Genomic DNA, 133,009 nt, shown 5'->3' with positions numbered 1-133,009 from the left:
GTGAGTGTGAATGGTTGTTTGTCTCTATGTGGCCCTGCGATGAACTGGCGACTTGTCCAGGGTGTCACCCTGCCTTCGCCCTAAGACAGCTGGGATAGGCTCCAGCAGACCCCCGTGACCCTGAACAGGAATAAGCGGGTATAGAAGATGAATGAATGAATGAATGAAATCTTTATTGAATGACTGACACATTTTATTTCACTCGTCGTTTATGTAATAATTTTTTTTTGCTCCATAGCTTTCATGATTCAGCATTACATGTTAAGAGTGATGAATTGCATGAAAAGAGAGAGCACTCGCTGATAAATTAACATGGTATACTGTTTAATTCCATGAGGACGACAAAATATTTGCAAATTTGTGTTAGCTACACACATCGACAGGTGCAAGAGGTGCAAGAGAGGAACTTTCAGGGAGGAACTTTCAAGATCGTTGAGTTTTTATTTTTTATTTTTTTAGTTCTGATGAAATAAATAGACCAATCATTTTATTACTTTGTCTGCTTTCCAAAGAGGTTATTAATTAAAAAAATATGTGTGGCAGTGCTGTTATGGTCCATAGAGAGTTGCTTCAAAGAATTATCATTTATTATTCAGTGGCACATTGCTCACTTGTTTAATACACAAATAATAGTATATTATTATAATAATACTATTTTATTAATATAATAATAATAATAATAATAATAATAATAATAATAATAATAATAATAATAATAATAATCATTATTATTGATAACATTTTGAAACAACAATCGTCAGTTGTTCCGTAAAAAATACATTCATTTCCATGTTGAATTTTGTACGGTTCGTGAGCGCGCACATCTGTCAGTGACGATCTCCACACTGACACAACTGCGCATGCTCTATTATCCCATCAATGCGGAAGTCAAAAGGTTTTTGGGAGCCATGCGCTGGGTGAGCAACTTCATTGAAAGGAATGGGACGCCATCTTGGACTCTGGGGGCTTGCCGCACTGTCACGCAGGTTGTGACGTAGTGGGCCGGCGACGCCGACAGGTATGATGTGAATGATTGACAGCTATCATTCGTTCCCGTTAGCGAGAGGATTAAAAACAAACAGACACCATAATGGCATCAAAAAGGAGTTATCCCAGCGGTGCAGAAAAACAGAAGGAAAAGAAAACTGATCAAGAAAAACTTGCAAAGGGGAAAGGTAAGTTATTTGTTTGTGATGTGGGCTGGAGAGGTGGAGGTGAAACGCTGTTGTCCCCCCCCCAGTTTGTTTATTTGTCCTGCTAGCCAGCTAGCTAGCGTCGGATAAATGTTAGCTGGCTGGCTAATATTTGTTCGTCATGAATCAGCGTTTTTGTTTGTTTTATGAAAGTTGACCATATCCTGTCAAGTTGGCCTATCCTGCCATGGGAATGACTGATTGACTCCACACCCGTTCATTCACATTCTAACAGGGAGGGAGGGAGGGAGGGCATGTTGTAGTTGTTGTTGTAGTCAGTCCCCTGTTATTGTTCAGTGGAAGTTGTCTCTCACATATTTGACTCTTAATGTTATTTTAGCCTTAACTTAGGATGAATTTACTAAGCTTAGTTTGTATTTTGTAGGCCCTTCATTAGAAATGTGCTACTGTTTTATAATTCAAAGAAATATTTTATGGAAATACTTTATTTGGCATGGTGTTGACTATTTTAGACTATTGTGGTAGTGGGTCATTTATCTTAGTTTTATTACTTTAACTAGTACAGTGTGTAAAGTAATGCCAACAACTCTTAAAAGTGACAGTTTTGTAATTGGGTAAAAGCTTTAAAGGGACACTGCAATCATAATGTTTAATTTAAAAACAAATACATTTTTAATTTTCCTATATTACTGCAACATCACTGTAATAATAAAATAGGAAAATGTGCTTCTGATCTGTTTTGCTTGATGATCTAGTGAGCTTTGTCTCTGCAGGAGCAATTCTAAAATATGTTGGCGCTGCAGACATTGAGCCAGAGGGATCTCCCGAACATCCTGACCAGGAAGCTCCAGGACCAACACGTTCCTCAGAACCTCCTTCTGTCCAGGTGAATAATGTGTGTTATTCTTAGTAGCTAAGCTGATAAGTGTGGGACGAAGCTAAGGCAATTAAGCATTATTTTAATTGTTGGTTTGCTTTTTAGTGTTGCACTTGTTGGTTTGTTGGATTTTCTTATTTAAAGTAAGCATTTTTTTTTTTTATGAATACTCAATCTGTTGTATTTATTGACATATAGACGATTCTTTTCCTAGTATTATAGTGTTTGTTTGTTTTTAAATCAGTTTAACTTGCCTGAGTTGCTCCACTGAAGATGTTTAATTTTACCTGTCGCCTGTTTTGCTCACGAGGTGTAATAGATTGTGGAATCTTAGTAGACCTTAGTAGACGCACGCTGCTGAGAGTGGCAGCGATCAGCTCCGATGACCGTGGTGCTTGTAAATAAGGCAAATGCGCCATCTAGTGGGACGCAACATGTTTACTCGTGTTGGAGCAATGACAAGTACTACTAACAAAACAAAAGATGCACAGGGTAAAAAAAATAATCATAAACTCAAGCCCAACAAAGATAACAGATGGGCATAACTGTACTTAATAATGATTACTAGTACTACCAACATTTGTATATTTCACTTTCAACTCGAATTTGAACTATTCATCCCCTTTTTTCAGCAGCCATTAACACTAATAAATTAAATTAAATCAAAACAATAAATTAAAGCTGCAAGCAGCGTTTGTGGGACTGAGCCGCCGTGGCCGACGCGATGCCCGATGACCCCCGATGACGCCTGACCCCTGTCGACGCCCGCAATTGACCCCCGTCCTCTGCCGACGCCCGGCGACATCTGCTGAAAGAAGTCTATGCAAATGATGCAGATTTCTCACCTCCATCTTTTTTTTTTGAGGATGCTGTCAAATGTAAAATATTGGCCTTGATGAGACAAACACGTAGGTATTTGAATGACGTCTGTAGCACTTTTGTAAAGGAAACTGCAGCCATTTACAGTATAGTGTGTGTGTGTGTGTGTGTGGAAGTAGGGATGTGCGATACCACTATTTTTCCTTTCGATACGATACCAGGTGATACCAAGGCTAGTATCCCGATACCAATACAGATACCGATACTTTTAGATGTCCAACTTGTGTATATGAAAATTATGACTTTTACAACGAAAACTCGTGAATGTTATTATAAAAAATGTATTTTATACCTATGTTTAAGAATTAAACAAGCTGCCAAAAGAAATCAAATCAACAGGTCAACTGAAAATCTGAGCAAATCTCTCTCTATATGTATAAATATGTCTGTCTCTTTGGGAGTCATCTATGAAAAATTTAAATATTCTTGATGTAAAAGGAAGTCTTTTTATGGGAAGTATAACTCACATACCACCACAAATAGACTAAATAGCAACTGTTTTACTTGAAATGTGCCATTTAAGTAATTTAATTATTATGCTTTTCCAACTTAAAAGTGACACTGAATTGTGTTAAGATGATGGCAGGAATGTGAGTTAAATTAACAAATACATATTGTGCTGGGAGGAAACATTTTTATCTAACTAAATAAATAAAATATGTTTTAATGAAAAATTGACAAACATTCTGGTATTTTATGTAAATTTATCTTATCTACGTCTATATGCCTGTGATGGTGGGCACTGGGATGTATTTTCACTCCACCTGGATATTGCCTTTCTCTCTGCAGTGCTGGTTGGAAATTGCACTAACGTTGACGGGGGGGGGAAGCACGCTATCGCTGTCGCGCTACGCTAACGTGTCGGCAAAGTTAACGTGCCAAGTTTCTTTGCGGGGGGGGGGGACTGGACTCCAAGATGCTCCTGCTGATCACTGCTATATGCTGGAGCTGGAGATGTGGCCTGTGATGTCTGCACTGGGAGGAAACTGAAGGCCCTCAAGTCCTGTCTGGTCTGTCGGGCCTCCTACTGTGACTCTCACCTCCAGCCTCATCGTGATGCTGCTCCCCTACAGAGACACAAGCTGGTGGAACCCAGCCAGCAGCTCCAGGAGAACATCTGGCCTCGTCATGATGAGGTGATGAAGATGTTCTGCCGCACTGATCAGAAGATCATCTGTGCTTTATGCTGTATGGATGAACATAAAGGTCATCAGACAGTGTCAGCAGCAGTACAGAGGCCTGGGAGGCAGAGAGAGCTGGAGGAGACCAGGCAGAAGATCCAGCAGAAGATCCAGCACACAGAGGAAGACCTGAAGGTGCTTCAGAAGGAGGTGGAGTCCATCAACGGTTCTGCTGATAAAGCAGTGAAGGACAGCGAGAAGATCCTCACCAAGATGATCCGTCTGCTGGAGAAAAGACGCTCTGAGGTGCAGCAGCAGGTCGGATCCACACAGGGGGCAGCAGTGAGTGGAGTCAAAGAGCTTGAGAAGAAGCTGGAGCAGGAGATGATGGAGCTGAAGAGGAGAGACGCTGAGCTGGAGAAGATCTCACACACGCTGGACCACAGCCAGTTTCTCCACAGGTTCTCCTCACTGCCAGCACTCAGTCCGTCTCCAGACTCCTCCAGCCTGGAGATCCGTCCTCTGAGATACTTTGAGGACGTGGCAGCAGCTGGACCAAGCTGAGAGATGAAATACAGCAAGTTCTGCACAGTGCACAAACGTCTGTTATTATCTGAGGAGAACAGAAAAGTGACATTCATGGAGGAAGTTCAGTCTTATTGTGATCATCCAGACAGATTCACTGACAAGAAGCATGTCCTGAGTAGAGAAGGTCTGACTGGACGATGTTACTGGGAGGTTGAGTGGAGAAGGGGGAGGTACTTCTGTGGTTTATTTTAGGGGGTTGGTGTAGCAGTGGCCTACAGGAACATTGGCAGAGCAGGAAGGTCAGAGGAAAGTAGATTTGGATTCAATTGCTGTGTCTCAATTCAGGTTCTGCATCCTTGAAGTGCGCATTTTGAAAGGAAGTTGCGTCATCGCACTGCGCGAAGGCTTGTCCCAATTCCCGTGGGTGTTTAGGACGCTCAAAATGCGCACTCGTAAATACGCACTCGTTTTAGCCGATTCCAAGGATACACCGCTACTATCCTTTGCGTACTTGGGTATCCCATGATGCTTTGCGTGCTGCTGCAAAGCATCGTGGGATCCTGGGAAGTCAGCTGAAATTAGCAGCATGTACTGGTTAAGACACGACATATAAATCTAAATATTGACGTTTCACATAAAGTATCCAGTTTTTAACGTAGGATTTTATTTATTTGAACATTCAACGGCATCGTTAGATGGCAAACCAATGGTTAGCGTGATACTATAGAAACGTCACTTCTGGCCAGCCAGAGGGAACGGCGGTGACGAAACGAGGAAAATACGCCAAAGGCTAGACCGTCCCGAGTGGTTACCGGGGAGGCGGGGTTTGGTCCGTCCTTCTAGGCTGGGAACTCTAAGAACGCTTCCTTCAGACGGAGGACACTCGGCCTCAAGGGTGCAGAACCTGAATTGAGACACAGCAAATGACAAATCCTGGAGTTTATATTGTTACCCAGGTGAATATTGGTTTCGTCACAACAACATGAGTACTCGTGTCTCAGGTCCTCGGTCCTCCAGAGTGCGAGTGTACCTGGACCACAGAGCAGGTCTTCTGTCCTTCTACAGCGTCTCTGGAACCATGGAGCTCCTCCACAGAGTCCAGACCTCCTTCACTTAGCCGCTACATGTTGGACTTTATGTTCCTTCAGGTTCTTCAGCTGAGTTGATGAAAGTGTGACTGAAGTCGTCAGAGAGACTCTGAGCTGAATTCTCACCTTTGATTCTTCTTCTGTCTTCACGTTTGTTACCCAGTGTCTCCGGCTGTCAATCACAGGGTGGGCGGGGCCTGGACGCCACTTCCTGTTGGTGCTCCTGGTGACTGTTGTCCACCTGCTGGATGTTTGTGCCACGTTGTTTCTCTTCCTCTGCAGCCCATTCATCCCGCAGATTAATAATGTGTCATTAGTCCACATGACAACTTTATTACTGTGGAAACACAGTGATCTGTTTCCACTCTGGACCTTTCCGCCCTGGCCTTTGACCTTTCAACAACTCATCCATCTGATCAACCTTCTGACTGTTGATCCGTTTGTCAACAATCAGATGAATGCATGTAAATATTGTGAGAGAATTTTGTCTTTTGATTCTGCTTGTTGGCTCAATGTGACAACAGTCAATCAATAAGTCATGAAATATACTGTAACCCAGTTAAAAATATAAAGAAATACATAAGTCATAGTCCGGAAGAAAAATAAATAAATAAATAGATTATTGAATAAAAGCACTCATTTTACTTATTTGTTTGTTTTTATTTTGTTTTGGTATTTCTTTTATGAGAAATGTTTATTTTGTGTTTTAAAAGGAGTGGAAAAGTAATGTTTAAATGTGAAAATATGTGTTACGTTGAGTTTGTTGTGTTTGAGGATATCCAATCAGTGATGAGTGTGAAAGGTCGACCGGATGAGGAAGAGGAGCAGGTGAGAGCACGAGGGTGGAGAGCACGAGGGTGGAGAGCATGAGGAGAGAGGAGAGGTGTGATGGCGGAGCGTGGTGACGGACAGAACAAACTGTGAAAAGAGACTGGTTGAGGAACGGACGTGGAGACAAACGGACAGTGAGTCTCGGAACAACTTCCATCAGCGCAGCCAAGTGTTTGGTTCAAACGGAGAGACTTTGGACAAAAGTTATCCTGCACAGCTAGAGGCTAGGCTAGCTCATTCTAGCCACCTGGTGGTTTCACTCGTGAGCTGCTCACACAGCGCTCGACTCGGTGGAACTTGCCAGACTACTGCGAAACGGACCAGCCTGAGAAGACCCGCAGTGAGGGCCAGCCCAGACGTTACCGGGGAGGACGGAGGACTCGTTTACAGCCGACGCCAGCCACCCGCTGCATCGTGAACGACAAGGACTACGCCATTCGTGCCGTGAGTCTGTGGTGGGGTTTTTTTTTTTGCGCCACGCGCGAAGCAGCCATTACAGTTTGAGGCTACAACGCTCACAAGCACCGAATCAGGCCTGCAACGAGTTACTGGTTAAAGGGTACCCATTTTATTTTATTCTATCTCATTTCGTTTCATTCCATTTTATTTCATTTAATTTTCTCTCTTTTTATTTTCTTTTATTTAGAAAAGCCGGCTATAGGGGTGAATACTGGGGTTTTGGGGTATTAAAGCATAGAGATTGAGTGTTGGAATTGGTGGAGAAACTGTTTACTGTTTTGTTTACTGATCTAAGGTTTAAAGGTATTGAAGACCTATCTGAATATTATTGAATTGTTGGTCTATTGTCTTTTTGTATTTTATATTTGTTTAGGTTCCGTAATTATTACAAAAGTAAATAATTATTACTTACTGGTGGTTTTTCCATTCTTTCTTCCCGCATCATAAGTCTGCTGTTTATACTTATTTAGATGTTTTGAGAGTGTTTAAGTTTCCTTTTAAGAGTGCTCTAGAGAGAGTAAGAAAACAAACTAACAAAAAGAGTACTGTAAATTCTGGAAAAAGAAACTAACGGTTCATAAATAGTGTAATACAACTTATCACTCATTTGAGTTAATTAACCATAGATCAATAGGTTTATAGAGAACTTGGGGAGCGCACTTCATAGAAGGGCTAGTTGTCTAGAGGGCGCTACATAAAATGGGGGCTCGTCCGGGATTGGGTTAATTAATGTTGTTATAAGTGATTTGTGTCAGTAATCAAGATTTTTCTTTGGTGTGTGAGAGCTTTTCAAGTATTAAAACAGCCAATAAATATTTAGCACAGTTCATTGAGATCAAAAAGTAAACAAAATGGAGATCCGCACTAGTAATTCAGATCTGGTAAAGGAGCTCAAACAATGGTGTCGCGGAGAAGGGATAGCTGAGACACACGCCTTGATGGTTTTAGTCCCTGAGGGAGCTGAGGTTTATCAGATTGAGCAGACAATAGAGACCATTAAAGTTTTGGGGCGGGTTCGTGTAAGAGGGCGGAACTTTAACCCAAAGTTTGACCTCTTGACTGTCCTTTGTGAGTGCAAAGAAGCAGTGGACTCCAGTCGAGTCCCTCCTGAAGTGGTGCCCGAAGGTGAAACCGAAGCATGGAAACTGGTTATGGTGTCTGAGGAAGCCGAGGTGGCTGGTGAGACACAGGGTGCACCAGAGGGGTCTGGTACTGCAGCACCTGGTTCGGCAGAGTCCATTATCCGTGCTGTAGGCGATCTTCTTGCCAAGATGGAGAAACCAGCTGGCGAAGGTAGCAGTTACCGCCGCTTGCGACTGTTTTCTGGGATTTTGCCTACCCCGGCTGGGGAAGAGGCATTAGAGCACTGGTTGGAGCATGCACGACTTATGGTAGAGGAAAGTGACTGTTCTGCTAAAGAGAAAAGGCGGCGTATCATGGAGAGCCTAAAAGGCCCTGCTTTGGGTGTGGTGAAAGCTGCACGGAACGCCGACCCCGAGGTAAGTCCAGCCCAGTGTTTAGACGCTATTGAGAGTGCATTTGGGTCTGCTGAGTCAGGCGAAGATCTTTATTTCACTTTCAGGTTGTTGCAACAGCAACCTAAAGAAAAGTTGTCTGATTTCTTGAGACGGTTAGAATTGTCGTTATCCAGAGTGGTTCGCAGGGGAGGTCTTCCATCTGACCGGGCAGATCGTGCTCGGGTGGAGCAACTTCTCAGAGGTGCTGTCCACTCTGACCTGATGTTGGTTCAGCTCAAGCTGAGGGAACGGAGGGAACGTCCACCATCTTTCTTGGAGCTCTTGAGCGAAGTCCGCAGCGAAGAAGAGTATGAGTCTTCCCGCATGAAACTGAACTCGTCGGTGCGAAGGGTTCAAGCTAATGTGGACGCAGATACTAGGGAGGAGGAAATTCACAGTTTAAAATGTGACATTAAAGAACTGAAGGCAATGGTCGCTGCTATGACGGCTACAAATTGCCAGGCCACAACTAGTAAAAAAGAATATGAGCTAATGGGTAATGCGCCCGTCGCTGAGACAATTGTTGACTCTGAAGTAGCTGCCCTGAAAAAACAGGTAAGTAAGCTACAAAACCAGTTGACAACTAAAACGTCAAGAGTCCCTGATGCCTCTGCTACAGCTTTGAAAATAGAACCAATACAACGTACTCAAAGTGAGGGCAGACAGCAAACATTTAGCGATTCAGATGGAAATTTCTGTTATCGCTGTGGTGACATTGGACACTTTTCTGCAAGATGTAGAAATCCCGAGAATCAGACCAAAGTCATTCAGAAGTTGATAAGGTCCTTGAGAAAAGCTAAACAGGCTGAGCCAACTACACCTTCGACAGGCGATGGCCTCACCAACTGTGGGGCTAAGAAGAGTGAAGTGACCGCTCTGAAACCAGACATTCCACAGGGACTGATTGGGCCTTCTTCCATTGTTCCTGTTAAGATCAATGGTCAACAGTGTGCCGCCCTTCTTGACAGCGGTTCACAAGTCACAATCATTTTCGAACAATGGTACAAGCTTCACTTACCTCATGTGGTGATCCAGCCAGTGTCCGGGCTAGCTATATGGGGGTTGAGTGACACAAGCTATCCATATCTGGGATACGTGGTAGTGGATATGGAGTTTCCTGAGAAGGTTACAGGCGTGAGTGAAACCATCTCTGTTTTGGCTCTGATCTGTCCAAGCCCACAAAGTCCGGAGCAGACTCCTGTGATCCTTGGCACTAATGCCAATCTTTTCCAGAGGTTAGGCAGACTGTGCAGAGACACAGCCGGAGTCGACATTGGTCAGACTTTGGGCATCAAAGCAAAAGCTTCTGTCCCCGTTCCAAACCAGCCAACCCTTGATGGAGAGGAGGACCTGGTAGGCAAAGTAAAATGGATGGGGCCTGGGTCTCTTAAGTTACCTCCTGGTGGTGAGTGTTGTGCCATTTGTGAAGTCGAGTTGAGCGGGCCTGTGGGTAAAGACATGCTGATGGTGGAAGCCTCACCCGTTACACCATTGCCATCTGGAGTACTGCTTCAGCCCATGGTTATTCCTGGTGCTGCAGTAGATATCAACCATTTGACTGTGTTGGTTCACAATGAGTCAATGAGAGACACTGTTATCCCAGTTGGGACTGTCATAGGTCAACTGTGTCAAGTTGATACAGTTGTTCCATCACCAAAGACTGACGCCAAGACCGTGACTCCACCCACACAGTTAGATCCTGAGCTTATTCAGTTTGGCGATTCACCAATACCTCAGCAGTGGAAGGACCGACTCCGCAAAAAGTTGTGTGAGCGAGCTAATGTGTTCTCCTTGCATGAATGGGACGTTGGTCTGGCGAGAGATGTCGAGCATCACATTCGATTAACTGATCAAAGACCCTTCAGAGAGCGTTCGAGGCGTTTGGCTCCCGCTGACATCGATGACGTGCGTGAACATCTGCGGGAGTTGATGCAGGCTGGTATCATTAAGGAGTCCCGGAGCCAGTACGCATCACCAATTGTGGTAGCCAGAAAGAAAACTGGGCGGATCAGGATGTGCATTGACTATAGGACCCTGAATAGCCGTACAACTCCTGACCAATACACCACTCCCCGCATCGATGATGCTTTAGATTGTTTGTCTGGGAGTAAGTGGTTTTCCGTCCTTGACTTAAGAAGCGGATATTACCAGATTGCCATGGCAGACGAGGACAAAGAGAAAACTGCTTTCATTTGTCCTCTGGGTTTTTACCAGTTTGAAAGAATGCCCCAGGGCATTACTGGAGCACCCGCAACGTTCCAAAGACTTATGGAAAAAGCAGTAGGCGACATGAATCTTCTTCAGGTGCTAGTCTACTTGGACGATCTCATTGTCTTTGGCCGTTCACTGGAAGAGCATGAAGAACGTCTCCTGCGGGTGTTGGAAAGGCTTGAGGAGACAGGTTTGAAACTCTCCCTTGATAAGTGTCAGTTCTGTCAGCCAAGGGTTAAGTACGTGGGGCACATTGTGTCCGCTGATGGCGTCGCAACTGACCCGGACAAGATACAGGCAGTTGCCAAGTGGCCTCAGCCTACAGATCTGAAGTCCTTGCGCTCGTTCTTGGGGTTCTGTGGGTATTATCGGCGCTTCATAGCGAACTATTCCTCCATAGTTCGGCCTCTCACAGAACTGACGAAGGGCTACGCACCCACTCAGAGGGGGAGGAAACAAGTCTTGGACAAAAACAAAACTTACTTGAAGGAGTCAGAACCGTTCAACGACAGGTGGGATCAGTCTTGTACTGATGCATTCCAGAGCATCATTCAGTGTCTGGTAAACGCACCAGTGTTGGCGTTTGCTGATCCATCGAAGTCGTATGTTCTGCATACAGATGCAAGCTTTAAAGGGGTAGGTGCTGTGCTGTACCAGGAGTATTCTGAGGGGTTAAGACCAGTGGCCTTCGCAAGCAGAAAGTTGAGCTCACCTGAACAGAGATACCCAGTACATCAGTTGGAGTTCCTTGCGCTTAAGTGGGCCATCGTCGATAAATTTCACGACTACCTCTATGGGGCCAAGTTCACGGTGCGCACCGACAATAACCCCTTGACTTACGTGCTCACTACGGCTAAACTCAACGCTACTGGCCATCGGTGGCTGGCAGCATTGGCCACCTATGACTTTGATGTGCAGTATAGGCCGGGGAAAGCCAATATAGATGCCGACTTGTTGTCCCGCAACATCGCTGACCATGATGATGGTGGCGATTGGATGAATGTGTCTCCAACAGCTGTAAAGTCTATATGTCAACATGTGCAGGTTAGAGACAGTTCAGGTGAGTGCCAGAGATATGTGGAACAGTTAGGTGCATCCCCAGCATGTATCCCTGATGTGTATGCCTTTCCATCTCAGTTACACCTAGGTTCTCTGGAGCAGTTCTCAAAGGATGACTTGATCAAAGCCCAGAGAAAGGATGACGTGCTTGAGAAGGTGATCAGGGCTGTGACACATGGCGATTGGCCAAGCATCAAAGACATAAGTCCTGATGTGATGTTGTTCAAAAGAGAAGCAGGCAGATTGGAGATGAGAGATGGACTTCTGTGGCGCATTGGCAAGAAATCCAATGTTGAGACAATACAGTTGGTGTTGCCCGGTGCATTTCGTGGAAAGGTTTTGCATGCTTTACATGATGACATGGGCCATCTTGGAGTCGAGAGAGTCACTGACCTCCTCCGAGCAAGGTTTTACTGGCCCAGAATGACCAGTGATGTGGAGGACTATGTCCGAAATTGTGGAATGTGTGTAACAAGAAAGACTCCTTGCAAGAAAGCTGCTCCTTTGCATCACATTGTCAGTAGTGGTCCAATGGATTTAGTCTGTATTGACTTCCTGTCGTTGGAGCCCGATTCCAGAGGCATTGGTAATGTGTTGGTTGTGACCGACCACTTTACTAGATATGCTCAAGCTTTTCCGGCGAAAAATCAGAAAGCATTGACGGTAGCAAAAATCTTGGTTGAGAAGTATTTCGTGCACTATGGATTGCCGGCAAGGATTCATTCTGACCAAGGTAGAGATTTTGAATCCAGGCTAATAAAAGAGCTCTTGACGACCTTGGGCATACGGAAATCCAGAACAACTCCGTATCACCCCCAAGGGGACCCACAGCCCGAAAGGTTTAATCGTACCTTGCTGTCCATGCTAGCCACCTTGGGTCAAGAAAATAAACGATCTTGGAGTCAGCATGTTGCTTCATCAGTACATGCGTATAACAGTACAAAAAATGATGCCACAGGGTATTCTCCCTATTACCTGATGTTTGGTAGGGAGGCGAGACTCCCCGTAGACTTATGTTTTAGAGCATCAGGTGATGAAAGTGAGGAAAAGAGTCATTACCAGTATGTGGATAATTGAAGCGTGACCTGCAAAGAGCTTACCAGTTAGCTAGTCAGTCTGCAGAGAAGACTCACCTGCGCAACAAAAGAGCGTATGATCAGAAAGTCAGTTTGCAAAATATACAAGAGGGAGATCGAATCCTCATGAGAAACTTGGGTCTAAAGGGAAAACACAAGCTTGAAAGCCGATGGGGGTCTACACCTTATGTGGTTGTGAGTAAGCTGCCAAACTTACCTGTGTTCCGGGTGAAACCTGAGGGAGGAAAAGGGGGTGTAAAGACCATCCATCGTGACCATCTCTTACCTATAGGGCCATCAGTGAGGATACCAAAGGGGCAGACTAGTGAAGAAGTGCCTATTAGGCCTAAAACACGAGCATCAAACACAAGAAATAGGACACAGAGGACAAAACTAAAAGAACACATCAGTGGAGGAACAGAGTCGTCGTCTGAGGTAGAGAGTGATAGACCCTGTCGATCTTATAGAGACTATTTAGATTCTCTGTTGAAAAGAAGAGTTACCATCGGGAAAAGAGAGTGTGCAAGCTCAGATGAAGAAATGGTCAGGGACGTCAGTCCCCAATGCTCTGATCATGAGGGCGAAACAGATGGGCAGGAGTCAGGAGATCATGTTGGGACAGAGGCAGAGGTCTCTGACTTTGAATCAGAGCTGGAGGTTAGCAGAAGTAGAGAAAAAAAAACAAAAGCCAAACCAAGCTTTAGAACAAAATCAGACAGAGAGCTGAGACCTAGAACAACTGAAAAGAGACAAGTCAAACCAGTGCTGAGACTTACTTATGACGAACCTGGCAAGGCCAGTGAGCAACCAATCACAATAGTTCATCGAGGTATCATCATCAAACTAGGTACACAGTAGTTCATCTTAGTGCCTATAGTAGGGTAGGACACAGTTCATAGTTATAGTGGTGTAATTATTAATATGTTTATGTCGGATGAGGACATCTAGACGGTTAGTAAGGGGGGGATGTAACCCAGTTAAAAATATAAAGAAATACATAAGTCATAGTCCGGAAGAAAAATAAATAAATAAATAGATTATTGAATAAAAGCACTCATTTTACTTATTTGTTTGTTTTTATTTTGTTTTGGTATTTCTTTTATGAGAAATGTTTATTTTGTGTTTTAAAAGGAGTGGAAAAGTAATGTTTAAATGTGAAAATATGTGTTACGTTGAGTTTGTTGTGTTTGAGGATATCCAATCAGTGATGAGTGTGAAAGGTCGACCGGATGAGGAAGAGGAGCAGGTGAGAGCACGAGGGTGGAGAGCACGAGGGTGGAGAGCACGAGGAGAGAGGAGAGGTGTGATGGCGGAGCGTGGTGACGGACAGAACAAACTGTGAAAAGAGACTGGTTGAGGAACGGACGTGGAGACAAACGGACAGTGAGTCTCGGAACAACTTCCATCAGCGCAGCCAAGTGTTTGGTTCAAACGGAGAGACTTTGGACAAAAGTTATCCTGCACAGCTAGAGGCTAGGCTAGCTCATTCTAGCCACCTGGTGGTTTCACTCGTGAGCTGCTCACACAGCGCTCGACTCGGTGGAACTTGCCAGACTACTGCGAAACGGACCAGCCTGAGAAGACCCGCGGTGAGGGCCAGCCCAGACGTTACCGGGGAGGACGGAGGACTCGTTTACAGCCGACGCCAGCCACCCGCTGCATCGTGAACGACAAGGACTACGCCATTCGTGCCGTGAGTCTGTGGTGGGGTTTTTTTTTTTGCGCCACGCGCGAAGCAGCCATTACAGTTTGAGGCTACAACGCTCACAAGCACCGAATCAGGCCTGCAACGAGTTACTGGTTAAAGGGTACCCATTTTATTTTATTCTATCTCATCTCATCTCTCTCTAAAGCATAGAGATTGAGTGTTGGAATTGGTGGAGAAACTGTTTACTGTTTTGTTTACTGATCTAAGGTTTAAAGGTATTGAAGACCTATCTGAATATTATTGAATTGTTGGTCTATTGTCTTTTTGTATTTTATATTTGTTTAGGTTCCGTAATTATTACAAAAGTAAATAATTATTACTTACTGGTGGTTTTTCCATTCTTTCTTCCCGCATCATAAGTCTGCTGTTTATACTTATTTAGATGTTTTGAGAGTGTTTAAGTTTCCTTTTAAGAGTGCTCTAGAGAGAGTAAGAAAACAAACTAACAAAAAGAGTACTGTAAATTCTGGAAAAAGAAACTAACGGTTCATAAATAGTGTAATACAACTTATCACTCATTTGAGTTAATTAACCATAGATCAATAGGTTTATAGAGAACTTGGGGAGCGCACTTCATAGAAGGGCTAGTTGTCTAGAGGGCGCTACAATACCATCAGTCTATACTGCATAACAATGTCAAGTCAATGATCAACTGTTGAATTGAAGCAATAAAGCAACAAGACAATCCAGATAAAGTCTCTGCTTGTTGGTAGATTTCTCGTCTGTCAAGATCTCCATGTATTCACCACAGACATTTAGAAAGTCAACACCATGAAGACAAGATCAAAGTTTCAAAAGCACATCAGTCAATGTGGGAAACAGCTGATATTTATCTGGCACACGCACACACACACACACACACACACACACACACACACACACACACACACACCACTATTTTACAGAACAAGTAGAGAACGGGTACTTTACTGACTCACAGTGTATTTACATTGTTGCATCATTACCAATGTTCCCTCTAAGCTGCTTGCTTGCGCAATCGCGCACTACTTGCACATTCTCAGCGCACAAGGAAATCTATGTAGCACATAAAATAAAATTCAACAGAAACGTATTAATTAATAATTTTAGAGCTTTTATTAGGTGGCGCACCGCTACGCCTTCAGAATGATGATTTTTTTTTTTTTTCTTCCAGCTGCACCGTATGAGTCCAAAAGGCAGAGAAAGTTTCCAGGCTTTAACAGCCAAGCGGTGAACGCACAACCATCACGCACACACAGCACCACCTGCCGATGAACGGGCACCCGCAACCAGGGTTCTTCCTCCGGCTGCGCTAATGTCCAAGCCCAGTGCACCCGCTTTAAACCCCACCACCACGCGCCAGAAGCTTTTTAAAACATTCAGCAATCAATCAATCAATCAATCAAATTTTATTTATATAGCACCTTTCATACAAAGGCTTGCAACTCAAGGTGCTTAACAGAAATTAAAATCAAATATTAGTGAAGATAAAAGAAAAATAGAGCAAATACCATCCACCCATGTCCTCCCAAATCACATACAGGTTACCACCCCCCCCCCCCCCCCCCACCCCACCCCACACACACACACACGCGCACATACAAACACACACAAAACATCCCAGAGAACAGTTTAAAAATAAGTAAGTAAATACATAAAAAATGTCAGTCAATCAGCACAATAAAAATTGAAATGGCAAGGCACTGAGAGACCTGTAGTAGGAAACAGCCACCCACGGGGATCATCCATACCGAGAGGGTCCCTAGAACGATGAGACCCCTCCCAGTGAGCATGCCCCCTACAAGGAAACACTGGAGCTAAAAACAATACAGGAAAAGGAAGTTAAAAGAATAATAATAGTAACAATAATCAAAATAAATAAAAAATAAAATAAATAATATAAACTAAACTAAATTAAAAAACTATAAGATTGTAAAAAGTAAAAAGATATACAGGAAATAAGATAGTAAAGATAAAAATAAGATAAAATATTCAATAATCCTAAAAGCTTTAAAGCTAAAAAGCAAGACAAGTAAAATACAAATTAAATAAATCACTTAAAAGCCAAACTAAAAAAGTGAGTCTTAAGCCTCCCCTTAAAAACATCAACAGTCTCTGCAGTCCTGATTCCCTCTGGCAGGCTGTTCCAAAGTTTCGGACCGTAGTGGCTGAACGCAGCCTCTCCATGGGTTCTGGTCCGAACACTTGGAACAATTAATAGGCCGGTTCCAGAGGACCTCAAGATCTGCGAGGGCTGATAAGATAAAAGCATATCTGATAAATAAGATGGTCCAAGACCGTTAAGACACTTGAAAACTAATAAAAGCACTTTAAAGTCGATCCTGAATCGCACAGGGAGCCAATGCAGTGATTTTAAAACTGGAGTAATGTGATCCCGCCCCCTGGTCCTAGTAAGCACACGAGCGGCTGAGTTCTGAAGTACCTGTAAGTTACAGATAGTTTTTTTTCGGTAGACCAGAGAGCAGGGCATTGCAGCAGTCTATCCGACAAGAAATAAAAGCATGCATCAGCACCTCTGTGTCTGCCTGGGAGAGAAACGGGCGGACTCTAGCTATGTTCTTAAGATGATAAAAACCCGTCCTTGTGACGTTTTTAATATGCGCAATAAAACTAAGCTCAGACTCAAAAATGACGCCCAGGTTCTTTACAGATTGTGTTGGTTTAAAATGATGAAGTTTTGGTAAAAGTTTCTCTCTCTTGCCTTCAGGACCAATAACTAAAACCTCTGTTTTGTCCAGGTTGAGCTGTAGGAAGTTCGCTGCCATCCATGACTTAATATCTAAAATACATTTTAAAAGGGTATCAATAGGCCCTGTGTCATCAGGAGACACAGCAATGTAAAGCTGTGTATCATCAGCATAAGAGTGGAAGGTGACGCTGTGTCTCCTGATGACATCCCCAAGGGGAAGCATGTAAAGATTAAAAAGTACTGGACCTAAAATTGACCCTTGGGGAACCCCACACTTAATTTTATGTTTTCCGGAGGAACACGCATCCAAACTTACGAAGAAATAGCGATCTGTGAGGTAAGAACAAAACCAGTTAAGAACAGCACCAGAGAGGCCCACCAGGTTTCTGAGTCTGTTTAATAAAATGTGGTGATCTACTGTATCGAAGGCAGCGCTTAGATCCAGTAGCACCAGGACTGTGAGTTTATTTGAGTCCGCATTACACCTCATATCATTTAAAATCTTTACGAGGGCTGTCTCGGTGCTGTGGTTCATCCTAAATCCAGACTGATATTTCTCTAAGATGTTGTTTGTACTTAAAAAATAATTTAATTGGTTAAAAGCAATTTTTTCTAAAATCTTACTTAAAAATGGCAAGTTGGATACAGGTCTGTAATTGTCAAGAATAGTTTGGTCTAAATTGCTCTTCTTCAGAAGGGGCCTCACCACCGCCGTTTTAAAGGCAGCAGGGAAGACACCCATCTGAAGAGAGTAATTTACGATGTATAAAATCTGTTCCTCAAAGAATCCATAAAATGTCTTTAAAAGTGATGTGGGAATTGGATCTAAAAGGCAGGTTGTTGGGTTTACCTGGGAGAAAACTCGACCAAGTGTCCTTGCATCAACCAGGGCAAAACTCTCCAGTGTTTCCTTGGATAAAAATGACAGTCCAGATGTATTAAAAGATACATTTTGATGTGCTAAAAGACTGGACCTGATGCCATCGATTTTACCTCTGAAGTGGCCTGCAAAGTTCTCGCAGAGAGCGTCAGACGGCATCTCTGGGTATTTTCTAAGATTATTATTAGTTAAAAGGTTGAAGGTGGAGAAAAGATACTTTGAATTATTTTTGATTTCTATGATAAGTTTTGAAAAATGGGAGATTCTTGCCTGTTTGATTGTATTATTGTGATATTTTAGTTGTTCACGAAGAACTTCATAATGAACGGTGAATTTGCTTTTTCTCCACCTTCTCTCTGCACTCCTGCATTGTCTTTTTGATTTTAAAATCTCTGGTTTATGTCTCCACGGGGATAAAAGCTGCTTTGGTTTAACAGTTTTTGTTAAAAGTGGAGCCACAGAGTCTAATGTGGATTTAAGTTTGCTATTAAAATTTTCAACAATAAAATCACAGGGTGCAGGTAAAATTTCAGCAGGAGTGCATTTTAAAACCTCAATAAAATTTGCAGCCACCTCAGAGGTAAGGCAGCGTTTCCTCACTGTTCTCACCGGGGCTTCCTGTTGGTTAAAACTGGCGATGTTAAAATACACACAATAATGGTCGGACACGGCCAGATCAACAACAGAGGACACACCAGTGGACAAGCCATAGGTTATGACTAGGTCCAGGGTGTGTCCCCTGTTGTGAGTAGGCCGTGTGACGTGCTGGTTAAAATTCATGCAGTTTAAAAGGTGTAAAAACTCTCTTGACAGTGGGTCAGAGTTGTTGTCGATGTGCAAGTTAAAATCGCCAGTTATTAAAATTCTATCATAAGTTGTCAGTGTGATTGATAAAAGGTCGGAGAGCTCACTGATAAAAGCAGTTGAGTAATGCAGGGGTCTGTATACATTAATGCAAATAATTGGTGGACTGCTAAAAACAAAAGCATGGTACTCAAATGATGAGTAACTGTTAAAAGAAACTTCCTTTGACATTAAATTGTTTTTAAAAATTGATGCAGTTCCACCTCCTCTCTTACATCCCCTGATAGAAAATAAAAAGCTAAAATTTGGTGGGCAAGCCTCGGTGAGGACAGCTGGAGCCTCTGTGCCAAGCCATGTCTCTGTTAAAAGCATACCATCTAACTTATTATCTAAAATCAATTCATTTATGATAAAAGATTTGTTTAAAAGGGAGCGCACGTTCAGCACGGCCAGGTTAATGGTCGTGCCAGACGTGCGCGTGTGACCACGGGGAGATAAAATGCGTGGATATAAAAGATTGCTTCTGTTAAAACCAAATTGTCTGTATGTCTCGGGGGAAAGTCTGCCTGTAGCGTGGGTTGTGCGGTTGTGGGTTATGTGTTTGTTGCGTTTATATGGTCGATGATTCATTATTACAGGTATGGGAGCAGGTGTTGGTGGAACAGCAGTAGCAAGCTCAGTCCTATCAGCACTAGGGAAGCGTGCCCTGTGGGAGGCGCTGCAGGAGGCAATGTCCACAGGGTGCTCCGTAGAGGAAGTGGTCGGCACTGAGCAGGGGGTGTGACGCGAAGACAGTCACACAGGTGTGAGAGACGCTGATTGTATGGTGTAGTGGATGTTTGAGGTTAACGTGCGGCTACCTAATTTGTTTGGGTGAAGTCCATCATGACGGTAAAACGACGGGCGATTCCAGAATAAATTAAAATTGTCAATGAAGTTAAAACCAATGGTGGTGCAGGCGGCGCGGAGCCAGGAATGAAGTTGCAGGAGTCGACTGAACCGCTCTGCTCCGAGGCCAAGTGTCGGGAGAGGACCGCTGATGAAGATTGACATCCCGCAATTCTTCAGGGCCACAAACAGATCGTTAAAGTGACACTTTAGCAGCTCGGATTCCCGACGACGCACATCATTGGCTCCAACGTGCAGGACCAAACGTTTAATGGAGTGTGGGAACGACTGCAACAAGTCCGGGAGTTTGTTTTTAATGTCATTGACGGTGGCTCCTGGAAAACAATGAGTGGTGGCATTGAAGAAACGGACGTTTCTAATTATGGAGCTACCAATGATGGCGGTGGTTGGGGCAAACAGTGGCTGAGGACGAGGGGCCGAGCGCTGGTGCCACAGTGTCACATCATCGGCGGAGACTGGGGTCCCGCACGACTCTACAAGACCCAGAGCGCCACCAGAACGTCGTCGCGCCCTGAGAGCAGCCTCCTTCACCAACCTGCGCCGAGAGGTGGAGGTTGCAGACCTGACTGGAGGTTCCAGCGCAGACGACCCAACAGCCCGGGCCGCTGGCAGTGGACCAGTCAGAGAGGAGGCGAGATGGTCATTTTGGAGGGGAGGGAAGTCCTCAACACTCAAGAGGTCATATTTGTTGTCCATCTGAAGCTCACAAGGCGGAGCAGGTAACGGACTGGATCGCGTCCGCCGCCCTCCCAGCACTGTGGACCAGGGCTGTTGGTTGGGAGTGGAGCTGTTAGCTCGGAGCCTCGGATTGGGGCTAAAAGTGAAAGCTGCCCTCGCACTGCCGCTCAGCCATTTAGGCTTAGCCCCCTGCACCAGCCACGTATCCTCCCGGATGGAATTAAGTGGTGGAATTGAAGACGCTAGCCCAGGTGTCGTTGCGGCAGGCGGTTCGTCGGCGCGGAGCTGGGGAGCTAGGGCCGATCCCTCAGCCGGAGCTGAGCCAGTGAGCCTGGGATCTGTGTCCATGGAACCGGGACCGAGCATCGGGATGGTTGAATCCAGATCCGCGAGTCCGACTGAATCGGGACCAGGAGGACCCAGGCTAACAACAGAATCCAGCCTCATCTCTTCATCCCTGATCCAGTAGAGGTTGGAGATACGCTGCTCCAGCTCCGCGATCTTCTGCGATTTGTGGATACAGCTGTCACACTCGTGTGGGGAGGTAAGTGGAGCCATGCGGGGGGCAGGCGGGACAATCTGGAAACCAGAAAAGAAACTCCGGCAGCAACAGTGTAGTGCAAAACGGCGGAGCTCGTAGCTCTTTTACTGGTGTTTATGGCTGTGGGCCGCAGTGGAAAACTTACACGCGCCAAAGAGGAGTCCGCTGCGTTTTGTTGTCTTAGATCAGAGTGGGTTTAGGTCCGGCAAATAGCGAAACTTACCAGCACGGGCCCGGGAGCGGCGTGGCTGGCTGGCCGGCTGTGCTCTCGCCTCCTGTGTGACGCGCTGTCACACAGGAGGTTATATTTGTTATATGTGTTTTTTCTGGTTTTCAGACATGTTGAGATTTTGCTTAGAGTAGCGCCATCTTGTGCTAAGCTACCACAGGACCTTTTAATAACTTTTATTAAAGTATTTAAAATTCTTTGTTCAATTGTGATGACAAATTGCTCCTCTTGAATTCAAAACACCAGTGTGCCTGTGCCGGGTCTTGAACCAGCAACCTTGACATTCAAAGCTCTTCCTATGATGCAGTGAGCTACCTGGCCGCTCTTCAAACCTTCTGATGGTTCACTGGTCCTTTGGAAGTCTTGGTTTGCATCCTTCCACTCTGTCTCAACCATGACAGGACACTCATTGACCTCAGTTTCAGCCTCATTCAAGGACTTTGAGGAAAAAAATGTCCCAGAAAAAAAAGACAAACTGCAAATTTCCCCAATGTGGGATTAATAAATGCTTCTTCTTTGGATTTTGCTTGGAAATCCCAGCAAATTCAAGTTTGGGTTTTTTTTGGACATTAGGGGGAAAAAAAAAATCATCATTCTATGTTGTGTATATTTTCTATGTGTGTATTGTATCAGTGAGTGGAAAGAGTCTCTGTGGTCTGGTGAAAGATGACAGGAAGTGACGGAGCAGGAAGTTGACATTGTCTGTTGAAATCCATTTATTTCCTCATCTATATTTTCAGATGCACTGTGTGTTAATGAACCTTCTTCACGTGACTGATCCAGTCTCACATGCCACTGGCCACAGAGACTGATTCTGTCCCAGCAAAAACACAACACACTGTGTTCAGAGTCTGTTGGGTTTTTTCCAGTTGTTTCAGACATGATGAGATTTCGCTTTCTACCACTCCGTCTCATGCTGAACTGTGATTGGACGGTCGACGTTTAGTGGATTTATTCGGTTCTTTTGACCGAGGAGGCCTGCTGGAGACTGAAGGCAGTAAAAACAACACAAGGAATACATTTGTCAAAAACTTTATTCAGAAAATTCTTCAACCAACCAGGAACAACCAATGAGCTCAGGAGCAACATTAAAAGTGGTGGCACACAACCAGAACCTTTGATCCAAAGTGAAAAGGAGGCTTCATGCTGAGAACCATCTGCTCCGGCCTCCATCTCCAAGTCCTGCTTCTTCCACTGAGGATTCAGCTCCACCAGTGGCTTCTGGGACGTCTCTCCCAGTAACCACAGCAGCTTGTAGGGAGAAGCAGTCCGCCAGCCACCAGGCTCCACTGGGGTCAAAGATCGTGACACGCCCACACACTGTGTGTGTGTGCAGCTTGCTGTTTGGCTCCACTGGTTGTAGTTCTGTCAGCCACCACTAGATGGAGCTCTCCTCTTCACTCTCCTCCTCATCCTCCCTCACCTCCAGCTGTCGAGAGAAGAAGAGACAGCAGGAGTCAGGACTCACGGTCCTTGAACGCATCATCACAGAGACGTTGACTGTTGATGGAGATGATGGAGTGACTGGTGAGAAGAAGCAGACTCTCAGTCACATGTCAAGTGTGGAACATCAGAAGGTCATGTGACCATGGAGTGTAGGACTGATACTGAGGCCTGATGAAGATGAACTGATCAATAATTGGGTGGTGAACTGAGAGAAGAAGCAGTTTGGCAGCAGATGTTGGATGAATGAGGAGCAGCTGGACGTCACCATCCTCCTCTCACACTGTGACTGGGAACACTGGACCTCTGCTGTGGGATCAACTGGCTTTGGTGCTGGAACCATCATCCACTGCTTCCAAACCAGTACTGACCTCACACTCTCCAGTTGATAGTCTCTGCTGTGGACAAGATCCATCAGTGGCTTCACTGATGATTCCTTCAGCTGATTCCAACCCAGGTCCAGCTCTCTGAGGTGGGAGGGGTTGGACTTCAGAGCTGAGAGCAGCCAATCACAGCTGAGCTCTGGCAAACTGCAGCTCCTCAACCTTAATAGAGAATAAATGATGGAGAGTTTATAATGATGGAGAGTTTTTCCAGGGTGTCATCACTCTGAACATCAAAGTGAAATGTCGACTTCAGAATCTGACACTACAGAAACAAAGAGGGAGGGAGAGAGGGTGAGTGAATGAGCGCTGCAATCTGAAATCTGAGCACTGGATGGCAGGATTTTACACACTGTGCCTTTAGACCAGTGGTTCTCAAACTTTTCTCTGTCACCCCCCACCTTGGAGGAAGGAAAGTTTTCATGCCCCCCCAGACAAAATCGTGGCAAAATATTATATATTATATATTTTTTTTCAAATTGACTGAAACAACATAAAAGATGAACATTCCTCTCACCAGCTTTACGCATTTCTGCTGTGCAAATAATGTTTGACCTTTGACACTTTTTGTGACATCAAAACCAACATTCTTTTTTTATCATTAACATTCATTTCACATTCAGTTCACTTTTCTCTTCATTTATGAAATCATTTATGTTGTTCAAATAAACAACTTTAGCAAATCACTCTTTGTGGCATCAAATCCTGAACATTACTTTTTAAACAATACTTTCACTGTTCTGCTGTGCAAAGATCTTTTCTGGCAAAGCACTTTTGTAACATCCAATAAAGAAAATGAACTTTTTATCATCAACATTCCCTCTGTTTTCTATCAAGTTATTTTGTTGTGCAAATAACCATTCATTCACTTCACTCATACAATAACAATGGAGTTGAATATGTAGATAAAATAAGAAATGCAGGTATTTGGCAAGAGTAGTGAGAGTGTGTGAGAGTTACTGTATTAGGGCGTTTACCCACAGGCGCTCTAGGTAACATCTCGGTACGGTACGGGTCGGTATTCAGGCATTTCCACGAGCCCCAGCACGGTCCCAGGGGTTACGATTTTGGTACCTGCCTCCTTGGGGTTCGACGCGAGCAGAGCTGACACCGTATGGGTGACGTAGCAACGTGCAGGGCACTGATTGGGTAAAAGTTTTGACGAAAGCCAAAGGCAGTCTCTCATGAAAGACCAAAACCGCCATTTTTTAAATGCCCCGCGTGTGGATTTTTACAGTTTCACGTCTTAAAAACTGAAAAGATTATGAAACTGTACCACGGGCGAACGTAGAAATGCAGACGTTTCTGTTCTCTGTGGCGGAAGAAAAAGCTCATAGAGAGCTGGGTGGACGGAGCGACACGCAATGAAAAGCCTTCCTGGTTTCGCACTGTTTCGCTGTACAGCGAAACAGTGTCCGGAGAAACAAAAAAATAAAAATGCCGAGCGACTACCGACGCACCAAGGACTACAACAGTCGGAGTGGAACGAACAGAGAAAATGTTGGAGGTTTGTTCAGCCTAATTCGGATGCGATGAAACACCGCCGCGGTGCCTACGGGAGTGAGACGGGCTCGACTCGGCCCCCTGGTGGACGACGAGAGAATAGTCGGCCACAACGCTATTTGAAAACATGCTTGAGGACTGTAAATGTGTTTTGTAACATCAAGCAACTTTAGTTTGAAGGCTATTTGCAAAGTAGAGCCGTTGAATCGTGTCGATAAACCGCTAGCCACCACCGCTAACTCCGTGCTCTGCTTGTGTTGCGTTCGCTGGCAGCGAAAGTGGCGATTCTGGCTCGCAAGTTTCCTAAGTTTCACTCCCTATAGCAATTTTTAAACGCTGCTCGCTTGTTAACGCCGGTCGAATAGAGTTGTTGCTGTTTTGTGCTTTGTGTGGACTTAAGTTGTGCGGATATTCTTGTCTAATAATAAACGACTGTGAGACTCAGGTGATCGTTTCAGCGTCTACGTTTTCTCTTCTAGGAAAGTGTTTTGATACAAGTCAACAGTATGAAACAAAATCATTCTAAGACCTACGAAAATGTCTCGCACAAAACAAAACAAAACCACGGTTAATACAAAAAGTGAATCCTATGGTTTCCGGGACACGGGAGGCACAAAAAAACCTTTGGTTCGCCTTGCAACCGTGACTCCGCCCACGCTCAGGTACTAGTCAGGCTTATGGAAATACCTTTCAACCGAGCTGTCCCGTACCGTGAAAGGCTGGCACTAGCCGCACAGGGCTAGTGGGTAAACGACCATAGCTGTGAAAGTGGGACACCTTGTGATGCCATGAGTTTAATTTTTACAGACAAAGCAAGGCCATTTTGGTTTGCTGCTGAATGCTTCTTGTCTTTCTTGGGGGAAACTCTTTGTTTGTGTGTTTGTGTTGAAGGCCTTAGCTCTCTTTGGGATTCTATCATCTTTAGTTTTAAAATTTATCATCAGTGGAGAAGCGACAGGGTTACAGGCTTTCCTTGCTTCTCTACTCAAGAACTCTGTGAAATGTGCAAAATCTGGATAGCTGCCTGATGTGTCGAGTTCATCTACGACAACTCTACTCCACTTTCTCATAATCCATTCTGGCAGTTTTTTGAGCAATTTGTGGTTTTCCTCACAATCATTAAGGATAGCCAGTCCTTGAACGTGTGGAATTGCTTCAGTGCAGCTTCGGAGGAAATCAGAAAACTCTCGTAGTGCTAGTGGGTCATTTGTGCTGATCTTTGGCCATTTCATGAGCTTATAACGGAAAGCCTTTTATATGATGAACGGATTTCCAAGTCCTGTAGAACTTTCCACGCTCCGTTGTATGCGTTCTCTGAATCTCGATAAAAGACAGCTTTGCGCGCCTCTCCGGCAAGATAATTTTTGAGATAAAACATCTTCTCACTCACTGGTAGGGGCTTTTTGTCAATAAGAGTAATGAATGACATCTTCCAATCTGTGAATCTTAAAGGGTCGCCACTGAATGTGGTGGGTTCAGGGACTGGCAAGCGATTCATACTCAATGAACTAGCAATTGCTTGTGCTAGATTGGCAGACTCTTGGTTCAGTGTTCTTGCAGAAGCTGCTTGGCTAGGTTGGAATGATGCGATATCTGGATTTAAAGGAGCTTCTTTTTTCTGTCTTCTGTAGCAAGCAGAACCAATTTGAGTGTCAATTCCTTCATTATGGTCCTCAAAACTTTCATAGGCTCTGACAGGGGCTGCTGCTATAGCAACCTCCTTTTCTGCTTGTAACTGCTGCAGCTTTGCTCTCTCTTGTTCCAACTGTTGTTGCATTTCCACCTCTCTTTGTTTCATTTCTGACAACAGTTTTGCTTCTTTAAGTTTCCATTCACTTTCTAAATTGTGGACATGTGCTTGCTCTGCTTGAATTTCTTCGATGGCCTTGGATTGCTCCATTTTAACAGTGAGCTCTGCCTTTGCATTAACTATGCTGCTGTGAGTACTGCTTGAGCCAGAGTGATTGCTTAATTGCTCTGATGGGCTTGTGGTTTCAGTTTTGGTGTGACCAAAGACAGACCCATATTCCCTTTTGTTTAAAATTTCTCTAACTCTTTCCTTTTCAAGTTGATTATTATATTCTTTATCAATGGTTTCTATGCGGTTGCTTACAAGTTCACAGATTTCCTTTGTTAGTGTACCACAGGCGTCCATTTTGTTCACAATCTCAGGTGTAGTGTCGCTGTTACGTAGAATTGGTTCATATTGCTGTTTTACGGTTTCATGCCTTGTTTCAATATCTTTCTGTAAGTCATTTAGGTCTTCTAAGAAGCACAGGGTTTTTAGTTTTGTCCTTGCCTCCCTTGCTGTAACTTTCCAAGAGTTATAAGCCTTGTGAAATGTTTTTTCACGTTTTTTGGCATTTTCATGATGCATTTCTTGACCTTTCTCTGTTCGTTTTCTCTGACGTGAGCTAGACTCGAGTGGGGTGTCCACAGGATTGTCTATTTTTTCCGTTGGGAGTGACATTTTTCTTGCCTTGCAACTGTTTTAGTTCAACTGTCTACTATGCCTAAATCTTTACTTATAAGGTGTAGCTATCTTCACCACAGAGGAACAATATGTCATGCATTCACAGACCATGAAGATATATAGACCCTTTCATAAACATGAATTATTATTCCATTGACACGTTTGACAAACACCATGAAATATCGTCAATATCAGTTCACTTTTTCAATTTATTTGACCTCAGAATATGTTCAAGACACTTTAGTTGCATTGTGAACTTATGTGGATAAAGTCTCTTTGGCTCCTTCACACTCAATGTCTCTTCCTTTACCTTCTGTAGTTGTACCATTAGTATATTGTCGTTTTAATCTTGCCTGAGCATCATGAGAAGAGCGAAGTCGTCTGGCTTGTAGCAGGTCGGCAGATGAATCTAGAACCGGATGGCGTCAACTTCTCTGCAGGGATCCATTGCAGCTGGGGCTTTCGCTGATCGTCGTTGGGGGAGTTTTCACTGTAGCAGCCCACTTGGAATTACTCGCAAACGCAGAGGGTTTTTACGGGTGTTCTTTTATTCTTCTCCTCCTCCTAATCCTTCACGTTTGACACAGTGAAAACTAATAAATAAACAAAACAACAAAACAAAATACAATGACGTGGTGTCGTGCTTCAGCAAACAATACAAATCATATTTACATCTTTTGAATCAATAAACAATTATCCACCATAAACTCAATATTTCACATTAAATACATCAATAAACTTTGCCTACCTCCTTCCGCTTTCCAAGGGTGATAAACTTGAACTCAGTCTGCTAAACCTTTAGCTTCGTGATGATGCTCCTTACATAAGATAACCAACAAAGAAAAACGTAAGGCAAGCCACAGTGACACAAACTTTCACAAGATTAACACATTACGTTAGAAGTAGATTTTACATGTTTTACCGACTCTGAAGTGAGATGGAGCATGTTGCTTTCCGAGGCAGGAGCAAACTTTCTTCGGCAAAAAGAAAATAGGCGGTTTTCAAAATAAAGGCACAAACGAAAAACGGTAACACAACAACACTTGAAAATAAAATCACTGCCATTTACAGTTTTTCCTTATGATGTTGAAAAAGAATAAAACTTTTTATTATTATTTCAATTATGGAATCCAGCGACAGTTCAAGAGGAGAGACCCCACCCCCACCCCCACAAGTTCAGTTAAGCCATTGCACACAAATGGAAGCATGTACAAAAACAAAATATTCTATTCAATATCTTTATCGTACATTTTTGCATTAAAACAAGCTTCATTTTGGTGTGAGAAGTTGTGTGTTTTATCCGTTCCGACAAAGGTCTCGGCTTGAATACGTCCTGATGCTTCCGTATTGAAAAAAAGACACTTGGAAGATGTTTTTTTAAGAAATGTCCACTGGCCTTTGAGTAGTAGTGGGATGAGTTCGGAGCAAAGATTTCATCATTTTTTTGTACTCAGAAGGAGAAGTACTTGGTAAACCACTCCTGTTTCAGCTCCTCTCGCCCCCTCTGCTCCAGATATGGGCCCCTACAAAAACAAATAAACATTTATTTAGAGTGTCTTAATTTGAAATGGTTGCAAACCAAAATGTGAGCCATTGGCCGTTAAATAAAATGTTTTTTTATAGTGTTTTCTTTGATTCTTTCTAATTCAAAAAAGAACTGCATGTTCTCCGAAAATGTAAACCTTGCAGAAGGGGTGGACCACCTTGCCAACTTGCAATAAAAAAGCATTTTCAGTCAGTCTCAGCATACCCTGACCAATCAGCCTCTTTAACATTTTGCTATAATCAGGTAGCAGCTGCCGCAAGCTGGCCCAGTCCCAGTAGAAGATGGAGGAAAACAGGAATTGACTGTGAGCTGAGCTGCTGCTGAAGAAACTTGGAGAAACTTTTGTGTATACGCGGTGGTTTTTATCATATTAAAAGAAGTCTTGGGATTCACTTTACATTGAGTTATAAAGAAACTGGGAACAAAGATGGGAAATAACAAAAAAAACATGCTTGTTGCTTTTGTATTAAAAAGATACAAATTCTCTGCAAAGTCATTACCCTATCGTTATTTCAGTTCTATTTCTTGAAGTGGAGCTATTTGAACTATGCTGTTGTGTAGTTAAATATAAAGATAGATGATATTTCAGAGGGGGATTATTTAGAGTTCCTTCATCTTTTGGGGTAAAAGTTCAGTTTTCAGTACAGACAAAAATAAGCATGGAGAAAATGACATTGGTTATTGTTATTAAAAGTGTAAGCATTCAATAATGACTCCTTGGTTGTAAGCATTAGTGATTACAGTTTGGTTGTGCTGCCGTTGAAAAACAAAAAGAAACTATAGTATCAAGAGAACCAAAAAATGATCCAGGTGCTAATGCAACACCTCTGGTCAGTTCAGTCCAGATGATTCTGCTACAACTTTGTCCTTTTTGCAAAAACTAATTGCAAATGTATTTTTTCATTAAAGGCAATGAAAAAAAAAGAAAAAAAAAAAGAACTTTTTAATTTAAGTACATTTCAGAGCTTTTACTTTTGTTTCTTTACTTAAGTAAAGGAGTTGAATCAGTACTTTTACGTTTACCAGACTATTTTTCTACATACGAATCCATACTTTTGCCATCTATAACTAGGAAGCAGTTGCTTTCAGCTGCTTTTAAAAAACAAACAACGCTCAGAAACACTAGAAACATCCTGTATCAGTACCAGTAGATTAGGCTCTTTTGATCTGTGTTGATGCAACGAGGCTCCTCCTACCTGTTTGAGTGGCTCTGCAGGTACGTGTGTGGATCCTAGCAGGAAGGCGACACGTAGCGGATGCCCGTCTGTGGCGAGGGGCAGACGGGCAGCGGGGCGGTGGGCCCCGGGGTCGGGGGGATGCAGGAGGTGCGGGACCTGGACAAGCGGAAGATGGAGGGGGAGGAGGGCTGGCCCAGCGATAGGGAGGTGTGCATGTGCGGCAGGGAGGAGGTGGAGTAGTGCGGGGAGGGGTGAACGTGGGAGCTGGACTGGTGGGAGCGGGTTGAGGAGGAGTGCTGATGGAGGGAGGCGGGGGAGGGGGAGGAGGAAGAGGTGGAGGAGGTGGAGGAGCGGAAGGTGCTCCTGTCGAAGGTGGTGGCGGTGGCGCTCGGGACGCTGGTGGGACACGCGGGAGACTCCGTCTGCTTCCGCTGTCGATGACAAACAGCAGAGTCCAGGGCGACTTGTAGGACTTTGCATTTCATGAACACGGCAATGATCCTCAACCAGCGAGTCAAAGGTGTGCAATAAATGTTATGTGAGTAATATTTGGAGATTCTGAAGAAGAAAGCGACATCAATGCAGCACCCAAACCTGGATACCGCAGCCCCGTTCTAAACTAGCATGAGGCTACCTGGCTAAACTAGTGAGAGATGGGATCAGGCAGCTTCAAAGCAACCTGGACTGACTGGACACGAGAAATAAATCAAAAGGATTCAGACAGTGTGAGGTTACCGGTACACAGAACTCAGGAGATTATTTACAATGTACTGTAGTAGGTGATTCACTTCTGCCATTCATCTTTTAATCAGGTCCATTTGTTTTGAGATAGTAGCGGTGGTTTTGTATTTTTTATCTAATTTTAATACAATCATTATTCAGAAGGACAAATGATTTTCAGTGTTGCATGCAGCCGTCAGATTGTCACGTCTTCTGACTCAGGAGTGTGTTTGATATTTGGAAGAAGAAGAAGAAGAAGAAGAAGAAGAAGAAGAAGAAGAAGAAGATTTTTACAATCACATTTATTTACAAAATACAGGCTAAAAACTTATGCACCTTTTCCTAACATAAATAACTGATTAAACAAAGAATTAAATGAACTAAAAAAATATAATAATGAACAACAACACAAAATCAAAACCAAGCCAAAAGAGACAACCCATTCAAAACAAAACGAAAATAAAAAATAAAATATTAAATAAATAAATACATAAATAGACAAATACAAATAAAAACACAAAAAAAAACACAAACACAAATCAAAAGCCAAAAAAAGAAAACATTCAACCTTTTAGTGCATCAGAAAAAAATAACTTATTGTTTAAAATAGCACACAAAGTATTCTTGTGGCACCAGATTTTTTGGAAAGCGTCAAGGTCTTTAACCATTTTAAAAAAAGAAAACTCTAGGTGGATTCGGGAACGCAGGTTGCGGCGCCACACCATTGTTGCATCATCGCTACCGAGACATTCTATTTTATTTTTCCTTGAGATGTAAATTGCCATTTTCGCTTCTCCAATAATAAAATTTAAAAGTTGCCACATTTCCTTGTTTTTTTTGCTGTAGCCCGTACCATAAATAAAATTTGTGATTGTAAAACTCTGATTAAAAGAACTAAAAACATTTGTTAAAACAATAAAAAATGCAGTGAGTCTAAAACAATCAATAAAAATGTGAAAAAACGTTTCGCTGGAGTCGCAGAAGGGGCACTGGTTGGACACAGCAGGGTTAATGATGGAGATAAAAGCATTGGAGGCAATGGCCCCATGCAGGATCCGCCACTGAAGATCTCCTGTTCTTTTCTTCAGTGGCGGCTTGTACAGGACCCTCCAGTGAGGTGTACCGTCCAGTCTTTTACTCCAAGCACACGTTGTTCTTTTCCCCAGAATCTTTTGGTTAAAAACTTGGACGCACACTTTATAGAGGTCCTTCTTCTTAGTGTGACCAAGGCGAAGGGATGTGGTCTTCAGTAGAGGGCCTTCGGTCTCAAGGCGAGGGGTGATTCTTAAAGCCGGGAAGGGTTCTGTGGTGTCTGGCTCTGTGCCTGACTCCAGCTGCACGAGGAGACTTTGTTCTCCAGGGGATAGCCCCCCCCCCCACAGCTGGAGCAGTCTCTCCGTCATCCTGGTGGACTGCAGGCCCAGCACACTTCCCACAGTCTGGTGGTCACCAAGGGTCGGTCCTGCCGCTTGAACCAGGCGCTGCAAGTCCACGGTGTTTGTCCTGAGCAGAGCAGCCGTCAACCCGGGCGTCGCACCACTGGAAATGTCCAATCTGGCACCATGAATGAGTGGTTCTTTTAAAAGCCAGAACAGAGAATCGGAGGTGTTTTTTTCTTTGCTGCTTTTAAAAAAAGCCCATACTTTAAAAACACTTTGATAAAAAGGAGGAATCCCATTTAACTTTAAAAAATTGGAATCTATTAAAAACAGAGCAGTATCCAGTCCCAGTTGACTCACCTCTCTGAAGATGCAGCTGGCCACACCCCTCCACACCAGGTCTGTTGGACCAGTCAGGAAGCGCTGGAGAAACTGCAGCCTGAAAGCTGTAGTCCTGCTGGCCAGGTGGATGAGGCCCTGTCCCCCCTCCTCTCTCGGTAAAAACAGCACCCCCTGTGGCACCCAATGTTTTTCATCCCCAAAAAAATCTATGACTTTTTCTTGGATTCTGACCATAAGTCCAGCTGGAGGATCCAGACAGGACAGTCGGTGCCACAGGAGGGACACGACTAGGTTGTTTAAAACCAAAACTCTGCCTCTATAGGACTCTCAATGTCACTGTACAACACACGGATCATGGCAATGAAGCCAGGGCTGAACCCAAACCTCCTCATGACTTTCCAGAGGAAGCTGTGTTCAACCCGGTCAAAAGCCTTTTCCTGGTCTAGCGAAATGAGACCAGTGTCAATACCCAATGAGCTGGAGACCTCCAAAACATCCCGAATTAGGTAGACGTTGTCTACCATGGACCTGCCGGGTATTTTATAATCCACGCAGAGAAGGGACACCGGGCGCCAGTTCTTAATCTCCTGCAGTTGTCCTTTTTTAGGAAGGAGAGTCACCACAGCTCTTCGACAGGAGAGAGGGAGGGAACCGCTGTCCAAGCTTTGGTTCAGAACCTGGAGCAGGTCAGCTCCTAGAATGTCCCAGTACTCTTTGTAAAACTCAACGGTGAGTCCATCGATCCCCGGGGATCTCCGTCCCTGCATGCCCTTCAGGGCAGCCGTTAATTCCTCCAGCTGTAGAGGGAGGTCCAGCTGTGCATTTGTGTCAGCTGACACCTGCGGGAGAGTTCTGAGAAAGTCTTCCTCCAGTTCAACGTCTTCCTCATACTCCGACGAGTAAAGCTGGGAGAAGAACTGCGTGGCTCTGCTCCTGATCTCCTGGGGCTCGGTCAGCTCCTGCCCGGTGTTCGTCAGCAGGCAGTGGATGTCCTTGTGCTGTCCGTTCTTCTTCTCCAGGCCGAAGAAGTAGCCAGAGGGAGCATCCATCTCCGAGATGTTCTGGATCCGGGACCGGACCAGCGCCCCCTGTACCCTTGAGTCCAGCAGGCTGGCTAAGGCCATCTTTTTGGAGTTGAGGACTTCAATGCGCCCTCGATTTCCTGTGGAATAGCCAAGCGCTTCTAATTCCACTATTTCACTCTCCAGGTCTTTGATTGATCTACATGTATACTGTGTGACATTGAGAGTGTACTGCTGACAGAGTAGTTTAATTTGTACTTTTCCATGGTCCCACCACTGACTAAGACTACTAAAATCAGATATTTGATTTTTAAAACCACACCAGAAAATTTTTAAAACTTCTTTAAAACCTTTATCTAAAATCAAAGCAGAATTAAAATGCCAGTAGGCGCTCTTTGGTAAAATATTTTTTAGTATGACGTCACATAAAACCAGAGAGTGATCAGAAAAAACAGATGGCACAATCCTACAATCTTTAAAAACATTAAAATGATGCTTAAAACTAACCTCGCTAGAGAGACTCCATGCTCCATGGTTTGGTGCATAAATGTTCATAAAAAACAGATTAAAACTGTGGACCTTGGCTTTGACCAGCAGGCATCTCCCCTTCACCACCTGCTCCACCTACACAGAGGATGGAGAGAACCTCTTGGAGAGGAGGATGCCCACTCCTCCACTTGCTGTGGTGTTGTGGTTTAAAGACACGCTGCCCTCCCACTCCTTCTCCCAGCACCCCTCAATACTTGGGTCACTGTGGACCTCCTGAAGAAATAAAGTGTCCAAGTGCTTTCTTCTTGCTGTGTCCAACACAAGTGCCCTCTTTTTTGGTTCTCTGGCTCCATTCACATTGAGCGTTCCAATTTTTAAAACATCCATGTTTGGGATTAAAAAGCACAAAAATAAGAAAAATAAAAACACAGATAATAATAAAATCCCTGTCATCATTTTAAAAATGTATTTCTTTTCGGACTCGTATAAGGTGCTTTTTTAACCTGAAGATTTCTTGCTCAGTTAAATCTGATGAAGATTTGTTTTTATAACAGACAGAAAAAAGGTAACTTTGTCAGGAAAGTGCATGTCAATGTTCAGGTTTTTAACTCCTTTTGTTTTTTTGCAAAAAACTTTTTATCATCTTTGCTGAATAAAAATGTTTCTCTCTATTAGCTAGAGGTGTTGTTAAAACTATTTGTGAGAGCGACAATTCGCTGCAGTCAGATATGGCGCCCTCACTGTCACTGCTGTCTTCAGCAGCAGCTCCAGCCCCCAGTCTACCAGTTTTCCCTCCCCCCTCATTTGACACTGTCTGTTTCCTTTTGCTGCGTCTCTGAGACACAGCAGTTTTCCATTCCGGTGTTTCACCCAGACCATCAGTTTGTTCAGTCACACAAGAAGACCCACCACCAGTTTTCTCATCCACACCACCCAGAGCTTCAAACACACCTCCACCCATCTATCAACCACCTATCGTGTCCTCTGAAGGATCTTTTTCTTTTCTTTTTCCTTCACCTGATTCTTCCACCTCACCCGTTTCCTTCACCTCACCTGTCTCCCTCACCTCATCTGCTTCCAACACCCCACCATTTTCCCTCACCTCACCGAATTCATTCACCTCACCCGTCTCCCTCACCACACCCGCACCCAGCCCCGCTACCTTCCCTAATTCCTCCACCTCACCTACTTCTAACCCCCCACCTCACCCGTCTCCCCTCCCTGACTCCCTGACTCACTTGCCTCTCCCAACTCACCCTCTTCCATCTCCTTGACCTCTCCACCTTTGTTCACTCTCACCTCCTGCTCCTTCGCTCCCTCTTCCCTGCTCGGGCCAGCGGTGCCTCCCGCATCTCTGGAGTTTCTCCGTCGTGGAGCGGGGACGGGCTTTCCGCTCGGAGCTGCCGCAGCCGCGACTGCCACACCGCCGACCGGACCCGTCGCGTCAGCACCCGCCCGGTTTCGGACCACAGCCGAAGCATTTTACCTCCGATGATGTGGCAAACAGAGTATAATCGAAGTCATCCACTCGTACGATGAATCGATAGTTGAACTCTTGTGCCCTGTTATTTGAACGCGTCACACAGGAGGCGACAGCACAGCCGGCCAGCCAGCCACGCCGCTCCTGAGCTTGAGCTCTGACTAAGCGAACCACTGGACTGTTTTCTCTTAAAAGGTGATCGTTCTCCAAATTATTTAGTATCTTCTCAATACACCTATCTCTATCAGTTTGCATAAGCACAGTCGAAGCCATAGCTTCTCCCTCTCACCTCTCCTCTGTCCCTCCTCTCTCTCCTCCCGTCTTTTCTTGCTCACACTGCCAGATGCTTAGCTTTAGCTCGTCCTCAATTACCGAGTCAGGGATGTGTGTTAAATGTAGTACTATGTTAGCGCTTGAGGCGAGACTTAGCCAGCTTGAGGAACGACTTCGCTCCTTCGAGCATAGTAGTCCTGTAGCTAGTAGGGTTAGCTTAGCTGGAGCGGAGCGTTCATTCGCTAGCGTAGCGTCGGAGTCTCTAGGTCCCACTAGTTCCCCTCCCTTCGCGGCTCCCGAGCAGCCGGGAAAGGTCGGTTGGGTGACTGTCAGGAGGAAGCGTAGCCTTAACAAGCCTGCCGGGCACCACCACCATTCTCAGCACCAGGCCCCCTCCGTCCATGTCTCGAATAAGTTTGCTCCACTCAGCAGCACGCCGACTGAGATTGACACTCTGGTGATCGGTTCGTCTATAGTGAGGCATGTTAACCTAGGACAGCCATCGGCCACAGTGAAGTGCATCCCCGGGGCCAGGGCGGGCGATATTGAAGGGCATTTAAAGTTAATGGCTAAGAATAAACGGAGATTTAGGCGGATTGTAATTCACTGTGGTTTCAATGATGCACGCCTGAAATCGTCCGAGGTCACTAAGTTAAACATAGCTTCGGTGTGCGCATTTGCTCAGACCATGTCGGACGAAGTAGTTTTCTCTGGCCCCTTGCCAAATGTTAGGAATGATGAGATGTTTAGCCGCATGTCATCTTTTCACCGTTGGCTGTCAGGGTGGTGTCCCAATAACTCGGTGGGCTTTGTAGATAACTGGAAGCCTTTCTGGGGCAAGCCTGGTCTTGTTAGGAGGGATGGCATAAATAAGGGGGCTCCACCGTCTCCCACAAACAAAATGGTGAAATGTGGCCTTCTTAACATTAGGTCTCTACTTTCCAAGGCAGTTTTAGTTAATGATTTGATTAGTGAACATAGTGTTGATATTTTCGGCCTCACAGAGACATGGCTACGTCAAGATGAATATTTTAGTCTTAATGAAGCCACTCCTCCTAGTCATATCAATACTCATAAGGCTCGTGATAGTGGTCGAGGAGGTGGCGTTGCAGCTATTTATAATTCCAATTTGTTAGTCAATCTCAAGGCTCAATCTATTTATAGTTCATTTGAGAGTTTAGCGATGTCTATTTCGTTGTCACCTGATAGGCAGGCAGATTCCGTTGAATTCATTGTTGTCTACCGTCCCCCCGGTCCATATTCTTCTTTCTTAGATGAATTTTCAGAGTTTTTGTCTACCTTAGCATTGACTAAAGACAAGATCATAGTGATTGGAGATTTTAATATTCATGTCGACATTGAGAGTGACAGTCTGAGTTCTCATTTCAAATCTATCCTCGACTCCTTAGGCTTCCTTCAAGTTGTGAATGTACCCACTCATAAGCATAGTCATACTTTGGATCTTGTGCTCACTTTTGGACTTGGTGTAGAGCAGCTGACAATCTTTCCCCGAAACTACGTTTTGTCTGACCACTTTCTGATCACTTTCGGCTTTATTGTAGCGGATCACATTCCCCAAGCAAGGTCTATAATGAGTAGAAACATTTCGGACTCTGTTGTTGCTGAATTTAAGGAGAGGCTTCCTGATCTGCTTGATGCCCTTGTACCTCTTGACATGCTTCCGGCCTCTCCCCCCACCCACTTGACTGATCTTGATCTAGACTCCTTGACAGATCGCTTTTCTTGTATTCTGAAATCCACATTGGATGATCTTGCCCCTTATAAGGTAAGTATGAAAAGGCAGGATCGATCAGCCCCTTGGTTTACTTCCTCTACTCGCAAATTAAAACAAAATTTGCGAAGGCTTGAGAGAACTTGGCGTTCGTCAAAAACAGCTTCATCCTTCAAGACTTGGCAGGATTGCTTTAGGTCCTATAAAAAGGCCCTGCGTATCAGTAGAACTTCCTACTTTTCTGCTCTTATTGACTCTAACAAGAACAACCCAAAGTTTTTATTTAGTACAGTTGCTAAGCTGACGAGGAGCCATCATTGTGTTGAGCCATGCGTCCCTACTGGCCTGTCAAGCAACGATTTCCTGAACTTCTTCCAGCAAAAAGTAGAAGGTATCAGAACTGAGATTGGGAATTCCTCGTCTTCCTTGTCTTCTTTGTCTTCCACAGGTCACATGGCAGATCTTTCTCAACATGGCAACCCCAGTGTGTATTTCGGGAGTTTTCAGCAAGTTGGACTCTCGGAACTTGATTCTCTTGTCTCCTCTGCTAAGTCGACCACCAGTCTTCTGGACCCAATTCCAACCAGGCTTCTCAAGGAGGTTTCCCCATTGCTTCATTGTGTCATTCTTAGAATTATTAATCATTCTCTATCAACAGGTTTTGTCCCTCATGCTTTCAAGGTGGCTGTAATCAAGCCTCTGATCAAAAAACCCAATTTGGACTCGAGTGTGCTTTCAAATTATAGGCCAATCTCGAACCTTCCGTTTCTCTCCAAGATATTAGAAAAAGTTGTTGCTAGGCAGCTTGTGGACTTCTTGAACGACAACAATCTACTTGAGGCTTTTCAGTCTGGCTTCAGAGTTGGTCACAGCACTGAAACTGCATTGCTTAAGGTAAGTAATGACCTCTTGTGTGCATCTGACAAAGGTCTTCTCTCTGTTCTGGTCCTCCTAGATCTCAGTGCAGCATTTGATACAGTTGACCACAGCATTCTTCTTAGGAGATTAGAAGATACTATCGGCATCAAGGATCGCGCCTTGGACTGGTTTGGATCTTACTTGTCTGACCGTTTTCAGTTTGTTCATGTTCATAATCATTCGTCAGAACGTAGGAGGGTTAGTCATGGTGTCCCGCAAGGATCTGTACTTGGGCCACTCCTCTTCAACATCTACATGTCACCTCTTGGTGACATCATCAGAAAGCATAGCATCAGTTTCCATTCTTACGCGGATGACACACAGTTGTACTTTTCTTTTAAGGCAAACGAGGCTCATCAGTTGGCCAAATTGGAATCTTGTCTTCGTGATGTCAGAACTTGGATGACACAGAATTTCCTGTTGCTTAATTCCGACAAAACTGAGGTCATTATATTTGGATCGCGAGAGAGTAGGGACAGAGTTTTTGATGGACAAAGTGGTCTATTTGGTACTACACCCAGTTCTACCGTGCGGAACCTAGGAGTCACTTTTGATCAGGACCTGACCTTTAATTCTCATATACAGAATGTAGGGAGGTCAGCTTTCTTCCACTTAAGAAACATTGCCAAAATTCGAAGTTTTTTGTCCTTCAAAGATGCGGAAAAAATAATCCATGCTTTTGTTACGTCTAGGCTAGATTACTGTAACTCGGTACTAGCAGGATGCCCAAATTCATCCCTTAGGACATTACAGTTAATCCAAAACTCCGCGGCACGATTGTTAACCGGAACTAGAAGGAGGCAGCATATTACTCCAATTTTAGCTTCCTTGCATTGGCTGCCTGTCAAATTTAGAATTGAATTTAAGATTCTAGTTTTAACTTACAAAGCTCTTCATTCTCAGGCTCCTTCTTATATTAGGGAACTCATTGAACTTTATCATCCTCCAAGAGCCCTTCGCTCTGAGGATTCAGGTCTTTTAGTTATCCCAAAAATTTCTAGAGTTAGATCAGGAGGTAGGTGTTTCAGTTTCCTGGCACCTCTATTTTGGAACCATCTTCCAGCCTCGGTGAGGGGGGCAGACACAGTTAGTTTATTTAGGAGTAGACTTAAGACTTTCCTTTTTCTTAAAGCTTATAGTTAGACTCCATCCACTGTCAGTTAAGCTGCTGTAGGCTTACGCCGTGGAGGGAGATCTTTCGCTCCCGTTACAGGGATCGTTGCTCTGTGCAGGCGGAGCCTTTATCACTCTCCTCACCCAATCAATCTTTTACTCTATCCAATCTTTTACTCTATCCACTCTGTCCAAGCTCTCATTATGCTTTGTACAGTATGCTCGATATGCATGATACTGCCGCAGTCTCTGTGTCCCCGGCAGGTGATGACCACTGCGGCAGGAGCTGGATTGTGCTGTCCTGGGGGTCTTGCTGTCATCGCTTCATCCCACCACCACGCTTAAGACCTGGACTAGTCCTATCAGCAGATTGTCCATCGAGCTAGGCTCTTGCCTTCCAAAGCATGGACACTTACACTCCACATGGACAGCAGCCTTGAATTATTTCCTATTCTTTGTGTTTATATCCGTTTTGCCTGGTTGGTGTATCTGTTTTTCACTCTGTCCTGTCTGCCACCCTGGCTCACTCTGCTCCTTTCTCTCTTTCTCTGTCTCTCCTCTATCTTTCTACTTCACCCCAACTACTCAGAGGCAGATGATCGCCCTCTGGAGTCTGGTTCTGCCCTAGGTTTCTTCCCACAGGGGAGTTTTTCCCAGCCACTGTCGCATCTTGCTTGCTCCGGGGGCCCAGTTGGTTCTCTCTGATTGTATAATGCGCTTTGAGACGCCTTTGGCTGTGATTTAGCGCTGTACAAATAAAAGTTTATTATTATTATTATTATTATTCAACACACACTATCTATCACCGGCGAAATAGCGTTTTGACCGCCATCTATCCATATATCACGTTCGACCGCGATGTAGAGGTCTGTCCCAATGGAGTTGCCCCCCCCCCGTCAACATAACTTCGGTGGCCCGCCGACTCGATGCAGGTCTGTCATGTCACCCCTGTTCTAGTAGCTAAACACCCTGGTGGGGCTTCACAGACACTGACTTGGTTCCATTGACATTACAGCAACACGTTTTCTCCATGATATCACAGGATACATTGTCTCCTCCTATGAGGTGGCTCACCAAAACACTGCATCCATCTGCTGCTGCTCCGCTACCCCCCACCCCCTCTGTCTAGTAAAGCCTTCTCGTGTGTCACAGTTCCACTCATAGCAAGGCTCTATCAGGGTTAGGTAAAAACAAACCCAGTGTTTGAACAAACTGAGTGGAGCTCAGCAGTGACAAGGTCACTACTGTCCTTTGTCAAGGCCAACGTTGAGCCTCCTACTCCCCCTACAGCCACAAGGATCCAGGACTTCCTCTGGAAACACACCAGGACAAACAGCCCACATCAGAAAAACACATTTCAGTCCATAAAATGTGTGTATTTATTGATCTATTTGTAGTAGTTGATAATAGTTGATACAACTCACTGCTGACAAGGTTTACACAACACAACAAACCGTTGAGTTCAAAACCCAAAGAATAATTGTGTACTTTTCACACACATCCCCGCGCCATGTTCACTGGTCAGTGAACGGGTCACGTGACCCCGTACGTCACCAGCAGTCCATGGCTGTGTCTCAGTTCAGGCGCTGCATCCTTGGAAGGCTGCAATTTGAAAGGAAGTTGCGTCACCGCACTGCGCTGAAGGCTCCACCCAATTCCCAATAGTCAGAACGACGCTCCAAATGCTCCCTTCTGTTAGCACAAAGGCTACACCACTACTATCCTTCACCTCCTTCTGTATCCCAGGATGCTTTGCGTGCTGCTGCTGCAAAGCATCCTGGGATCCTGGGAAGTCAGCTGAAATTAGCGCCATCTACTGGCAAAGACACCGCGTATAAATTTAAGTATTGAAATTTCACATCAAATCTTTTTAACGCAGGGTTTTTACTGATTTGAACATCCAACCAACCAATGGTGAGCTTGATGCTATGAAAACCACACTTCTGGGGTTGGCCAGCAGGAGGGAACGGCGGTGACGCAACCAGGAAGTACGCCCAAGGCTAGACCGTCCCATGAGGTTACCGGGGAGGCGGGGTTTGGGTCGGTCCTTCTGGGCCGGGTCCTTGGGAGGACGCATCCTTCGGACGGAGGACGCTTCCTTCAGACAATGGAGGCTTCCTTCCAAGGATGCAGACCCTGGATTGAGACTTAGTCCATGAACTGCTAGTATGTTTTTCTAGATATACAGCGCTTACTGTCTAGGTGGGAACAACTGGCTGTGTGTGTGTGTGTGTGTGTGTGTGTGTGTGTGAGACGGGCACTAGTAGACAGAGTGTGCGGTCCTCTGGGACGTGGTCCTGCTGCTCTGGCTGCTGAGGCTCATGTGCTTGTGGAGGCACGGCAGCTTCCTGGCCAGCAGCTTTCTCAAGTGGCTCTGGAACTTCTTGCCCACAAACGTGTAAAACACGGGACTGACGCAACAGTACACGTAGGCCACGTTCTGCGTCACGTACAGCGCATAGTCCGTGGCCTCCGAGGCAGCACACGATGAGCCGCCCCCCCCCCGGCTGGGGCCGGAGAGCTCGAGGGCGCGCAGGAAGACTATCACGTTGTAGGACGTCCAGCAGAGGAAAAAGGTGAAAACGGTGACAAAGATGAGCTTGACGGTGCGGCACTTGTTCTTCAGCCGAGTGGACAGGACGCGGACGGTGATGCCGGTGTAGCAGTACATCACCATGAAGAGCGGGAGCAGGAAGAAGAGCAGGAACTGCTGGTAGCACGGTGCTCTCGGGGTACCCGGCCTCCTCGCACATCAGCCCGTCGAACGGACTCTCCCACACCGTCTGCAGGACAAACTCCTTGGCGCTGGCCGCCACGCTGACCAGCCAGACCGTCAGCGTTCCCGCCACGGCGTTCGCCCTCCTCCTGCTCTTGGCGGCCGGGACCGCGTGCACCACGGTCAGGTAGCAGAAGCCAACAGAGTAGGCGCCGCTGACCAGCTTGCACAGCGCCTCGCCGAAGATCCACTCCGAGAGGTGGTAGGTGGCCCAGAAGGGGAGGCTGGAGGTGAAGAGGACATTGGACAGGACCAGGTTCAGGAGGAAGACGTTGGTGGCGGTGTTGAGCTTCTCATACTTGTAGATGACAAAGAGCACCAAGCCGTTGCCGAGGTAGCTGAGCAGGAAGTTGACGTAGTAGAAGACTGGGATGATCCTGGCGCCAAAGTGGTTGACGCCGGTCCTGGGACACAGCTGGACCGGGTCGCTGACCACGTAACCCGGCTCAGAGGTGTTGGCGGTGTCGTTGAGAAGCTGCTGGAAGAGCAAGTACTCGTCGTCGTACTCCTCGTAGTCCATGACCCGTACCGGACCTGTGGAAGACACATTACAGACGGTAAGTCTCAGTGGATACATATATATATACATATATATATATATATATACATACATATGTATATGTATATATATATATATATATATATATATATATATATATATATATATATATATATATATATATACATATATATATATATATATATATATATATATATATATATATATATATATGTATATATATTATTTTGAAATTACTTTATTTTGAAAATTCACCGGATTTTCTTTTCTCGTTGTTGTTTTTTTTAGCGACTTCCTGTACTATTGACGAGGATCGCTCACGGCTCGCACACAAAATAGAGCAGACGCCGAAGCGACAACTGCATGGCGCGAGCCGCGCGCCTGCTTGCGTCTAGTGTGAACCACCACATTGAATAACGTGGGCGCCGAATGGAAGCGCTCGGCGCTTCGCTTCCACGTCCAGTGAACTGACGTTAAATGCATGCCGCGATCCGCGAGGGGAGCCGCGCGCCTGTTCGGGTCGGGTGTGAACTACTACATTGATGAACATGGGCGCCGAATGGAAGCGCTCGTTTTTTTTGTTGTGTTTACAAGCCGGTACACCGGCTGCAAGCGTGTGACTGTGTGCTGTGAGTCAATTCATTTCCAGTTTCCACAATCTACGGAGCGGCCAAAGGCTCAAAAAGCATCTGGCGTTAATTGCGCGATAAAAAAACTTTTCGGCGATAAAGCGGCATTGAGTTAACGCGTTAATAACGCGTTAACTTTGACACCCTTAACATATATATATATATACACATATATATATATATATATATATACATATACATATATATATAACCCGAAAGCTTTAAGAGATATAATTATATAATTATAGGTCCATAAATACAATAGATGTTGTCAAGGCTGTGTATAAATAAATAAAATATGGGTACAACTACAATGCATACATACTGTATATATAAACAGTATCTCCATTATACACAGTCAGCCGTTAATAAGAATATATGAAGATATAATGTCAGCTGGAACTCACCAGTGCAGCTGCAGCCTGAGGGGGAGAAAGGCTGATCAGACAGAAGAACACTGTGCAGCAGCAGGAAGTGCAAAGCTGATTTCTAGCTTGTGCTCCAGATGTGGCCAGGCAGTGGACAGTTTGTGCAACAGACTGGTGTGATGTGGCAGGCAGGCAGCTAGCTGCTACAACAGGGTCACTGATCATTTTTATTGAAAGACATTGATGGCATAATTTACGTATAAATAAACAAATGGATTTTATGACGCAGGCAGAAAATGAGCTTCCCCTCCTTGAAAGACCAGCAGCCGCCACTGCCCTCAACAAGTGTCCAGTCTCATCACGTCAGGGAGAAACAGGTGCAGCTCTTCAAAGAGGAAATCACATTTTTCTCACCGTCATCATGGACTGCCAACAAGTGATGGCAACTGTAGTTTTGAAAAGAGCCGTCAGGGGGCGCCCTCGAGTCAAAACTACCTTCTACTGCAGACTGTACAGAGAAATGAACACATGCTGAAAAAATAACACATTGATTAACAGGCAGATATTTCAGACAGGTCACTCTATAATATGTCAATAAGAAACAATGTGTTCAAATGTGCCCTTGAACCTTCAAACCTTCCTATGACGTGTCGGTCCTCGCAGCTCCCAGTTCTGCCACTGAGGGGCGCTGTTTGACCAGTTTTTGCTTGTTTGGTTTTGTTCGTAGCCACAATGCAACCATCAGTTGTATCATACTGGGGAGTTGATCTTTCTGCCCTGCCAACAAGACATTTCCAGCCAATAGAAAAACTATGTCAACATTGATCAACTGCTCCTCATTCATCCAACATCTGCTGCCAAACTGCTTCTTCTCTCAGTTCACCACTCAATTATTGATCAGTTCATCTTCATCAGGCCTCAGTATCAGTCCAACACTCCATGGTCACATTACCTTCTGATGTTCCACACTTGACATGTGACTGAGAGTCTGCTTCTTCTCAGCAGTCACTCCATCATCTCCATCAACAGTCAACGTCTCTGTGATGATGCGTTCAAGGACGGTGAGTCCTGACTGTTTCTGTCTCTTCTTCTCTCTGCAGCTGGGAGACCTTTGTGATGGGGAGTGAGGAGGAGAGTGAAGAGGAGAGCCCCATCTAGTGGTGGTTGACAGAACTACAACCAGTGGAGCTAACCAGCAAGCTGGCACGACCTTTGACCCCAGTGGAGCCTGGTGGCTGGCGGACTGCTTCTCCCTACAAGCTGCTGTGGTTACTGGGAGAGACGTCCCAGAAGCCACTGGTGGAGCTGAATCCTCAGTGGAAGAAGCAGGACTTGGAGCAGCTGCTCAGTGAAGGCAGCAGCAACACAACCACTGCTTCTGCTCTCATCATCCACGGCTGGAACAGCTCAGCATGAAGGTTCCACACATCAACAACACACTGCTCTGCTCTCACTTCAGACTTCTATAACATCTTCATTTTGGAGGTGAAAAATACTTTTCAAGAGACTTTATTTCTGCTTCATGATTTTAAATAAGGAAATCATGTGGAAAAGATAAAGTGATTCACAACACCTGTGATGGGAACTCAAATCATTATTGAATTATAAGTAAGACAAAAGAAATTTCCCTCAAAATAATTCATGGTTTTGATGCTTGCCAGATGTTTGTGTGGAGATTTCAGAAGGACGTCAATGAATCAGAAGGAAACCAGATCATTTATTTTATGTGATTATGTTATATCATCCTAACTTTGTTACTAGCTCAAACATTATATTTCAATGATTCAATATTCTGACAATAAAAGCCATCACAACCTCTGACCTGTGTAACCTTGACCTCAACTGACGTTTCATTTCTGCTGCTTTAACACTTTGATTATATATCTCCTGAAGTCCTGCCATGGGGATTCTCCGTATCTGAATAACTTGTGTACTCAAACCTTCTGTAGGCCATACCCACTTCTCCACTCGGTCTCAACATAAACCACATGAATCAATGAAAATAAATCTCACTTTTACAAACAAATCCAATTCAGTTCAAATATAATTTAAATAAAATAAATGTTACATTATAATTAATCACCAACAGATAAATCAATGCTGGATATGAGGTGGTTTGTCCTCTCTGGGTCGGCGGGGAGGCCCTGCCTCAGAGGGAGGAGTTCCAGCATCTCGGGGTCTTGTTTGGGACGCCTCCCTGGGGAGGTGTTCCAGGTATGTCCACCAGGAGGAGACCCTGCTGGAGGGACCAGGTCTCTGGGCTGGACTGGGAAGCCTTGGGGTCCCACTGGAGGAGCTGGAGGAGGTGACTGGGTCCAGGGAAGTCTGGGGGTCTCTGCTGAGGCTGCTGCCCCCGAGACCTGACTCCGGATACGGCAGTAGAAGATGGATGGATGGATGGATGGATGGATGGATGGATGGATGGATGCCAGGTGATAGAACATTTCATAAAAACAGACTCTGTATTATAACTTCTATTACACTAAAAATAACTCACTCCAATATAACTGCACTCGTCCTTCTCTCACATTACATTGGATCACAATGACCAAACAACACAACAAAGACAATGATCCAACTGTACTGCCACCTCCAGACTCAGTGTAGGTCTGTAGGCCTCTTGGACCTTCATGTGAACCACTACGTGTTGACTGGAGGTGAAACATGGCTGACTGCTGTCCTCCGACCTGGACAATGCAATCTCACTTTCAATCTCACAGCCACTAAAAAACCTGATTGTGATTGAGAGGTCCTCAGCAGCCAATCACTGTTGGGAGTCCAGCCTTCAAACACTCCTCCTGAATCCACAGTCACATCTGTGAGCATCTGGAACTTTGGCCCTGATCCTCCACACCATACAACTTGGGATGACAGCGCCACCTACCTGGATCCTTTCAGCAGCCAGTCCATGCTCTGACCCGTTTCCACTGTGGCCTGTTGTGTCATCTGGACCGGAGTCTGGATCATCAGTGTCCAGGTTCATGGAATCTGTCAGAGTGCCGCCGTCCTGTGATGTAATGATAGAGAATCACTCTATTTATACTAATGTGCAGAACCACGAGAGTGTCATTTCTTCACTGCTGTCAGCAACAAGCATTTGGTGTCACACTGGTGTACAACACTTATGGGCTAATTAATAAGAAATTACATATTTATGAATCACCCGCAATGCCCAGATTGTTGCTGCTCATCTGCTGATATGAGCCGTCAACTGTTGCAATATAGAACCACGGGCAGGAAATTACAATTAGTGTAGAGTGTATTATAATTTAAAAGTTTACTAACGGTAGTTCTTTAAAGAATTTAGCAGGGATGGAACAGGCTAATGTGACGACGTCACTTGTAAAACGGTAGGAGCTCAACCTGCTGTCACGGTGAAAACTCTGTGTTACGTCCCGTCTAGGGGGACCGAGACGCAACGTGTGGGACACCTTCCCCCACTCCCAAGCCTCATTAATTTCTCACTGCAGTTGGCGGTTTTCAACAAAAACATTTATGAATCAGTAAATGAAATAAACAAAACAACTTAACCAGTGGGCAGCAAAGGCTTCAGGGTGGGCCCAGGCCAAAATAATAAACCAAACTCCATCTAGCTCGCCTTAAGAACTAACTAAAGAAAGAAAGAGAAGCCAAATAAAGAAAGGCTAACCTCCCTACATACTTAATAAACAGGAGAAAAGAGGGGACAAAGAAAATGGCAGCCCACCCCTACGGCTGCGTGCTCTAACACCATTTCAGAAGTGACTAACTGCAGAGTTGGGAGCGGAGGAGGGATGACCGTCAGGCTGGCTCGACTGCTCCTCCTTCTCAGCCATGGTGCGTCCAATCAGCAGCCAACATCCAGGACCGCACCTGCAAGGCATCATCCACTCTCACACACACACACAGACACAAACATAGAGGCACCTAGACCCACCCCTGGGTCATAACACCCCCTCCCTTAAGAACCAAACCCTATTAACATACCGACAAACAAAACTAAACAAGAAAACCCTCAGTTCCCCCGAAATAAGAATTTCGCAGCTAGTCCACATGTACACGTGATAACGCATCTGCCAACACAATATCAAGATCCCTAGATAGTAAGTTTGATGGATGGATAGAAATAGAAAAGTTAGTTAAAGTTACACACACTATATATATATATATATATATATATATACATATATATATATATATATATATATATATATATATATATATATATACATATATATATATATACACACATACATATACATATACATATATATATATATATATATATATATATATATATATATATATATATATGTATGTGTGTATATATATATATGTATGTGTGTATATATATATATATATATATATATATATATATATATATATATATATATATACACACATACATATATATATATACACACATACATATATATATACACACATACATATATATATATATATATATATATATATATATATATATATTATTTTTCTTTTACTATTAACCTCTTTCAATGAACTCCAAAACATACATGGTCAAAATCCATATTATTATGTTGTTGTTTTTTTTAAATGCTCATACAAAACAAGAAAAGTGAAAACATACATGGTCAAAATCCATATTATTATGTTGTTGTTTTTTTAAATGCTCATACAAAACAAGAAAAGTGGAGGGAGAGTCGTCTGAATTGGGTTCAGTGAGCATCACATCCACTTGTAGCGCATTATTTCCAGCAGCAAGCTTCTGTTACGACTGTTCACTTTTTCGTTCACTCGCAAACTCAACTGCAACGATTGGTGGAGTGACGAGCACACAGCACGTGACCTCTACGATGAGCTTCCTCCCACGGAAGTACCATAGGAGGACACAGATTAAATAGTATGGCTTGTCCACCAGAAGGCTGTATTATGGTGTACATAATATAAAACTTCGGCCCAGTTCTGCTTGTATTGCATTGTATTGGTTGGTGTTCCTGAAGTTTCATTTTTCATCCCTTTTTATTTTTTACATCCATGTTTGTGATGAAATAGTATTGTGAATCGCTAGCTCGCATTGCATGCTGGGAAACAGCGTCACTCAAGGAAGTTTTGGCTTCGCTGACACGGTCCTGAAGGGAAGTGGGTTTTAGTGCACTGGAACGGGATGAATGTGTTTAATCAAGCAGTACAAACCTGATTAATTGTCTTAATACTTCACTTCGAATGGCCATATTGAATTATTGGCCATATTCAATTTGACCAGCAGGTGTCAGTAGAAGACGAAATTTCATGTTGACTATTTCCTAATGGAAGTGCTCTCTTTACGTTGGATTTTTCTCATAATTATTTGAAGTGTAAGCCTGTATCTGCACACAATTTGGAATTCGTCCCAGCGCCCTGAGCTGTAAATTTGGACGGTGTAAAATGAAAATGGCCAGCTGCAGCAGAAAAGTGGACCCATATATATATATATATATATACATATATATATACATATATATATACATATATATATATATATATATATATATATATATATATATATATATATATATATATATATATATATATATATATATATATATATATATCTGCAATTCATATTTTAACGGTTTATATAGACCCCTCAGGCTCCATTCAAAATGGGGGTTATTGTAGGAGAGTTGCAGTCAACGAGATTTGGAGAGAGTTTGGATTACTAGATTTTGGATAGTGTTTATAGTTTGGAGTGTTTGAGACTAGATAGCGTTTAGTTTGGAGATATTTTTGAGAGCTTAGGGAGAGAGTGAGGAGAGGAGAGGTGATAGGATGGAGCCCCCTGTCCTGTACATCAATGTCCATGTTACACAAGCATCTATGCCAGGGGTGCCCATTACGTCCATCGCGATCTACTGGTCAATTGCGAAGGGAGTTTGGGTCTATCGCATGGAGAGAGAGAGAGGGAGAGAGGGAGTGAGTGAGTGTGAGAGAGAGAGAGAGAGAGAGAGAGAGAGAGAGAGAGAGAGAGAGAGAGCGAGAGAACTGCGTCAATTACAGCAGGTAGAATCGTTCAGGCAGGATTAGAAAACACGGTGGATCTGGTTGATTTTGGTCATAATGTACGATGTGCTGGATTTTGTTCTTACATGTGCTGTGCTTTACATTCATTCATTCATTCATTCATTTTCCATACCCGCTTAGTCCCGAACTCAGGGTCACGGGGGTCTGCTGGAGCCTCTCCCAGCTGTCTTAGGGCGAAGGCAGGGGACACCCTGTACAAGGGTGTCCAGGGTAAATGTGACGTATCGGCTTCGGCACCATTCAGATCAAATAAAGACCAGACAGGGACAGGAAAAACAGTTTCGCTGTTGTTTTACACGCAAAACTACCGGGGTTGTCGCGTGAGCTTGCAATCCTGGCGTAAACTGATGGAGACGCCTCGCTCGGAAAATGCGCTTCAAAGTGCGCACGCACTGCAGACGCGCCGAAGATCCTGGGAGATGCTGCTGGCAAAACGTCTGCATCACACACACACACACACACACACACACACACACACACACACACACACACACCAATTATCCCTAACCTATGCGCTGGAAAACACAAAACTATACAGCAAAACATCTTAACTTAAACACACTTTTATTGATAAAATTGATAAAATCAAACATAGGCAGATATAACCTAAACAATTTTAAACCATGAGTTTTCTTTGCAATGATGAGCATAAATGCACATGGGAACATGTTGACCCATTTAATCCTCTCTTTCTTTATCATTGGACTACAAATATATTTCTGAATGAATATGTTTTCCTGTTTTATAGGAAGTGGATCTTTTTGACTTGCTCATTTTAAAAGTAGCTTGCATGTTGAAAAAGTGTGAGCATCCCTGATCTATGCCCTTTTCCAAGTCCCACAATCACTTTCACTGTCATCTGCCTGATTACACCCATGCCATTTTCAGAAAAAAATTGCACAAACAGAATACATTCAAAAAATGTATCATACACATAGTTATCAAGTCAAGTTATTTATTTATTGTCATTGTTGAACAAAGTTAACAACAAAATTTGTTTGGAGCATCCCCATAACCACTGGCATCAGTACCCATAAAAATAATCATAAATAAGTGAGAAAAAAAAAAATATATATATATATAATTTATGTACAGAAATGATTTGGTCATTCATTTTTTGCAATTCATAGTCATTCCCAACAGACATAACAGACACAAAAATTCAATGCATCACACGTGGTTCAGACACAGCTTGCCTGTGATTGTACATTTGGCCAGTAGGTGGTTTCGTGTGCACATGAAAATTCGAGAAATGAACCGTTTCTCGAACCAGTTGGCTCAAGTGGTTCAATGCCTCATGAGGCTTCACCTCACCATCACTACAGTCACTGCATCCTGAATCAGTCACACTCAAAGTCGCACACCACCTCTGCTTTGTTCTGGACTGTGGAATGGGCAATATTAATTTAATCTAATTAAATTCTGTTTTATTACTTTATGTCTATTTTAATGCTCTTTATTGGTGCTGAATGGAAGTGTGGTTGTTGTTTTATGAGCTAATGGATAGACAAGTGGCCTATAACATAAGACGCTTAAATGAAGTGAATAGGATATGTCCACAATGTCAAGAAAGGAAGCAGGGTGTCTTTAAAATCGATAACATTTGAATAAGTATTAAAAGTTGAGTTGATGTTATACTTGTATTGACATTATGAGTAATTTATACAACTTTTCCCAGGAACTTTTCCCAATGATGAGGTTGAGGGCCCATCATCTGCAATTCAGCATTCTGCAGGTAGTCAACACCAAAACAAGCATATTCAGCTGTCATAATCCTGTTTGTAAATAATACACATAAACTGTGTACTTGTAATATAAGTCAAACTTTGGTAACTTGAATATAATTCTCACAAAGGGATTTTTCATGTGTATGCACTTTGTACCTGTTATGAATTTTAAAAAAAAAACATTCATAACTAAACTCAGTTGTTGGTTTCCATCTCTATAAGTTAACAAAGATACATAGATACCTATGAAACACTTGTTTATCTTGCTGAAACTAATACTAGGTTACTAGTACTAGATACACCAGTATACTCTCCCGGAGCACAGATCAACCCACTCAAACAAACAAAAAGCATTTTACTCAGTCAGATAAGATTACTAAATGCTGGATGATACACTGTTTTGTGCATTATTTGGGTAAATAAAATAGTTCTATTATTCATACCTCCGCCTACCATTTATTATTACCTAAGGCATAGGGCATTTAAAAAAACAAAACAAATGTCATTCCGGTGTGCCACCCGTCTGTGCCCCGAGCTTGCCCCCCCAAGAAAAAAATTCTAGGACCGCCCCTGTTTCCAACACTGTGGATGCTCGGTTGTTTATTGCAGCAGACAGATAAACAATTAAACGGCTAAAGCTATCTATTCCACCGTGAATGACAAATCTCCAGCTTTTGGTAAAAAAGGGAGAGAAGATGGAAAGAGAAATCTAAAATATATAAGGCATCAGATAGCTAATTGAAAAAGGTTCATGCACAGCTTATTTGACACAAAAAAGGTATGGTACAAAGATGAAAAGATTTGGAGTGGGTAGAAAATCTCAATGTTTCATTTGTTCAAGTATTTAAAAACAGTTTTGAAAAATACCGTATTAATTTGTGGTTTCCATCTATGTGCCACATTGCATTTGGTGCAGGAACAGAATACTGCCTCCGTCTTAGTGTGCGATTGGCCAAGGCTCGCACTTCAGTCCCAATTGGGTCCACTCTTCTTAAGGAATCACGTACTCTTTGAACTACAACAACAGCAAAAAAAAAAAAAGAAAGACAAACTACATAAAATATTAAAGGCACAAATCCGTGTTAACACAGATAATGCTGACAAAAGGTATGATTTCATTTATTAAATACCCCCCTTTCTTTTTTTAAATATACCGGCATTCTTTTTTTAATCATCCATGTAAGCACTTTTAGCTACATTTTGTACGGAAAGCGTTATACAAATAAAGCTAATTATATTTGTTTGTTTCGGTTAAACTGATGCACAATACAGATTACTGAATACATTCATGTGGGGATCAACTTCATATCAAACTTACTTTGCACTCGTAATCCCCTGGCATGAAGGAATGCTCTCATCATTCTGTACCCTGTGTTTGGGTGACTGAGTTGGATTTCTGCAATGACGGCATCCAGCTCTTCATCACAAAGCGCTGAATACATGTCTGACATTCTAAACAAACAAAGAATAATTCCTGAAATTTTACTTGGCAAGAGCCAAAACATATATAATAATAATAATAATAATAATAATAATAATAATAATAATAATAATAATAATAAACTTTTATTTGTACAGCGCTAAATCACAACCAAAGGCGTCTCAAAGCGCTTTATACAATCGTATAATATATGATATATTATATATTATACGTGTTCTGTTAAGGTGAAACAACAAAGAAGCCTTTAAGTCTAAATTGTTTAATAAATAGGTTAAGAGCAGTTGGTGTAAGTATGAAAGTCATTTCATTTATTTGTTGCATTAAGAGAAGCATTTATAGAGCGTCGTTGCCACCTACTGGCATCTTTCGGTAGTATTTCTGTTGTAATTTTGAAGCGAACTTTATACCGGAAGTAAGACACGGGAAACACACTGCCAGCGTTTTCTGATGCGCACCCGTTCCTGTAAACCAGTGTTTGTGTGCCGCGAGATATTGTCAGGTGTGCCGTGGGAAATTATCCCATTTGTGTGCCTGTGCAGTCTAGCGCCTGGCAGAGTAATCATGTAGTACTCTTCCATACCAGTAGGTGGCAGCAGCAGGTAGCTAATTGCCTTGCGCTTGGAGACAAGCGAATTAGTGACGCATGGATGCAGCGACAGGTGTGTGGATTGTGGATAGCGGGACGACGGTTGAAAGTGATGGATAAGTTTTTGAAGAGGAAAAATGTTGACTCTGAACTGGACCCTGGACAAAATCCGGACCCAGATGAAGGCCCTAGTATGAGTGGAGGCAAAGACGGTGACGTCGAGCAAAGTTTCTGGCGTGAGGCAATACAATGAAAGCTATCTTTCATTTGGATTTACTTTTACCGGAGATGCAACGGCACCGACTCCGTTGTGCTTGGTATGTGGTGAAAAGCTCTCCAACAGTGCTATGGTCCCAAGTAAGCTTAAACGCCATCTCCAAACGAAACAGCCCTCAGTTCAAAAGAAAAATGTGGAGTATTTTGTTCGCCTGCGTGAACACACGGAGAAACAGGCAACTTTCATGAGAAAAACCGCAAAAGTAAACGAGAGAGCCCTTAAAGCTAGCTACCACGTCGCTGAACTAGGGTTGCCACCTACCAGAGTTACAAATCCGGGACCTCTGGGGGGGGGGGTCTCAATCTGTCGACCGGGGGGGGGGTGTCACCGAAATATACGGGACACAAAGTGAAGTGCGTCCTGTATCAGTTCATTACGGGACAGGTTTTTTAGTTGCCAAGTACGGGACAATCGCGTATTTTACGGGAGTAGACCACAGGCAGAAATCAAATGAGGTTTTGTCATTTTCCCTTAAAAACGGGACAAATTGTGTCCCGGGAGAGATTTTATTTTTCCCGGGACAGGTGGTGAAAAAAGAGAACAATTCTGGGAAAAACGGGACCGGTGGCAACACTACGCTGAACTTGTGGCTAAATCAAAAAAGTCCCACACTGTGGCAGAGTAATTAATACTTCCCGCCTGCAAAGCCATTGTAAATGAGACGCTCGGACCCGAAGCGGCTAAAGAAATAGCCAAAGTCCCTCTCTCAGATAACACAATCTCCAGACGTATTAATGAGATGTCTGCAGACATCGAAAGTGTGGTTTTGGAGAAGATCCCTATCAGTAAGAAATTTGCCTTGCGACTTGATGAGTCTACTGATATAAGTGTTGTTGCAGATTCTGAAGTCGACATTTCACTTTGATTTTCAGAGTGATGACACCCTGGAAAAACTCTCCATCATTATAAACTCTTCATCATTTATTCTCTATTCAGGTTGTGGTGCTGCAGTTTGTCAGAGCTCAGCTGTGATTGGCTGCTCTCAGCTCTGAAGTCCAACCCCTCCCACCTCAGACACCTGGACCTGGATGGGAACCAGCTGCAGGATTCAGGAGTGAAGCCACTAATGGATCTTGTCCACAGCAGAGACTATCAACTGGAGAGTGTGAGGTCAGTACTGGTTTGGAACCATTGGATGATGGTTCCAGCACCAAAGCCAGTTGATCCCACAGCAGAGGTCCTGTGTTCCCAGTCACAGTGTGAGAGGAGGATGGTGACGTCCAGCTGCTCCTCATTCATCCAACATCTGCTGCCAAACTCCTTCTTCTCTCAGTTCACCACCCAATTATTGATCAGTTCATCTTCATCAGGCCTCAGTATCAGTCCAACACTCCATGGTCACATGACCTTCACATGTTCCACACTAGACATGTGACTGAGAGTCTGCTTCTTCTCACCAGTCACTCCACCATCTCCATCAACAGTCAGCGTCTCTGTGATGATGCGTTCAAGGACCCTGAGTCCTGACTCCTGCTTTCTCTTCTTCTCTCTACAGGTGGAGGTGAGGGAGGATGAGGAGGAGACTGAAGAGGAGCGCTCCATCTAGTGGTGGCTGACAGAACTACAACAAGTGGAGCCAAACAGCAAGCTGTGTGTCACGACTAGTGATGGTGAGGTGAAGCCTCATGAGGCATTGAACCACTTGAGCCAACTGGTTCGAGAAACGGTTAATTTCTCGAAGCTTCATGTGCACACGAAACCACCTACTGGCCAAATGTACAATCACAGGCAAGCTGTGTCTGAACCACGTGTGATGCATTGAATTTTTGTGTCTGTTATGTCTGTTGGGAATGACTATGAATTGCAAAAAATGAATGACCAAATCATTTCTGTACATAAATTATATATATATATATTTTTTTTCTCACTTATTTATGATTATTTTTATCGGTACTGATGCCAGTGGTTATGGAGATGCTCCAAACAAATTTTGTTGTTAACTTTGTTCAACAATGACAATAAATAAATAACTTGACTTGATAACTATGTGTATGATACATTTTTTGAATGTATTCTGTTTGTGCAATTTTTTTCTGAAAATGGCATGGGTGTAATCAGGCAGATGATAGTGAAAGATTGTGGGACTTGGAAAAGGGCATAGATCAGGGGTGCTCACACTTTTTCAACATGCAAGCTACTTTTAAAATGAGCAAGTCAAAAAGATCCACCTCCTATAAAACAGGAAAAGTCATTCAGAAATATATTTGTAGTCCAATGATAAAGAAAGAAAGAGGATTAAATGGGTCAACATGTTCCCATGTGCATTTATGCTCATCATTGCAAAGAAAACTCATGGTTTAAAATTGTTTAGGTTATATTTGCCTATGTTTGATTTTATCAATAAAAGTGTGTTTAAGTTAAGATGTTTTGCTGTATATTTTTGTGTTTTCCAGCGCATAGGTTAGGGATAATTGGTGTGCGTGTGTGTGTGTGACGCAGACGTTTTGCTAGCAGCATCTCCCAGGACCTCCGGCGCGTCTGCAGTGCGTGCGCACTTTGAAGCGCATTTTCCGAGCGAGGCGTCTCCATCAGTTTACGCCAGGATTGCAAGCTCACGCGACAACCCCGTTAGTTTTGCGTGTAAAACAACAGCGAAACTGTTTTTCCTGTCCCTGTCTGGTCTTTATTTGATCTGAATGGTGCCGAAGCCGATACGTCACATTTACGTTTCACTGTAAAGCACAGCACATATAAGAACAAAATCCAGCACATCGTACATTATGACCAAAATCAACCAGATCCACCGTGTTTTCTAATCCTGCCTGAACGATTCTACCTGTTGTAATTGACGCGGATCTCTCTCTCTCTCTCTCTCTCTCTCTCTCTCTCTCTCTCTCTCTCACACTCACTCTCCCTCTCCCTCTCTCTCTCCATGCGATAGACCCAAACTCCCTTCGCAATTGACCAGTAGATAGCAATGGACGTAATGGGCACCCCTGGCATAGATGCTTGTGTAACATGGACATTGATGTACAGGACAGGGGGCTCCATCCTATCACCTCTCCTCTCCTCACTCTCTCCCTAAGCTCTCAAAACTATCTCCAAACTAAACGCTATCTAGTCTCAAACACTCCAAACTATAAACGCTATCCAAAATCTAGTAATCCAAACTCTCTCCAAATCTCAGTTGACTGCAACTCTCCTACAGTAACCCCCATTTTGAATGGAGCCTGAGGGGTCTATATAAACCGTTAAAATATGAATTGCAGATTAGATACATATATATATATATATATATATATATATATATATATATATATATATATATATATATATATATATATATATATATACATATATATATGGGTCCACTTTTCTGCTGCAGCTGGCCATTTTCCTTTTACACCGTCCGGCAAGAGAGCACTTCCATTAGGAAATAGTCAACATGAAATTTCGTCTTCTACTGACACCTGCTGGTCAAATTGAATAGTTGCAAATATTGTGAAGAAGTTGTCATCTAATTCTAATCCTAAACAATATGGCCATTCGCAGTGAAGTATTAAGACAATTAATCAGGTTTGTACTGCTTGATTAAACACATTCATCCCGTTCCAGTGCACTAAAACCCACTTCCCTTCAGGACCGTGTCAGCGAAGCCAAAACTTCCTTGAGTGACGCTTTTTCCCAGCATGCAATGCGAGCTAGCGATTCACAATACTATTTCATCACAAACATGGATGTAAAAAATAAAAAGGGACGAAAAATGAAACTTCAGGAACACAAAACCAATACAATGCAATACAAGCAGAACTGGGCCAAAGTTTTATATTACGTACACCATAATACAGCCTTCTGGTGGACAAGCCATACTATTTAATCCGTGTCCTCCTATGGCACTTCCGTGGGTGGAAGCTCATCGTAGAGGTCACGTGCTGTGTGCTCGTCACTCCGCCAATCACGGTTGAGTGGGTTAGTCAACATGAAAAGTCGTAACAGGAGAAGCTTGCTGCAGGAAATAGTGCGCTACAAGTGGATGTGACCCTCACTGAACCCAATTCAGACGACTCTCCCTCCACTTTTTTTGTTTTGTATGAGCATTAAAAAAACAACAACATAATAATAATATGGATTTTGACCATGTATGTTTTGGAGTTCATTGAAAGAGGTTAATAAAAAAAAGGGGTGGGCTGCCATTTTCTTTGTCCCCTCTTTCCTCCTGTTTAATAAGTATGTAGGGAGGTTAGCCTTTCTGTATTTGGCTTCTCTTTCTTTCTTTAGTTAGTTCTTAAGGCGAGGTAGTTGGAGTTTGGTTTATTATTTTGGCCTGGGCCCACCCTGAAGCCTTTGCTGCCCACCGGTTAAGTTGTTTTGTTTATTTCATTTACTGATCAATAAATGTTTTTGTTGAAAACCGCCAACTGCCGTGAGAAATTAATGAGGCTTGGGAGTGGGGGAAGGTGTCCCACATGTTGCGTCTCGGTCCCCCTAGACGGGACGTAACACAGAGTTTTCACCGTGACAGCAGGTTGAGCTCCTACCGTTTTACAAGTGACATCGTCACGTTAGCCTTTTCCATCCCTGCTAAATTCTTTAAAGAACTACCGTTAGTAAACTTTTAAATTATAATACACTCTACACTAATTGTAATTTCCTGACCGTGGTTCTATATTGCAACAGTTGACGGCTCATATCAGCAGATAAGCAGCAACAATCTGGCTATTGCGGGTGATTCATAAATATGTAATTTCTTATTAATTAGCCCATAAGTGTTGTACACCAGTGTGACACCAAATGCTTGTTGCTGACAGCAGTGAAGAAATGACACTCCAGTGGTTCTGCACATTAGTATAAATAGAGTGATTCTCTATCATTACATCACAGGATGGCGGCACTCTGACAGATTCCATGAACCTGGACACTGATGATCCAGACTCCGGTCCAGATGAGCCAACAGGCCACAGTGGAAACGGGTCAGAACATGGACTGGCTGCTGAAAGGATCCAGGTAGGTGGCGCTGTCATCCCAAGTTGTGTGGTGTGGAGGATCAGGGCCAAAGTTCCAGATGCTCACAGATGTGACTGTGGATTCAGGAGGAGTGTTTGAAGGCTGGACTCCCAACAGTGATTGGCTGCTGAGGACTTCTCAATCACAATCAGGTTTTTTAGTGGCTGTGAGATTGAAAGTGAGATTGCATTGTCCAGGTAGGAGGACAGCAGTCAGCCATGTTTCACCTCCAGTCAACACGCAGTGGTTCACATGAAGGTCCAAGAGGCCTACAGACCTACACTGAGTCTTGAAGTGGCAGTACAGTTGGATCATTGTCTTTGTTGTGTTGTTTGGTCATTGTGATCCAATGTAATGTGAGAGAAGGACGAGTGCAGTTATATTGGAGTGAGTTATTTAGAGTGTAATAGAAGTTATAATGCAGAGTCTGTTTTTATGAAATGTTCTATCACCTGGCTTCCATCCATCCATCCATCCATCCATCTTCTACTGCCGTATCCGGAGTCAGGTCTCGGGGGCAGCAGCCTCAGCAGAGACTCCCAGACTTCCCTGGACCCAGTCACCTCCTCCAGCTCCTCCAGTGGGACCCCAAGGCTTCCCAGTCCAGCCCAGAGACCTGGTCCCTCCAGCAGGGTCTCCTCCTGGTGGGACATGCCTGGAACACTTCCCCAGGGAGGCGTCCCAAACAAGACCCCGAGATGCTGGAACTCCTCCCCCTGAGGCAGGGCCTCCCCGCAGACCCAGAGAGGGCAAACCACCTCATATCTTGCATTGATTTATCTGTTGGTGATTAATTATAATGTATCATTTATTTTATTTAAATTATATTTGAACTGAATTGGATTTGTTTGTAAAAGTGAGATTTATTTTCATTGATTCATGTGGTTTATGTTGAGACCTAGTGGAGAAGTGGGTATGGCCTACAGAAGGTTTGAGTACACAAGTTATTCAGATATGGAGAATCCCCATGGTAGGACTTCAGGAGATATATAATCAAAGTGTTAAAGCAGCACAAATGAAACGTCAGTTGAGGTCAAGGTCACACAGGTTGTGATGGCTTTTATTGTGAGAATATTGAATCATTGAAATATAATGTTTGAGCTTGTAACAAAGTTAGGATGATATAACATAATCACATAAAATAAATGATCTGGTTTCCTTCTGATTCATTGATGTCCTTCTGAAATCTCCACACAAACATCTGGCAAGCATCAAAACCATGAATTATTTTGAGGGAAACTTCTTTTGTCTTACTTATGATTCAATAATGATTTGAGTTCCCAACACAGGTGTTGTGAATCACTTTATCTTTTCCACATGATTTCCTTATTTAAGATCATGAAGCAGAAATAAAGTCTCTTGAAAAGTATTTTTCACCTCCAAAATGAAGATGTTATAGAACTCTGAAGTGAGAGCAGAGCAGTGTGTTGTTGATGTGTGGAACCTTCATGCTGAGATGTTCCAGCCGTGGATGATGAGAGCAGAAGCAGTGGTTGTGTTGCTGCTGCCTTCACTGAGCAGCTGCTCCAAGTCCTGCTTCTTCCACTGAGGATTCAGCTCCACCAGTGGCTTCTGGGACGTCTCTCCCAGTAACCACAGCAGCTTGTAGGGAGAAGCAGTCCGCCAGCCACCAGGCTGCACTGGGGTCAAAGGTCGTGACACACCCACACAGTGTTGGTGCGTGCAGCTTGCTGTTTGGCTCCACTGGTTGTAGTTCTGTCAGCCACCACTAGATGGAGCTCTCCTCTTCACTCTCCTCATCCTCACCACCACCTGCAAAGATAAGAAGAGACAGCAGGAGTCAGGACTCACGGTCCTTGAACGCATCATCACAGAGACGTTGACTGTTGATGGAGATGATGGAGTGACTGGTGAGAAGAAGCAGACTCTCAGTCACATGTCAAGTGTGGAACATCAGAAGTTCATGTGACCATGGAGTGTTGGACTGATACTGAGGCCTGATGAAGATGAACTGATCAATAATTGGGTGGTGAACTGAGAGAAGAAGCAGTTTGGCAGCAGATGTTGGATGAATGAGGAGCAGCTGGACGTCACCATCCTCCTCTCACACTGTGACTGGGAACACTGGACCTCTGCTGTGGGATCAACTGGCTTTGGTGCTGGAACCATCATCCACTGGTTCCAAACCAGTACTAACCTCACACTCTCCAGTTGATGGTCACTGCTGTAGACAAGATCCATCAGTGGCTCCTTCACTGATGACTCCTTCAGGGGGTTCATATTCAGGTCCAGCTCTCTGAGGTGGCAGGGGTTGGACTTCAGAGCTGAGAGCAGCCAATCACAGCTGAGCTCTGACAAATTGCAGCCCCACAACCTGAACAGAGAATAAATGATGGAGTTTATAATGATAGAGAGTTTTTCCAGGGTGTCATCACTCTGAAAATCAAAGTGAAATGTCGACTTCAGCATCTGCAATCTGCAATCTGACCACTAGATGGGAGGATTTTACCCACTGTACCTTCAAGCACAGTTTCATTCATTGCTATCACAAACCAGTGTCTGCAAATTGAATTTCCAACAGCAGTGAAGTGAAAATCATGACGACAACAACAAGAGTGATAGAAGTTGTAGAGTGAAGAGGGTGAACTGACCTCAGAGTCTCCAGTTTACAGTCTGGACTCTGCAGAAAACCACTCAGCTCCTTAACTGATGAATCCTGAAGATAGTTCTCAGCCAGGTCCAGCTCTCTGAGGTGGGAGGGGTTGGACTTCAGAGCTGAGAGCAGCCAACCACAGCTGATCTATGACAACCTGCACCTCTCCAACCTGAATACGGAATAAATGATGGAGAGTGTCATTCACAGTTGGGTGTGCGCGCGCACGCGCGCGCGTGTGTGTGTGTGTGTGTGTGCGTTCGTGAGTGCGTATGTGCGCATACGTGTGTGTGTGTGTGTGTGTGTGTGTGTGTGTGTGTGTGTGTGTGTAATTTAAAACCAGTTTTACACATTTCTAATGGAATCAAAGTGAATTCCAACAAACTCAATTCAAAGTCATGACAACAATAACTGCAGCAGTTGTCGAGTGAAGAGGGTGAACTGACCTCAGAGTCTCCAGTTTACAGTCTGGACCCTGCAGAAAACCACTCAGCTCCTTCACTGTTGAATCCTGAAGGTGGTTGCAACTCAGGTCCAAGTGTCTGAGGTGGGAGGGGTTGGACTTCAGAGCTGAGAGCAGCCAATCACAGCTGAGCTTTGACAAACCGCACCTCCACAACCTGAATAAAGAAGAAATGAAGGAGAGTTTATAATGATGGAGAGTTTTTCCAGGGTGTCATCACTCTGAGAATCAAAGTCAAAAGTCGACTTTAGAATCTGACACTCAACAAAGGAGAGAGGGTGAGTGAATGAGCGCTGAAATCTGACCACCAGATGGCAGGATTTTACACTCTGTACCTTTAAACCAGGGGTGCTCACACTTTTTCAACATGCGAGCTACTTTTAAAATGACCAAGTCAAAAAGATCTACCTACTATACAATCGGTGTGTGTGTGTGTGTGTGTGTGTGTGTAACGCACATGTTTTGCTAGCAGCATCTCCCAGGATCTCCGGTGCTGTCACAGTACTTTTCCATTCAGCATGCCAGCCACTCCCACCTCATCAGCCACTCCACTCACCTGTGCTCACAGCTGCTCTTCATCTGCAATCAGCTCAGTATATATGCTCCTGCTCCACACCCATTCTTTGCCAGATTGTTCTTTGTCCCCATGCAAGACCTTCCAGCGGTTCGCTGCCTGATCACCCGTTGTCGACCGAGCCTGCCCCTGACCCGATCCAGCTTGGATTTCCCTGGTGTTCTGACCTGCCCGCTTCCGCTCTTGGTAATCCGCCTCCTGCCTTCTCGGTTCCGACCCCGTTTTTCCCTGACGTCCTGCCTCCCAGCAACCCGACCAGCCTTCAGTCCCCGACCTGCCTCGACCGCCAGCTCCCCGGCAACCCGACCAGCCTTCTGCCCCCGACCACGTCTACAGCCTCTGCGTCTCTGGTGTCTGTCTGCCTGTTCCCTGGCCCTTGTTGGTTCGGGCCTGCTACTGATCCAACACCTACCCCCTCATTGCAATTTCTACTACGCTGTTTGTGCTGCATTTGGGTTCACACTACCCCCCCCGTTTCAGGTGCTTCTGCTGTGCATGACTTTGAAGCGTATTTTCCGAGCGAGGCGTCAAAACAAAATTCAGCACATCGGACATTATGACCAAGGGCCAATTCCAATTCCTCCCTTAACTCCTCAATCTCAACCCTCGCCCTTAACCCTCAATCTTGGCCCTCAAAAATAAGTGTAAGGGCTTAGAAATGGGACACCCCTTAAGTGCAGTTACGTCTTCAGACTGTGGGGGGCTGCCGTACGCCAAAGCTAAGTCCAGTCTGTCAAGAAGACGACAACGACGAAGGAGAAGAAGAAAAAGACGATGAAAAAGAAGAAGTCCTCCGTCGCTACACAACGAGGTACACAAGTAACGTGAAGCCGGGACCGCCGGTCTGGCTGACAAACATCGTAAAGTAAAAAAAATAAAAATGTTACGCAACAACGATGTCAATAATCCATAAAAAACTCTTAAACTAAGACAATAAAATGGTTTCGTAATATTTATATCTTTATTAACTAAGAAAATACTTCCATTTGTAGCTCGCTTTTTCGTCGCCATCTTTTTCGAAGATGTCTTGGCGAAAATACGCAATGCCTTCTGGGTAGCCCTCACTGCCAAGGGTGGTCCCGGAGAATCTCAATATTGAGGGCGATACAGCCCTTAATCTCCGCCCTCAACTGGACATTCTTAGAATCGGGACAGCACTTGCACCTAGCAGGGAGCGCGCATTTTTGAGATTGAGGGTTGAGATTGAGGGTTAAGGGAGGAATTGGAATTCACCCCAAGATCAACCACAACCACCGTGTTTTCTAATCATTGACTTCCTGCCTGAACCATTCTACCTGCTGTAAGTGACGAGGACTCCACTCTTAAAGCTCTCTCTCTCTCTCTCTCTCCCTCTCGCTCTCTCTCTCTCTCCGACCTAATGGACACCCCTGTTTCAAACCCAGTTTCACTCATTTCAAACACAAACCAGTGACTGCAAACTGAATTTCTAACAGCAGTGAAGTGAAAATCATGACAACAATAAAAAGAGTGATAGAAGTTGTAGAGTGAAGAGGGTGAACTGACCTCAGAGTCTCCAGTTTACAGTCTGGACTCTGCAGAAAACCACTCAGCTCCTTCACTGATGAATCCTTAAGATGGTTCCAACTCAGGTTCAGCTCTCTGAGGTGGGAGGGGTTGGACTTCAGAGCTGAGAGCAGCCAATCACAGCTGAGCTTTGTCAACCAGCAGTTCTCCAGCCTGAATAAAGAATCAATATTTGATTTCTTCCATGGTGTAAATGTCATATTCAGAGTCATTTCTCCCTGTTGATGATCCAGATGTGCAGCTGTTGGGATCACTGAGTCATTCCCTCAAATGAGTCATTGTGCCAGTGGGTTGTCAACACAATAACAACAGCAGTGTGTCAGTCAGTGTGCAGCCAATCAGCAGTGAAGATGGAAAATAATCAGTGAGTCCTTTGTGTGCTTGTGGCTGTTTTCAGTCATCAGAGTCTCATTACAAGTCAAACACATTCAAAGGACAAGATGAAGAAATACTGCTGCACTATTAATCTGCCTCTAATATTTCTTCACAGGATCTTCTGCTCAGTCATGTGACCTTCATCACCAATCAACAACTTCCATTGAGCTCCAAAGTGACTGGAGACATTTTCCACACTTTCTTCCACCATCCAAAGTCTTTTCTGGCTGCAGATTGTTGACATGAAAATATCAACAACATCCACTTTGTCTAGATGAGTCTTTAATATCTGCTTCAAAGTCTTCACACTGAGCAGCGTTACACACCAGTTGTCATCTGCTGACACACACTGTCCACCAGTAGAAAGCAGGAACTGACCTGAGAACTTCCAGTCTGCAGTTTGGACTCTGCAGTCCAGCACAGAGCAGCTTCACTCCAGGATCCCTCAGGAAGTTCTCACTCAGGTCCAGCAGTGTGAGGTGGGAGGGGCTGGACTGCAGAGCCGAAGACACCACTGCACACTGAAGCTCTGAGAGTTCACTGGATGAAGGAGAGCAGAGAGAGAAGTTGTGGTCGACATGTGAGATTCTAAAGACAGTGAAAGTGAATCAAGACTCATTAATGTCTGATCATCATCATCATCATCATCATCACCATCATCATGTAAATGGAGGGAAGTCCCGCGGTGGTGCAGCATGTGTTTACATCTGTGGTGCGTGGTGCCGGGACACTGCAGTGGTATGCAAACACTGTTCACCACTGGCACAGTTGATGATCATAAAGTGCCGTCCATTCTATCTGCCCTGGCAGTTTACTGCCATTTTGCTAGTTGCAGTTTACATCCCTCCCACCAACAACAGCAGTGAGAGGAACGCTGCACTCAATGAACTGTACCAGGCCATCAGTGATCAACAGACAGCAAACCCAAAAGCTTTACCATCCTCACTGGAGATTTTAGTCATGCTGACCTCAAGACTGTCCTTCCAAAAGTCCAACGCTTTGTATGTGGAGGTGTTCCGAGGGAGAAGCAGGGCTCGTGCTCATGTGCGATCAATTCCACGAGGATTGGGACTCTCAAAGGAAATGGGTGTGCGTTTGTGCGTTCGCAACATTTTGAACATCCAGATTTTTTTGTTTCAGGATGAAATCCATGTACGTTCTTGTAAATGAAGCCCCAGGTCCTCAGTGTCTCCACTACAGTGTCCTCAGTGCAGCTTCACACTCCAGTGTGTTCCAGCCACTGAGTGTCAACACGTCCTGTTGTGACTGACAGTGTTGCTCTGATCTGCTGCTTCAACTCAACATGATGCTCAGTTGTGTGTAAAGTCACTGCAGCTTGGAACTCCACTGGATCAGAGATCCTTCACTGGCGTCTCTTCGGACTCCACTGCATCTTTGATCCAACTGCTGTTTTATTGTCTGCTGCCAAATGAAGGAAGGATGTGATGTGTTTGTGTGTTCAATGTGTTGATTGTGTTGATTGACTGTGTAGTTCCACAGTTTTCATTCATGTAGCCGCTCTTTACCTTTGACGCTCAGGTGTCTTCAATGTCCGTCCGTCATACCAGCACCACTACATCATTCATAAATTGATGAGACGTGGGTTCCATTTAACTCGTTTATTTTCCTTCTTGAGTTTTTGGTTCGAGGCAACACAGACAACGTGAGGTCAAAATAATTTTTGGCTCACCAACCACTCCGGCTTGACCCGCTTTCCATCAAACAAACATTTCGCCCATTTTTTTTTCTCGACCTAAAATAGCTGCGGGTCACCTTTCAAAATAAAATAACGGCTTCAGCATCAGAATCGGATGGTCTTGGTTCCCTTTCTTGAAGAACTTGGCAGTTGTCAGCCGGAAGGCATCTTGCGCTGTACCCCTGACGACGCCATTAACTTCGTCCAGCAGTGCAACGTAGGGCTCTTTCATCAGACGTTGACTGATACATGACTGAACAAATGGCTCGCGGCTTAGTGCATCAGCGACAACGTTCTTAACGCCAGGGACATACTTCAGATCGAAATCGAATGCGGCAAGCTTAGCAACCCATCTTTGTTCACATGCGTCCAAACATGGCTTTGTTAAGATGTAGGACAATGGGCAATGACAATGACCAAACTTGTCACAAATGGCCCATTTTAACGCCAGGAATTCCAACCTGTGCGCTGGATAGTTAATTTGTGATCGGGACAGTGTCTTGCTGGCGAAAGCGACAGGTTGAGCAACAGTCTCACCTGGTGGCACTTGAGACAGGACTGCGCCAATGCCATCAAACGACGCATCAACAGCGAGAACGAAGGGCTCACTGAAGTTGGGGTGGGATAAGGTGACATTGCAAGCTAATTCATTCTTCAGGGTCTGGAACGATTCTTTGCATGCAGCAGTCCAGTCGCTCGCCATAAGCGCTGGTGGAGCAGATGATCGCTTTTTCACCTTCCTGCCTCTCATGGCCTTATGCTGCACCTGCCTTCCAGAGAGGACTCTGAACAAGGGTTTTGCTTTAGCAGAGCAGTCAGCTATGAAGTGCTGATAGTAGAAGATTAGGCCCAGGAAAGAATTAATCTTCCTCCAGGAAGGGGTCACACCATCACTCTCCATCAGGTCCGCCTCTCCCACATCCATGATGGCTTTCATCTTGTCAGGGTCCTTCATCACCCCGTCCCCACGAATGACATGTCCCAGGAACCTTACTGACCTCCGCAAGAGATGACACTTCTTGGGGGCCAGTTTGAGTTTGTGACTTTTCAGACGGGAGAACACCATCTCTAGACGCTCAAGCGCCTGCTGTTCAGTTGGGGCAAAGACCATCAGGTCATCAAGATAGCAGAGCAGACTAGTGAAGTTTTCATCCCCGAAGATTGACATCATCATTCGCATGAATGTTGCAGGACTGTTGGACAGACCTTGTGGCATTCTGTTGTACTAGTGGAGGCCAAAAGGTGACGAGAAAGCTGTGTATTTTTTGTGCTCTTCATGGAGTGGCACATTGTAGAAGCCAGACGTCAAGTCCATGGTGGAGAAGAAGACATTTCCTCCAAGTGCAACCCACCGATCCTGGGGTGCCTTGGGCCAGGCCGTCGAGTCGGACCATGAACAGGACTGTTTGAAGCTGGGGAAGATCTTTGCAGGAGCACCTTCTCCAGCATGTTAATAAGGCGGTTCAGGGCATCAGGGTCAGTGGCCTGTGGCTGCAGTGGGCTCTGTTCTTCAGCAGGTGGTGCAGGTGGCGAGACAGCAGCAAGAGCATTCACTGACACCCTTTCTCTGGAAGTTCTGTTCACTGACATCATTTCAGAATGATATTCGTTCAGAATGTCTTGGACTTCACGAGCAGTCCACTTGTCTATCGTCTTCGACCTGAAGGTCATGGCGAGCTCAGTAGAAGGGCAGTTCTTTATGAACATTCGAGTCACCTCAGTGCTGGGGCTGTCCAGTGACTTTCCTTGCTCCTTCAGACGTTCAATGGCCAAGTCAACAGCGCGGTTCAGTCTAAGCCAGTAGTCAAAGGCATCCTCACCCTTCCCAGGAAGAGTGGTGTAAAAGTCTGCTAATGGGAGTGGTGAACACGGAACAGAATCAAAGTGCTTCCGCAAGAGACCATAAATGGAATAGGGGTTACAGGTGATGTTAATACCACTGTTCCTGGTCCCAAACCTGACAACATCCTTTGCTTTGCCACCAAGATGAACAAGGATCTCCTCCGCTTGTTCCTCAGGTTGCAGATTCCCCCTCTTAATGAAACTCCTCATGAGCTCCTCCCACTCCTGGACGGAAACAGAGTCTGAGATGTCTCCTCTGAAGCAGGGGGGGCTCCTTCAGCTTTCGATGAGGGACATATTGCAAATGGGACACGTCAAAAGCATTTGTGGCAGACACATTTGCATGGCTAGGTCGAGGGGTAGCACTATGTAAAGGGGAACTGGCTAGCATATCAGCATGGGCAGGTGAAGGGGCAGCACTGAGTAAAGGGGTAGTGACAGATGCACTGAGGTGAGAGATAATGTCCTGTGCCACCCGCTGGCTGACCTGTTGAATCAATGCATCACCCATCTGACCTACAATACTAGCAGCAATAACATCAGGGGTAGGTGCAGGGGAACACATGCTGTGCCTGTCCGGGACAGGGGAATGCGTGCCCTGGCTAGCAAGGGCATGAGGGTTTGCATCTGAGTTGGGGGGAGGGATAACACCAGTACTGAGCAAGGGGCGCCCAGGTGTACACTGATTACCCAACACTACACCACCCCCCTGAACAGGACTCTCAAACAGTAAACTTGAAGGATGCATAAAACCCCTCCCTCTGCCAGCACCAAAAGGAGTTACAAAAACATTACCCTGAGGATTACTCATCTTTCCAAAAAGTTAACAAAACACAATACCACAAAACAAAAGGATGAAACCACAAAAGGCCTACACTGGAAACTGAAAAAAAAAAAAAAAAATCAAATAAAAGTACATAAACCCTCTATCTGATGTCTAACACTGCACAGAAGCAACACATCTGACCGACTTCAGTGACCGCAGATGAACAGCAGCAGCAGAACAGTCCCCGGGTCGCTCTGCAGCATCGGTAGCACAACAAAAGAGTCTCGAGTCACGGCACCAATGGGACCTCTCCTATTCTGTCCTGCTTGCTGTATAATGAAGACTTGCAGAAGTCAGGTGTGGAGCAGCAGTTTATTCTCTGAAACAGAATGGGACACAACCATAACTTGCTCCGTGAAACTTGGTCACCTCCTGCTTCATGGGCTTCCTCTGTACTGAAGTAGTGATCGTATAGTTGTTGTTTCTACAATACAAATAATATTAAAAATAAAATACATTTTTCTACAAAATACAAAAAAATGACATTCGCAATTTCAATAATTCGCTCCCTAAAGCTCCATTTTTATACACTGTAACATTCTTCCAGTTACACACACATACCTGAAACAGAATGGGACACAACCATAACTTGCTCCGTGAAACTTGGTCACCTCCTGCAGAGACAACGTGCTCCGTATGAGAGCTGCGTGCTGCTAATGGACATGCTAGCATGCTAATCGTTTTTAATAGCAATAAAAAAAAAACGAACTTTGCTAAAAAAAAAAAAAAAAAAAAATTAAATGAAAGACACCAGCACACATTTAAACACTGAAACACAGTTACATGAAGCATAGCTCAACTTATTGCATTAATTTCTGTCTCAACAGGGAGGAGACCGTCTCACCTGCTTCATGGGCTTCCTCTGTACTGAGGATCGCCCAGAATGCAAAGCGCTAACTTCGAAATAAAATACAAAATAAAATAAAAATAAAACATAAAGAGCCATGGCTGTGCCCCAACCAAGTTTAACATGATTGAACACAATTCAACAACAATTTATTTTGTGTGTGTGTGTGTGTGAGAGAGAGTGGATGACGCCTTGCAGGTGCAGTCCTGGATGTCGGCTGCTGATTGGACGCGCCACGGCTGAGAAGGAGGAGCAGTCGAGCCAGCCTGACTGTCATCCCTCCTCCGCTCCCAAGTCTGCAGTTAGTCACTTCTGAAATGGTGTTAGAGCACGCAGCCGTAGGTAGTGATGGCCGATGGAGGCTTTGTTGAAGCTTCGACACTTGTTTCAAAAAATGGTTCATTCCTCGAGGCTTCAATGACACAGTGCTTGAGGAGGTCATCTAGTGCTCAATAAAATGAAGTGCAATAGAAACGTGTTCATTGTTTCATAGGTTGTTTGGGATTTGATTCGCCATGCATTCTTGTTGGACAACACTACATGCTTGTATGGTTCAATGCTGACACAATAAAATAAAAATGAAAAATAAAGACAATGTCTCTTTTTTGGCACGACTGATTGTAGTAGACTATAGCTCTATACTTAGCCTGACAGTTTGTGCAATGAATTATATTATATCCTAAAACAAGACTAAATAGCCCATAGTTTAAAAATATGTTTAATAGTAAGTGTTCAGTGGGTCAGATGTCAAATGTGATCTATTTAAAATGTAGAATAGATGAGCTAAATAACACATATATAATACACGTTGATGGGAATTGAACCGTCGCCTCAGTCTTGCAAGTCCAAGATTGTCATAATGTACCACAAACCCAAATCACACTCCCTTTTTTCATCGAAGCTGTTTGAGTAGCGTTAGCACACCGTGATTCCTCATCAACTACAGGCCTACACTTCAAATAATTATGAGAAAAACCCAACATAAAGAGAGCACTTCCATTCGGAAATAGTCAACATGAAATTTCGTCTTCTACTGACACCTGCTGGTCAAATTGAATAGTTGCAAATATTGTGAAGAAGTTGTCATCTAATTCTAATCCTAAACAATATGGCCATTCGAAGTGAAGTATTAAGACAATTAATCAGGTTTGTATTGCTTGATTAAACACATTCATCCCGTTCCAGTGCACTAAAACCCACTTCCCTTCAGGACCGTGTCAGCGAAGCCAAAACCTCCTTGAGTGACGCTGTTTCCCAGCATGCAATGCGAGCTAGCGATTCACAATACTATTTCATCACAAACATGGATGTAAAAAATAAAAAGGGACGAAAAATTAAACTTCAGGAACACCAACCATTGCAATACAAGCAGAACTGGGCCGAAGTTTTATATTATGTACACCATAATACAGCTCGTCGTAGAGGTCACGTGCTGGTTGCACGTCACTCCACCGATCACCTCGGGGAAGGTCGTTGCCCTTGCAGGGTACCTGATTCAGGTGAGTATATGGAAAATATGGGTCAATGTGGTCAGTCGTAACAAGAGAAGCTTGCTGGCAAAAAATAATGCACTACAAGTGGATGTGACACTTTTTTTTTGTTTTGTATGAGCATTTAAAAAAAACAACAACATAATAATAATATGGATTTTGACCATGTATGTTTTGGAGTTCATTGAAAGAGGTTAATATATATATGTATATATATATATATATATATATATATATATATATATATATATATATGTGCGTGTGTGTAACTTTAACTAACTTATCTATTTCTATCCATCTATCAAACTTACTATCTAGGGATCTATCTACTACTAACTCTCAAAAAACTAACGGACAACCAAGAGCAACAAAACCAACCTACTGCAATTCGTATATTTTAGTGTGTGTTCAGCGCCCATGTTAATCAATCAGTGCGTTTACATGCAGAGCTTAATCGGACTAAGCAATCATTCGGTTTTCTCGTCCAATCGGAGTTCTCACCTTGGTCCCCGTATACATGCAGCTGAGAAATTCAAATTATTGACGGTCCTCCTCCCAACACTAGGGGGTGGAGTGAGTCTTTTCAGCCGGTCAGCTGCTTTCGGTTGACATATTAAATCTATTATGATATGGAACGATAGTTCATAATATACGTGTTACTTGCTTTGCAGATAAGGTGTACCCTATTTCTTGTGCTCCTGGTTATTTTAAAAGGCAGACAAGAACGTTGTTTGCTGTTGGAGGGCTACAATAACACTTCGATGCTACGCTTTGTGCCGTCGCCACGGACCCCAAACTCTCGTTCTTGTTGGATTCGGGTTCGGAGCAGACTGGTGGGAGAGTTTGTGTACAGGTTTTGCAAAGGAACGGTGTCTTCAGTTATACACACGCTCATTAAAGTGCCGACCGTGGAGGAAGCTGGTGCCGCTGCACGCCGTTTCCAGCAGAATAACAGCGAAATTACCTAAATAAAAACAAATCAGGAAAACATCTCTTTGCTGTGCTTTTATTTACAAAGTTAAAATTCTTCTAACTTACAAAAAATGTGAACGAAAAGGTAGAAATATAAATACGAAGGAATACGTATTTGTTCAGGGGTGCGCAAAGCCGGAGCCCTGCATTTGCTGCGCTACCCTTTTTAAAAAGGTCTCCGTTGCGCGTTATTTTAATATGTCCATCTCTTTTAGAAGAGAAAGCATCGCCCCGGTCTCATCCTCTCTCCAAATGTCAACATTCTTATTCGCGTTTGCCAGGTTGTTTCGCGCCGTCTGTTTTGTTAGACGACGTAGTTGTGCGGTCATGAGTCGCGAGAGCGAGGCGTGGCACATGCGCACTCGCATTGTCCAGTTAATAGTCCGATTAAGGAGTATACATGGCAGAGAAATTCGAATTCCAATCGCATTATCTGGGTGTCTCAATCGGAGTTCTCCGATTCCAATCGGAGTTCTCAAACTCCAATCATAATCGGAGTAAGGTGTTTACATGCACGTGAGTTTTCCGATCATAATCGGACGAAGGCAATAATTCGATTTTCTCTAGTGCCATGTAAACGCACTGAATGTAGTGGTTCAGACCAGACGCGAACAGGCGCGCGGCTCGTGCCATTCATTTCAATGGAAGCGGAAGCGCCGCGCCAATTAATTTCGCGAGCGAGGCTCCAACTGGTTCACACCAGACGCGAACAGCTCCGCGACGGTCGACAAGCGCTTCTGCTCAGCTGCACTCTTTTTTTCACTCCCACTTTTTCACTTCTTTTTTTTTTCTTTAGTTTTTTACTACTACACAAATGTAAAGTCAAACAACATACGCTTACAGAAACTCACACAACAAAATATGAATTAAAATGTGTCAAACAAAAAGAAAAAAAAATCAGCATTCAGATAACAGTTTTGTCCTTTAGTGAAGATTGACAATGAGAAAAACCAAGAGCCTCATCTTTGTGCGGCTGATCCTGTTTCTTCTCTCTGTAAATATCTGCCCTGTTTTGGAGAAGATTCTCTCTGAGGGGACTGATGTTGCTACAATGCACAGTCTCCATGCCATCACATGTGTAAGGCGTTGGTAAATTGAAGCCTGCAGTTTGCAGTTGCAGCTGTTGCACGACAAAACGGGTCAACCAAACCGACAAACGACCCGGGTGATAATCGGCTCCGATCGGCTTGGGATGGAATTGGGACACCCGGGACAACACCACCTTTTTTTTTTACCTGCCGCACGGAATGACGTTGAGCGTAACGTACGCTAAATCATAATATCGCGCCAGTCAAGGTCATATCGTGGGCCTGTCCCGCTCACCAGATATCCAAGAAGGTTGGTGAGGGCTGAGCGGGCAAAACCTTTGGTGACTAAGTACCGAAGGGGTGAATTTTTTCTCTACCTTTTTGCATCTGAGTAAAAAAAGGGGGCACAGGGACGCCTGTGCAGCTACAAGTAATAAGTCTAGACAGGGATGGGGAAGAACCAGAGCAAAGTGGCTGCTGCAGTTCCCCAGGGGGGACAAATTGTGGACGACATGCGGAAAAAATACGGTCCACATTGTCTTGATATGTTGGATGTTTGGGTTGAAAAGTATGGTTTCCCAGAGGGAGGATCACTGAGTATGGAGGAATTGAGAAACCTCCGGGATAAACTGAATATAGCCGAGGGAAAGGTTACAAAAAAGAAAAACCCAAACAGGTGGGAGATTCAAATCATCAAAGATCATGAAAGGTGTTTTTCATTCTGGAAACCTGAAGCAGAGGTCAGGGACAGGAAACAAGTAAAGAAACGTGTGAACAGCGCTGGGCGCTGGAGCACAGGGGTGACAGAGATAACGGCAGAGGGTGCACACACTCACACACACTCCCCAGAGGAGGGAGAAAAGGAGCCACTCACACACGAGCATTCAAATGCACCAAATCGTCTGTATCCTTCTCTTACAGGCCTGAGGGACCCTCTCCTGGACATGCCTGTCTTCCCTCCTCCCGCCTGCCCGCATCCAACGCTACCACCGTACAACCCTGCGCACTCCAGCACCGACGCCGCAGCGTCGCCACGTTCATCAGGACTGCCGTCAACCAAACGGCCAGCCTCATCACTGCTTTCAGACAAGGGCTGCTCCCCCAGATCGCCAAAGCAGTTAACAGAAGCTGCTGCGTGGGGATTGAAGATGCCCGGCTGACAGAGGTCCGACGTCATGCAGTGCACGCTGAGAGGCTTCTGCAGGAGGCCAGCGATGCAGAGGACAAGAAGATAAAGCGTGCCTCCCTCACCATGATGAAGCACCTCAGTGACACGGCGAGACGGCCCTACAGGAACAACGACAACCGACGAAGGGCGACTAGCGGAGACAGAGGCGAAAAGGGGGCGTGCCACATCTGCGGCCGCATGGGTCACTGGGCCAGAGAATGCCCTGACAAAGGAAGACACCGCGGGCAGAACCATGCCCACCGCAGCCAAGAGAGTGATCGCGAGGACCGGAAAAGAGGATCCAGAGGGGACCAGGACGTGTTTATGTAGCATAATTGTGGCAAAGCACTGTTCCTGCTTTTGTTGTGGTTTGTGGCGTGTGTGAGAGTGATCAGTGAGCAGGGTGCAGTTACCCACTTCTACCAGTGGAGGTCGTGTTTGCCCCGGGGAATAACGCTAGAGAGGTCTCTCAAGTGGCTCGTGAGACCTATGTGGAGCGAACCGTCGTAGCGGACGTTAACGTGTGTGTTATCTGTTGTGCTTCCACAGGTGAGAAGGGGAAATGGTTGAAAATAAGAGCAAATGTATGTGTGGCTGTTTCGTAATTGAAGTCTGAGATCGAGGGTATGTGAGTTAAATTTACGTTTTGAATGTATCGTCTCCGAGTGATTACCTAGCGAAGAGGAAACAACGGCTAGAACGTTGCTAGGTTACCAGGAGGCGGGGTTGACGCTCGGTTACGTTAGTGTTCGTTTAACGTTATGGGATGTTTATTCAGTAGAAATGTGAATATTTAAATGTATATGAGTAAGATTGAATGTGGGAAACGACATGATTAATAAGTTCAAGTCGAAGTCGGGTATGGATCTGTGTTTTGAAATGTAAAAAGTAGATAACGCTCGAGAGGAAGTCTCTCAAGTGGCTCGTGAGACCTATGACCGTAGTAGCGGACGTTAACATGTGTATTGTCTGTTGTGCTTCCACAGAAAACCAAAATAAAAGCTTCTAAAGAAACAAAGAAAAACAAAAATAAATGTGTCTTCGCAACATTACCACGCTACATTTACGTTTGACTATCTGCTTTAATATAAAACCGCAAAAAATGTGTTTTATAATTTTCTTTATATAATCTACAAACGTATTTGTATGATCCAGGGAAAATTCCATGTTTGTTTGCGAAACTCATTGGAAGAATGAAGAAAATCTGTTCGATTGTTATTGTCATGAACATGAATCACAAAACATAAATATAAAAATATATATATATATATATATTTTTTTTTTTCATGTGTCACTTTAACAGAGACAACACCATCTGTAATTACTATGTTTGGTTGCATTTCCCTGGCAGGCAAAGATAGATGGAAGAGACATCCTTCTGGGTGGAAAATGGGACTGGCTTGTCTGTGGATGGTGGAGGCTCGCTGGGCTCATCAATCCGTCCATCCATTCACCTTGTTCGTCTCATCCTGACTGCAGCACGCCACTGTGGAGGCTTGACATAACACACATTAGATTAATAACAGAAAAGCAAAATGTGACTGATGGTGTATTATTTAGTGTGCTTCAGTTATAATTCTCATAATAATGACTGTTTTGCTGGCTTCACACAATATATATAATTGGCCTGTCTTAGTTAAAAGCCCACTCACCACGACAAGGTGCAGGCCAAGAGTGGGAACACAAACACAGACCAGAAACGAACAGGACAAATTCAGACAAGACTACAAAAAACACAAACACAAATAACACTAATATCACTTTGACCACTATCTTTTTTCACAAGAACTTTTATTTCTTTACAAATTGAACCTTAGATTGTGTCACAACAAACTAAATAAACCCTTGAAACAGCCAACAAAACATGAAATAACACTTCATCAATATTATAATGAGTATCCTCATAAATGATTTCAAGATAACTTTCAACACTTTCTTACAAATTTTTTTTTACGTCTGCCGTAATGATTTTCAAGTTTTTTTCATGTGAATATTTTAACATTGAACATGGTAACTGAACAGTCAATGTAAAATCCCTTCATTGTTGCTCTGACCTCTTCATCATTTGTGACCTCTTCATCATTGGTGATCTGTACATCATTTGTGACCTCTACATCTACATCAGACACAGTATGGCTGTCACATGGTTCCTGAATCACGAGAAAACTGTCTTCTTCCAAGATCTCTGACACCTCTTTACATTTTTTAGAATATGTGTGGTCAAAGATTTGATCAAAATCACGTGTGTGTGTGTGGGTGTGTGTGTGACTCACTTACCTTTTGTTTGGTAGACATGCTCTTACCTGATTTGAAGAAACTAAAAATGGTTGGGACAGCTGTTGAAGTTAGGCACTTTCTCTCACCACGCAAAATGAAAGATTTCTCCTCAAAGTGAAGAGCACACAGCCTGGAGTTGTCATTGGGTGTCCAGTTTTTTCTTCTCACATTTTCCACCCATTTGTGCAACCTTTTTCTGTTCCCAAAAGGAAAGCTGTAAAAAGCAAAACATTCCAAAAATAAATGTACAATATTTTTTTTTGTGTAATTTTACTTAAAATTGGGTATGCAAACATATTTAACTAATTTAAACTTAAACACAATGCAGACAGTTGTGCAGAAAGTTTAGTGTTAGCTAAAATATCGGGCACACAGACGTACTTATTATGTATACATTTCTTTCCATTGTAACAGGTCACTACCAGATCTGCAATCCATTACCTAGAATTGGTTTTCCTTAAACTGATGTACAGGATTACTAATCTGACTTTGATGGGCAAATTTGACAACAGAATACAATTATGAAGCACTAAAACACAGGACCACAAAACAATTAAATGCATGATGAAATAATGATATGCTTTGTTAAATGAAATAAAAGCGCTGCCGCCTCACAGCAAGAAGGTCGTGGGTTCGATTCTGGGGCCCGGACCTGGGACCTTTCTGTGTGGAGTTTGCATGTTCTCCCTGTGTCTGCGTGGGTTCTCTCCGGGTTCTCCGGCTTCCTCCCACACTCCAAAAACATGCATGTGAGGTCAATTGAACGTTCTAAATTGTCCGTAGGTGTGCATGTGAGTGTGAATGGTTGTTTGTCTCTATGTGGCCCTGCGATGAACTGGCGACTTGTCCAGGGTGTCACCCTGCCTTCGCCCTAAGACAGCTGGGATAGGCTCCAGCAGACCCCCGTGACCCTGAATAGGAATAAGCGGGTATAGAAGATGAATGAATGAATGAATGAAATCTTTATTGAATGAATGACACATTTTATTTCACTCGTCGTTTATGTAATTATTATTTTTTGCTCCATAGCTTTCATGATTCAGCATTACATGTTAAGAGTGATGAATTGCATGAAAAGAGAGAGCACTCGCTGATAAATTAACATGGTGTGCTGTTTAATTCCATGAGGACGACAAAATATTTGCAAATTTGTGTTAGCTACACACATCGACAGGTGCAAGAGAAAGGGAGGAACTTTCAGGGAGGAACTTTCACGATCGTTGAGTTTTTATTTTTTATTTTTTTAGTTCTGATGAAATAAATAGACCAATCATTTTATTACTTTGTCTGCTTTCCAGAGAGGTTATTAATTAAAAAAATATGTGTGGCAGTGCTGTTATGGTCCATAGAGAGTTGATTCAAAGAAGTATCATTTATTATTCAGTGGCACATTGCTCACTTGTTTAATACACAAATAATAGTATATTATTATAATAATACTATTTTATTAATATAATAATAATAATAATAATAATAATAATAATAATAATAATAATAATAATAATGATTATTATTATTATTATTATTATTATTGATAAAATTTCCAAACAACAATCGTCAGTTGTTCCGTAAAAAATACATTCATTTCCATGTTGAATTTTGTACTGTTCGTGAGCGCGCACGTCTGTCAGTGACGATCTCCACACTGACACAACTGCGCATGCTCTATTATCCCATCAATGCGGAAGTCAAAAGGTTTTTGGGAGCCATGCGCTGGGTGAGCAACTTCATTGAAAGGAATGGGACGCCATCTTGGACTCTGGGGGCTTGCCGCACTGTCACGCAGGTTGTGACGTAGCGGGCCGGCGACGCCGACAGGTATGATGTGAATGATTGACAGCTACCATTCGTTCCCGTTAGCGAGAGGATTAAAAACAAACAGACACCATAATGGCATCAAAATGGACTTATCCCAGCGGTGCGGAAAAACGGAAGGAAAAGAAAACTGATCAAGAAAAACTTGCAAAGGGGAAAGGTAAGTTATTTGTTTGTGATGTGGGCTAGAGAGGTGGAGGTGAAACGCTGTTGTCCCCCCCCCCCCCCAAGTTTGTTTATTTGTCCTGCTAGCCAGCTAGCTAGCGTCGGATAAATGTTAGCTGGCTGGCTAATATTTGTTCGTCATGAATCAGCGTTTTTGTTTGTTTTATGAAAGTTGACCATATCCTGTCAAGTTGGCCTATCCTGCCATGGGAATGACTGATTGACTCCACACCCGTTTATTCACATTCTAACAGGGAGGGCGGGAGGGAGGGCATGTTGGAGTTGTTGTTGTAGTCAGTCCCCTGTTATTGTTCAGTGGAAGTTGTCTCTCACATATTTGACTCTTAATGTTATTTTAGCCTTAACTTAGGATGATTTTACTAAGCTTAGTTTGTATTTTGTAGGCCCTTCATTATAAATGTGCTGCTGTCTTATAATTCAAAGAAATATTTTATGGAAATACTTTATTTGACATGGTGTTGACTATTTTAGACTATTGTGGTAGTGGGTCATTTATCTTAGTTTTATTACTTTAACTAGTACAGTGTGTAAGGTAATGCCAAAAACTCTTAAAAGTGACAGTTTTGTAATTGGGTAAAAGCTTTAAAGGGACACTGCAATCATAATGTTTAATTTAAAAACAAATACATTTTTAATTTTCCTATATTACTGCAACATCACTGTAATAATAAAATAGGGAAATGTGCTTCTGATCTTTTTTGCTTGATGATCTAGTGAGCTTTGTCTCTGCAGGAGCAATTCTAAAATATGTTGGCGCTCCAGACATTGAGCCCGAGGGATCTCCTGAACATCCTGACCAGGAAGCTCCAGGACCAACACGTTCCTCAGAACCTCCTTCTGTCCAGGTGAATAATGTGTGTTATTCTTAGTAGCTAAGCTGATAAGTGTGGGACAAAACTAAGGCAATTAAGCATTATTTTAATTGTTGGTTTGCTTTTTAGTGTTGCACTTGTTGGTTTGTTGGATTTTCTTATTTAAAGTAAGCATTTTTTTTTTTCATGAATACTCAATCTGTTGTATTTATTGAGATATAGACGATTCTTTTCCTAGTATTATAGTGTTTGTTTGTTTTTAAATCACTTTAACTTGAGCAACCTGAGTTGCTCAACTGAAGATGTTTAATTTTACCTGTAGCCTGTTTTGCTCACGAGGTGTAATAGATTATGGAATCTTTGTAGACCTTAGTAGACGCACGCTGCTGAGAGTGGCAGCGATCAGCTCCGATGACCGTGGTGCTTGTAAATAAGGCAAATGCGCCATCTAGTGGGACGCAACATGTTTACTCGTGTTGGAGCAATGACAAGTACTACTAACAAAACAAAAGATGCACAGGGTAAAAAAAATAATCATAAACTCAAGCCCAACAAAGATAACAGATGGGCATAACTGTACTTAGTAATGATTACTAGTACTACCAACATTTGTATATTTTACTTTCAACTCGAATTTGAACTATTCATCCCCTTTTTTCAGCAGCCATTAACACTAATAAATTAAATTAAATCAAAACAATAAATTAAAGCTGCAAGCAGCATTTGCGGGACTGAGCCGCCGTGGCCGACGCGATGCCCGATGACCCCCGATGACGCCTGACCCCTGTCGACGCCCGCAATTGACCCCCGTCCTCTGCCGACGCCCGGCGACATCTGCTGAAAGAAGTCTATGCAAATGATGCAGATTTCTCACCTCCATTTTTTTTTTTGAGGATGCTGTCAAATGTAAAATATTGGCCTTGATGAGACAAACACGTAGGTATTTGAATGACGTCTGTAGCACTTTTCTAAAGGAAACTGCAGGCATTTGTGTGTTGACAAAGAGGAAGAAGAGGTCTAATCATCATATGCCTGTGTATGCAAATGATGCATATTTTTGACCTGCATTTTTTTTTAAGTGGCTGTCAAATGTAAAATATAGGTCTTGATGAGACAAACACATGGATGTTTGAATGACGTCTGTAGCACTTTTGTAAAGGAAACTGCAGCCATTTACAGTATAGTGTGTGTGTGTGTGGAAGTAGGGATGTGCGATACCACTATTTTTCCTTTCGATACGATACCAGGTGATACCGAGGCTAGTATCCCGATACCAATACAGATACCGATACTTTTAGATGTCCAACTTGTGTATATGAAAATGATGACTTTTACAACGTGAATGTTATTATAAAAAATGTATTTTATACCTATGTATAAGAATCAAACAAGCTGCCAAATATCAGACTTTGTTTTAATTTTAATCAGAGAAATCAAATCAACAGGTCAACTGAAAATCTGAGCAAATCTCTCTCAAAAAAGAGAAAATAAGAACAGCTGCTCTCAATTCAATATAATTCTTTTTGGACCAGACAGAGTGGTCTTCAGGTTAGAACTTGACAGAATATGTCTGTCTCTTTGGGAGTCATCTATGAAAAATTTAAATATTCTTGATGTAAAAGGAAGTCTTTTTATGGGAAGTATAACTCACATACCACCACAAATAGACTAAATAGCAACTGTTTTACTTGAAATGTGCCATTTAAGTAATTTAATTATTATGCTTTTCCAACTTAAAAGTGACACTGAATTGTGTTAAGATGATGGCAGGAATGTGAGTTAAATTAACAAATACATATTGTGCTGGGAGGAAACATTTTTATCTAACTAAATAAATAAAATATGTTTTAATGAAAAATTGACAAACATTCTGGTATTTTATGTAAATGTATCTTATCTACGTCTATATGCCTGTGATGGTGGGCACTGGGATGTATTTTCACTCCACCTGGATATTGCCTTTCTCTCTGCAGTGCTGGTTGGAAATTGCGCTAACGTTGACGGGAGGGGGGGGAAGCACGCTATCGCTGTCGCGCTACGCCAACGTGTCGGCAAAGTTAACGTGCCAAGTTTCTTTGCGGGGGGGGGGGGACTGGACTCCAAGATGCTCCTGCTGATCATTGCTATGCTGGAGCTGGAGATGTGGCCTGTGATGTCTGCACTGGGAGGAAACTGAAGGCCCTCAAGTCCTGTCTGGTCTGTCGGGCCTCCTACTGTGACTCTCACCTCCAGCCTCATCGTGATGCTGCTCCCCTACAGAGACACAAGCTGGTGGAACCCAGCCAGCAGCTCCAGGAGAACATCTGCCCTCGTCATGATGAGGTGATGAAGATGTTCTGCCGCACTGATCAGAAGATCATCTGTGCTTTATGCTGTATGGATGAACATAAAGGTCATCAGACAGTGTCAGCAGCAGTACAGAGGCCTGGGAGGCAGAGAGAGCTGGAGGAGACCAGGCAGAAGATCCAGCAGAAGATCCAGCACACAGAGGAAGACCTGAAGGGGGTGGAGTCCATCAACGGCTCTGCTGATAAAGCAGTGAAGGACAGCGAGAAGATCCTCACCCAGATGATCCGTCTGCTGGAGAAAAGACGCTCTGAGGTGCAGCAGCAGGTCAGATCCACACAGGGGGCAGCAGTGAGTGGAGTCAAAGAGCTTGAGAAGAAGCTGGAGCAGGAGATGATGGAGCTGAAGAGGAGAGACGCTGAGCTGGAGAAGATCTCACACACAATGGACCACAGCCAGTTTCTCCACAGGTTCTCCTCACTGCCAGCACTCAGTCCGTCTCCAGACTCCTCCAGCCTGGAGATCCGTCCTCTGAGATACTTTGAGGACGTGGCAGCAGCTGGACCAAGCTGAGAGATGAAATACAGCAAGTTCTGCACAGTGCACAAACGTCTGTTATTATCTGAGGAGAATAGAAAAGTGACATTCATGGAGGAAGTTCAGTCTTATTGTGATCATCCAGACAGATTCACTGACAAGAAGCAGGTCCTGAGTAGAGAAGGTCTGACTGCACGATGTTACTGGGAGGTTGAGTGGAGAAGGGGGAGGGACTTATGTGGTTTATTTTAGGGGGTTGGTGTAGCAGTGGCCTACAGGAACATTGGCAGAGCAGGAAGGTCAGAGGAAAGTAGATTTGGATTCAATTGCTGTGTCTCAATTCAGGTTCTGCATCCTTGAAGTGCGCATTTTGAAAGGAAGTTGCGTCATCGCACTGCGCGAAGGCTTGTCCCAATTCCCGAGGGTGTTTAGGACGCTCAAAATGCGCACTCGTAAATACGCACTCGTTTTAGCCGATTCCAAGGATACACCGCTACTATCCTTTGCGTACTTGGGTATCCAATGATGCTTTGCGTGCTGCTGCAAAGCATCGTGGGATCCTGGGAAGTCAGCTGAAATTAGCGGCATGTACTGGTTAAGACACAACATATAAATCTAAATATTGACGTTTCACATAAAGTATCCAGTTTTTAACGTAGGATTTTATTTATTTGAACATTCAACGGCATCGTTAGATGGCAAACCAATGGTTAGCGTGATACTATAGAAACGTCACTTCCGGGGTTGGCCAGCCAGAGGGAACGGCGGTGACGAAACGAGGAAATACGCCGAAGGCTAGACCGTCCCGAGTGGTTACTGGGGAGGCGGGGTTTGGTCCGTCCTTCTAGGCTGGGAACTCTAAGAACGCTTCCTTCAGACGGAGGACACTCGGCCTCAAGGGTGCAGAACCTGAATTGAGACACAGCAAATGACAAATCCTGGAGTTTATATTGTTACCCAGGTGAATATTGGTTACGTCACAACAATATCAGTACTCGTGTCTCAGGTCCTCGGTCCTCCAGAGTGCGAGTGTACCTGGACCACAGAGCAGGTCTTCTGTCCTTCTACAGCGTCTCTGGAACCATGGAGCTCCTCCACAGAGTCCAGACCTCCTTCACTCAGCCGCTACATGTTGGACTTTATGTTCCTTCAGGTTCTTCAGCTGAGTTGATGAAAGTGTGACTGAAGTCGTCAGAGAGACTCTGAGCTGAATTCTCACCTTTGATTCTTCTTCTGTCTTCACGTTTGTTACCCAGTGTCTCCGGCTGTCAATCACAGGGTGGACGGGGCCTGGACGCCACTTCCTGTTGGTGCTCCTGGTGACTGTTGTCCACCTGCTGGATGTTTGTGCCACGTTCTTTCTCTTCCTCTGCAGCCCATTCATCCCGCAGATTAATAATGTGTCATTAGTCCACATGACAACTTTATTACTGTGGAAACACAGCTGAGGTCTGTTTCCACTCTGGACCTTTCCGCCCTGACCTTTGACCTTTCAACAACTCATCCATCTGATAAACCTTCTGACTGTTGATCCGTTTGTCAACAATCAGATGAATGCATGTAAATATTGTGAGAGAATTTTGTCTTTTGATTCTGCTTGTTGGCTCAATGTGACAACAGTCAATCAATAAGTCATGAAATATACCATCAGTCTATACTGCATAACAATGTCAAGTCAATGATCAAGTGTTGAATTGAAGCAATAAAGCAACAAGACAATCCAGATAAAGTCTCTGCTTGTTGGTAGATTTCTCTTCTGTCAAGATCTCCATGTATTCACCACAGACATTTAGAAAGTCAACACCATGAAGACAAGATCAAAGTTTCAAAAGCACATCAGTCAATGTGGGAAACAGCTGATATTTATCTGGCACACACACACACACACACACACACACACACACACACACACACACGCACACACACACACACACACACCACTATTTTACAGAACAAGTAGAGAACGGGTACTTTACTGACTCATAGTGTATTTACTTTATTGCATCATAACCAATGTTCCCTCTAAGCTGCTTGCTTGCGCAATCGCGCACTACTTGCACATTCTCAGCGCACAAGGAAATCTATGTAGCACATAAAATAAAATTAATCAGAAACGTATTAATTAATAATTTTAGAGCTTTTATTAGGCGGCGCACCGCTACGCCTTCAGAATGATGATTTTTTTTTTTTTTCTTCCAGCTGCACCGTATGAGTCCAAAAGGCAGAGAAAGTTTCCAGGCTTTAACAGCCAAGCGGTGAACGCACAACCATCACGCACACACAGCACCACCTGCCGATGAACGGGCACCCGCAACCAGGGTTCTTCCTCCGGCTGCGCTAATGTCCAAGCCCAGTGCACCCGCTTTAAACCCCACCACCACGCGCCAGAAGCTTTTTTAAAACATTCAGCAATCAATCAATCAATCAATCAAATTTTATTTATATAGCACCTTTCATACAAAGGCTTGCAACTCAAGGTGCTTAACAGAAATTAAAATCAAATATTAGTGAAGATAAAAGAAAAATAGAGCAAATACCATCCACCCATGTCCTCCCAAATCACATACAGGTTACCACCCCCCACCCCCCCCCCCCCCCCCCCCACACACACACACACACGCGCACATACAAACACACACAAAACATCCCAGAGAACAGTTTAAAAATAAGTAAGTAAATACATAAAAAATGTCAGTCAATCAGCACAATAAAAATTTAAATGGCAAGGCACTGAGAGACCTGTAGTAGGAAACAGCCACCCACGGGGATCATCCATACTGAGAGGGTCCCTAGAACGATGAGACCCCTCCCAGTGAGCAGGCCCCCTACAAGGAAACACTGGAGCTAAAAACAATACAGGAAAAGGAAGTTAAAAGAATAATAATAGTAACAATAATGAAAATAAATAAAAAAATAAAATAAATAATATAAACTAAACTAAATTAAAAAACTATAAGATTGTAAAAAGTAAAAAGATATACAGGAAATAAGATAGTAAAGATAAAAATAAGATAAAATATTCAATAATCCTAAAAGCTTTAAAGCTAAAAAGCAAGACAAGTAAAATACAAATTAAATAAATCACTTAAAAGCCAAACTAAAAAGGTGAGTCTTAAGCCTCCCCTTAAAAACATCAACAGTCTCTGCAGTCCTGATTCCCTCTGGCAGGCTGTTCCAAAGTTTCGGACCGTAGTGGCTGAACGCAGCCTCTCCATGGGTTCTGGTCCGAACACTTGGAACAATTAATAGGCCGGTTCCAGAGGACCTCAAGATCCGCGAGGGCTGATAAGATAAAAGCATATCTGATAAATAAGATGGTCCAAGACCGTTAAGACACTTGAAAACTAATAAAAGCACTTTAAAGTCGATCCTGAATCGCACAGGGAGCCAATGCAGTGATTTTAAAACTGGAGTAATGTGATCCCGCCCCCTGGTCCTAGTAAGCACACGAGCGGCTGAGTTCTGAAGTACTTGTAAGTTACAGATAGTTTTTTTTCGGTAGACCAGAGAGCAGGGCATTGCAGTAGTCTATCCGACAAGAAATAAAAACATGCATCAGCACCTCTGTGTCTGCCTGGGAGAGAAACGGGCGGACTCTAGCTATGTTCTTAAGATGATAAAAACCTGTCCTTGTGACGTTTTTAATATGCGCAATAAAACTAAGCTCAGAGTCAAAAATGACGCCCAGGTTCTTTACAGATTGTGTTGGTTTAAAATGATGAAGTTTTGGTAAAAGTTTCTCTCTCTTGCCTTCAGGACCAATAACTAAAACCTCTGTTTTGTCCTGGTTGAGCTGTAGGAAGTTCGCTGCCACCCATGACTTAATATCTAAAATACATTTTAAAAGGGTATCAATAGGCCCTGTGTCATCAGGAGACACAGCAATGTAAAGCTGTGTATCATCAGCATAAGAGTGGAAGGTGACGCTGTGTCTCCTGATGACATCCCCAAGGGGAAGCATGTAAAGATTAAAAAGTACTGGACCTAAAATTGACCCTTGGGGAACCCCACACTTAATTTTATGTTTTCCGGAGGAACACGCATCCAAACTTACGAAGAAATAGCGATCTGTGAGGTAAGAACAAAACCAGTTAAGAACAGCACCAGAGAGGCCCACCAGGTTTCTGAGTCTGTTTAATAAAATGTGGTGATCTACTGTATCGAAGGCAGCGCTTAGATCCAGTAGCACCAGGACTGTGAGTTTATTTGAGTCCACATTACACCTGATATCATTTAAAAATCTTTACGAGGGCTGTCTCGGTGCTGTGGTTCATCCTAAATCCAGACTGATATTTCTCTAAGATGTTGTTTGTACTTAAAAAATAATTTAATTGGTTAAAAGCAATTTTTTCTAAAATCTTACTTAAAAATGGCAAGTTGGATACAGGTCTGTAATTGTCAAGAATAGTTTAGTCTAAATTGCTCTTCTTCAGAAGGGGCCTCACCACTGCCGTTTTAAAGGCAGCAGGGAAGACACCCGTCTGAAGAGAGCAAATTACGATGTATAAAATCTGTTCCTCAAATAATCCATAAAATGTCTTTAAAAGTGATGTGGGAATTGGATCTGAAAGGCAGGTTGTTGGGTTTACCTGGGAGAAAACTCGACCAAGTGTCCTTGCATCAACCAGGGCAAAACTCTCCAGTGTTTCCTTGGATAAAAATGACAGTCCAGATGTATTAAAAGATACATTCTGATGCGCTAAAAGACTGGACCTGATGCCATCGATTTTACCTCTGAAGTGGCCTGCAAAGTTCTCGCAGAGAGCGTCAGACGGCATCTCTGGGGATTTTTTAAGATTATTATTAGTTAAAAGGTTGAAGGTGGAGAAAAGATACTTTGAATTATTTTTGTTTTCTATGATAAGTTTTGAAAAATGGGAGATTCTTGCCTGTTTGATTGTAATATTGTGACATTTTAGTTGTTCACGAAGAACTTCATAATGAACGGTGAGTTTGCTTTTTCTCCACCTTCTCTCTGCACTCCTGCATTGTCTTTTTGATTTTAAAATCTCTGGTTTATGTCTCCACGGGGATAAAAGCTGCTTTGGTTTAACAGTTTTTGTTAAAAGTGGAGCCACAGAGTCTAATGTGGATTTAAGTTTGCTATTAAAATTTTCAACAATAAAATCACAGGGTGCAGGTAAAATTTCAGCAGGAGTGCATTTTAAAACCTCAATAAAATTTGCAGCCACCTCAGAGGTAAGGCAGCGTTTCCTCACTGTTCTCACCGGGGCTTCCTGTTGGTTAAAACTGGCGATGTTAAAATACACACAATAATGGTCGGACACGGCCAGATCAACAACAGAGGACACACCAGTGGACAAGCCATAGGTTATGACTAGGTCCAGGGTGTGTCCCCTGTTGTGAGTAGGCCGGGTGACGTGCTGGTTAAAATTCATGCAGTTTAAAAGGTGTAAAAACTCTCTTGACAGTGGGTCAGAGTTGTTGTCGATGTGCAAGTTAAAATCGCCAGTTATTAAAATTCTATCATAAGTTGTCAGTGTGATTGATAAAAGGTCGGAGAGCTCACTGATAAAAGCAGTTGAGTAATGCGGGGGTCTGTATACATTAATGCAAATAATTGGTGGACTGCTAAAAACAAAAGCATGGTACTCAAATGATGAGTAACTGTTAAAAGAAACTTCCTTTGACATTAAATTGTTTTTAAAAATTGATGCAGTTCCACCTCCTCTCTTACATCCCCTGATAGAAAATAAAAAGCTAAAATTTGGTGGGCAAGCCTCGGTGAGGACAGCTGGAGCCTCTGTGCCAAGCCATATGTCTCTGTTAAAAGCATACCATCTAACTTATTATCTAAAATCAATTCATTTATGATAAAAGATTTGTTTAAAAGGGAGCGCACGTTCAGCACGGCCAGGTTAATGGTCGTGCCAGACGTGCGCGCATGACCACGGGGAGATAAAATGTGTGGATATAAAAGATTGCTTCTGTTAAAACCAAATTGTCTGTATGTCTCGGGGGAAAGTCTGCCTGTAGCGTGGGTTGTGCGGTTGTGGGTTATGTGTTTGTTGCGTTTATATGATCGATGATTCATTATTACAGGTATGGGAGCAGGTGTTGGTGGAACAGCAGTAGCAAGCTCAGTCCTATCAGCACTAGGGAAGCGTGCCTTGTGGGAGGCGCTGCAGGAGGCAATGTCCACAGGGTGCTCAGTAGAGGAAGTGGTCGGCACTGAGCAGGGGGTGTGACGCGAAGACAGTCACGCAGGTGTGAGAGACGCTGATTGTATGGTGTAGTGGATGTTTGAGGTTAACGTGCGGCTACCTAATTTGTTTGGGTGAAGTCCATCATGACGGTAAAATGACGGGCGTTTCCAGAATAAATTAAAATTGTCAATGAAGTTAAAACCAATGGTGGTGCAGGCGGCGCGGAGCCAGGAATGAAGTTGCAGGAGTCGACTGAACCGCTCTGCTCCGAGGCCAAGTGTCGGGAGAGGACCGCTGATGAAGATTGACATCCCGCAATTCTTCAGGGCCACAAACAGATCGTTAAAGTGACACTTTAGCAGCTCGGATTCCCGACGACGCACATCATTGGCTCCAACATGCAGGACCAAACGTTCAATGGAGTGTGGGAACGACTGCAACAAGTCCGGGAGTTTGTTTGTAATGTCATTGACGGTGGCTCCTGGAAAACAATGAGTGGTGGCATTGAAGAAACGGACGTTTCTAATTATGGAGCTACCAATGATGGCGGTGGTTGGGGCAAACAGTGGCTGAGGACGAGGGGCCGAGCGCTGGTGCTCCGTCGGTGTCACATCGTCGGCGGAGGCTGGGGTCCCGCACGACTCTTCAAGACCCAGAGCGCCACCAGAACGTCGTCGCGCCCTGAGAGCAGCCTCCTTCACCAACCTGCGCCAAGAGGTGGAGGTTGCGGACCTGGCTGGAGGTTCCAGCGCAGACGACCCAACAGCCCGGGCCGCTGGCAGTGGACCAGTCAGAGAGGAGGCGAGATGGTCATTTTGGAGGGGAGGGAAGTCCTCAACACTCAAGATGTCATATTTGTTGTCCATCTGAAGCTCACAAGGCGGAGCAGGTAACGGACTGGGCCGCGTGCGCCGCCCTCCCAGCACTGTGGACCAGGGCTGTTGGTTGGGAGTGGAGCTGTTAGCTCGGAGCCTCGGATTGGGGCTAAAAGTGAAAGCTGCTCTCGCACTGCCGCTCAGCCATTTAGGCTTAGCCCCCTGCACCAGCCACGTATCCTCCCGGATGGAATTAAGTGGTGGAATTGAAGACACTAGCCCAGGTGTTGTTGCGGCAGGCGGTTCGTCGGCGTGGAGCTGGGGAGCTAGGGCCGATCTCTCAGCCGAAGCTGAGCCAGTGAGCCCGGGATCTGTGTCCATGGAACCGGGACCGAGCATCGGGATGGTTGAATCCAGATCCGCGAGTCCGACTGAATCGGGACCAGTAGGACCCAGGCTAACAACAGAATCCAGCCTCATCTCTTCATCCCTGATCCAGTAGAGGTTGGAGATACGCTGCTCCAGCTCCGCGATCTTCTGCGATTTGTGGATACAGCTGTCACACTCGTGTGGGGAGGTAAGTGGAGCCATGCGGGGGGCAGGCGGGACAATCTGGAAACCAGAAAAGAAACTCCGGCAGCAACAGTGTAGTGCAAAACGGCGTAGCTCGTAGCTCTTTTACTGGTGTTTATGGCTGTGGGCCGCAGTGGAAAACTTACACGCGAGGACTCCAAAGAGGAGTCCGCTGCGTTTTGTTGTCTTAGATCAGAGTGGGTTTAGGTCCGGCAAACAGCGAAACTTACCAGCGCGGGCCCATTTCTGGGCCCGTTGAGGTGAAAACGTATCCTGGATAAAACTTTGCCAGGTATCTGCAGATACTCCGGTGTCCAGGAGGACAATCGCGTATTTGAGCACGGAAACGACGCAAAGTCACAAACACAAATACAAGTTTAAAACGGTACAAAAAAAGGATCGTGGTGCAAAACAAAACAAAAAAACAACACGCTGCAGGACATAAAAACATTCAATTCATCAGAGGAGCGATGCAAAGCAAGAAAACGCTGCATAACGCATTCCCTACACCGGAAGTAGAGTTGCTCCACGAGGAGCGCTCCCCTACAGCGAAGAACAGTCCCGACACTTCCAGTGAGAGTCGCCGCCTCCTACAGTTTACATCTCGCGGGGGTGGAGGACCTCCACCTGAATGTGGGAGTGGGTGTGTTTCCACAAAATATGTGTCTTCATGGTATTTAGCTTTTTAATGAAAGGACTCTTAAAACACTGAAAAATAAATGCAATATAGCTATTTTATGACTTACTGTAAATGTACAGGTAGGAGACATTTCCTGCTTGGCATTGCTGCCTGTCGCACTTCTTTCGGTGCCCACGGGTCAGCTGCAGGGTCATCAACCATGAACTACCATTCATTGACGTTTCGCCCCTTGTGGCGGGACAGTGACAGGGACGTTTGCCTCGTTGATTCTGTGGTTGTTGATGGGGTGAGGTGTTCTTTCCCCAACTCCTGTCCTTGTTTCGTTCTTTCTTTTATACAGTCAGGCAATCTTTGTAGATACGCTACTTTTATTGTATGGCCGCAAGTTATAACGGTGCTCATCAGGTAAAACACCCGGAAGCCAACGTCATCAACTCGCACCAGATGTCTCTGCATATTGCATGGAACGTGGCTGCCATCTAGTGGTTAACTTTCGTAACATCTCCTTTAACATATGGAAAGAAAGCAGTTGAAAATGGACAATAGTGACCGGATGAGAGTTACGTGGCCAGCAACAACAATAGCTGGCTACAGGTTAAACAGAAATGACTAGTTCACTCTCCTAAACATTAGGGAAAAAAATGAACAGTCCACATGAACAAAGTGGCACAGAAATAAACAAGAGATGACATTTCTTCTTCAGAAAGTTTAAACAACAAAGTCTTTGCGGTACCTCTCAGGAGGTTTTATGTTGGATCTGGTTCTGGTCTGCTTGAGGCCTAAATGTCCAGATTGGGGGACACTTGGCACATCAGTCAACACTGGAGCCCCTTCTAGTTCTGAAGCCCCTTCCCTCCTGTCACCAACTATGTGCTCGAGTCTGCTGTCTGTTTGACTGTTGTCCCTACATTTTTTCCTTTTTCTTTTTTCTATATATTTTATGTACAGATGGGGTGTATGGGCTTAAGGTGCTTGGGTGTTTCTCTTTTCGGAAACTATTTCCCCAGCTTTCGAAAACACCCTCTCGCAGGGCACAGAGGATGCTGGTGTTGCCAGGCAGGTACTCATTTGCTAGCTTGTATAGGTTTGGGTATACAGCTTTGTGTGTCATCCAGTCCACCAGAGGGTCCTGTGATAACACTGCACCTCCACTATGGCATCAGCAGTAGCATTGCTGGATGCCCTCGCTTCTTCAGCGTCCCGGTCCAACAGCTTCCACAGGTCAATGGCTGAAAATGAAACATTAGATAAAGTTTAGTCTGTACATGAAAAAATACAAATAAAGTCTATTGATCCAAATTCTATAATTTTTGTACCTTGGGAAGATGCAGCTGGTTCTGGCTGTGCTCTCGAAGTAGATGGCGGCTCCTCTTCATGCGGTATATTCCGCAACAATGCCGCACACTCAGATTTTAACCGGCGCACAGCTGACTCAGCATTTTCAGGGCTTTTATTTGTTATTGTATGAATAAGTTAGAGTAATACGCTTGTAACAAATGACCTTGTTCGGCGGCACAATTTCAAAATGCTCCCAGACTTGAGATCTCTTCCTGGTTGGTTCCGTTGCAGAGCAATAAGAAAGCAAACCGAAAGCAATACGAAAGCTGATCAAATCAATCCAAAAGGTATCGACCAGATAGGCAACGCATTGCGCCGTTTCATCCATTTTAAACTCAACTGAGACCTGCCAGTCTTTCAAAGCCTCGCCCACTGAACCAAACCAGCCAGCTGATTCAGTCTGAATGAAGCAGTGAAGTGGTTCAAACGTCATCAGTCACGTGATTTGAAGCAAGCTCCGGAGCAGTGCTTCAGAAAAAAACCCTACCGAGTTGTGGGGCGTGGTTCGAAGCCCCGTGTCAGAGAGAACATCACTAGTTGTGTCTGAAAGTTCATCTAGTTCCCAGTAGTCAGAGTAGTAGAAAGGTCGCAGTTCTGGAGCTACTGCTTGTGTAGCTGTGGGCCACCCTTTCAATATGTAAGTCTGGAGTGCACAACATAGTGGATTTTTGATTGTGGCAGTTCTAATGGACTCCAGTGTAGCTGTTGAAATATTCGTGTCTGCGAGGTGGTCGACTCGTTGTAGGTCTTCGGTGGTGAGGCCCATGGCATAGATGGTGGCAGGTGTTTGCATGTGGGCATGCTGTGTGTTTGGCTGTTAAGTCCTCGACAGAAAATCTGCCACATGAAGATCCTTCCCTTGCTTGTACACCACCTTTGCGCATATCTCTGTTCAGTAGGCGAATGCAACATGTTGCCCATTCTGAAGAAGAGCTGCACCTAGGCCTGTCTCGCTGGCGTCACACTGTAGTGTGACTTCTTCCTGCAGGTTGTAGTACTTGAGTACTGGGTGTCATGTGATTAATTGCTTCACAGTGTCAACGGCAGATTCATGTTGTGATAGCCATGTCCACTCCACGTCCTTATCTGTCAGGCGTTGGAGAGGCTCGCACACATCTGAGAGATGAGGAAGAAATTTGGCAAGATAATTTACAAACCCCAGGAATCTCTGTAGCGATTTAACATCAGTGGGTGTTTGCATGTGTTGAAACGCTGCCACCTTCTCTGGGTCAGGGCGAAGGCCCTCTGTGGTGAGAAGATGTCCCATGTATTGGACACTGGATAGTTTTAGTTTCAGCTTCTTTTTATTGAGCTTTAGATTGACCTCCCTGGCCCTCTGCAGCAAGGCAGTCAGGTTTCTGTCATGGTCAGTTAGTGCCTCTTCTGAAGTGTCTCCACAGCCGTAGAGAAGAATGTCGTCTGCAATGACACTTACACCGGTCAGGCCTTGCAACACCTCATGTTGCCTGCGTTGATATTCTTCTGCAGCTGGTTTTATGCCGAAAGGCATCCTTAGCCACCCGAATCTGCCAAGCGGGGTCCAAAAGGTGGTCAGATAACTGCTCTCTTCTTCAAGTTTGACTTGCCAGTAGCCATCTTTGGCATCAAGCACGGAGAATACTTTTGCTTTTGCAATGTCTGGGAGTATCTCCTCTATTGTTGGCATCTGGTAGTGTGACCGCCGTAGAGCTTTATTGAGTGTGCTGGGATCAATGCAGGTGCGCAGCTTTCCTGGTTTTTCTATGACAACCATGTTGCTGATCCATTGTGTTGGCTCTGTGACTCTTTTGATGATGCCATTCTTCTCCATGGATCGTACGGCTTCAGTGACTTTGTGTTTGAGCGGAATGGGAATTCGTCCTGTTACCTGATGCACAGGCCTAATGTCGGGGTCCACCTCGAGGTGTAGTTCACCAGGAAGACAGCCAAGGCCTTCAAACACGTTGTTGTATTTTGAGATGATGTCCTCTGTGGTGGTTGTGAAATGCATATCTGTCCCTGTTGTGCTGCGTGAGACCGCTGTAGATGACATATCTGTGTGGTGTATGAAATAGCAAGTTGAGTCTTTTGCATGTTTTTGCAGAAAGCAGAGGCATTTGTGACGTGTGTATAACTTGAAACTTCAGGTCGTGTGTTTGTCCATCATGGTCAGCTTTGAGGTGACACAACCCAGCTAGTTTCACTTGTGACCCATCATACAGTTTAATGGTGGCTTTGCTGGCTGGTATGTCTGGATTACCATCTTGTGTGATGAGCTGTAGATCTCTGAAGCTTATGGCGTTGGTTGTGGCTCCTGTGTCCAATTGACATGTGATTGTATGGCTAGGGTCAGATGATACTGGTTCAGTCATGTACGGTGTTACTTTGAGGTTGACAAGCCATTTCTCGTTTCCCTGTTCCATAGCGTTTATGTTTGATAGGAACCACACCTCTTCCATTTCTTCTTCCTCCTCTACTCTGTCTTCTCCAAGAAAGTTCACCCGTGTCTTGCGCTGGGCTTGTTTGCACACTCTTGCAGTGGCAAGTGGTTTTTCTTTCCACAGGCTTTGCAGATGACGCCAAATGCAGGGCATTTCATTCTGTCATGCACTGCTCCACAGTAACGACAGAGGTTATTATTTGGGCGTTTATCTTTGTTTGCATGTCCCATATGCTCTTTGTAATTATGCTGAGGTGCAAATGAGGGGCGCATCTCTGAGCGTTTGTCATGTGCAAAGTGTACATTCTCCTGTTTCACACCAGTTATTATCTTATTTTGAATTTGTGCTAGTTCGCTGACTCTAAACATGTCTATTGCTTTGGCAAGTGTGAGTTCTGATTCACGTAACATGAGTGCTTGTGTACTTGCATTTTTAGTCACAAGCACTAATCTGTCACGGATCAATTCATCTCGCAGGGGACCAAATGCACATTTGTCTGCTAGCTTTCTCAGGTTTGCAACATATTACTCTGTTGACTCATGTTGACTCTGCTGTGCAGTGTTAAATACGTAGCACTCGTAGATTACATTTCTGGAAGGTTCAAAGTGTTTTTGTAGTGCATCCAGATTCTTCTGTGGATTGTCTCTGTCCTCCGCTGACATGTGAAGATGTCTTTGTATTATGTGACATTCTTTGCCCATTACTGTAAGCAGGGTGGCTACTCTTACTTTTGCTTCTTTTTTGTCCAGTTCCGTTGTTATCTCATAGTTTTCCCATTGTGCTCTAAAGAGTGTCCAGTTGTTATATACGTCGCCCTTCATGTCCATTGCGTCTGGTACAGGAATCGAAAAAGCCATGGTTCGTCAGGTATTAGCTTAGCAGTTTAGCTCCATTGAAAAAACGTCCAGCCTTTATAGCGCCTTGTTGTTCTGTCTTCAGCCGCGGCGTTAAGTTTCCGCTTCTGACACCATGTTTCGTTCTTTCTTTTATACAGTCATGCAATCTTTGTAGATACGCTACTTTTATTGTATGGCCGCTAGTTATAACCATAGATATATACAGAAGGCTAGATGTCTCACGGCGCAGAATCCAACGTCCGCACTGGCCGCCATCTTTCCACAGTCAGGCAGTCACGGTCTGATGTAGTGAATGTGAGGGAACGTGAGTGATCTGAACAAACATTAACACTCTGATCTCGCTGAAAACTTGACGGCTTTGCACACGGTTTGCTTTCTTACAAACGTTCATAACGTAGCAATAATTCTGGATGGTTGAACATGTTGAGAGTGCAGCTTTCTATTAGAAAAAAAACACAATGGTGCTATGGCAGCCTATCTGCACAAGTTAATACGACTGAGACCACTAAGATTTTCATTTCTTAAGTTAAGTTTAGCCAACAGCTATTTCAGGACAAACTAGTATTTTGTTCACATACAATATTTGTGGTGTCGGTTGTAGTTATTCGCTGAGGTGCGTTTCCTATAACGTTGCTGCTGCATGAACGCAGTCTCATCAGTTCATGCAGCAGAGACACGGTGATCAATGAACTAGAGCTGCTGATATCTCATCCCCCACCTGTTTGATTCAGAGTCGAACGGTTACAACCTGAGATTACAGTCCGTCTTTTTTCTTGTTGTGATAAAAGGGATTAGGATTGGTAGGTGTAAATAAAACAAGCAATTTGACATATGGAGAGACAGAATAGCTTTTTTTCTATATCATTTAACTTAATTCGCAAATGATTTACAATTGGATTGCTTTGCTACAGCATCATGCATTATGGTTTCTACAGGAAATCGGTGACTGAAAAAATGCCGAACTTCTTATGGTGCTTATGGTTGCAGCAATCGTCGCTGTCCACAAACAAAAGCTTGTAGGATCACATTTCATCTGTAAGATATTGTTGGAGCTGTTTGATTAATGTTACGATTTAGTGCTGGTTTGTTTAGTTTAGCGTTTAGCATATATGTTTTCATTAAATACGGGTGTGTGCGTGTTTTTGCTATTTTCACATGAAAGCCTATGGTTATAAATCATTAATAAGTATGCAGTATCATAACTATGCTTATAACCTTTGTAACAAACCAAACCGCTCGAAATTCGGTTGAAAATAGAGCAATTTAGGGCTATTTAAAAGAACATGCACAATAAGAATACATAGTTATGAGTGAGAGGGGCGGAGCGAGGTGACTGTGGCAAGATGGCTGCCAGTGCGGACGTTCGATTCCATTGGCCAGCAGCGCGGATAAGACATCTCGCCTTCTGTATATATCTATGGTTAGAACAGTGCTCATCAGGTAAAACACCCGGAAGCCAACGTCATCAACTCGCACTAGATGTCTCTGCATATTGCATGGAACTTGGCTGCCATCTAGTGGTTAACTCTCGTAACACTGTCCATTATGAAACATTTCGTCATCTACTCAAATCTTACAATAAAACTGTCAAAGAGGCAAGAATAACCCATTTCTCCAACCTCATCACAAACAATAGCAAAAACCCTTGATTTCTTTTCTCTACCTTCAATCTTTTAACCAATACAAATTTTAATCAGGACGTACAGACACCAACAGATGCCCTCTGTGAGGATTTTGCAGACCACTTTGTAAGTAAAATTGATGTCATTAGGTCCAGTATTTTAATTAATCAAAATCAATTTTTCTACACATCTGGACAACCACTTTTATCTGAGGAAACACTGGAGAGTTTTGCTCTAGTTGATGCAAGGACACTTGGTCGAGTTTTCTCCCAAGTAAAGCCCACAGCCTGCCTTTTAGACCCAATTCCCACGTCACTCTTAAAGTCACTTTATGGGTTCTTTGAGGAGCAGATTTTATATATTGTCAATTGCTCTCTTCAGACGGGTGTTTTCCCTGCTGCCTCTAGAACGGCGGTGGTGAGGCCCCTTTTGAAGAGGAGCAACTTGGATCCAAACATTTTTAATAACTACCGACCTGTATCCAACTTACCATTTTTAAGTAAGATTTTAGAAAAACTGTTTTTTAACCAAGTAAATTACTTTTTAAATACAAACAATATTTTAGAGAATTATCAATCTGGTTTTAGAAAGAACCACAGTCCTGAGACAGCCCTTTTAAAGATCGTCAATGATTTCAGGTGTAACGCAGACTCTCAGAAGCTGACAGTCTTGGTGCTACTGGATCAAAGCGCTGCTTTTGATACAGTAGATCACCATATTTTATTAAATAGACTCAGAAACCTGGTGGGCCTGTCAGGTACTGTTTTTAACTGGTTTCGTTCTTATCTCACAGATCGATGTTTCTTTGTAAGTATGGATACGTGCTCCTCCAGAATGCATGAAATTAGATGTGGGGTCCCCCAAGGGTCAATTTTAGGTCCGGTTCTTTTTAATCTGTACATGCTTTCCTTGGGGGACGTTGTAAGGAAACACGGCATCAGCTTCCACAGCTATGCTGATGATACACAAATGTACATTGCCGTGTCTCCTGATGACACAGCGCCAATTGACGCCCTTTTAAACTGTATTTTAGATATCAAATCATGGATGGCAGAGAATTTCCTACAGCTTAACAAGGACAAAACTGAGATTTTAGTTATTGGTCCTGAAGGCCGGAGAGAGGAACTTTTACCAAAACGTCGGGATTTTAAACCCTCGCAATTTGTAAAGAATCTGGGTGTTGTTTTTGATTCTGAGCTCACCTTTGTTCCACATATAAAAAATATTACAAAGATAGGTTTTTATCATCTAAAGAAAATAGCCAGAATCCGCCCGTTCCTCTCTCAGGCCAACACGGAGGTGCTAATGCATGCTGTTATTTCTTGTAGACTAGATTATTGCAATGCCCTGCTCTCTGGTCTTCCCAAAAAGAGTGTTTACAGTCTACAAATACTACAAAACTCAGTCGCACGTGTGCTGACTAGGACCAGAGGAAGGGAACATATTACACCGCTTTTAAAGTCGCTGCTTTGGCTCCCCGTCCGCTTCAGGATTGATTTTAAGGTTCTCTTATTAGTTTTTAAATGTCTCAACGGTCTTGGCCCATCTTATCTAACTGACCTGCTTTCATCATATCCTAGGTCTTCTGGCACTGGCCTGTTAACTGTTCCCCGAGTCAAAAAAAAAAACCCATGGTGAGGCTGCTTTCAGCCATTACGGCCCTACTCGGTGGAACAGCCTGCCAGAGAGCCTCAGGGCCGCAGAGACTGTTGATATTTTTAAGGGGAGGCTCAAGACGTACCTTTTTAACCTGCCGTTTAACTGACTTCTTTTACTCTTCTCTCTCTTACTCCACTAATTTTATGCCGTTTTACTATTTTTATGCCTTTTATTACCTTCAATTGATTTTTATACTTTTATAATGGTTACCCATTTTTATGCCACTGTTTCACACTTTATTTTTATGTATTTGGTTTATTTCTCATTATGATTATTCTCCCTTTGATACTTTTAGTGCCAGTGTTTCCTCATGGGGGGCCCTTCACGGTGGGAGCTACGCCTGGTCTGCCCATAGGGGCGCTGCAGGCCATGGTGCCCCCTTGTGTGGACGGCTCCCCATAGTGGCCTTTCCTCATCAGATTCTTCAGTGTCAAGCCGTGTTATCTAATGTCTGTGTGAATATGGGGGTGGGCGTTTGTCTGTGTGCGTTGGTGGGGAGGGGTGGGTCCGTATGGGGTGGGGGGAGGGGCAGTGGAGCTTTTTATTTTTTCTCATTGTTATTATTATGATTGTTGTTCTTCTTCTTATTATTATTACCTTTCTTTGTTTTGTTTTGTTTTATTTTGTTAAGCACTGTGGGTTGCACATGTTGTGTATGAGCAGTGCTATATAAATAAAGTTTATTGTTATTATTATTATTATAGAAACATGAAGACACATCAAAGAGTAACATGAAGTTGTTGTTGTGACACTGGACGGTAGAGAGTCGGAATCCCCCTCCCAGGCGCAAATCCTCATGGAGGCTTCTGAGGAGGTCAAAGATGGCCAATCCGTCAATCCCAGCTCCATAACGGGGGTCTATGGAAGGAAGCCGCGAGATTTGCGCACTGATCCAGGAGAGCTTTCACCTGGCTTGATGAATCCGTGTCTTCTCATCCTGGATGGCTTTTAGTGCGACCCATGAAGCCTGGACACACGTGTTGTGGATTGGTTGAACGCTGAAGGCTTAGTGACTCATCTTGGATGACGCAATCCTACTTTGGTGCAAGGGGGCCCAGACAGCAACATCATCAAGAGCCAGTAATGGACTCCACAGTGCAGCACTCGTTCGCTCGCCCTCCCTCTCCCATTTTATTCTGTAGTGTCAGATTCTGAAGTCGATTTCACTTTGATTTTCAGAGTGATGACACCCTGGAAAAACTCATCCATCATTATAAACTCTCCATCATTTATTTTCTATTCAGGTTGGAGTATTGCAGGTTGTCAAAGCTCAGCTGTGATTGGCTGCTCTCAGCTCTGAAGTCCAACCCCTCCCACCTCAGAGAGCTGCACCTGAGTTGGAACCAGCTGCAGGATTCAGCAGTGAAGGAGCTGAGTGGTTTTCTGCAGAGTCCAGACTGTAAACTGTAAACTCTGAGGTCAGTACTGGTTTGGAACCAGTGGATGATGGTTTCAGCATCAAACACAGTTCATCACACATGTTGAATAAACATTGAACTGAAGGTTGATTCATCTCAAAATGACATCCAGAATATGAAAACTTCATTCTGTTCATGTTTGAAGTAAAAAAACAAAAGAAAAAAAAAGAAAAAGGAAAAGGAAAAACAGGTCATCAGTGGTCATGTGACCAAACATCATTTCAACACACATTAGTTTTGGACTGAGGATTTCATTTCAAGGTGACATTTTCTGTAGTGTCAGATTCTGAAGTCGACGTTTCACTTTAATTTTCAGAGTGATGACACCCTGGAAAAACGCTCCATCATTATAAACTCTCCATCATTTATTCTCTGTTCAGGTTGATTGACTGCAGTTTGTCAGAGCTCAGCTGTGATTGGCTGCTCTCATCTCTGAAGTCCAACCCCTCCCACCTCAGAGAGCTGGACCTGGATGGGAACCAGCTGCAGGATTCAGGAGTGAAGCCACTAATGGATCTTGTCTACAGCAGTGACCATCAACTGGAGAGTGTGAGGTTAGTACTGGTTTGGAACCATTGGATGATGGTTCCAGCACCAAAGCCAGTTGATCCCACAGCAGAGGTCCCCTGTTCCCAGTCACAGTGTGAGAGGAGGATGGTGACGTCCAGCTGCTCCTCATTCATCCAACATCTGCTGCCAAACTGCTTCTTCTCTCAGTTCACCACTCAATTATTGATCAGTTCATCTTCATCAGGCCTCAGTATCAGTCCAACACTCCATGGTCACATGACCTTCTGATGTTCCACACTTGACATGTGACTGAGAGTCTGCTTCTTCTCACCAGTCACTCCATCATCTTCATCAACAGTCAACGTCTCTGTGATGATGCGTTCAAGGACCGTGAGTCCTGACTCCTGCTGTCTCTTCTTATCTTTGCAGGTGGTGGTGAGGATGAGGAGAGTGAAGAGGAGAGCTTCATCTACTGGTGGCTGACGGAACTACAACCAGTGGAGCCAAACAGCAAGCTGCAGGCACCAACACTGTGTGGGTGTGTCACGACCTTTGACCCCAGTGCAGCCTGGTGGCTGGCGGACTGCTTCTCCCTACAAGCTGCTGTGGTTACTGGGAGAGACGTCCCAGAAGCCACTGGTGGAGCTGAATCCTCAGTGGAAGAAGCAGGACTTGGAGCTGCTGCTCAGTGAAGGCAGCAGCAACACAACCACTGCTTCTGCTCTCATCATCCACGGCTGGAACATCTCAGCATGAAGGTTCCACACATCAACAACACACTGCTCTGCTCTCACTTCAGACTTCTATAACATCTTCATTTTGGAGGTGAAAAATACTTTTCAAGAGACTTTATTTCTGCTTCATGATCTTAAATAAGGAAATCATGTGGAAAAGATAAAGTGATTCACAACACCTGTGATGGGAACTCAAATCATTATTGAATCATAAGTAAGACAAAAGAAGTTTCCCTCAAAATAATTCATGGTTTTGATGCTTGCCAGATGTTTGTGTGGAGATTTCAGAAGGACGTCAATGAATCAGAAGGAAACCAGATCATTTATTTTATGTGATTATGTTATATCATCCTAACTTTGTTACAAGCTCAAACATTATATTTCAATGATTCAATATTCTGACAATAAAAGCCATCACAACCTGTGTGACCTTGACCTCAACTGACGTTTCATTTCTGCTGCTTTAACACTTTGATTATATATCTCCTGAAGTCCTACCATGGGGATTCTCCATATCTGAATAACTTGTGTACTCAAACCTTCTGTAGGCCATACCCACTTCTCCACTCGGTCTCAACATAAACCACATGAATCAATGAAAATAAATCTCACTTTTACAAACAAATCCAATTCAGTTCAAATATAATTTAAATAAAATAAATGTTACATTATAATTAATCACCAACAGATAAATCAATGCTGGATATGAGGTGGTTTGCCCTCTCTGGGTCGGTGGGGAGGCCCTGCCTCAGGGGGAGGAGTTCCAGCATCTCGGGGTCTTGTTTGGGACGCCTCCCTGGGGAGGTGTTCCAGGCATGTCCCACCAGGAGGAGACCCTGCTGGAGGGACCAGGTCTCTGGGCTGGACTGGGAAGCCTTGGGGTCCCACTGGAGGAGCTGGAGGAGGTGACTGGGTCCAGGGAAGTCTGAGGGTCTCTGCTGAGGCTGCTGCCCGCGAGACCTGACTCCAGATACGGCAGTAGAAGATGGATGGATGGATGGATGGATGGATGGATGGTTGCCAGGTGATAGAACATTTCATAAAAACAGACTCTGCATGATAACTTCTATTACACTCTAAATAACTCACTCCAATATAACTGCACTCGTCCTTCTCTCACATTACATTGGATCACAATGACCAAACAACACAACAAAGACAATGATCCAACTGTACTGCCACGTCCAGACTCAGTGTAGGTCTGTAGGCCTCTTGGACCTTCATGTGAACCACTGCGTGTTGACTGGAGGTGAAACATGGCTGACTGCTGTCCTCCTACCTGGACAATGCAATCTCACTTTCAATCTCACAGCCACTAAAAAACCTGATTGTAATTGAGAGGTCCTCAGCAGCCAATCACTGTTGGGAGTCCAGCCTTCAAACACTCCTCCTGAATCCACAGTCACATCTGTGAGCATCTGGAACTTTGGCCCTGATCCTCCACACCACACACCTTGGGATGACAGCGCCACCTACCTGGATCCTTTCAGCAGCCAGTCCATGCTCTGACCCGTTTCCACTGTGGCCTGTTGTGTCATCTGGACCAAAGTCTGGATCATCAGTCTCCAGGTTCATGGAATCTGTCAGAGTGCCGCCGTCCTGTCATGTAATGATAGAGAATCACTCTATTTATACTAATGTGCAGAACCACTAGAGTGTCATTTCTTCACTGCTGTCAGCAACAAGCATTTGGTGTCACACTGGTGGACAACACTTATGGGCTAATTAATAAGAAATGACATATTTAGGAATCACCCGCAATGCCCAGATTGTTGCTGCTTATCTGCTGATATGAGCCGTCAACTGTTGCAATATAGAACCACGGGCAGGAAATTACAATTAGTGTAGAGTGTATTATAATTTAAAAGTTTACTAACGGTAGTTCTTTAAAGAATTTAGCAAGGATGGAACAGGCTAACGTGACGACGTCACTTGTAAAACGGTAGGAGCTCAACCTGCTGTCACGGTGAAAACTCGGTGTTACGTCCCGTCTCGGGGGACCGAGATGCAACGTGTGGGACACCTTCCCCCACTCCCAAGGCTCATTAATTTCTCACGGCAGTTGGCGGTTTTCAACAAAAACATTTATTGATCAGTAAATGAAATAAACAAAACAACTTAACCGGTGGGCAGCAAAGGCTTCAGGGTGGGCCCAGGCCAATATAATAAACCAAACTCCAACTACCTCGCCTTTAGAACTAACTAAAGAAAGAAAGAGAACCCAAATACAGAAAGGCTAACCTCCCTACATACTTAATAAACAGGAGAAAAGAGGGGACAAAGAAAATGGCAGCCCACCCCTACGGCTGCGTGCTCTAACACCATTTCAGAAGTGACTAACTGCAGAGTTGGGAGCGGAGGAGGGATGACCGTCAGGCTGGCTCGACTGCTCCTCCTTCTCAGCCGTGGCGCGTCCAATCAGCAGCCGACATCCAGGACCGCACCTGCAAGGCGTCATCCACTCTCACACACACACACACAGACACAAACATAGAGGCACCTAGACCCACCCGTGGGTCATAACACCCTCTCCCTTAAGAACCAAACCCTATTAACATACCGACAAACAAAACTAAACAAGAAAACCCTCAGTTCCCCCGAAATAAGAATTTCGCAGCTAGTCCACATGTACACGTGATAATGCATCTGCCAACACAATATCAAGATCCCTAGATAGTAAGTGAGATAGATGGATAGAAATATAGAAATAGATAAGTTAGTTAAAGTTACACACACACACACACACACACACACGCACATATATATATTTTTTTTATTAACCTCTTTCAATGAACTCCAAAACATACATGGTCAAAATCCATATTATTATTATGTTGTTGTTTTTTATAAATGCTCATACAAAACAAAAAAAGTGTAGGGTGAGTAGTCTGAATTGGGTTCAGTGAAACTCACTCACTCAACCGATTGGCCAAGACCTTCCCCGAAGTGATTGGTGGAGTGATGTGCAACCAGCACGTGACCTCTACGATGAGCTTCCTCCCATGGAAGTGCCATAGGAGGACACGGATTAAATAGTATGGCTTGTCCACCAGAAGGCTGTATTATGGTGTACATAATATAAAACTTCGGCCCAGTTCTGCTTGTATTGCAATGTATTGGTTTTGTGTTCCTGAAGTTTCATTTTTCGTCCCTTTTTATTTTTTACATCCATGTTTGTGATGAAATAGTATTGTGAATCGCTAGCTCGCATTGCATGCTGGGAAAAAGCGTCACTCAAGGAAGTTTTGGCTTCGCTGACACGGTCCTGAAGGGAGTGGGTTTTCGTGCACTGGAACGGGATGAATGTGTTTAATCAAGCAGTACAAACCTGATTAATTGTCTTAATACTTGACTTCGAATGGCCATATTGTTTAGGATTAGAATTAGATGACAACTTCTTCACAATATTTGCAACTATTCAATTTGACCAGCAGGTGTCAGTAGAAGACGAAATTTCATGTTGACTATTTCCTAATGGAAGTGCTCTCTTGACGTTGGATTTTTCTCATAATTATTTGAAGTGTAAGCCTGTATCTGCACACAATTTGCAATTCGTCCCAGCGCCCTGAGCTATAAATTTGGACGCTGTAAAATGAAAATGGCCAGCTGCAGCAGAAAAGTGGACCCATATATATATATATGTGTGTGTGTGTGTGTGTGTGTGTGTATATATATATATATATATATATATATATATATATATATATATATATATATATATATATATATATATATGTATCTGCAATTCATATTTTAACGGTTTATATAGACCCCTCAGGCTCCATTCAAAATGGGGTTGTTATTGTAGGAGAGTTGCAGTCAACTGAGATTTGGAGAGAGTTTGGATTACTAGATTTTGGATCGTGTTTATAGTTTGGAGTGTTTGAGACTAGATAGCGTTTAGTTTGGAGATAGTTTTGAGAGCTTAGGGAGAGAGTGAGGAGAGGAGAGGTGATAGGATGGAGCCACCTGTCTTGTACATCAACGTCCATGTTACACAAGCATCTATGCCAGGGGTGCCCATTACGTCCATCGCGATCTACTGGTCAATTGCGAAGGGAGTTTGGGTCGATCGCATGAGAGAGAGGGAGAGAGGGAGTGAGTGTGAGAGAGAGAGGGAGAGAGAGAGAGTGAGTGTGTGTGTGTGTGTGTGTGTGTGTGTGTGTGTGTGTGTGTGTGAGAGAGAGAGAGAGGGAGAGAGAGAGAGAGAGAGAGAGAGAGAGAGAGAGAGAGAGAGAGATCCGCGTCAATTACAACAGGTAGAATCGTTCAGGCAGGATTAGAAAACACGGTGGATCTGGTTGATTTTGGTCATAATGTACGATGTGCTGGATTTTGTTCTTATATGTGCTGTGCTTTACAGTGAAACGTAAATGTGACGTATCGGCTTCGGCACTATTCAGATCAAATAAAGACCAGACAGGGACAGGAAAAACAGTTTCGCTGTTGTTTTACACGCAAAACTAACGGGGTTGTCGCGTGAGTTTGCAATCCTGGCGTAAACTGATGGAGACGCCTCGCTCGGAAAATGCGCTTCAAAGTGCGCACGCACTGCAGACGCGCCGGAGATCCTGGGAGATGCTGCTAGCAAAACGTCTGCATCACACACACACACACACACACACACACACACACACACACACACACACACACACACACACACACACACCAATTATCCCTAACCTATGCGCTGGAAAACACAAAACTATACAGCAAAACATCTTAACGTAAACACACTTTTATTGATAAAATCAAACATAGGCAGATATAACCTAAACAATTTTAAACCATGAGTTTTCTGTGCAATGATGAGCATAAATGCACATGGGAACATGTTGACCCATTTAATCCTTCTTTTCTTTATCATTGGACTACAAATATATTTCTGAATGACTTTTCCTGTTTTATAGTAGGTGGATCTTTTTGACTTGCTCATTTTAAAAGTAGCTTGCATGTTGAAAAAGTGTGAGCACCCCTGATCTATGCCCTTTTCCAAGTCCCACAATCACTTTCACTGTCATCTGCCTGATTACACCCATGCCATTTTCAGAAAAAAATTGCATAAACAGAATACATTCAAAAAATGTATCATACACATAGTTATCAAGTCAAGTTATTTATTTATTGTCATTGTTGAACAAAGTTAACAACAAAATTTGTTTGGAGCATCCCCATAACCACTGGCATCAGTACCCATAAAAATAATCATAAATAAGTGAGAAAAAAACCAAAAATATATATATAATTTATGTACAGAAATTATTTGGTCATTCATTTTTTGCAATTCATAGTCATTCCCAACAGACATAACAGACACAAAAATTCAATGCATCACACGTGGTTCAGACACAGCTTGCCTGTGATTGTACATTTGGCCAGTAGGTGGTTTCGTGTGCACATGAAGCTTCGAGAAATGAACCGTTTCTCGAACCATTTGGCTCAAGCGGTTCAATGCCCCATGAGGTTTCACCTCACCATCACTAGTCATGACACACAGCTTGCTGTTTGGCTCCACTTGTTGTAGTTCTGTCAGCCACCACTAGATGGAGCGCTCCTCTTCACTCTCCTCCTCATCCTCCCTCACCTCCACCTGTAGAGAGAAGAAGAGACAGCAGGAGTCAGGACTCAGGGTCCTTGAACGCATCATCACAGAGACGCTGACTGTTGATGGAGATGGTGGAGTGACTGGTGAGAAGAAGCAGACTCTCAGTCACATGTCTAGTGTGGAACATGTGAAGGTCATGTGACCATGGAGTGTTGGACTGATACTGAGGCCTGATGAAGATGAACTGATCAATAATTGAGTGGTGAACTGAGAGAAGAAGCAGTTTGGCAGCAGATGTTGGATGAATGAGGAGCAGCTGGACGTCACCATCCTCCTCTCACACTGTGACTGGGAACACAGGACCTCTGCTGTGGGATCAACTGGCTTTGTTGCTGGAACCATCATCCACTGGTTCCTAACCAGTACTAACCTCACACTTTTCAGTTGATAGTCTCTGCTGTAGACAAGATCCATCAGTGGCTCCTTCACTGATGACTCCTTCAGGGGGTTCATATTCAGGTCCAGGTGTCTGAGGTGGGAGGGGTTGGACTTCAGAGCTGAGAGCAGCCAATCACAGCTTAGCTGGGACAAATTGCAGCCCCACAACCTGAACAGAGAATAAATGATGGAGAGTTTATAATGATAGAGAGTTTTTCCTGGGTGTCATCACTCTGAAAATCAAAGTGAAATGTCCACTTCAGGATCTGCAATCTGAAAGCTGACCACTAGATGGGAGGATTTTACACACTGTACCTTTAAACCCAGTTTCATTCATTTCAAACACAAACCAGTGACTGCAAATTGAATTTCCAACAGCAGTCAAGTGAAAATCATGACAACAATAACAAGAGTGATAGAAGTTGTAGAGTGAAGAGGGTGAACTGACCTCAGAGTCTCCAGTTTACAGTCTGGACTCTGCAGAAAACCACTCAGCTCCTTCACTGTTGAATCCAGAAGGCAGTTCCAACTCAGCTCCAGGTGTCTGAGTTGGGAGGGGTTGGACTTCAGAGCTGAGAGCAGCCAATCACAGCTGAGCTTTGACAACCTGCACCTCCACAACCTGAATAGAGAAGAAATGATGGAGAGTTTTTCCAGGGTGTCTTCACTCTGAGAATCAAAGTCAAAAGTCGACTTTAGAATCTGACACTCATCAAAGGAGAGAGGGTGAGTGAATGAATCTGAAATCTGACCACCAGATGGCAGGATTTTACACACTGCACCTTTAAACCAGGGGTGCTCACACTTTTTCAACATGCAAGCTACTTTTAAAATGAGCAAGTCAAAAAGATCTACCTACTATACAATCGGTGTGTGTGTGTGTGTGTGTGTGTGTGTGTGTGTGTGTGTGTGTGTGTGTGTGGAACGCAGATGTTTTGCTAGCAGCATCTCCCAGGATGTCCAGTGCTTCTGCTGTGCGTGACTTTGAAGCGTATTTTGCGAGCGAGGCATCTCCGTCAGTTTACGCCAGGATTGCAGGCTCACGCAACAACCCCGGTAGTTTGGCGTGTAGTTAAAGAAAACAACAGCCAAACTCTTTTTGCTGTCCCTGTCTGCTCTCAAACAGAATGCAGGTATCTGAAGTATACCTTGATTTTGTTCATTATAGTTGCAGATTTAAAATGAAACCTGCTTTATATCTCCTTTATTTGATCTGAGCAGTGCAGAAGCCGATTCATCACATTTACCTTTGACTGTAAAACACAGCACCTATAGAAACAAACTCCAGCACATCGTACATTATGACCAAGATCAACCACAACCACCGTGTTTTCTAATGACTGAGAGAGCGGTCCGTCCCTCTACGCCCCCCCCCCTCGACCTAATGGGCACCCCTGCTTCAAACCCAGTTTCACTCATTTCAAACACAAACCAGTGTCTGCAAATTGAATTTCCAACAGCAGTCAAGTGAAAATCATGACAACAATAACAAGAGTGATAGAAGTTGTCGAGTGAAGAGGGTGAACTGACCTCAGAGTCTCCAGTTTACAGTCTGGACTCTGCAGAAAACCACTCAGCTCCTTAACTGATGAATCCTGAAGATAGTTCTCAGCCAGGTCCAGGTGTCTGAGGTGGGAGGGGTTGGACTTCGGAGCTGAGAGCAGCCAATCACAGCTGAGCTTTGACAACCTGCAATACTCCAACCTGAATAGAGAATAAATGATGGAGAGTTTATAATGATGGAGAGTTTTTCCAGGGTGTCATCACTCTGAAAATCAAAGTGAAATGTCGACTTCAGAATCTGCAACAACACTTATATCAGTAGACTCATCAAGTTGCAAGGCAAATTTCTTACTGATAGGGATCTTGTCCAAAACCACACTTTCGATGTCTGCAGACATCTCATTAATACGTCTGGAGATTGTGTTATCTGAGAGAGGGACTTTGGCTATTTCTTTAGCCGCTTCGGGTCCGAGCGTCTCATTTACAATGGCTTTGCAGGCGGGAAGTATTAATTGCTCTGCCACAGTGTGGGACTTTTTTGATTTAGCCACAAGTTCAAGTGTTGCCACCCGTCCCGTTTTTCCCAGAATTGTTCTCTTTTTTCACCACCTGTCCCGGGAAAAATAAAATCTCTCCCGGGACACAATTTGTCCCGTTTTTAAGGGAAAATGACAAAACCTCATTTGATTTCTGCCTGTGGTCTACTCCCGTAAAATACGCGATTGTCCCGTACTTGGCAACTAAAAAACCTGTCCCGTAATGAACTGATACAGGACGCACTTCACTTTGTGTCCCGTATATTTCGGTGACCCCCCCCGTCGACAGACTTGGACGTTCGTTTGGAGATGGCGTTTAAGCTTACTTTGGGACCATAGCACTGTTGGAGAGCTTTTCACCACATACCAAGCACAACGGAGTCGGTGCCGTTGCATCTCCGGTAAAAGTAAATCCAAATGAAAGATAGCTTTCATTGTATTGACTCACGCCATAAACTTTGCTCGACGTCACCGTCTTTGCCTCCACTCATACTAGGGCCTTCATCTGGGTCCGGATTTTGTCCAGGGTCCAGTTCAGAGTCAGCATTTTTCCTCTTCAAAAACTTATCCATCACTTTCAACCGTCGTCCCGCTATCCACAATCCACACACCTGTCACTGCATCCATGCGTCACTAATTCGCTTGTCTCCAAGCGCAAGGCAATTAGCTACCTGCTGCTGCCACCTACTGGTATGGAAGAGTACTACATGATTACTCTGTCAGGCGCTAGACTGCACAGGCACACAAATGGGATAATTTCCCACGGCACACCTGACAATATCTTGCGGCACACAAACACTGGTTTACAGGAACGGGTGCGTATCAGAAAACGCTGGCAGTGTGTTTCCCGTGTCTTACTTCCGGTATAAAGTTCGCTTCAAAATTACAACAGAAATACTACCGAAAGATGCCAGTAGGTGGCAACGACGCTCTATAAATGCTTCTCTTAACGCAACAAATAAATGAAATGACTTTCATACTTACACCAACTGCTCTTAACCTATTTATTAAACAATTTAGACTTAAAGGCTTCTTTGTTGTTTCACCTTAACAGAACACTGATAATAATAATAATAATAATAATAATAATAATAACAATAATAATAATAATAATAATAATATTAAGAAATTGCCATTTACAAAACGTGCACATTTCTTTTAAACTTAAGTGTAGTTGTTTTCCATATCTATTGACGCAAATGACGTTAACCTTGCAATGAACGCAGCAACACTTGTACCTAATAACACTAATGATACAACAAATACACGTCAAAATGGTTGCAGTGAAAATGGACGATTTTAATCATATATGTTTTGGCTCTTGCCAAGTAAAATTTCAGGAATTATTCTTTGTTTGTTTAGAATGTCAGACATGTATTCAGCGCTTTGTGATGAAGAGCTGGATGCCGTCATTGCAGAAATCCAACTCAGTCACCCAAACACAGGGTACAGAATGATGAGAGCATTCCTTCATGCCAGGGGATTACGAGTGCAAAGTAAGTTTGATATGAAGTTGATCCCCACATGAATGTATTCAGTAATCTGTATTGTGCATCAGTTTAACCGAAACAAACAAATATAATTAGCTTTATTTGTATAACGCTTTCCGTACAAAATGTAGCTAAAAGTGCTTACATGGATGATTAAAAAAAGAATGGCGGTATATTTAAAAAAGAAAGGGGGGTATTTAATAAATGAAATCATACCTTTTGTCAGCATTATCTGTGTTAACACGGATTTGTGCCTTTAATATTTTATGTAGTTTGTCTTTCTTTTTTTTTTGCTGTTGTTGTAGTTCAAAGAGTACGTGATTCCTTAAGAAGAGTGGACCCAATTGGGACTGAAGTGCGAGCCTTGGCCAATCGCACACTAAGACGGAGGCAGTATTCTGTTCCTGCACCAAATGCAATGTGGCACATAGATGGAAACCACAAATTAATACGGTATTTTTCAAAACTGTTTTTAAATACTTGAACAAATGAAACATTGAGATTTTCTACCCACTCCAAATCTTTTCATCTTTGTACCATACCTTTTTTGTGTCAAATAAGCTGTGCATGAACCTTTTTCAATTAGCTATCTGATGCCTTATATATTTTAGATTTCTCTTTCCATCTTCTCTCCCTTTTTTACCAAAAGCTGGAGATTTGTCATTCACGGTGGAATAGATGGCTTTAGCCGTTTAATTGTTTATCTGTCTGCTGCAATAAACAACCGAGCATCCACAGTGTTGGAAACAGGGGCGGTCCTAGAATTTTTTTCTTGGGGGGGCAAGCTCGGGGCACAGACTGTGGAAGGGTGGCACACCGGAATGACATTTGTTTTGTTTTTTTAAATGCCCTATGCCTTAGGTAATAATAAATGGTAGGCGGAGGTATGAATAATAGAACTATTTTATTTACCCAAATAATGCACAAAACAGTGTATCATCCAGCATTTAGTAATCTTATCTGACTGAGTAAAATGCTTTTTGTTTGTTTGAGTGGGTTGATCTGTGCTCCGGGAGAGTATACTGGTGTATCTAGTACTAGTAACCTAGTATTAGTTTCAGCAAGATAAACAAGTGTTTCATAGGTATCTATGTATCTTTGTTAACTTATAGAGATGGAAACCAACAACTGAGTTTAGTTATGAATGTTTTTTTTTTTTTTTAATTCATAACAGGTACAAAGTGCATACACATGAAAAATCCCTTTGTGAGAATTATATTCAAGTTACCAAAGTTTGACTTATATTACAAGTACACAGTTTATATGTATTATTTACAAACAGGATTATGACAGCTGAATACGCTTGTTTTGGTGTTGACTACCTGCAGAATGCTGAATTGCAGATGATGGGCCCTCAACCTCATCATTGGGAAAAGTTCCTGGGAAAAGTTGTATAAATTACTCATAATGTCAATACAAGTATAACATCAACTCAACTTTTAATACTTATTCAAATGTTATCGATTTTAAAGACACCCTGCTTCCTTTCTTGACATTGTGGACATATCCTATTCACTTCATTTAAGCGTCTTATGTTATAGGCCACTTGTCTATCCATTAGCTCATAAAACAACAACCACACTTCCATTCAGCACCAATAAAGAGCATTAAAATAGACATAAAGTAATAAAACAGAATGTAATTAGATTAAATTAATATTGCCCATTCCACAGTCCAGAACAATGCAGAGGTGGTGTGCGACTTTGAGTGTGACTGATTCAGGATGCAGTGACTGTAGTGATGGTGAGGTGAAGCCTCATGAGGCATTGAACCACTTGAGCCAACTGGTTCGAGAAACGGTTCATTTTTCGAAGTTTCATGTGCACACGAAACCACCTACTGGCCAAATGTACAATCACAGGCAAGCTGTGTCTGAACCACGTGTGATGCATTGAATTTTTGTGTCTGTTATGTCTGTTGGGAATGACTATGAATTGCAAAAAATGAATGACCAAATAATTTCTGTACATAAATTATATTTTTTGTTTTGTTTTTTTTTCTCACTTATTTATGATTATTTTATCGGTACTGACGCCCTGAGCTGTAAATTTGGACAATGTAAAGGGCACTGGGACGAATTCCAAATTGTGTGCAGATACAGGCCTACACTTCAAATAATTATGAGAAAAATCCAACGTCAAGAGAGCACTTCCATTTGGAAATAGTCAACATGAAATTTCGTCTTCTACTGACACCTGCTGGTCAAATTGAATAGTTGCAAATATTGTGAAGAAGTTGTCATCTAATTCTAATCCTAAACAATATGGCCATTCGAAGTCAAGTATTAAGACAATTAATCAGGTTTGTACTGCTTGATTAAACACATTCATCCCGTTCCAGTGCACTAAAACCCACTTCCCTTCAGGACCGTGTCAGCGAAGCCAAAACTTCCTTGAGTGTCGCTGTTTCCCAGCATGCAATGCGAGCTAACGATTCACAATACTATTTCATCACAAACATGGATGTAAAAAATAAAAAGGGACGAAAAATGAAACTTCAGGAACACCAACCAATACAATGCAATACAAGCAGAACTGGGCCAAAGTTTTATATTACGTACATCATAAAACAGCCTTCTGGTGGACAAGCCATACTATTTAATCCTTGTCCTCCTATGGTACTTCCGTGGGAGGAAGCTCATCGTAGAGGTCACGTGCTGGATGTGCTGGATGCTCGTCACTCCACCAATCGTTGCGGTTGAGTTCGCGAACGGAAAAAGTGAACAGTTGTAACAGAAGCTTGCTGCGCTACAAGTGGATGTGATGCTCACTGAACCCAATTCAGACGACTCTCCCTCCACTTTTCTTGTTTTGTATGAGCATTTAAAAAAAACAACATAATAATAATGTGGATTTTGACCATGTATGTTTTGGAGTTCATTGAAAGAGGTTAATAATAAAATAAAAATAATATGGATATACATATATATATATATATATATATACATATATATATGTATATATATATATACATATATATATATATATATATATATATATATATATATATATATATATATATATATATATATATATATATATATATAGTGTGTGTAACTTTAACTAACTTATCTATTTCTATCCATCTATCAAACTTACTATCTAGGGATCTTGATATTGTGTTGGCAGATGCATTATCACGTGTACATGTGGACTAGCTGCCAAATTCTTATTTCGGGGGAACTGAGGTTTTTCTTGTTTAGTTTTGTTTGTCGGTATGTTAATAGGGTTTGGTTCTTAAGGGAGGGGGTGTTATGACCCACGGGTGGGTCTAGGTGCCTCTATGTTTGTGTCTGTGTGTGTGTGTGAGAGTGGATGATGCCTTGCAGGTGCGGTCCTGGATGTTGGCTGCTGATTGGACGCGCCATGGCTGAGAAGGAGGAGCAGTCGAGCCAGCCTGACTGTCATCCCTCCTCCGCTCCCAAGTCTGCAGTTAGTCACTTCTGAAATGGTGTTAGAGCACGCAGCCGTAGGGGTGGGCTGCCATTTTCTTTGTCCCCTCTTTTCTCCTGTTTAATAAGTATGTAGGGAGGTTAGCCTTTCTGTATTTGGCTTCTCTTTCTTTCTTTAGTTAGTTCTTAAGGCGAGCTAGTTGGAGTTTGGTTTATTATTTTGGCCTGGGCCCACCCTGAAGCCTTTGCTGCCCACCGGTTAAGTTGTTTTGTTTATTTCATTTACTGATCAATAAATGTTTTTGTTGAAAACCGCCAACTGCCGTGAGAAATTAATGAGGCTTGGGAGTGGGGGAAGACACACGTTGCGTCTCGGTCCCCCTAGACGGGACGTAACACGGAGTTTTCACCGTGACAGCAGGTTGAGCTCCTACCGTTTTACAAGTGACGTCGTCACGTTAGGCTGTTCCATCCCTGCTAAATTCTTTAAAGAACTACCATTAGTAAAGTTTTAAATTATAATACACTCTACACTAATTGTAATTTCCTGCCCGTGGTTCTATATTGCAACAGTTGACGGCTCATATCAGCAGATAAGCAGCAACAATCTGGGCATTGCGGGTGATTCATAAATATGTAATTTCTTATTAATTAGCCCATAAGTGTTGTACACCAGTGTGACACCAAATGCTTGTTGCTGACAGCAGTGAAGAAATGACACTCTCGTGGTTCTGCACATTAGTATAAATAGAGTGATTCTCTATCATTACATCACAGGACGGCGGCACTCTGACAGATTCCATGAACCTGGACACTGATGATCCAGACTCCGGTCCAGATGAGCCAACAGGCCACAGTGGAAACGGGTCAGAACATGGACTGGCTGCTGAAAGGATCCAGGTAGGTGGCGCTGTCATCCCAAGTTGTGTGGTGTGGAGGATCAGGGCCAAAGTTCCAGATGCTCACAGATGTGACTGTGGATTCAGGAGGAGTGTTTGAAGGCTGGACTCCCAACAGTGATTGGCTGCTGAGGACCTCTCAATCACAATCAGGTTTTTTAGTGGCTGTGAGATTGAAAGTGAGATTGCATTGTCCAGGGAGGAGGACAGCAGTTAGTCATGTTTCACCTCCAGTCAACACGCAGTGGTTCACATGAAGGTCCAAGAGGCCTACAGACCTACACTGAGTCTGGATGTGGCAGCACAGTGGCATCATTGTCTTTGTTGTGTTGTTTGGTCATTGTGATCCAATGTAATGTGAGAGAAGGACGAGTGCAGTTATATTGGAGTGAGTTATTTAGAGTGTAATAGAAGTTATAATGCAGAGTCTGTTTTTATGAAATGTTCTATCACCTGGCATCCATCCATCCATCCATCCATCCATCCATCCATCCATCCATCCATCCATCTTCTACTGCCGTATCCGGAGTCAGGTCTCGGGGGCAGCAGCCTCAGCAGAGACCCCCAGACTTCCCTGGACCCAGTCACCTCCTCCAGCTCCTCCAGTGGGACCCCAAGGCTTCCCAGTCCAGCCCAGAGACCTGGTCCCTCCAGCAGGGTCTCCTCCTGGTGGGACATGCCTGGAACACCTCCCCAGGGAGGCGTCCCAAACAAGACCCCGAGATGCTGGAACTCCTCCCCCTGAGGCAGGGCCTCCCCACCGACCCAGAGAGGGCAAACCACCTCATATCCAGCATTGATTTATCTGTTGGTGATTAATTATAATGTATCATTTATTTTATTTAAATTATATTTGAACTGAATTGGATTTGTTTGTAAAAGTGAGATTTATTTTCATTGATTCATGTGGTTTATGTTGAGACCTAGTGGAGAAGTGGGTATGGCCTACAGAAGGTTTGAGTACACAAGTTATTCAGATATGGAGAATCCCCATGGCAGGACTTCAGGAGATATATAATCAAAGTGTTAAAGCAGCAGAAATGAAACGTCAGTTGAGGTCAAGGTCACACAGGTTGTGATGGCTTTTATTGTCAGAATATTGAATCATTGAAATATAATGTTTGAGCTCGTAACAAAGTTAGGATGATATAACATAATCACATAAAATAAATGATCTGGTTTCCTTCTGATTCATTGACGTCCTTCTGAAATCTCCACACAAACATCTGGCAAGCATCAAAACCATGAATTATTTTGAGGGAAACTTCTTTTGTCTTACTTATGATTCAATAATGATTTGAGTTCCCATCACAGGTGTTGTGAATCACTTTATCTTTTCCACATGATTTCCTTATTTAAGATCATGAAGCAGAAATAAAGTCTCTTGAAAAGTATTTTTCACCTCCAAAATGAAGATGTTATAGAAGTCTGAAGTGAGAGCAGAGCAGTGTGTTGTTGATGTGTGGAACCTTCATGCTGAGATGTTCCAGCCGTGGATGATGAGAGCAGAAGCAGTGGTTGTGTTGCTGCTGCCTTCACTGAGCAGCTGCTCCAAGTCCTGCTTCTTCCACTGAGGATTCAGCTCCACCAGTGGCTTCTGGGACGTCTCTCCCAGTAACCACAGCAGCTTGTAGGGAGAAGCAGTCCGTCAGCCACCAGGCTGCACTGGGGTCAAAGGTCGTGACACGCCCACACAGTGTTGGTGCGTGCAGCTTGCTGTTTGGCTCCACTGGTTGTAGTTCTGTCAGCCACCAGTAGATGGAGCTCTCCTCTTCACTCTCCTCATCCTCACCACCACCTGCAAAGATAAGAAGAGACAGCAGGAGTCAGGACTCACGGTCCTTGAACGCATCATCACAGAGTTGATGGAGATGATGGAGTGACTGGTGAGAAGAAGCAGACTCTCAGTCACATGTCAAGTGTGGAACATCAGAAGGTCATGTGACCATGGAGTGTTGGACTGATACTGAGGCCTGATGAAGATGAACTGATCAATAATTGAGTGGTGAACTGAGAATCTGACACTACAGAAAATGTCACCTTGAAATTAAATCCTCAGTCCAAAACTAATGTGTGTTGAAATGATGTTTGGTCACATGACCACTGATGACCTGTTTTTCCTTTTCCTTTTTCTTTTTTTTTTTTTTTTTTTACTTCAAACATGAACAGAATGAAGTTTTCATATTCTGGATGTCATTTTGAGATGAATCAACCTTCAGTTCAATGTTTATTCAACATGTGTGATGAACTGTGTTTGGTGCTGAAACCATCATCCACTGGTTCCAAACCAGTACTGACCTCAGAGTTTACAGTTTACAGTCTGGACTCTGCAGAAAACCACTCAGTTCCTTCACTGATGAATCCTGCAGCTGGTTCCAACTCAGGTGCAGCTCTCTGAGGTGGGAGGGGTTGGACTTCAGAGCTGAGAGCAGCCAATCACAGCTGAGCTCTGACAAACTGCACCCCTCCAACCTGAATAGAGAATAAATGATGGAGAGTTTATAATGATGGAGAGTTTTTCCAGGGTGTCATCACTCTGAAAATCAAAGTGAAATCGACTTCAGAATCTGACACTACAGAATAAAATGGGAGAGGGAGGGCGAGCGAACGAGTGCTGCACTGTGGAGTCCATTACTGGCTCTTGATGATGTTGCTGTCTGGGCCCCCTTGCACCAAAGTAGGATTGCATCATCCAAGATGAGTCACTAAGCCTTCAGCGTTCAACCAATCCACAACACGTGTGTCCAGGCTTCATGGGTCGCACTAAAAGCCATCCAGGATGAGAAGACATGGATTCATCAAGCCAGGTTAAAGCTCTCCTGGATCAGTGCGCAATGCTCGCGGCTTCATTCCATAGACCCCGGTTATGGAGCTGGGATTGACGGATTGGCCATCTTTGACCTCCTCAGAAGCCTCCATGAGGATTTGCGCCTGGGACGGGGATTCAGACTCTCTACCGTCCACTGTCACAACAACAACCTCATGTTACTCTTTGATGTGTCTTTATGTTTCTATAATAATAATAATAACAATAAACTTTATTTATATAGCACTGCTCATACACAACATGTGCAACCCACAGTGCTTAACAAAACAAAACAAAACAAAACAAAGAAAGGTAATAATAATAATAAGAAGAACAACAATCATAATAATAACAATGAGAAAAAATAAAAAGCTCCACTGCCCCTCCCCCCACCCCATACGGACCCACCCCTCCCCACCAACGCACACAGACAAACACCCACCCCCATATTCACACAGACATTAGATAAAACGGCTTGGCACTGAAGAATCTGATGAGGAAAGGCCACTATGGGGAGCCGTCCACACAAGGGGGCATCATGGCCTGCAGCGCCCCTATGGGCAGACCAGGCGTAGCTCCCACCATGGAGGGCCCCCCATGAGGAAACACTGGCACTAAAAGTATAAAAGGGAGAATAATCATAATGAGAAATCTGTTGGTGTCTGTACGTCCTGATTAAAATTTTTATTGGTTAAAAGATTGAAGGTAGAGAAAAGAAATCAAGGGTTTTTGCTATTGTTTGTGATGAGGTTGGAGAAATGGGTTATTCTTGCCTGTTTGACAGTTTTATTGTAAGATTTGAGTAGATGATGAAATGTCTCATAATGGACAGTGTTACGAGAGTTAACCACTAGATGGCAGCCAAGTTCCATGCAATATGCAGTGACATCGAGTGCGTGTTGATGACGTTGGCTTCCGGGTGTTTTACCTGATGAGCACTGTTCTAACCATAGATATATACAGAAGGCGAGATGTCTTATCCGCGCTGCTGGCCAATGGAATGGAACGTCCGCACTGGCGGCCATCTTGCCACAGTCACCTCGCTCCGCCCCTCTCACTCATAACTATGTATTCTTATTGTGCATGTTCTTTTAAATAGCCCTAAATTGCTCTATTTTCAACCGAATTTCGAGCGGTTTGGTTTGTTATAAAGGTTATAAGCATAGTTATGATACTGCATACTTATTAATGATTTATAACCATAGGCTTTCATGTGAAAATAGCAAACACACGCACACACCCGTATTTAATAAAAACATATATGCTAAACGCTAAACTAAACAAACCAGCACTAAATCGTAACATTAATCAAACAGCTCCAACAATAGCTTACAGATGAAATGTGATCCTACGAGCTTTTGTTTGTGGACAGCGACGATTGCTGCATCCATAAGTGGCACAGAAGTTCGGCATTTTTTCAGTCACCGATTTCCTGTAGAAACCATAATGCATGATGCTGTAGCAAAGCAATCCAATTGTAAATCATTTGCAAATTAAGTGAAATGATATAGAAAAAAAGCTATTCTGTCTCTCCATATGTCAAATTGCTTGTTTTATTTACACCTACCAATCCTAATCCCTTTTATCACAACAAGAAAAAAGACGGACTGTAATCTCAGGTTGTCACCGTTCGACTCTGAATCAAACAGGTGGGGGATGAGATATCAGCAGCTCTAGTTCATTGATCACCGTGTCTCTGCTGCTCGAGCAACTCTACTTCCGGTGTAGGGAATGCGTTATGCAGCGTTTTTTCTTTTGCATGTGTTTGCTTGCTTTGCATCGCTCCTCTGATGAAGTGAATGTTTTTATGTCCTGCAGCGTGTTGTTTTTTTGTTTTGTTTTTTTGCGTTTGCACCACGATCCTCTTTTTGTACCGTTGTAAACTTGTATTTGTGTTTGTGACTTTGCGTCGTTTCCGTGCTCAAATACGCGATTGTCCCGTATTTGGCAGCTAAAAAAGCTGTCCCGTAATGAACTGAGATGGGACGCACTTGACTTTGTCTCCACTCCGTCGCCCCGGCAACCCCAGTGTCCACGCTGAGAACTCTGTCCTCCGCAGTTCTTGGCATTTCAGCTCGCAATCCCAGAGGTGGGCAATGGACATTCATTGCTGAATGTTTAAACCCCCCCTCCTTTGGTTGTGGTTTATTTGGTGTAGACAACTGAGTTTGTCTGTTTTTGTTGTTGGCGTCACCACTTTCTTTGGTTGCTTTTGTTTTCTTTGTTTTCTTGGTAAAATTTTGGTGAAACTTTGGGTTTTCTATTGAGTAGCGATTTTGTTACAGTTTGATTTCCTTTTTAGTTCATTACTATTTTGTTCCCCAGTGATCGTTACCTTTTGTTTTGTGTGTGTGTGTGAAGACTAAAGAAAATTTTTCTTTTGTTTGAACTGTTTAACGCTTGCCTGAGTGTCTCAATGTATTAGTGTATTCATTGTGTTCACTTTTCTTTTGGACAGGAGTTGGCATAGCGTGCGGCAGACTGCGTCGGTGGTTCCCCTTCACTTTGCTTTATTTTGCACAGCACGAGGGAAATTTTGCTTTGTAGTGATTCCCTTCGCTTTGTTTATTCCCTTTTTTCAGTTTTTCTTTGTTTTTTCTTTAGCCTTTCCACTCGGCTACGTCCAGCCCTGCTCCCCTTATTTTCTTATGATGTTGAACAATCTTTTTGGTATAGTACTTATTTTTTTTGACACTCACTCAGGCAGCTAAACCTGGTCTTATTGTTTTTTAAAAAAAGATTTTCCTTGGTGTGTTTAAAAAAGAGTCAACTATTTTAAATTGTGATTGAATAAAGCTGTTTCTTTGGAAGTCCATCTCGTCCTCTCAAATCTCAAAGCGTAACGAACCTGTGTAGCCCGAGGAATTTTATTATAGTCTATTTCCTGGGGTGCAACTCCCCAGGTGGCGCTGTCAGGCAACATAATATATAACATATTATAGAATTATATAATCCCTATATATGAATTCACATGATCATGGGTGTTATGATCAATGCTCCCTCTAATTTTCCATGTGTCTGGGCATCCAGACAAGCTCCTTGAGCACACTGAGGACCACTGTGGGCAACATCAGATGTGCACGCTGTGGCCACACACCAGTATCACACCTGTTCAAAACCTTGGATCATAGCAAGTTACATGGCTTATTAAAAGAATCAAATTCCAGCAGCAATTTTCATGAGTTTACTTTGAATAGAAGTGATTTGGCCCACTTCAAATGAAAAAGAGCAAAATCTTATTGTTGATGAGATGTGTAGTGTGTTATATGTGAGAGTCCTGCTTTAACCATAGGAAGAGTCCTGCTTTGGCCTGGCTGAGGTCCAGTTGTGGCCTGGCTGAGGGTCATGTTGCGTCAATGTGCAGTGGCATGCGCGTGATAGATTGAAAAATAAGCCGAAGTGATAGCTCTTCTCTGAATAGACAAGTTAAGCCAGTGTGCTGCAGTTAGCCAGTGAAAATAGAGCGGAGTGGCACCTCTTCACTTTGTTAGGCAATCTATGTCAGCGCGGTGCTGCAGCCTGGATACTTTCTCTGCCTTTTGGACTCATACGGTGCAGCTGGAAGAAAAAAAAACATCATTCCGAAGGCGTAGCGGTGCGCCGCCTAATAAAAGCTCTAAAATTATTAATTAATACGTTTCTGTTGAATTTTATTTTATGTGCTACATAGATTTCCTTGTGCGCTGAGAATGTGCAAGTAGTGCGCGATTGCGCAAGCAAGCAGCTTAGAGGGAACATTGGTTATGATGCAATGAAGTAAATACACTGTGAGTCAGTAAAGTACCCGTTCTCTACTTGTTCTGTAAAATAGTGGTGTGTGTGTGTGTGTGTGTGTGTGTGTGTGTGTGTGTGTGTGTGTGTGTGTGTGTGTGTGTGTGTGTGTGTGTGTGTGTGTATGCCAGATAAATATCAGCTGTTTCCCACATTGACTGATGTGCTTTTGAAACTTTGATCTTGTCTTCATGGTGTTGACTTTCTAAATGTCTGTGGTGAATACATGGAGATCTTGACAGAAGAGAAATCTACCAACAAGCAGAGACTTTATCTGGATTGTCTTGTTGCTTTATTGCTTCAATTCAACAGTTGATCATTGACTTGACATTGTTATGCAGTATAGACTGATGGTATATTTCATGACTTATTGATTGACTGTTGTCACATTGAGCCAACAAGCAGAATCAAAAGACAAAATTCTCTCACAATATTTACATGCATTCATCTGATTGTTGACAAACGGATCAACAGTCAGAAGGTTGATCAGATGGATGAGTTGTTGAAAGGTCAAAGGTCAGGGTGGAAAGGTCCAGAGTGGAAACAGACCTCAGCTGTGTTTCCACAGTAATAAAGTTGTCATGTGGACTAATGACACATTATTAATCTGCAGGATGAATGGGCTGCAGAGGAAGAGAAACAACATGGCACAAACATCCAGCAGGTGGACAACAGTCACCAGGAGCACCAACAGGAAGTGGCGTCCAGGCCCCGCCCACCCTGTGATTGACAGCCGGAGACACTGGGTAACAAACGTCAAGACAGAAGAAGAATCAAAGGTGAGAATTCAGCTCAGAGTCTCTCTGACGACTTCAGTCACACTTTCATCAACTCAGCTGAAGAACCTGAAGGAACATAAAGTCCAACATGTAGCGGCTGAGTGAAGGAGGTCTGGACTCTGTGGAGGAGCTCCATGGTTCCAGAGACGCTGTAGAAGGACAGAAGACCTGCTCTGTGGTCCAGGTACACTCCCACTCTGGAGGACCGAGGACCTGAGACACGAGTACTCATGTTGTTGTGACAAAACCAATATTCACCTGGGTAACAATATAAACTCCAGGATTTGTCATTTGCTGTGTCTCAATTCAGGTTCTGCACCCTTGAGACCGAGTGTCCTCCGTCTGAAAGAAGCGTTCTTAGAGTTCCCAGCCTAGAAGGACGGACCAAACCCCGCCTCCCCGGTAACCACTCGGGACGGTCTAGCCTTCGGCGTATTTCCTCGTTTCGTCACCGCCGTTCCCTCCTGCTGGCCAACCCCGGAAGTGATGTTTTTATAGTATCACGCTAACCATTGGTTTGCCATCTAACGATGCCGTTGAATGTTCAAATAAATAAAATCCTACGTTAAAAACTGGATACTTTATGTGAAACGTCAATATTTAGATTTATATGTCGTGCCTTAACCAGTACATGCCACTAATTTCAGCTGACTTCCCAGGATCCCACGATGGTTTGCAGCAGCACGCAAAGCATCATGGGATACCCAAGTACGCGAAGGATAGTAGCGGTGTATCCTTGGAATCGGCTAAAACGAGTGCGTATTTACGAGTGCGCATTTTGAGCGTCCTAAACACCCTCGGGAATTGGGACAAGCCTTCGCGCAGTGCGATGACGCAACTTCCTTTCAAAATGCGCACTTCAAGGATGCAGAACCTGAATTGAGACACAGCAATTGAATCCAAATCTACTTTCCTCTGACCTTCCTGCTCTGCCAATGTTCCTGTAGGCCACTGCTACACCAACCCCCTAAAATAAACCACAGAAGTCCCTCCCCCTTCTCCACTCAACCTCCCAGTAACATCGTCCAGTCAGACCTTCTCTACTCAGGACCTGCTTCTTGTCAGTGAATCTGTCTGGATGATCACAATAAGACTGAACTTCCTCCATGAATGTCACTTTTCTGTTCTCCTCAGATAATAACAGACGTTTGTGCACTGTGCAGAACTTGCTGTATTTCATCTCTCAGCTTGGTCCAGCTGCTGCCACGTCCTCAAAGTATCTCAGAGGACGGATCTCCAGGCTGGAGGAGTCTGGAGACGGACTGAGTGCTGGCAGTGAGGAGAACCTGTGGAGAAACTGGCTGTGGTCCAGTGTGTGTGAGATCTTCTCCAGCTCAGCGTCTCTCCTCTTCAGCTCCATCATCTCCTGCTCCAGCTTCTTCTCAAGCTCTTTGACTCCACTCACTGCTGCCCCCTGTGTGGATCTGACCTGCTGCTGCACCTCAGAGCGTCTTTTCTCCAGCAGACGGATCATCTGGGTGAGGATCTTCTCGCTGTCCTTCACTGCTTTATCAGCAGAGCCGTTGATGGACTCCACCCCCTTCAGGTCTTCCTCTGTGTGCTGGATCTTCTGCTGGATCTTCTGCCTGGTCTCCTCCAGCTCTCTCTGCCTCCCAGGCCTCTGTACTGCTGCTGACACTGTCTGATGACCTTTATGTTCATCCATACAGCATAAAGCACAGATGATCTTCTGATCAGTGCGGCAGAACATCTTCATCACCTCATCATGACGAGGGCAGATGTTCTCCTGGAGCTGCTGGCTGGGTTCCACCAGCTTGTGTCTCTGTAGGGGAGCAGCATCACGATGAGGCTGGAGGTGAGAGTCACAGTAGGAGGCCCGACAGACCAGACAGGACTTGAGGGCCTTCAGTTTCCTCCCAGTGCAGACATCACAGGCCACATCTCCAGCTCCAGCATAGCAGTGATCAGCAGGAGCATCTTGGAGTCCAGTCCCCCCCCCCCCGCAAAGAAACTTGGCACGTTAACTTTGCCGACACGTTAGCGTAGCGCGACAGCGATAGCGTGCTTCCCCCCCCCCCCCCCCCCCGTCAACGTTAGCGCAATTTCCAACCAGCACTGCAGAGAGAAAGGCAATATCCAGGTGGAGTGAAAATACATCCCAGTTCCCACCATCACAGGCATATAGACGTAGATAAGATAAATTTACATAAAATACCAGAATGTTTGTCAATTTTTCATTAAAACATATTTTATTTGTTTAATTAGATAAAAATGTTTCCTCCCAGCACTATAGCACTACAATATGTATTTGTTAATTTAACTCACATTCCTGCCATCATCTTAACACAATTCAGTGTCACTTTTAAGTTGGAAAAGCATACTAATTAAATTACTTAAATGGCACATTTCAAGTAAAACTGTTGCTATTTAGTCTATTTGTGGTGGTATGTGAGTTATACTTCCCATAAAAAGACTTCCTTTTACATCAAGAATATTTAAATTTTTCATAGATGACTCCCAAAGAGACAGACATATTCTGTCAAGTTCTAACCTGAAGACCACTCTGTCTGGTCCAAAAAGAATTATATTGAATTGAGAGAGATTTGCTCAGATTTTCAGTTGACCTGTTGATTTGATTTCTCTGATTAAAATTAAAACAAAGTCTGATATTTGGCAGCTTGTTTAATTCTTATACATAGGTATAAAATACATTTTTTAGGGTTAGGGTTATTTAGAGTTTTCGTTGTAAAAGTCATCATTTTCATATACACAAGTTGGACATCTAAAAGTATCGGTATCTGTATTGGTATTGGGATACTAGCCTTGGTATCACCTGGTATCGTATCGAAAGGAAAAATAGTGGTATCGCACATCCCTACTTCCACACACACACACACACTATACTGTAAATGGCTGCAGTTTCCTTTACAAAAGTGCTACAGACGTCATTCAAACACCTACGTGTTTGTCTCATCAAGGCCATATTTTACATTTGACAGCATCCTCAAAAAAAAAAATGGAGGTGAGAAATCTGCATCATTTGCATAGACTTCTTTCAGCAGATGTCGCCGGGCGTCGGCAGAGGACGGGGGTCAATTGCGGGCGTCGACAGGGGTCAGGCGTCATCGGGGGTCATCGGGCATCGCGTCGGCCACGGCGGCTCAGTCCCGCAAACGCTGCTTGCAGCTTTAATTTATTGTTTTGATTTAATTTAATTTATTAGTGTTAATGGCTGCTGAAAAAAGGTGATGAATAGTTCAAATTCGAGTTGAAAGTAAAATATACAAATGTTGGTAGTACTAGTAATCATTACTAAGTACAGTTATGCCCATCTGTTATCTTTGTTGGGCTTGAGTTTATGATTATTTTTTTTACCCTGTGCATCTTTTGTTTTGTTAGTAGTACTTGTCATTGCTCCAACACGAGTAAACATGTTGCGTCCCACTAGATGGCGCATTTGCCTTATTTACAAGCACCACGGTCATCGGAGCTGATCGCTGCCACTCTCAGCAGCGTGCGTCTACTAAGGTCTACTAAGATTCCACAATCTATTACACCTCGTGAGCAAAACAGGCGACAGGTAAAATTAAACATCTTCAGTTGAGCAACTCAGGCAAGTTAAACTGATTTAAAAACAAACAAACACTATAATACTCGGAAAAGAATCGTCTATATGTCAATAAATACAACAGATTGAGTATTCATAAAAAAAAAAAAAAATGCTTACTTTAAATAAGAAAATCCAACAAACCAACAAGTGCAACACTAAAAAGCAAACCAACAATTAAAATAATGCTTAATTGCCTTAGCTTCGTCCCACACTTATCAGCTTAGCTACTAAGAATAATACACATTATTCACCTGGACAGAAGGAGGTTCTGAGGAACGTGTTGGTCCTGGAGCTTCCTGGTCAGGATGTTCGGGAGATCCCTCGGGCTCAATGTCTGCAGCGCCAACATATTTTAGAATTGCTCCTGCAGAGACAAAGCTCATTAGATCATCAAGCAAAACAGATCAGAAGCACATTTTCCTATTTTATTATTACAGTGATGTTGCAGTAATATAGGAAAATTAAAAATGTATTTGTTTTTAAATTAAATATTATGATTGCAGTGTCCCTTTAAAGCTTTTACCCAATTACAAAACTGTCACTTTTAAGAGTTTTTGGCATTACTTTACACACTGTACTAGTTAAAGTAATAAAACTAAGATAAATGACCCACTACCACAATAGTCTAAAATAGTCAACACCATGCCAAAAAAAGTATTTCCATAAAATATTTCTTTGAATTATAAAACAGTAGCACATTTCTAATGAAGGGCCTACAAAATACAAACTAAGCTTAGTAAATTCATCCTAAGTTAAGGCTAAAATAACATTAAGAGTCAAATATGTGAGAGACAACTTCCACTGAACAATAACAGGGGACTGACTACAACAACAACTACAACATGCCCTCCCTCCCTCCCTCCCTGTTAGAATGTGAATGAACGGGTGTGGAGGCAATCAGTCATTCCCATGGCAGGATAGGCCAACTTGACAGGATATGGTCAACTTTCATAAAACAAACAAAAACGCTGATTCATGACGAACAAATATTAGCCAGCCAGCTAACATTTATCCGACGCTAGCTAGCTGGCTAGCAGGACAAATAAACAAACTTGGGGGGGGACAACAGCGTTTCACCTCCACCTCTCCAGCCCACATCACAAACAAATAACTTACCTTTCCCCTTTGCAAGTTTTTCTTGATCAGTTTTCTTTTCCTTCCGTTTTTCCGCACCGCTGGGATAAGTCCATTTTGATGCCATTATGGTGTCTGTTTGTTTTTAATCCTCTCGCTAACGGGAACGAATGGTAGCTGTCAATCATTCACATCATACCTGTGCGTCGCCGGCCCGCTACGTCACAACCTGCGTGACAGTGCGGCAAGCCCCCAGAGTCCAAGATGGCGTCCCATTCCTTTCAATGAAGTTGCTCACCCAGCGCATGGCTCCCAAAAACCTTTTGACTTCCGCATTGATGGGATAATAGAGCATGCGCAGTTGTGTCAGTGTGGAGCTCGTCACTGACAGACGTGCGCGCTCACGAACCGTACAAAATTCAACATGGAAATGAATGTATTTTTTACGGAACAACTGACGATTGTTGTTTCAAAATTTTATCAATAATAATGATTTTTATTATTATTATTATTATTATTATTATTATTATTATATTAATAAAATAGTATTATTATAATAATATACTATTATTTGTGTATTAAACAAGTGAGCAATGTGCCACTGAATAATAAATGATAATTCTTTGAAGCAACTCTCTATGGACCATAACAGCACTGCCACACATATTTTTTTAATTAATAACCTCTTTGGAAAGCAGACAAATTAATAAAATGATTGGTCTATTTATTTCATCAGAACTAAAAAAATAAAAAATAAAAACTCAACGATCTTGAAAGTTCCTCCCTGAAAGTTCCTCCCTTTCTCTTGCACCTGTCGATGTGTGTAGCTAACACAAATTTGCAAATATTTTGTTGTCCTCATGGAATTAAACAGTATACCATGTTAATTTATCAGCGAGTGCTCTCTCTTTTCATGCAATTCATCACTCTTAACATGTAATGCTGAATCATGAAAGCTATGGAGCAAAAAATAATAATTACATAAACGACGAGTGAAATAAAATGTGTCATTCATTCAGTAAAGATTTAATTCATTCATTCATTCATCTTCTATACCCGCTTATTCCTATTCAGGGTCACGGGGGTCTGCTGGAGCCTATCCCAGCTGTCTTAGGGCGAAGGCAGGGTGACACCCTGGACAAGTCGCCAGTTCATCGCAGGGCCACATAGAGACAAACAACCATTCACACTCACATGCACACCTACGGACAATTTAGAACGTTCAATTGACCTCACATGCATGTTTTTGGAGTGTGGGAGGAAGCCGGAGAACCCGGAGAGAACCCACGCAGACACAGGGAGAACATGCAAACTCCACACAGAAAGGTCCCAGGTCCGGGCCCCGGAATCGAACCCACGACCTTCTTGCTGTGAGGCAGCAGCGCTTTTATTTCATTTAACAAAGCATATCATTATTTCATCATGCATTTAATTGTTTTGTGGTCCTGTGTTTTAGTGCTTCATAATTGTATTCTGTTGTCAAATTTGCCCATCAAAGTCAGATTAGTAATCCTGTACATCAGTTTAAGGAAAACCAATTCTAGGTAATGGATTGCAGATCTTGTAGTGACCTGTTACAATGGAAAGAAATGTATACATAATAAGTACGTCTGTGTGCCCGATATTTTAGCTAACACTAAACTTTCTGCACAACTGTCTGCATTGTGTTCAAGCTTAAATGAGTTAAATATGTTTGCATACCCAATTTTAAGTAAAATTACACAAAAAAAATATTGTACATTTATTTTTGGAATGTTTTGCTTTTTACAGCTTTCCTTTCGGGGACAGAAAAAGGTTGCACAAATGGGTGGAAAATGTGAGAAGAAAAAACTGGACACCCAATGACAACTCCAGGCTGTGTGCTCTTCACTTTGAGGAGAAATCTTTCATTTTGCGTGGTGAGAGAAAGTGCCTAACTTCAACAGCTGTCCCAACCATTTTTAGTTTCTTCAAATCAGGTAAGAGCATGGCTACCAAACAAAAGGTAAGTGAGTCACACACACACCCACACACACACACGTGATTTTGATCAAATCTTTGACCACACATATTCTAAAAAATGTAAAGAGGTGTCAGAGATCTTGGAAGAAGACAGTTTTCTCGTGATTCAGGAACCATGTGACAGCCATACTGTGTCTGATGTAGATGTAGAGGTCACAAATGATGTACAGATCACCAATGATGAAGAGGTCACAAATGATGAAGAGGTCAGAGCAACAATGAAGGGATTTTACATTGACTGTTCAGTTAACATTTTCAATGTTAAAATATTCACATGAAAAAAACTTGAAAATCATTACGGCAGACGTAAAAAAAAATTTGTAAGAAAGTGTTGAAAGTTATCATGAAATCATTTATGAGGATACTCATTATAATATTGATGAAGTGTTATTTCATGTTTTGTTGGCTGTTTCAAGGGTTTATTTAGTTTGTTGTGACACAATCTAAGGTTCAATTTGTAAAGAAATAAAAGTTCTTGTGAAAAAAGATAGTGGTCAAAGTGATATTAGTGTTATTTGTGTTTGTGTTTTTTTGTAGTCGTGTCTGGATTTGTCCTGTTCGTTTCTGGTCTGTGTTTGTGTTCCCACTCTTGGCCTGCACCTTGCCGTGGTGAGTGGGCTTTTAACTAAGACAGGCCAATTATATATATTGTGTGAAGCCAGCAAAACAGTCATTATTATGAGAATTATAACTGAAGCACACTAAATAATACACCATCAGTCACATTTTGCTTTTCTGTTATTAATCTAATGTGTGTTATGTCAAGCCTCCACAGTGGCGTGCTGCAGTCAGGATGAGACGAACAAGGTGAATGGATGGACGGATTGATGAGCCCAGCGAGCCTCCACCATCCACAGACAAGCCAGTCCCATTTTCCACCCAGAAGGATGTCTCTTCCATCTATCTTTGCCTGCCAGGGAAATGCAACCAAACATAGTAATTACAGATGGTGTTGTCTCTGTTAAAGTGACACATGAAAAAAAAAAAAAAAAATATATATATATATATATGTATATATATATATATATATATATATATATATATATATATATATATATATATATATATATATATGTTTTGTGATTCATGTTCATGACAATAACAATTGAACAGATTTTCTTCATTCTTCCAATGAGTTTCGCAAACAAACATGGAATTTTCCCTGGATCATACTAATACGTTTGTAGATTATATAAAGAAAATTATAAAACACATTTTTTTCGGTTTTATATTAAAGCAGATAGTCAAACGTAAATGTAGCGTGGTAATGTTGCGAAGACACATTTATTTTTGTTTTTCTTTGTTTCTTTAGAAGCTTTTATTTTGGTTTTCTGTGGAAGCACAACAGACAACACACATGTTAACGTCCGCTACTACGGTTCGCTCCGTATAGGTCTCACGAGCCACTTGAGAGACTTCCTCTCGAGCGTTATCTACTTTTTACATTTCAAAACACAGATCCATACTCGACTTCGACTTGAACTTATTAATCATGTCGTTTCCCACATTCAATTTTACTCGTATACATTTAAATATTCACATTTCTACTGAATAAACATCCCATAACGTTAAACGAACACTAACGTAACCGAGCGTCAACCCCGCCTCCTGGTAACCTAGCAACGGGCTAGCCGTTGTTTCCTCTTCGCTAGGTAATCACTCGGAGACGATACATTCAAAACGTAAATTTAACTCACATACCCTCGATCTCAGACTTCAATTACAAAACAGCCACACATACATTTGCTCTTATTTTCAACCATTTCCCCTTCTCACCTGTGGAAGCACAACAGATAACACACACGTTAACGTCCGCTACGACGGTTCGCTCCACATAGGTCTCACGAGCCACTTGAGAGACCTCTCTAGCGTTATTCCCCGGGGCGAACACGACCTCCACTGGTAGAAGTGGGTAACTGCACCCTGCTCACTGATCACTCTCACACACGCCACAAACCACAACAAAAGCAGGAACAGTGCTTTGCCACAATTATGCTACATAAACACGTCCTGGTCCCCTCTGGATCCTCTTTTCCGGCCCTCGCGATCACTCTCTTGGCTGCGGTGGGCATGGTTCTGCCCGTGGTGTCTTCCTTTGTCAGGGCATTCTCTGGCCCAGTGATTTATGCGGCCGCAGATGTGGCACGCCTCCTTTTCGCCTCTGTCTCCGCTAGTCGCCCTTCGTCGGTTGTCGTTGTTCCTGTAGGGCCGTCTCGCCGTGTCACTGAGGTGCTTCATCATGGTGAGGGAGGCACGCTTTATCTTCTTGTCCTCTGCATCGCTGGCCTCCTGCAGAAGCCTCTCAGCGTGCACTGCATGACGTCGGACCTCTGTCAGCCGGGCATCTTCAATCCCCACGCAGCAGCTTCTGTTAACTGCTTTGGCGATCTGGGGGAGCAGCCCTTGTCTGAAAGCAGTGATGAGGCTGGCCGTTTGGTTGACGGCAGTCCTGATGAACGTGGCGACGCTGCGGCGTCGGTGCTGGAGTGCGCAGGGTTGTACGGTGGTAGCGTTGGATGAGGGCAGGCGGGAGGAGGGAAGACAGGCATGTCCAGGAGAGGGTCCCTCAGGCCTGTAAGAGAAGGATACAGACGATTTGGTGCATTTGAATGCTCGTGTGTGAGTGGCTCCTTTTCTCCCTCCTCTGGGGAGTGTGTGTGAGCGTGTGCACCCTCTGCCGTTATCTCTGTCACCCCTGTGCTCCAGCGCCCAGCGCTGTTCACACGTTTCTTTACTTGTTTCCTGTCCCTGACCTCTGCTTCAGGTTTCCAGAATGAAAAACACCTTTCATGATCTTTGATGATTTGAATCTCCCACCTGTTTGGGTTTTTCTTTTTTGTAACCTTTCCCTCGGCTATATTCAGTTTATCCCGGAGGTTTCTCAATTCCTCCATACTCAGTGATCCCCCCTCTGGGAAACCATACTTTTCAACCCAAACATCCAACATATCAAGACAATCTGGACCGTATTTTTTCCGAATGTCGTCCACAATTTGTCCCCCCTGAGGAACTGCAGCAGCCACTTTGCTCTGGTTCTTCCCCATCCCTGTCTAGACTTATTACTTGTAGCTGCACAGGCGTCCCTGTGCCCCCTTTTTTTACTCAGGCGCAAAAAGGTAGAGAAAAAATTCACCCCTTCGGTACTTAGTCACCAAAGGTTTTGCCCGCTCAGCCCTCACCAACCTTCTTGGATATCTGGTGAGCGGGACAGGCCCGCGATATGACCTTGACTGGCGCGATATTATGATTTAGCGTACGTTACGCTCAACGTCATTCCGTGCGGCAGGTAAAAAAAAAGGTGGTGTTGTCCTGGGTGTCACAATTCCATCGCAAGCCGATCGGAGCCGATTATCACCCGGGTCGTTTGTCGGGTTGGTTGACCCGTTTTGTCGTGCAACAGCTGCAACTGCAAACTGCAGGCTTCAATTTACCGACGCCTTACACATGTGATGGCATGGAGACTGTGCATTGTAGCAACATCAGTCCCCTCAGAGAGAATCTTCTCCAAAACAGAGCAGATATTTACAGAGAGAAGAAACAGGATCAGCCGCACAAAGATGAGGCTCTTGGTTTTTCTCATTGTCAATCTTCACTAAAGGACAAAACTGTTATCTGAATGCTGATTTTTTTTTCTTTTTGTTTTACACATTTTAATTCATATTTTGTTGTGTGAGTTTCTGTAAGCGTATGTTGTTTGACTTTACATTTGTGTAGTAGTAAAAAACTAAACTTTTAAAATTGGTAATAGTTATTTAGATAGAGGCACCTAGACCCACCTGTGGGTCATAACACCCCCTCTCTTAAGAACTAAACCCTATTAACATACCTACAAACAAAACTAAACAAGAAAAACCTCAGTTCCCCTGAAATAAGAATTCCGCAGCTAGTCCACATGTACACGTGATAACGCATCTGCCAACACATTATCAACCCCCCTTCCTGTGGCAAATCTGGAGATTGAAGTCTTGCAGGAGCAGAGACCACCGCATCTACGGCTGGTTTGATTGCGCATCCTATCCAGGACCACGAGGGCATTTTAGTCTGTAAAAACCTGACCCCAAATTAACATCAAGATGGGCATTGTCAGAAGGAGAGCCAAAGCTTCTTTCTTAACTTCCCAGAATTGACTCTGTGTGCGTGCTGCTTACTTGTGGCATGTCCCTCTACTTCTATGTCATGGTGCAAAACTGACGTATGGCGGGGGTGGTCAGAAAACAATAGTGGGTGGCTCTCAATTAATTTAACAATATCATGACGGGCTGATGCAGGCAAATGGGACAAAAACAAGCTTAAGTTATTCATAATTTCAGAGTTTCCCAGGCGCGCCGAATGAACACCGATTTTTTTTTTTTTTCATGAGCCCTCCCTCCGCCAATGGGCACGGAGGGGGCGGAGGCTCAGGCGACACATTTTTCCTAGCGACGTAACGCCCGGTTCACACTGGACGCGGAAGCGCCACAAAGCGCCGCAAAGTGCCGAGCGCTTCCATTCGGCGCCCATGTTAAGCAATGTAGTAGTTCACACCAGACGCGAACAGGCGCGCGGCTCCCCTCGCGGATCGCGCCATGCATTTAACGT

At 43.6% G+C, this 133,009-nt stretch overlaps 1 protein-coding gene across 1 annotated transcript; it reads right to left on the bottom strand.

Moving 5' to 3' along the window:
• Nucleotides 1–22,189: 22,189 nt before the first annotated feature.
• LOC142889833 (NACHT, LRR and PYD domains-containing protein 12-like) lies at nt 22,190–104,609 on the bottom strand. The gene is made up of 4 exons (XM_076028489.1): nt 104,597–104,609; nt 61,134–61,257; nt 22,891–23,226; nt 22,190–22,226 (listed from the first exon to the last, which is right to left on the bottom strand). Exons 1-4 carry the CDS (start codon nt 104,607–104,609, stop codon nt 22,190–22,192), a joined length of 510 nt encoding a protein of 169 aa, XP_075884604.1.
• Nucleotides 104,610–133,009: the final 28,400 nt, after the last annotated feature.

This window comes from Nelusetta ayraudi, unplaced genomic scaffold (assembly GCF_046127955.1).
Source record: "Nelusetta ayraudi isolate G7.1 ecotype Tasmania unplaced genomic scaffold, CSIRO-AGI_Nayr_v1 ptg000024l, whole genome shotgun sequence".
Classification (NCBI taxonomy): Eukaryota; Metazoa; Chordata; class Actinopteri; order Tetraodontiformes; family Monacanthidae; genus Nelusetta; species Nelusetta ayraudi.
The sequence above is the reverse complement of the archived record's forward strand: the minus strand, read 5'-3'. Positions and strand labels throughout refer to the sequence as shown.

What these genes read in the sequence shown, in the direction of transcription:
- LOC142889833 (XM_076028489.1), bottom strand. An exon ending in TGTAAACTGGAGACTCTGAG is followed by an intron (nt 23,227 to 61,133) that starts GTCAGTTCACCC and finishes TTCTCTATTAAG; the next exon opens with GTTGAGGAGCTGCAGTTTGC. An exon ending in CCAAACTGCTTCTTCTCTCA is followed by an intron (nt 22,227 to 22,890) that starts GTTCACCACCCA and finishes TACTGCCTTCAG; the next exon opens with TCTCCAGCAGGCCTCCTCGG.